This window comes from Callospermophilus lateralis, chromosome 11 (genome assembly GCF_048772815.1).
Source record: "Callospermophilus lateralis isolate mCalLat2 chromosome 11, mCalLat2.hap1, whole genome shotgun sequence".
Taxonomy (NCBI): Eukaryota; Metazoa; Chordata; class Mammalia; order Rodentia; family Sciuridae; genus Callospermophilus; species Callospermophilus lateralis.
In genome coordinates, this window is record NC_135315.1 from 14,482,989 (window position 1) to 14,613,632 (window position 130,644).

At 43.1% G+C, this 130,644-nt stretch overlaps 1 protein-coding gene, 1 long non-coding RNA gene and 3 other non-coding genes across 7 annotated transcripts; 2 read left to right on the forward strand and 3 right to left on the reverse strand.

Annotated features, from left to right (window-relative positions):
* Positions 1–4,088: 4,088 nt before the first annotated feature.
* Positions 4,089–114,565, forward strand: Tex2 (testis expressed 2). Of its 3 annotated transcripts, none has more exons than XM_076871141.2 (12): positions 4,089–4,220; positions 47,085–48,753; positions 66,694–66,894; positions 68,127–68,472; positions 72,543–72,790; positions 84,216–84,362; positions 89,737–89,836; positions 100,185–100,317; positions 106,368–106,493; positions 108,304–108,513; positions 110,544–110,664; positions 113,134–114,565. In XM_076871141.2, the coding sequence occupies exons 2-12, from the start codon at positions 47,110–47,112 to the stop codon at positions 113,254–113,256; spliced, it is 3,399 nt and encodes a 1,132-aa protein (XP_076727256.2). In that variant the 5' UTR covers positions 4,089–4,220; positions 47,085–47,109; the 3' UTR covers positions 113,257–114,565. The 3 variants fall into 3 exon arrangements, with proteins under 3 accessions (XP_076727256.2, XP_076727258.2, XP_076727257.2); XM_076871143.2 differs by having other exon boundaries at positions 106,374–106,493; XM_076871142.2 differs by lacking the exon at positions 4,089–4,220 and adding an exon at positions 4,228–4,302.
* Trnae-cuc (transfer RNA glutamic acid (anticodon CUC)) lies at positions 99,354–99,426 on the forward strand. The gene has a single exon. It is a non-coding gene; the product is annotated as a tRNA-Glu (tRNA).
* Positions 114,566–115,787: 1,222 nt separating the features above from the next.
* On the reverse strand, positions 115,788–115,919 carry LOC143411105 (small nucleolar RNA SNORA76). Its single transcript, XR_013092819.1, has one exon. It is a non-coding gene; the product is annotated as a small nucleolar RNA SNORA76 (small nucleolar RNA).
* A 66-nt stretch (positions 115,920–115,985) lies between these two features.
* LOC143410428 (uncharacterized) lies at positions 115,986–116,350 on the reverse strand. The gene is made up of 2 exons (XR_013092724.2): positions 116,291–116,350; positions 115,986–116,080 (listed from the first exon to the last, which is right to left on the reverse strand). It is a non-coding gene; the product is annotated as an uncharacterized LOC143410428 (long non-coding RNA).
* LOC143411083 (small nucleolar RNA SNORD104) lies at positions 116,154–116,223 on the reverse strand. The gene has a single exon (XR_013092800.2). It is a non-coding gene; the product is annotated as a small nucleolar RNA SNORD104 (small nucleolar RNA).
* Positions 116,351–130,644: the final 14,294 nt, after the last annotated feature.

A 130,644-nucleotide genomic window follows, 5' to 3' on the forward strand; every position in this document is an offset into this window, starting at 1 on the left:
GTTAAATGTATAAGTGGATCAATTATTATTTTTTTTTACTTCTTAACTGTTTCTCCCTCCGAAAGTACAATGCAGTGTCAAAAATGGAATTAAAGATTACAGAGTACCTTTTGTTTTGTTTTGAGATTCAGGAGACAATAAGGATTACCTTGAAATGTCATAACTGAAAATAATTCAAGTATGCCAAAAACCTCGAAGGTTTAACGGATAGCTGAAGCCTGGACTGAGAGAGCCTGGGGTGAGGCTGGGAGAAGACAGAGTCATAATTTGGGCTTGGATTTCTGTGACTTAAGATCCTAGAGCTGGGGATGTAGCTTAGTGGTAGAGTGCTTGCCTACCATGTACACAGCCCTGAGTTTAATCCCAAGCACCAAAAATAAAGAAGATCCTATTGTAGAAAATATGAGTTCACTTTGTACATGTTATGCATACAGAGCACCTGTTTGGGGGACAAATTAAGGAATCTTGCTTGATATCAGCATTTAGCATCCTCACTCCTGACCTTTATCAGAGGTCACTGCAATGAGTCATAGACACCAAGCCCTAAAATCATTCTTTTCATTTGTGTGTTCAAAGTATCTGCACATATGCTTCTTGACTTATGATGGAGTTATAATAACCCCACCATAAACTGAAAACGTGTAAGTCAAAAATGCACTTAATACACCTAGTCTACTGACTATTGTAGCTTAGCTCTCTACTGGCTCAGCTCTGTACTGTAGAGTATTGGTCAATTCCTGCCAAGGTCATATGGCTCACGGGAGCCACATATTTCTTCCCTAAGAAAAGATAAAAATTCAAAGTGTGGCCTCTACTTAATGTCAATCATGTTCATGCCATCGTAAAGTAAAAAAAAAATCATTGGGTGCAGTGGCGCATACCTGTAATCCCAGTGACTTGGGAGGCTGAGGCAGGGGGATTGCAAGTTCAAAGCCAGTCTCAGCAACTTAGAGAGGCCCTAAGCTACTCAGCCAAACCCTGCCTCAAAGAATGAAAAGGGCTAGAGATATGGCTCAGTGTTTTGGTGTCCCTGGGTTCAATCCCTGGAACCATATAAACAAATAAAAATGATACATAAAACCATCATAAGTTGAGGACCATCTGTAGAGTCACACATGTTCTTCATTTAATTTGATTTTCATGCCAGCCTGAGGAGACAGAATTTATCGTTCCCATTTGATAGAAAGCGATATGAGACTCAACAAGATTTAATTATATAACTTGGTCAAATCAAGGTCAAGCTAATGGTAAGTTAAAAGCAATGGAACTTCAACTCCAAGGCTGTCCTATATTATATTTCCTTTGGATACAGATTAGTGATATTTGCTTCTTTTGCTTTTTGAAGTTATTCATCCTGTTTCTGGCAGCAAGAAGGCATTTTGGAAGGCACCATTAGGAAGAACCTCGTCCTTAGGGCCATGAATACTGGTTCTTCCTTTAACTGGCCCTGCTATTTGGACATATCACCAATTCTCTGTGAGTTTCAGTTTCTGCATCTATAAAATGAAGAAAATAGCAATCATATCTACCCCATAGGGTTAATGTAAGGTTTCAGTGAATTAATATATATACAGGAATTGGCACAGTATCTAAAGCAGAGTAATCTCTTAATGAATAGGATGTTTTAATATTTTGTTATCATATGTTCATTTATTTTCTTTTTTTTAATATTTATTTTTTTAGTTCTCGGCAGACACAACATCTTTGTTTGTATGTGGTGCTGAGGATAGAACCCGGGCTGCACGCATGCCAGGCGAGCATGCTACCGCTTGAGCCACATCCCCAGCCCCCATTTATTTTCTTAAAGCACCTGAATTCCTCACTTTTCAAAAGGAAGAGCTCCTTCTTAGTGTTCATGCTGAATCTTTCTACCCCTTGTTTGAGAACAGATGACATGTTGATTAATCTAAAATCTATGTAAAGCTTGATATGGGCAAGGGGGGAGGTGGGTACTCTAAGGGGCACACTGCTGGCTTCCCAGGACCCTTGAAAGAGTGTAGATCCAGGCACCTCCTTCTGAGTTGGGGGTTTGGAGATGTGGCCCAAAAGAGTTTCAATCTGTAGCTCCATAAATAACTGCTATTGGTGCACATTTGTAGATATCCATGATCAGAGTCCTCTCCTATCATGAAATTCACTTTCTTTTGGGAAGGCCTAGGCATGTAAGTGGTGATCCTAGTGGGTGATGTCTGCAACCTAGAGATTCAATTCTGACAAGGTCAGTCAACCTGATGCACAGGCATCCCTATCACATGCAGAGCCACAGCAAAAAGGGTTGTTGTATGGAGGCCACTCCAAAAACTGGGAATCTGTGTGGGAAGGGGTTGACTTCAAGTCCAGGACAGTGATTTCTGGGTACCCAGGTGTCTACTCTGGGACAGGGAAAGGAATGTGGCCTGGTGGGTGGGCAGGGCTTGATGACTTTGCAATGAGGCATTAAAGGGATAGGGCATCCTACCAGGGTTATGACAGGCCTAGAAATGAGAATGAGCAAGGGTGTGTTTGCCTTAACAATATTTACACATTGTCTTAGAGAACAAGGCTGACTTCCTTGAGTTCTAGGCCTTGCCCTTGCCCTTCCCTCTCCCAGGATTTCAAGCTTTTGCTTCCAGATACAGTGCTTTTCTAAATTTGGTTCTTGGCAAGACCCATTCAGGGAACCATTCTGAGTTTCTCAGAAGGTGACCTCTAGCTGTATTAGCAAGTTCCCCTAAACATACTACTAATTTTGAGGATAAAAAGGAGTTTGGCTTTATTTTGGGCAGTTGAATTTGGATTTCATATATTTTTGAAATATACATGTGAGTGTGGTCTTTGGAGCAACTTCATCAGAGACACTGAGGGGAGGTGTTGAAAAATAAATGCATATTTCCCCCAGGCGGACCAGATACAGTGGATTAAAGACTCTTGGGTGGGACTTAGGGAATCTGCATGTTAAATTCCTCTCAGATGCTGATATTAATGTTTGGGATCTACTGACAATATGATGAAATGTGGATAAGAGAACTCTCCAAGTATGTCAGTGTGGTGTGCCAGCTCAGCTTGCTACCTCAGGATCACAAATGAGACAGGTAAAATGGGCTGGATCAGCACCCCAAGAAGCCCATTCTTGTTTTTTTTTTTTTTGGTGGGGGTGGGGGGGATGTCCTGGGAACCCAAGGAGTGTTTTACCACTGAATTATATCCCCAGTCCTTTTTACTTTTTATTTTGAGACAGGGTTTCAGTAAGGATCTTGCTAAATTGCTGAGGCAGATCTTAAACTTGCAATCCTCCTGCTTCAGCCTCCCAAACCGCTGAGATTACTGAGTATGTGACATAGGAAGCTCATTCCAAGTGAGAATTCACCTCTAGAAGTTACTTTTCCTCTCCTGGCCTCAGGCATTGCCTCTCTAAAATAAATATATTAGATGAATTCTAAGCTCTTACTAGTCACAAGTCATGCATGGTGGTGCACATCAGTAATCCCAGCAACTCTGGAGAGGAGGAAGGAGGATCACAAGTTCAAGGCCGGCCTTTATATCTTAGCGAGACCCTGTCTCAAAATTAAAAAAAAAAAAAAAAGGGATGGGGATGTAGTTCGGTGGTAAAGCGCCCACGGGTTCAATCCCAGTTCAAAAACAAACACCAAACACCAGTTCCGTTTGGAACTGGATGTTGCAGAAGTGTTGGGGAGACTGGTAATTTGCCTTTTAAAGCCAATTTCTGAATTTGGACGGGGACAGATGTGTCTGACGAACTAGATATCATTGATTCTCGGAGCCTCAGTTTCCCTCTGTCAGGGGCATTTGTTGCTAGGATGCAGGAAGAGGAAATTAAGAAGTGTAAAAAACTAGGGAGGCTCACCCGGGATTCTTTCATGTAACATCCCACACCCTGCTGCCTCCAGCCGCCGCCCCTTCCTCCGGTCCACAGGGCAGCGGCCCCTTTAACAGCCCCGACGAATCACCCGCCTATTTCCACTGCCGTTCCTCGGCGCGCGGTAGGGGTTGGATTAGTCGGGCCTAGAGCGCGGCTTGCTCCGCCCCCGCCGCCCTCTGGTTGGCGGCAGCGGCGGCGGGCGCGGGGCGGGTCCGCCGGCGGGGCGGGGCGGCCGGTGCCCGGGGGCGGGCGGGCTGCAGGATCGCGGCTGGAGAGCAGGAGCGGGAGCCGGAGCCCGAGCCGCGGTGGCCGCGGAGCACGGGCGCCGGCGCAGTACCATGAGGCAGCCAGCGGATCCCGGGTGAGCGCTCCCGGGCCCGGGTGGGGCGGCGGAGGGAGCGCCTCAGGAGAAGGCCTGGGCTGAGGCCGGCCTGACCCCACAGGTTCGTGGTACCGGCCGGGTCCGACGGCCGTTGGCGCGGCGGGGCGCAGGGTCTGCGGTCCCGCCCCGCTGTCTTGGCCCGGGTATGGACCAGGACGCCGGCCCACTACGCCCCCGAGGCGAACCTTCCTCCTTCGGGGCCGTGCTGGGCAGTTTGGGCTGGACCCGGGCCGGAGGTGCCGACCGGCGGTCCCCAGGCTATCGTCCCGGGGCGCTGGTTCGAACCCGGCCGGGAGGCAGCGTCCACACGCGTACTAAAGGAGAAGAGCTTGCACTTTTATGAATGGGGTCCCGGGTTCTTGCCGCCCCCCTCGCCCACGTCACGAAATGCTTAGAAGTCGAGGGGCCGCAGTTACTTTTACACGGATCTGTCAGAGGTTGTCTGCGCCTCGTTTATTTTTCCTCCTACTCCGGGAAAACGCGGTGGTCGTTGCTGTGGGTGGCCGTCGTTGTGGGTGGCCGTGGGGTGGTTTGTTTGCCATAGAAGGGGGCGGCGGCGCGCCAAAACCCCGGGGATCGGAAGGTTAACAAGTGACATTGGGTTGAGGCCTAACGCCAGCTGCCCCGCCAGGAGCGCGGGGTTGACGGTGGCCGCCGTCGCTGCTGGCTGCTGGCTGCTGAGCCCAAAGTCGAAACGCTGGGACCCGGAGCAGAAAGGGAACAGCCCGCTGGATTGAAGCACACGCCGCCCAGGGCGCTCACCCGCGCTGGAGTTGGTGCAAGGGAGTTTTTTCCCCCATTGAAAACGGTTTTTGGAAAACTTAGTCTCTTACCGAGTTGATGGTTACTTAACCATAGGTTGTTATGGTTACAGGCCATCAAATATAAGAGCAAAGTCTGTTTCCACGCTCTCTGTTTCTCCAAAGCTACGGAGTACTTTGTCACTACGTTGCATTGAACGCTGCACAGGGAGGACATACCTTTTTTAAAGTTGAAGGAAAAGCGTGGGCTCCACGAGGGCACCAGTTATATTCTGTTTGCGTTTGGAGTCCCAGCGTATTGACACTGTCAGTGCCCTGCACATGAGTTTGGAAGGAATGCGCCCTTTACATTTTTTCCATGATTCTCACCTAAGGATTTAGAGCAGTCATTTTGGGATCCAGTATACGCTGAAGAGAAACAGCGAATGACTTGTATGGATAACATCAAGGAAAAATGGAGGGGCAACTAATTTGTGAGTTTTGGAACTTGATGACACAAGGAAGCTTATCCCATATTGGTATGGTGAAACTGCCATTTCATAAACTCTCACCCAACCCTTGAAGCGATTTCACTTCTCTTTCAGATTTTTCCAGAAATTGGTAGTTGGTCTAAATTTATGGAAAACATGGAAGCCTCTCAAGATGATGAAGCTAGAGTCAGGTTTTTGCTGGTGACTTTTTTTGTTAGTGAGCCCCTCTGGGAGTGACAGTGAAGGCATGGAGAGAGAACATGGAGGACTCTGGGGACTGCCTTGCTTGCACATTTATCCCCAGGAAAAAGGTGCAGTGCCTGAGAGGAAGGAGATTAACAAACTGATTCAGATCAGAATATGGTAGTGATCAAGTCCACTGGCAAGTAATCCATTGACTGGATAGACATGGAGGAAGGAACAGTTGAGGAGCCAGGTGTGGAAAGTTTGAAGAACAAGTAGAATGTCACTGTTTATGTGATTAGTGATATAGCATATGCCAAGCATATTGTTTATTATTAGAGATTAAGAGTGCTTCTGGAGAAGAAGCAGGAAAGATTAGTCTTTTAGATAAAATAAATGTGTAGGATGTTTCAGATTAAAAAAAAAAAAGTTGCCTAGAGTTAAGAAAGAAATATCCAACTAATTTTTATTGGGAATCTGTGGTGTATAAGAAACTGCTAGGCATTATGAATATGAAGGAAGAAAAAATGGGGAAGAGTTTGTTTTTACATGCCATATGATTGGTCTTCTTTCCAAAATCAGAAGCTGTTTTCTGAGGATTTTCTGAAGCCCTTAAGTATAGTAAAGAAGAAATGCACAGAATATTATTTAATGTAAAAACAAAACAAAGTAATGAAGCAATTCTTCTCATTGATTCTTCTTAAAGATTACTTTGGTATCAAACTGAGTCTCCAGAGACCAGTTTTGTGTGTCACATTGGTATAAAACTGTATTCATCCTCATGTCTGTTGACTGATGTGTTAGTGGTAAGTGCCTGTTTGTTTTAGTTTTTGTTTTTAATCCCTTTGCCTGTCATTTCATTCATTCAGAAGTTGGAAAGTCCTTTAAAAAAACACTGACCCTTTTTTCCAGGTACTTCCAGTTAATTTCTTTGCCTGAATTTCTCTTGAGGTCTTCTGTCTTCTGTCCATCCTTATTATCTCCTGAGTATCCCCCTTGGCAGCTCTTGTGGTTACAGAGAATGTTCTGTCTTTGATTCTGTCCCAAAGCAGAGGTGACTAGCATTAAAAAGAAGGCATTGTTGAGTTTTAGCTCTGCCAGTTACAATGTCCTGCCATTTGTGTGTGTCTTCTCCATCCTGCAGTAGCCTCTTAGGGTGGCCACGATGGCGTCTCTTTATAGAAGAGGAAACTGAAGCTCAGAGTGATTCAATAACTTGCTAGGGTGACAAGCAGGAATTTCTATCTAGGACTTTCTGATACTCAAGGTGCTTTTCCATTGACCATGTTTCTTTTCCTGAGAGAGGAATAGAGTTTATGACGAGTAATCTAGCGTAGAGTCTGCTTGAGTAGACACATGAGAGGTCAGGTTCAGAGACGTTCAGAGAATTGCCAGTTAATGGGTTTCTTTTTTCTTTCTTTCTTTCTTTTTTTTTTTAAGATATGTATATATCACACATGCTAGGCAAATACTCTACCACTGAGCCACAACCTTAGCCCCAGTTAATGGGTTTCTGTGCTGTGGTGGAGACAAGTTAGCAGCTAAAGGTTATGTACAAGGTTATGTACATAGCTAAAGGTTATGTACAAGATTCTATGTTGCTCCTTCTCAAACTCCTTTAGCAGCTCTGCCATGTGCAGTTTTGAGTATTACATGCCCTTGGGAAAATAGGGGTTTACTACTGTGAAAAGGTGACTAGACTTCTAGGTTCTGAATCCCAATGGTTCTACTTACCCTTTTGTGACTTTGAGTAAGTTACTTTCTCTGTATCTCAGTTTATTTATCATTAAAGTGGGACAATATTCACATTTTTACAATGATAATACAGTGCAATTTGTACCATTTTAACATTTCAAAAAAACAAAAAACAAAAAAAACAAAAACCCAAAACATATCATCTGTGGGACCTTAGAGTTGTAGTTGGCAGTGTCTTCATTTTTCGGTGCATAAAATAATGGTGTGTTTTACAGTCAGTGGTTTTTAGATTAGATGGAGTAGGTAGTACATTATTTATAGGTAGTTGTGAGGCTTGAATGAGGTCACTCATGTCCTTGGCATACATGATATCCAGTAACAGTTGATGTTGTCAAATGACAGAATGAATGGTTAACTGATAGGTGGATCTTGGGTGAAGCTACAGAGAGTCCCATAAGCTTTGCCACTCAGAGCCCAGGCAGTACCCCATGATCTGGGGTTGCAGGAACGGTTTCCAGTTTGCTTGGAGCTCTGTCTTTGGCTGACTTGTCCCTGTGAGAAGCATTAACTTCAGAAGATAACGAGCCATGGACCACAACTCCCTTTGTTCTGCCTATTCATTAAGGTCTTTGTCAACTTTAAATCCCAAGTTAAAAATAAAATAAAAACTGGTATAAAAAGATGGGCAACCTAAGCTAATATGAGTATTCTTATGTGTGAGTTTTAAAGCTGCTAAAGGTTATGTACAAGATTCTATGTTGCTCCTTCTCAAACTCCTTTATAGTGCTTAATTACAACGCAGGAAATGTCCATGAGACATTTAATGAGAAGGGTGCTAGGAGGTCTGACAATACAGAAGCCCTTGCCTGGGATGGCTGAGGTAAACAGTGCACTGGATGTGGGGCTGAGAGGCTTGGTGATAGTCTTGGTGACTTCATCTATTATCCCAGGTTCCTCGCCACATCACTTTACCACTCGGGGCCTTAGAGGAGCTCTCTTCTCAAATGAGGACCCCTTCTTAGTTCCCTGCCTCTAACACAATCTCATAGAATATATGAGTGTATGAGTTGCAGGCTCTGAGATATGAAATGAATGAAAGGAAATTTAGAATTTTCAAAGTCTCATTTGGATGTGTGGATAGTGCTTTGCAAAGCAGGAAACACCAAGCAGGTAAGAGCAGTATGTTAGCTGGCATTTAGGGAGAATTACTGTGTGCCCCGTGATGTTCTTTTAAACTTCACAAAACCCTATGAGTAGTAGATACTGTTATGAATTCTAAGATGAGAAACAGATTTAGAGAGGTTAAATAACATGGCTAAGATCACATTCAAGTTCAAGAGCTTATAGCTGGGATTAGAACCCAGGCTTCTATTGCACCCATTTGACTTCTCTGGTTGCTTCAGGTGGGTCTCGCCTCATTTTGGAATCCTCTCAAGCCACGTACCCTGGGAGCTTTCCCAGGTTAAAAATAAGATTCTCCTGCTTTGAAATCACAGATTCCTGGTATTAAGTACTAACAACTGTTTAAATTCTAAGTTTTCCCTCAGGATTTCTGAGAATTGGGGGAACTTTGTTAAACCAAAGAATAATTCATTTGGGAGTTGCAGGGGACTTAAGTCCTTGAAAAGAGAGGTTTTTCTTTGTTGAACAAAAGCCATTGCACTGTCATTGTGAGCATAAATGGGACTATTGAGGGAAGAATCTGACCTTTCTGTATGGAAGCTCACACAATGGGAAACCTGGTGGGCTTTGAAATGGCTAGGTAACCTTTGCCTGTTGGATTTGCCTGGAATATTGTCTCAAGGTTTTCCCCTAAGAAGATTATGGGAACTGAGACATTGAGGACCTCCTCAGCTTATTCTAACAGCTGAGAATGGCACAGGGCAAGAGGCACTGTCTTCAGTCATAAGCTTATTTAGGACTTGAGATCAAAACCCACCCTTTGGATTGTACCTGAAAACACCTTTCAGAGTCACAGTTTGCATTTTGTAAGTTTCCTTTCTCTTGTTATTTAAAGCTGACATAAGCTGGCTTGTTCTCTTATCCAATTTTCAGTCCCTTCCTAAACTAATGCTGTCTTTTAAGCCGTATTCCTAAAGATGGAATTTATCTTTTGGGGCTAAGAGAGAATTTTAAATTTTTTTCTACTGAAAGAACTGACTGAACAATGGTTGTCAGTCACCAAGCATTTGAGTGTCTCCTGGGGCCAAGCACTGTGCTTGGCTTTGGAAATCTGACAGGCAGCAAAACAGATGTGGCCCCTGACTGCACTTGGCACCTTATCTACTCTAGACAATAAACAAGTCAACAGAGCTTTATATGCACTGTGCATATGATATTGTAGTGAGTGTAAAATCTTCCTCTGAAGAAAAACAACAGGGCACTGAGAAAAGGTAAAGGGAAGGAGCCCACAGCTGGGAATGCTGGGAAGAGTATTGCAAGAGAGGAAGCAATGGGGCTGGGGCTATATGTAACTCAGTGGTTAAGTGTTTGCCTAGCATAAAGTGAAGGCATTGTGTCCATATACAACGAGAGAGAGAGAGAGAGAGAGAGAGAGAGAGAGAGAGAGAGAGAGAGAAAACACGAACGAACAACATGTGAGTGGTGTGACTACATTGAGGGGGCCAGAGAGGAGAAGATGGGAAAGGGGAAAGGGCAGTGCACTGGGGGTCAGGCAGGGGCCCAGGAGCTGGTCACCATTGGAGGGTCCTTGGAAAGTTTCTTAACCTCTTGTGCTTCAATTTGCTGCTTTCAAGTGGCTGTGAAAGAGCCCTAAGAGCAGTACCTGGTGTGACAGACAGGGCTATGAGTAAGGATTTGCTGACTCTCAGGACTGTGGGGAACTTGACCTAGAATGGGTGGGCTTCTCATCATTCAAAGTTTGGAGTAACCACAGGGCTGAAGGGAGGAGAAGGAGGACTGCCCAATCTCCTGGAAGGCCTCCAGGCAGCCTGGTGTTGGGCTTTCTGCAGTGCACCTGCTCTTGGGAGAACTTGCCCCACCTGTAGGAGCCTCTACAGCGGGTGCAGTGTTCAGTATGGATTTGGAAGCCATTGTGCCTCTGCTTCTGCCTATAGTTGTCTGCTTTAGTGTTTGGGAGTTAGATTTTAGCCTCTTTTTTTTTTTCCCCCTGTTAAGAGGAATCAGAGGCTAATGGCCTTATTACCAGGTCATTAGATGTGACAGCTCTGAGTTGCTGTGTGTGATACCTGCTTGAGCTCCATCTCTGACAAGATTTGATGTGGTATTTTCACATTCAGAGGGACAGCTCCCCTGGGATTTTATAGGGAGATTATAAAGCAGGTCAGAGTCTTTGGTTCTTTGGTCTGCCTTGGATAGTCAGTAGAATAGTATTTAAATTTATAATTATCTTGCAAAGTATTTATTAAGCCTGGTAAAATTTGTATATAGTTGCATTAGTTTTAAGTCTTCTATTCTAGAAAATAATATACAAAAGTAGAAATAATATAATGGATCCCATGCATTTGTCACTTGGTTTTAATAATTATCAACATTCTCCTAGTACTGAAGATAGCTTCACACTGAAGCATTTTGGTGGATTTTCTGTCACAGTATAAAAGTGTCTTTGGATTGAAAAAATCATATGATAGAAATTATCATGGAGGAAAAAAAGTCCTGCATCCTGTATAATTATAAGGCTGTGTTAGGTCATTGATATTTAGAATCTGAAATGAGCATTTCTTGGAAGCTTCTTATAGACTTGCTTGTGAAAAGTAGGCATAAAAAATTAAGAGCACTCTCAAGATGATCAGTTGGTGTATTTATTAAACATGGAGTATTAACCATTGTGGACAGTGTGTAAGGAACATTTACAAAAATAATTCTGTGTCTATAGTGGCTCATAAAATTATGGCCCCCTTCTTGCCAAAGCGCAGGTTATTTCAAATAGATCTTACACAAAGCTCAAACTATGAAACAGATTGTTTTAGTTATATATATTGAAGCACAATTTATAATGTTCACTTATAAAAGCAAATAAGACACGAGTAAATAATGTTGAAGGTCTATATTTTAAATTTTTGTTTGTTTCATTTTTTAAAGGGGAAATTCAAACTAAACATGCAAAGAATCCAGTAGCAGTGCTCCTGTGGGTCTTTGCCCGACAGACCTTTCTATGATGTTGATGTTCTAGATTGGTGCTCTCCAACGCGGTAGCCACTTTCCGAGTGCCACTGTAGAACATTTGAAAGATAGCAGTGCCACTAAGAAACCAAACCTTTAATTTTATCTAATTTTAATTTAAATAGCTCCATACTGGCAGTGTAGTCCCAGGGTTTAAAATCACCAGTCTCAATGATAGGATAGAATCTAGCACAAACTAATTTGGGCAACAAATGAAAGAGTACAAATCATATGTAGTTCCCAAGCTCAGAACATCTTAAAAGAAAAAAAGATTTTGATTTTGTGAGAGAAGGAAAAACTGCCTATTAGGGAGCTGCAGGTCTCAGTGATTCAAGTTAGATTTGATGCTGTGGTGTCTTGGGCACAGGATCTCATGAGAAGAGGAGTAAGTCTCTGAACTGTAAGTTCTGTGCTGCTTGTTCATTGCTCAGTGTCTTAAGAGGTAGAAAGGAATGGGTTAAGTGGCTCACCTGGGGCTGGGGTGTGGCTCAAGTGGTAGCATGGCATGCGTATGGCCTGGGTTTGATCCTCAGCACCACATACAAACAAAGATGTGTGTCTGCTGAAAACTAAAAAATAAATATTAAAAAAAAAAAAGTGGCTCACCTGAAGGTTTCAGGAGGCAGGACAACCGCCAGCCTTGGAAGTTGTGTCCACTGCCACTGTAGGGCAGCACCCAAGGCCTTGGAGGTGACAGCTGCAGAGGGCACAGGCTTTTTGATCACTTATTTATCCCCAGTGCATAGTAGATGCTTGATAAATGGGTGATTAGAATGGATGATAGTTATAGTAAGTAAGAAGAAGGGCTTTAGATTTATCTAGAAATTCTGGATAACAGGTGCCACAGGAAGTGTCCTAATGAGCTACAAACTTTGCACAGCCATTCTTTCTGCTAGGGGTCATTGACATTTCTCCTCACTGCAGACAGGCACAAGCTAGACTTCCATCCTGCACCCGCCTCACTCTTACCCATTTATTTGCCAAATGCTGCAGATCTTGATCTTGTAAACATCTCTGGAATGGTTCTCTTCTCTCCGGCTTCATTGCCACCACTCTAGTTCAGACAACCATCTTTTTTGCTTGGCAGACTGCAGCAGCCCCTCACTAACCTGCCTACATCTCCTTCTGCTTCTTTGTAATCTACTCCCTGTGTTCAGGCAGAGTGGTCTATGAAGTATTCCTATCCTCGCTCAAACCCTGTGAAGGCTTCTTGTTGCTCCTGGGAAAGATCCACATTCTGAACATATTTCTGAACATGTGATCCAGCCCTCCTGCCTTTTTTAGCCTGGACTGTCTCTCCCTTGGCTTATTACATTCCAGGCTCACTGGCCACCTTTGTCCCCATCCCCAGCTGGGAGGGAGCTAGACCTTTCAGGAATTGAACCCTGTGCTTGAAATGGCTCCATCTCCTGACTTCCCTCCTTTTCTCTTCTTGCCATTTGCAGCAAACTGATAAACTGTCTGTTATTCATGTCCTTTGGTAGATCTCTGCTCTTTCCCCTTCCTCCAGGAGGGCTGGCCCGTGTTCATTTTGTTCATCATTATGTACCTACAACCTAGCAGTGTCTTCCCATTGCCTGTGCTTGCAGAATGTTTGTTGGAGAATGAATGAGTGTGTGCAGGTGTGCTAGAAAACAAGGAAAAACTAGAGTATTTTTTTTTTTAACTTGGGTTTACTGTAGAAGTTGAGTAATTTTTAGAGTAGAATAACCCAGGAGGGGAAGTGGGAGGTGGGACGGGTCCACAGAGATCCATTGTAGAGCTATCCAGTGTTTGGGGAGGAAGTACCTTACAAAAACAGGCCTGAGGAAACATTTTATACACCTTTATCCTAGACTTAGAAGGCATTTGCCTGCCATGGTGAAAGGATGGAATTTGAGGGTGGCCCTCTTACCTGGATGAACTTTCTACACCCAGCCTTAGGAGGCATCTCTCTCAAGCATGGGCTCTAATTTGAGATCTCAAGGTCAAGGTCGTAGTCTTCTGTGTACAGCCCATGGTCAGGATCCAGATGTAGTCACCTTCCTAGCAGTGGATTCTGTACTGCTCATATTTTTTTTTTCAAAGAGAGAGTGAGAGTGAGAGTGTGTGAGAGAGAGAGAGAGAGAGAGAGAGAGAATTTTAATATTTATTTTTTTAGTTATCGGCGGATACAGCATCTGTGTTTGTATGTGGTGCTGAGGATCGAACCCGGGCTGCACGCATGCCAGGCGAGCGCGCTACCGCTTGAGCCACATCCCCAGCCCCTACTGCTCATATTTGTACTTCTCTCCTGCCTTTTACCCACCTCCCTTGTTCCCAGCAGCAAACCCGAGTGCTTCACCTGGGGGTGTTTGGCAAGCATTTGATTGTAGTCCCTTGTGTACTAAAATTTATACTAGGTAGACTCTAAAAAGGGGTCCCCGGGGCTGGAGTTGTGACTCAGTGGTAGAGCACTTGCCTAGCACAGGTGAGGCACTGAGTTCGATCCTCAGCACCATATAAAAATAAATAAAATAAAGGAATTGTGTCTATCTACAACTGAAAAATAAAAGTAAAAGGGGCAGTAGTAGCAGGGAATTCTTGTTGCACCTGGGGGACAAGAGGCCTCCTGCTATTGGGACACATTCCCTGTTGGAGAGAAGGAGCAGCCATGTTTAGCCCTGGCACTACAGATAGGGAGACTTGCTGTTTTGCTCAGGCCCCACGGCCATGTGGTAGGGAGATAGGAGAAACGATCTTCTCTTGAACTTTGAAGTTATGCATAGGAGATTGAAGGACTGTAGGCAAAGATGGTGGATAAATTTCTCCAACAGCTTTTGTGATTATGACTCTGAAAGAGAAAATTAGGTTGAGATGTCACTAGCTGGTTTCCCAAATAGTGTCCTTTTCTAAGGAAGGGACTAGTTGCTGAGACCAGAACCTTTGATAACCAGACAAGACCATGGTGAGGTGTTTTCTGGGAGTCTTGCAAGTCTGGTTATGAGGACTTCAGACTGTATATTAAGGAGACAGAAGTGAAAAGTGTACAGGAAAATTGCAGATCCCCAGATAACAAGGATACATGTGTGACTTAACAGCTATCTTGGTACCAAAGGGGTGATCAGGAGAGAAATCTCTAGTGGCAACTGGCACTGAAGCCAGTTAAGAACACCCTTGAGTGGGGGGTTCTGGTATCTACAAACTCATGCCTGAGGGTAAGCAGCTCAGTCCACCTTGTGCTGGGGACCCTGCAGTGTAGCCAGGGAGGTATGGTGGGGGTAGGCAATAGTTAGCAGTGAAGGTAGAGCCAAGAATTATGGATACCATGGCCCCAAGGGAAAACCTTCTGAGGGGTCACTCTCCATACCCTCATTATGGAAACTGATGGAAAACATTGCAGTTATGATGGAAAGGGAGGTAAGGGGATGCCCTTGTAGGACTCAGCCTGCCAGACCAAGGCAAGTGTTCTTTTCCATAGATGGATTTTAAACAGGCCCTCTGAGAGGTGAAATCTCATGCCGATGTTTGTATTTTAGGTGAATTCTGTTACAAGGTGAATTCTATTACAGGTAACCATGTGATGACTTCTAACTCTATGTTGCTGCTAATTTGGCCTCTGAGAGGTAGAGGGGGTGTGTGTGTGTGTGTGTGTGTGTGTGTGTTTGGGACTTGATGCCAAATAGGGAAAAGCTGTTTGACAAAGTAGACAAGGTTAAAGCCATCCAGAGGGCCAGGGAGTCTGTGACTGCAACCCAGAAGTAAGCACAAAGGAGCGCCTCACACAGACTGGCTCTGCTGCTGAGAACATTGGGCTGAACATTTCCTACCCTGTGCTGTTGTTTCCTTTAATTAAAATGAGGGAACTCCTCCTCCTTATCTAAACTGGAACAGGAGCCATCTTGATATCCTCAGATACTTTTTAGAGATGACCTCTTGAATATTATTAGTTTACAATGACTATAGATAGTTTTTCTTTGGTGCTGGGCATGGGAAGGGGGTAAAAAAGTACATCTTGAGCTTCTGACTAGGTGATAGAGTTGTTGGCAGGGCCTCACACATGCTAACCGTGTGCTCTATCACTGAGCTACACCTGACCCCACTGATGACTAAAGGTGTGGATCTCCTTGGCTTCCCATCTTCCTCTCGCCCCTACAGATTTCAGAGCAGAAACTCTAGTACTTGCTTTAGGAAGCCTGAAGCGAGCTGTCTTCAGGCAAAGTTGAACTGCTGTTCTGGCTAAGTTCAGAGGTGAGATTGAAATGGAAAATAAGTCAGAGAAGTAGAAACCCCGTGGGAAAGGAGTTGCTTTTGTTTTAATTTCCCAGGGCAAGCTAAAGCCTGTGGGAATAGGATGAGTGGTATTCGATCCTGAAAGCTGAGGTTCATAGTAAAGCAGGAACATTAATTTTTTTTTTTTTTTTAGTCTAAAACTCCAAATAGAAATGACTATTGATCATGCTCTGAGCCAGAGACTAAACTCATTTAGTTGACTTAGCTTGTCTAAAGGCTTGACTGTGATTGAGAAGCATGTTCATGGGAGGCTTAATAGCCCGAAGTGCATTTTATTTCAGATCTGATTTGTAGTTCCAAAATCTTAGGGAAGGGGGGAAAAAAGCACATCTTGAGCTTCTGAATTAGGTGATAGAGTTGTTTTGGTAGCAAGCATAAAAGTCCAGGGCCTAGAATGTTCAGGGGTAGGTGGTCAAGAGGCCCTTTTAAATGGTTGTATAAATTTATAATGCCAGAGTGTTAGTCTCAAAAAATAAAATCGAAAACATATTTAATTTGTATTTCTTTGACCACAGTTTTGGAGGAGCCTTCCAGAAACTGCAGCTTTGCCTGTTTATAAAGTCTGACTCTGCTGTGGCCTGATAAGAAGGTTAGCTGCCTTGTGGTATCTCTAGAAATGACCCATTAGCTTCAGTTCCCTCTCCCAGGACTCCCGTCCTGCTCCTCCTAGGTTCCCTCCCCAGGGCTGCAGTGGGGTGCTCTGCCTTGCACCCCGTACTGCTGAGTGAGCACACAGCTGGCCGCCCTGTTGATGGGTCAGTGTTGAGTGAGACGGTGCTTTACAGAAAACCAAGGGAAAAGAGTGTATTTTTTGGCCATGTTTTTCTTTTTTAGGATACCTTTTATACAAATGCTTAAGTTGGTGTTTCAGAATGAGAAGTTTTAGTCTCCTCATTCTTAAACAATAAGCAGTAAGTCAGGAACAGGTACCTGAGTTCAACTCCTTAGTTTTTCCTCCTGCCGGTCAGTGTAGGGTACAAGTCAGCATCACAGGCATGTGTGACACAAGTGCTGAGGGAGGGAAGGGCCCTGCCAGACAGGTAGGAAGTCCAGAACTGGCTTCAGAGCCCTCATCTAGCCACTGGAGTGGTTTCAAGCCAAAGTCTTTGAAGCTTGATAAAGAACTTGTAAGGTAGATTATTTTCTCATAGTTAATATGGGTGGTTATACAGAAGTCCCTTGAATTCAGCAGGTGACACTGCTCAGAAGAGTGTCTATGCTTGGGGACTGTGACTGGGCAAGTTCAGATGCTTGCCATAGGAGTCTGCCTTCTGTGAATCCTTAAAACAAGGTCCTTATACACCTTGCTGTCCTTTATAGGGAAGGCTTTGAAGAATATTAGAGCAAGTATTTTAATTCCTTGAATAGAATTAAACACAAATTTTAAATTATAAAATGGTTAATTAAATTCTTTTGGGGGGGGTACCAGGGATTGAACTCAGGGGCGTTCTATTACTGAGCCACATCCCCAGCCCTATTTTGTATTTTTTTAATTTAGAGACAGGATCTTACTGAGTTGCTTTAGCACTTTGCTTTTGCTGAGGCTAGCTTTGAACTCGTGATCCTCTGCCTCAGCCTCCTGAACTTCTGGGATTATAGGCATGCGCCACCACACCTGACAATTAAATTATTTTCTTCCAAATTAATAGTTTATAAATTGGTGTGCCAGTTTTCCCTCCCTCCCTCCCCCGCCTTTTTTTGGGGGGTTACTGGGGATTGAACTCAGGGGTACTCGACCTCTGAGCCACATCCCCAGCTGTATTTTATTTTTTATTTAGAGACAGAGTCTCACTGAGTTACTGAGCACCTCACCATTGCTGAGGCTGGCTTTTAACTCATAATCCTCCTGTCTCAGCTTCCTGAGCCACTGGGATTACAGTCATAAGCCCCACACCCAGTTTTTCCCTCTCTTTTTTAACTTAAGCACCTAAGTGTGTTTTGGAATTTTAATTTGTTTTTCAATTTTTTGGTTCTTTCTTGAATATCTACAAAGTAACCAACTATTTTCCCCCTGTGGTCTAGGTTCCAGGAGTGAAGTTACTGGTGAAGATTTGAGAGGCCCTAGAAGATATCATCTTCTTGGGGTAGAACTTTTGTTCTCCCTTGTCTCTTGTCCTTTCCAGACTCCCCAGGACCAGACACTGGCCATCCAGAGGGATGCAGTCAAAACACTACCTTACTCTATAAACATCTGGAGTTTTCATACTTGGGGAGGGAGAAAGGAAGTCTGTCTCTTGGAAAATTGAATGTGAAATCGTGTGGATATTTTTTGTGTGTGTGTGTGCGCGCACACACACACATAAGCATTTATGTGTAAGTTCTTTGATGTTTGTCAGGTTTTCAAATAGCCCTTAACCAAGATGGGTTAAGGAAGCACTTTCTTGCACACCTCTTGTTCGAGCAGCTCTGTAACCAGCTTTTGAGAATGGAGGGGTCACTTCCAGGAGGCCATGAATCTGGAGCACAGATAAGGCCAGTGAGCATACTGCATGTTCCTCATGGTGTGGTTTCCCCAGGGCTCTTCAGGTTGTCTTTGCACTCCGAGACTCTCTTCCCTCCCTGCAAGCCTGCTCCCTCTCAAATCCTTAAAACCTCTGTAGAGGGAGCACTGGATGAGCTTGTTCTCCTAGCCAGGCACTCTGGGGCCCAGGATATTTTCTCCCTCCTGGTTTCTTGCCCCTTGACTTCTCACAGGGCCCTTCTTCATTTTTGTTGGATTTAATCCTTCTCTCCTTCCCACTTCCTTCTTCATTCTAAATGCCTGTGGTTAGCTTTTCTGTTAAGTCTGATAATTCTTGATTATAGCCAGAAAGTCCCGTCGTCCCCCCCCACCTCCGCCATAACTACTTAAAGAACCTGGAGGCTGGCCCTGTGACTGATGGGTGGATCCTGTCCCTTCCTGGAATGCCTTGAGGCCTCAGCTTTCCCCTCCAGCCCCAAGTCCAGCCATTTGCTGTGGCAGCCTGTGGCCAGTCTTGAGCACACAGCTGCCATTGCTGGTCACTGACTCCTTCCTTTCCTCATTAACGTGGTGTATGTCCTATGATGAGGAGCTCTGCTCATGAGAGTATGGTTCGAGTTTATGTTCCTTTTTCCAATTTTGCCACAGGCAGTAAAGATAGAAGTTGTTTTCAGAAAGACACCCCCGCGCGCCCCCCCCCCCCCAGCTCAATAAATAAGACAAGGCTGGTAGTTAATGGCATTGCAAAACAATTTTTTTTTTTTTTTTTTTAATGCCCGGGATCCAATCCAGGGCCTTATGCTTGCTAGGCAAATGCTCTACCACTGAACTGTGCCCCTTGCCACAGAAATTTAAATTATAGTCAAAGGTGTTCACCTTCTGCCTTTGGCCATTTAAGCTTCTTTCCTCCCCTGCCTTCTCCTCCAGGGATCCAGGGAGTCAGGGAGCTGGCTTCCTAAGGGTTTTGGAGGAGGGGCTCTTTATCTTATTGCTTCTGAGGATTTCCTAGGCTGTTGCCAGCACTAACCTTCACACAAAGGTGGGCATGTGATCCTGGACACTGTGTTGAAGAAACTGGATCTCTTCACTCATGGAGCCATTCCATGAGCTGGTAATGCAAGCTGTTGGTAATCACAGAAAACCTACTGTGAAATTCATCTAAAATTAATGAAGTGTCAGCACTGAGGACTTTAAGTACAGAAGGAGTCAGGGCTTGGCCCTCAATTACTGTAGTGGAGATGATTTCTTGCTGTAGTTTTTAAGCCTTTGGCTGGCCTTCCTTTGCTTCCTGTTGTGCCTGTGGCTGCCTTTCCTCTCTTGTCCAGTTGGTTCACATTCCTATGACAGAGACCTCTTTTAATAAGAAGCTAACAAAATGTGCAGCATATTACAAAGTCAGATGTTCAGGATTGTCTATTCTATGAACACAGAAGAGTGAAAGCATCAGTATTTTTGTGGTACTGAGGATTGAACCTAGGGCACTCTACCAAACTGAGCCAAATCCTAGCTCTTTTTATTTTATTTTGAAATGGGGCCTCACCATGATGCCCAGGCCAGGTTGTGGTCTCCAATTTACAGTCCTCCTGCCTCAGCCTCCTGAATTGCTGGAGATTACAGTGTGCACCATTGTACCCAGCCAGTGGCTTTTAGTTTGTTTTGTCTTGTTTTATTTATTTATTTATTTTATTTTTTGGAGACAGTTTTTCACAGGCTGGCTTCAAATACCTGGACTCCAGCAATCCTCCTGCCTCAGCCTCCCAAGTAGCTTGGGACTCCAGATGTGTGCCACAAAATCTGGCTGGTTCAGTGTATTGAAAAGAAAACAATAAAATATGGGGAAAAATTTTGGTAATGAAAACCAACTAGATAACTAATAATATGTCTGCTTTTCTTGATTTTGATTTTTTTAAAGGGGAATTGTTCAGTACTTCATTTGTATGTATATCTGCATTTGAAGATGTCTAGATCTCTGTTCACATATGCCATTATAAATGGTTGAGGTATTTTGAGGCTAAAATCTTTAGTGCTTTGGTGACATGTACTTTATAGGTGTACCATTCCTTGATTTAATAGGAAGGATCTCTGCTCTGTATGTGCTTTTATGTGACTTAAAAAGGAACTAACTATTCCATTTAAGTAGATTTCAATTAGGATAATGGGTTTGAGACAGCTCACAATGGTACATTTTCTAGACTCTTAAGATAGAATTGTCAAATTATAGCAAGTAGAGTTAGAAATTATTTTGCAATTTTCTCAGCAGATTGTAATTTCTCCTTCTGTACATCTAGTCATTCTGGAAATAATAGTGTAAAGGTACCTTTTTCTAAAACAGTATTTTCCAAATAGAAGGGTACCTTTTGGTTTAGAAGTAATGGAGGAAGAAGATTGTCACCCAGGAGAATAAGCAGAAAGTACTCATTTTTCAGCCTCTCGTTTATTGTACTTTGGTCACATTTTTGAAGAGAGGCCCAGAATTGCCACAAGTGTGAAAAAAAAATTGATATCTGGGTAGACTTGGAATGAAAGTGAGATTTTCAGGGTAAGCAGGTCACTTTCTTACTTGACTTTTAGAAATGGAGGTGTGGTCATAGCAGGCTAGCTGCCAGGGTTAGTGACAGTGAAGAGTTCCTGTACTATGTGTATTTCAATTTTCTTTTTTTATTGTTTCTTTTTTTAGTACCAGGAATTAAACCTAGAGGTGCTTAACCATTTAGCCACATCGCCAACCCTTTTTTTATTTTTATATTTTAATTTTGAGACAAGGTTTCACTAAGTTGCTTTGGGTCTTGTTAATTTGCTGAGGCTGGCTTAGAACTTGTGATCTTCTTGCCTTAGCTTCCCAAATCGCCGGTATTATAGGTATTTACCACTGTGCCTGGCTAGATATTTAAATGTTCATGTTTGAAAAATCATGTTAAAACAAATAAAAAGTAAAAATTTTAAAATGGGAATGTTCATTTATATACTTACAGGATGTTAAATTTTTTAAAAATATCTAGGACCTGATTTGTTAATGGGCCCAGGGAATAGTGACTGAAGGGTTATATTTTAAAGCAGAAACACTTAGTTGAAGAAAAAAACTTGCCTAGGAGGAAAGATTCTGTGGTGATGTGTCCTGCATTTTGAGTGATATACTAAAACCTTGACAATTGCACATTAATTTTGATCTTTCTTGGGAAGATGGATAAAATAATGAATCTTTCAGAAGAAAAACTTGCTATGAAATGTCAAAGTCTGCAGTGGAAAATGTCACCATCCATGAATGCAAAACAAATTCAAAATTCAAAATCATAAGACTTATGGACTTGCTATCTTGATTTCAGGGGCTAAGGCCATGAGATCCAGCAGACCAGGTTGGGCACTCACAAAAGGATTGTGGGAACTGCTACTTTGTAAGAGTTTTTCCTGGTAAATGGACTTCGACTCCAAACCGTTCCCAATTTGATAGAACCCTTGTTCATCAGAGGCAGATCTGAAACACCTGAGTTTCTTGAAATAATCCAAAGGATAAAGTTCTGCCACCCTTTAAAAGAATGGTGTTTTAGCTTCTTTTGGGACACTGAACCTGTGAGAGTCGATGAGACTATTAGAAAGGGAGTTTGCTGCTCTTGCAGACACATTTTCATTGGAGGGCTAGAGCATTTCCTTGGGAATGTAACTTGTGGCTTCTTGGACAGTCAAATTGAGCAGGGCTGGAACCTGTCATCCAGGCCTCATTTTGAGAGAGCTGTTCACTGACAGGAGTGTTTCTCGAAGATGCAGCTCCCCACCCACCTAGGGATCCGGGGCTATTTCCTGTAAGGGTCTTTTTGAAGGTGTTTTTGTTTAAGGGCGTTTTAGTATGTGTATTTGGAAAAGCAGTACTAACTCTGCTTTTATTTCTCTGGTTATTCATATGCTCTTCCCCCTGTAGAGTAGAAGGACTGTTTACTGCCTTTGACCTTGCGGTGTTTAAAGTCTGAAATTAATTTGTTAGATAAGTTGCTTTTTATGTTATTTATGAAGGGGGCATTGCATGCTTGCTTGTTATGCATAACATGATTTCCAGAATCTCCTATTTGAAAATAAAATACATGGTTTTAAGAAAGTGACTTGTGAGAACTGCATTATTAGATTTGCATCCTGTTTTCTGGTCCTTTGCCGCACATTCCTTGGGCCTTGCAGGCTGGGAGGATTGATTCTGGTGCATAGGCAGGTGCTAGAGCCACAGGTCTGGAGTCCAAGCTCTTTGGGATGGTAGCAGCTCTTTGAGCCCCTGGTAGGTGGTAGCCTGCGAAGGAGGCTTTATTTATGTGTAAGCAGTTAGGACAACAAGGTGATGTTCCCCTCTTTTCTAGAAGGATCCTTTTCTTTGATACAGCAGCTGGATTGGAATTTCAGTTTCCTGAAAGAAATGCATTTTCCCAGGACAAACAACATTAGACACTGGTTCTGTGCCTTGTCTACAGTCCCCTGTTAGGTAGTCTTGTGCGCCTGGATACTACTAAGTAGATCTGGGGTTTAAGTTACACCTTACTGGGGCTGGCAATGTGGCTCAAGCGGTAACGGGCTCGCCTGGCATGCACGGGGTGCTGGGTTCAATCCTCAGCACCACATAAAAATAAAATAAAGATGTTGTGTCCACTGAAAACTGAAAAATAAATATTAAAAAAATTTCTCTCTCTCTTTAAAAAATAGGTAAATCCTTAAATGTTAAAAAAAAGTTACACCTCACTTTCTCATGGCAACTGTGTCATGATATGTTATGTTCCAGAACTTATTATACCTGATGTCTACTTTCTAAAATATAGTCAGTGTAAATGTTGTATTAATCTTCTGAACTATTTGAAATTGTCTAAGGACGTAAACAGTTTACTTAGGTAGTATATGCAGTGTCTGCTCAATCATTGAGCCAGTTAATATTAAAATGCCTTCTGTGTATCAGCACTGGGACATAACGTGAACAAACCCATTTCTGCCACACGAAGGACATATTCTTGTGAGTGACAGGTAACAAGTGAGTAGGTGTATGAGCTAATACCAGGTAGAACTATTGTTCTGAGGAATAAAGCAAGGAAGGAAATGGGGAGGCTGCTCTTTAGGGCAAGGTGGTCAGGAAGGTCTTTCTGAGGGGATGACACTTGAGCCGAAGCCTGCTGTGCTTTGCTTTGTGGTGCTGGGGATCAAACCCAGGGCCTCAAGCATGCTAGACAAGTGCTATACCACTGGGCCACATCCTTAGCCCTGCTGTTATTTTCTCAAAATTTACAACAAATTTTGGAAGTAACCATCTTTGGGGTCATAGCATTCCACGAGGTTTCTTTGCATAGATTTTGATGGATTTATTTAAAGAACCTTTTAGAAGTCAGGACTTTGGTGTCACTCTCCAGCCATATCTGTTTTTTTGGTTTTTTTTCCTCTTATTGTCAGTATTCCTGCGGCAAGAACAGGAGAGACGAATTGCTGGCCTCTTGCAGTACTTTGGAGTTGGGTAGAGCATCTTCCTGTTCTCTGGCTGGCTTCTGAGCTGGGCCGCTGGGGCTTTCTGCTCAGTGTTATGTGTCAAGCTCTTTGGCACCAGCTGATCCCTTAACAGTCACTCCTCGAAGACTAACCATCTAGATGCCTCCTCCAGAATGGTCACTACATTCAGAGGCCAACTAACTCGAGCTTGGCCCTGAACCCTAGAAACACGGCCTGGGGTGCAGGGTGAGGGATTGCAGCCATTGCCCTGAGACTACTCTCCTTCTGAATGTCATTTTAAACATCAAATCCCCAAATTATTACCAGTCTCTTCGGAAGCAGTGAATTCTGCCAGTCGTGCTTACTGTTCAAAGCATTTTTTCACACATGTGACCCATTAATTAGCCTCACAGTTAATACCATTATCCCATAGTCCCAGGGAACATTAATAACAAGTATTTGTATAGGGCTGGAATTGGCAGATCTGTGGGCATCTTCTGTAATCCTGTAATAACACCTATCGTATTTGTCACCTCTTGCTCCTTTGCAGACCAGGAAACTGACATTAAGCATGTTCAAGGAAGGAAGGGAATGAGGCCTCCAAGGAAGAGCCTATGCTGAGGAGTTTCATAGAAACCCTTTTGTGCCTACACAGATGCTCTGTGGTACTTTATTTTTCCCATTTTGCAGATGAAAAACTGAAGCTCAGAAAGATTAGGCAGCTTGCCTGAGGTCACACAGCTGGTGATGGGATTGGCACAGGATATGTCTGAATTGGAAATTTATACTTTTTCTATGGTACCAGCACCTGTCTGACTTGCCTGAGGCCACATTGCCCTTGCTCCCTTCCTCCCTTTGAGACTCCCACCTCTGCCTTCTTGCCACCTCAATCACCTTGCCCCATGTCTGAGCTACGGCAGGTTGAGAAGCCCTATTATTACAGGTACTTGGAGGCATAGTAAGCTTTGAAACATCTACAAAGAGCTAAACATGGGTGTGCATGTGCAGGCTTACACACACACACCACACACATACTCTTACATAAGTATGTATAAAAGACCAAAGGTGTGCTCTATATCACTCCAGCGTATCAGGCATTTGCTTATATTTTAACACCTTGTCATCAATGTGCCACTAGTTGGTGCCCCTGTCATTTATCATGATTTTATTCACTTGGTCCCCCATTTCTGTGTAGTGTTTGCGCTTGCCATCTGTAAGGATGATAGAATATTTTCTGTTTCCACACACATAATCCCTGGTTACAGTATAACTAAAATTTATAAACCATGGTGGAGGTTACTGCCGCAGTCTGGCTGAGCACAAATAACCGAGCAGCCACGAAGCACTTGTGGGTTCAAACAGCAACTCTTTATTCCTGAACTCCACCAGCACACTTCACACATACGCTCCCCGGGAACACCCTCACCCTCCACCGGGCTCCACTGGGCTCTGCACGCACTCTCTCGGAACCCCACAAGAACTCAGTGGGAACTCCAAAGTACACCCTCACCCTCCACCGGGCTCCACTGGGCTCTGCACACACTCTCTCGGAACCCCACAAGAACTCAATGGGAACTCCAAAGTAGCGGTTGCTAGAGGCACCAAGAGCCGCCCTATTGCCAGACAGCAAAGGTCTATATACAACTGAATACACAGTTTAACTTAACCATCATCATCTCAGTGTCTCGCTGGCTCACCTCTTAACCATTCCCTCTGGCAAAATGCCATGCGTCATCCTGACTGGCTGTGGCCCTCAACAGGTTACCATGTCTAACTAGGTGAAACTCTTTAGAAGCTGAAGCAGAGAGAATTGAATTGGGAAAAACAGCTTTTCAACAATTAGGATTATTTTTTAGGCTAAGGACAAATAATTGCAGGTAACAACAATAACAACAAAAAAAAACTTTTCAAAATAAGCATCATAATATCTGCCCTCCAAGGTAGAGGACTGGCACCCAGACAGCCAGCTGCTTTCCTTTCATGGTCACAGGCATTGGTGAAAGGTGTCCTGTACCTTTTTGATTCCCATGTCTGTCCTTACTAGTAATGAGGCCTCAGGTAAGTTACTCAATTTCTCTGCTTCACTTTCCTTATTTGAGAAATAGTATAATTCCTATCACAGAGATCAAATGGGAGGGTGTCTTGAAGTGTCTGGGACACAAATCTTCAGTGAATGTTCCCTTTCCAATCCTTACCTCAAAATTGAGTGAATTAGTGCGTACTCCTGAGCTGTTTGGGTGATGCAGGGACTGTCCTCGCTCATTTTAGGGAACAGTTATGTTTCTTCCTCCACTTTGAAGTTTCTTGTTTGCTGCCTAGTTTGAATCAGGATTCCAGAAAATTGGAAGATTTTTTTTTAATGTCAAATTTAAATTTCTCTTGAAAGATGTATTTCAAAAAGTTGAACTTGGGCAGAATTTCTGAAATGGTTTTATTATATATGTTGCTTGCACAGTATTATTTGGAGCTCATGACTTCAAGAAAAACTTTATCATTCAACAGGTTTGCCTTTCTACTGGTTTTGGATAGTTTGTAAGGATCCATTAGTCTCCTGTCCAGGGGACATGTAGTTCCCAGAGCTTTGAACACCTTTCTGATGCACAGTAGGAGATCACCAAATATCTCATACTCTGAGATGTTCCAAACAGAACCTACTACATCCCTTTAAACCTGATCCTTCTCTGATTCCCAATCTCGGTGATGGTACCTCTCTCTTCCAGTCTTGTAATCCTGATGCCTAGGGCTTGTCCTCAATGCTCTCATCTTTTTGTCCCGTCCAGCCCATAAGTTCCATGCATATGTCTCCTGACTCTTTCTCAAATCCTTTCTTTTGTCACACCATTGGAGTCCAGGCTACCATGGTCTCACCAAATTTGTTTTAAGAGCCTAATTGACTTTCCCTGGCCCCTTCTTGCCTCTTTTCAGTGTTTTCCACACACAGCCGGAGTGAGCTTTTCAAAGTATGCCCCTCCACACCTCCCACCAGATCACATGCAGTCACCCTTCAGTCATTCTGCATTGCTCTTGGGACAAAGTCTACATCCTCATTGTGGCCTTTCAGGACTGGCATGACTGGCCCTGTCCCTCTCCATTCACAGGTTCTTGCTGATGCTGTTCCCTCTTGTGGAATGCACACACTTTCACCATTGGTGAGCCAATCCAGACTCCCTGAGATTTCAGCCCATTTTCCACCAGAAGGGGGACGGGGGGGGGGGGCAGGGGTGTCCTTCTGTGACAGATACACAAACTAATTGAAATTAATTGGTTTCTTGGAGCCCTTCTTGTTCCTTTCTGACTCTGACATTGATTATTTGATCCTCTCTCTCCACTGGCAAGTTCCCTGAGGGCAGGTAGGGTACTGCTTTGTGAAGCAGGATACAAATGACAAGTACTGAATGTTAAAGCCTTGCTTCCCCTCTCAGAGCTTCAGTGTCATGTGTCCAACTGGAAAGGTTTGGCTGACATTAAAGTGTTTGTACAGACAGACCTGTAGCAGTGAATAAATTGTGAGATGAAGAGAGCCTTAGATCTATAATCAATTCCAAATGCTTGTTTTATGTACATAATAAATTGAGGGGAAAAGAAGAGTTTGTTTATAACTAGTTGTTATTTTTTTGAAATTAATTTCTGTATGGTGGGAGGGCCTAGAGCCATTTAGATTAACATTTCATGGAGTACTTTACATAGGGAAAAAATCTATGGCAGAAGCTAACTTAGAGAACCAAAGAAGAGGGAAGACGAGTCATGAATAGTCACTAATCATGGTGATCTGGAGGAATATTTGCTACTGGTGGGGAGGCTCATCTAATGTAGCCTCTCACAGTGTCCCAGTAATGCCCCAGGCTAATTATTACCAACTCCCCCAAGGATGGAAATATGTTCCCATAACACAAAAAAAGGATGTGTGGGAGATTTATGATGTTATATATACAGTGAATTAGAGAGGCAGGATAGAGTAGGTAGTAGGGAGGGCAGTTTCTTTTTGCTAAGAACTCTGGATTACCGTTCTCTAAGAAGTCTTCACGCTATGGCACATACCCTCAGTAGGCTCCTAATTATCCCAGACAGGTTCTAGGTGTTGTGACAGTATAGTCTATAGTGTTTCATAGCCTGTTTTGAGAATCACTGCATCTTTTGATATTAGCATCTTTGAGTGCTTTCCTGAGTTTTCTTTAGACTGAAGTTCTCACAGAATTTTGATCCTCCCACTACATAGAGTAGTCTTTATCTAAAGTGATGTGCCCAGTAACTGTTGAGTGGATGAAACTCTTTCCTGGAGCACAGAACACATAGAAAGTTTTTGATGGCTCCAGATTGATTTGTCAGTGGAAATAGCTGAATGAGGTAGTGTGGCACAGCGGTGAAGAGCACAGCCTTGGAGCCTGAGTCCTAGCCCTGCCCCGTTAAGCCACTTTGCGTCTTTCCTCATCTACAAAATGTGGAGATGGTAATACCCATCTCACAGAGTGTGGGGTGTCAATGAGAGAGTGTTGGTAAAGCACTTGGGCTGGCCTCTCGATTCAGAATTGGATAATCTTCACAGATCAGAACTATGTTGTACTTGGACGTGGGAAGTGGCCTGTGGCCTCCCCTCCCACACTGATTCCAGATGTCTGGGTTGAGAAGGTCACATGATGATCAAGACATATGGTATGCTTCACAGAAATTAAAATGGTAATCATGAAGTTTTTTGAAAAGCAAATACAAAACCCCTGTACTTTCTCAAGAAAAAAGCCATCTTACATCTTTATTTGAATAGAGTAACTGACAAATTGATAGGGTCTTTTGAGAACAAGAACTATTTTTTTGGTGGTACACTTTACTCCATCAGAGAGATCTGAGAAGAGAGGGCAGTGTGGCTAGTTGTCTATCACCTTCCTGTTCTGTCATTGCCATTGCATCTGAAGCAGTGTAGGTCAGACGACTGTAGGAACCAGGAGTAGCTGGTGCTGTGCCTCCCACTGTACCTACATGCCACAGTTTGTAAAGTGCTGTCCCATTTATTCTTCCTCCCAAGGGCCTGAATAGGGAGGGGTTTTGCCATCGTGGCTGTCACCTGACAGATCAGAAAATCCAGACCCAGTGAGGTGTTCCTGGGCCTGGCTTTTTCTACTTAGCCTCCAATGTTGGCTGTACCAGGGAGGATGATCTGGGTGTGGAGTTGTCTGAGTGATATTTAATGAGCCCTAGTTGTGCACAGTTGGCCAGGAAGCTCCCCACCTATTTGGTGTTTTGCTTTGGCAGACAGCGCTCACTGAGGACCCACATAAACTGTAAGAAAATAGCCCAGTGACACTCGGCACTAATCTGGAAAGTGCAGGACACTGCTATTAGGCGGTTATTGGACCTGTGAACAGAAAATATCAAGATCACAATTTTACAGGGTTCATTTCTTTGAAATGTTGTCTAGAGCCCCAATCTAGCCATCGGGTTTATAGCACCTCCAGAATTAGATCCGACAGTTTGGTTCCATGCCGGGTACTCATATTTCTGGTTATGAAATGCTTGTGCTTATTTTCTCTGATCTGCCAAGAAGCAGCTTTTTCTTGTTCTTTTATGCATCAAGGTTTCTTTTTCATTCCACTTGCATTCCTTCCTTACTCCTTATTTCTGCCTTCCTCCCTGCAGTTGGCCTTTGAGACAGCAGTGAAACAGACTTTCCTGACTGCCCCGGCTCCCTGTCACCTCTGAGGCATGGTTTAGGGGCTGGGAATAGGCCCCAGGAGATGAGGCCATAACTCAAAGGGCAAACTGTACAGACAAGTACAGCCAAGATGCGGAGCAGGACATGGTCTGTGCCCTGTGTTCTTGGTAGCAGCTGCCCACCTCTGATTCCTCATTCAAAATGAATGACCTTGAGGGAGATAGGCCTTCCAGGGCAATAGCCTGTTACAAAGTAATTGCCTCTGAAGTGGTGCCTTGGAGTGTGAGTGTAGACTAGATTGACCAGGAATTGTTGGTACTGAACCTCCTACTGAATTCCTGGATTCCATCACTTCTTCCTGTGTATGCATGTGTGTGTTTTAAGTAAGTATAGTACATCCAGATAATACATGTTGTTTTCGACTAGTAAGTCTCAATTCCAGAGTGGTCACTGGGACATGCATGATTTTGTGTGAGTGTGGTGGTATAAAATACATGGTTTTGATTACTGGAGATTTTTTTTTTTTTTCAAATCATGTAACTTCTTATAATAAGCCTTGGGATAGGGAGAGATGGCTGGATCACCTGTGTACTAAAATGGTTCCTAGGATTTTCTGATACACTTTTTCTTTGCCCAATCCCCAAATGCATCTGACCTTTGGGAACCAGATACAGTGACACATTCCTGTAATCCCAGTGACTCAAGAGGCTGAGGCAGGAGGATCCAAGTTCAAAGCCAGCCTCAGCAATTTAGCGAAGTCCCAAGCAACTTAGAGAAACCCTGTCTCAAAATAAAAAGGATTGGGCATGTTGCTCACTGGTTAAGCACCCCTGGGTTCAATCCCCAATACAAAAAAAGAAAGAAAATAATGACTAAGAATGATCAATCAAGCTGGATGAATTGGCACATGCTTAGAGGGTTAGAAGGATTGCAAATTCAAAGCCAGCCGTATGGACTTAGGATGGCCCTAGGTAATTTAGCAAGACCCTGTCTCAAAATAAAAATATTGGGTCTGGGGTTGTGGTTTAGAGGTTAAGTGCCCTGGTTCAGTCCCCAGTACCTGCAGACTGCTAAGTGGAGCTGTGGTTTCTACCTGGCATCTGCAAAGGAACCCAAGGGAGTCGGAGTGATTTTCAGTGGTTCAGAAGGCTTATTAGAAACTATACATTTACCCAAGATTAAGGACACAGAAGTTACCCAAACCTTCAACTTTCCTTGCTTCTGTTTGGAATTGCAACTCTGGAATTGCAACTATGGTTTCATGCTGATTCCAAGTTATGATTGGTTGTGGATGACATAATCAGAATTTCTGAAACAGGATTGGTTTAACTCTAGACATTGTTACTGGAGCTGGCATCAGGTCTCATTCCACCCACTGAATGTGCTCACTACCTTTAGAATGAAGTTGACCTTGAATGTGAGTGCCCTTGACTATCAAAATTAAGTAACTGGTTGTTTCTTGCTTGCTTAGCTGTGCTTATCACACCTGTGGCACTGATTTGATTTCATAATGTTATGAACTCTTTATAAATATATGGATTGTTGATTAAAATTTGGACTAGTATTGAAAAAATAATAGTGGATTAATTAATTTCCATTAAACATTTTTAGAGTCTTACAAAACATGAGGCCAACAAGGGGAGAGGACAGAAAAAGAATTTGGTCTAACTACAGATCTCACCCAGTGCCCTCATTTACAAAGTGATCCTTTTAACCAGCTTTGCACAAAAACAAAGATAACAGTTACATAGAGAAACACCAACTATCTCTGTTGGGTCTTTGTAGCCTCCCTGGGGTCCTATTGATTGTGCAGATTTGTGTTCTATATAAGCACATCTTCCCAAGTTCTTGCTTTTTCCTCTTATGTATTGTAACATACAGACCTTTCCATATTTCTACATTGTCCTTTTTTTTGTCTTTCTTAATGGTCACAGCTGCCTGAGCTAAACCTAAAGTCAGACAGGACAGCCCGGTTCTGGTGATTAGGGAAGACTGTAGACAATCTGTCTGTTTGATCCTTGATTACATGCTGTGCGTCCACAGGCCAAGCCGGCATGATAAAAATGATGTGCTTGGGCCTGCTGCGGATGCCAATAATAATAATTGCTTACATCTGTTAAGTGTTGTTTCTTAATTCTCCTGGTAGCCCCTATGAAGTTGGCATTGTTATTTCCATTTTATATAGGAGGAAAAAGGCTTTGGGCAAGAACTTGTCTAGGGTTACATGCTAATAAATGACCTGGGAGCTGAAGTGGGTCCATTTAATTTCAGAGTTTAAGTTTTTTTTGTTCCTCCCAGTACTGGTGATCAAACCAGGGCCTTGCATGTTCTGGGTAAGCATTCTAATACTGAACTACATCTCCAGCAGCCCCTCCTTTTTTAAATTTTTACTTTTTATTTTGAGACAGGGTTCTGCTAGGTTGCTGAGGCTGGCCTCTAGCTTGTGATCCTCCTGTCTCAGCCTCCTGAGTAGCTTGGGTAGTTACAGGCATGTGTTACTACACCCAGCTATAATCTGGATTCTTTTTTTTTTTTAATTATGACATATTTATATAAGAGAATGTTTTATAGCAGTGATAAAGGATGAACTAGTGATATATGCAACAATAATGATAATTTCACAGAAATGATGTTGAACTTAAAAGTTGCCACAAAAGAGTAATTTGGGCCAAGAGCCATGGTGCATGCTATGTGATTCAGGAGGCTGAGACATGTTTGAGGCCAGCCTGGGCAATTTAGCAAGACTCTGTCTCAAACAATGAAAAGGACTGGGGATGTGGCTCTCTGGTAGAGCACCCCTGGGGTTAAACATCCAGTAATGGGTGGGGGGAGTACATTTTGTATTCTTTCATTTTATAAAGAAAGGCAACACTAAGCTATGATGACAGGAATTTCTTTTGGTTCATTTTTTTTTTTTTTTTTTTTTTTTTATGGTTCTAGGGATTGAATCCAGGGCTCTTCATACCTGCTAAGCAGATGCTGTACCACTGAGCTACACACCCAGCCCTAGGATTTTCTTTGTAAAAAGCTCCCTGAGTTAGTCAGCTTTTTTATCACTGCGGAAAAAATAACTGACAAGAATAATTTATAGGCATAAAAGCTCATTTTGGGCTCATGGTTTCAGAAGTTCAGTACATGGTCAGCTGACTCCATTGCACTGGACCCAAGTTGAGGCAGAACATCATAATAGAAGGGGGCAGCAGAGAAAGGCTGCTTAGCTCATGGCAGCTGAGAAGAACCTAAATTCTTACCTAGGTTTTCTGTGCAGTAGTGTTCTCATGCAACTTACTTCACTTCAGATATCGAAGCACCTTTTAACTGAATCTTCACAACAAACACGTCTGTTAGTATGTCTTACAGTTACAGAAGCTTAATACTAAAACAAGGTAGAGTAAATGCTGCAGCGAGCAGGAACCCCAGAGTACATCCCTTCACGTGGGGTTTGTTGATCTTATCAAGGGCAGAGAATGGCTGGCCTGTGTTTGCTCTTTCCTTCCCTTCCATCTTCCAGCCTGCCTCTAAGTTTCTCATACTTAAATCTACACAACAGTGACTCCACAGGGTCACCAGGAGCAGCTATATAGTACCTTGTGGAAGATGTAAGAGATTCTCAGGGATGTTTGGCTATAGGTAGCTTGCTTTTTCTTCTGACCTTGCCACCTAACCCCCACTGCAGAGTGACCACCTGGTTCCATACATGCAAACTGGAAGCAATATGTGTGCTCTGGTCTCTAGACGAATGTGATGTTCTCCCATGTTCTCTGATGCCTGATCATCACGCCTGATGATGGTGATGCTAGAAGTCATTTCCGGTTCCTTGTGGCCAGGTTTATCTTCAGCTCTTCCTAGGACAATTCTTGTGCTCAGGGACTTTGTGACCACACTGTTGCATGGTGTGGGCTCCTGTGTCTGGGACAGCAGGGCCAGTTCTTCTGTACTTTTCCAGGGTCTGTTGAGTGAGCAGATTTCACATATGACTAAAAGCAGACTCATGTCCTTGGGCTGGGTTGGAAATAGAAGTCAGACTCCAAGGAGAAGGGTCTGGCTTACCTGCGGGGTCTTTGGCTTCCTACCTAGCATTCTTTTTATGGCATCATCCTAACTAAAGACGTATAGAGGATACAGAAGAGTGCACCAGAGAGGACCATTGGATCAGGGACCTTTGTGACTGGAAGAGCAGCAGTCCTCTGATAGATGAGAGTGAATTAGTAGGAGGTGAGGTTGGGATGGGCAGATGGATGTATTGAGTTTATAATCAGGCCTGAATGGAGCTGGTTGGTCTGTGTGTGGTGGGAAGTGGAGAGGAATGGACGGAACAATTCCTAAGAGGATGGTAACAGTGATAGGTGTATATAGTTGGTATGGGAGATAGATGGCAACTCTACCACCTTTCCAGTGAGCTGGGGTCAAGGTCTTATGTTTACATAGAGAAAGGAGGGAGGTAAAGTTGGAGGCCTGTATGACAGTCACAGCCCAGAATCACACTAGGAAATCAATGAGATAATTGAGGAATTTCCTGGAAACAACAGGGTGGCTTGAACTACACAATCAGAACTGGACTGGCCTGCATACTGGCTGGGGTGAGACCTTGCCACACCTTCCCAGCTGGGTGGAGATCCCTGGCCCTGGGGGTGACTTAGGCCCAGAATGGGGGCTACTGATGTCTTTGTGGGCAGTAGACAGTATTGCTAATGAGTGATACGGAGAGCTGACTTGGTCTGAAAGTAACTCTTGAAAAGGAGGCCAGCCTTATCTTACCTTGCTGTCCTCTTCATTTTTTAAAAAAGCCAGGCAGAAGAGGAGGAGGTTTGTTTTGTGAGAGGGCATTAGTAGGGCTTAGCAGGGTATTGCAGAAGAAGCCAGGGTGGTGGGACCAGGAGGAGGTGTAGTTCAAATCCATGAGAGGATGAAATTGGGTGTTTGTGCTTGAAGTGATACTAGTGCAGAGAAGGAATGACTGCGGTGTTGGGAATTCTGCCCATCGTCACAGCCAGAACAGGGGCAACCAAGACAGAGTCACCTGGTATGGGAGGGGTGGGGTGCAAGATGCTTGAGGAGGCCAGGTTGATGCCTGTTCTTGTCACCCTTGCACGTATAGGTACCGATTATCTGCATCTCTTTCCTAGTAGGCTTAGCAACTCTCTACCTGTGACCAGAGGATGGAAGGGATGTTTCTGTAGCTGGACCAAACAAGACAGCTGGGAAGGTCTAGAAGTATTTGTTAATGTGAGATGAGCTGTTTGAATATTATTTGGAAAATATTTTGACATGATAGTAGTCAGGAACATTAGTCAGCTGAAATCACCTGGATTTCCTTTGTTTGACTCTACAAGTTGCCAAAAATTTCAACTTGGGCAAAATGGAAAGAACTCATAAGTATGTTCTATTCTGATAGAATTTAGAATCTTCTGGAAAATTCTTTGAAGACAATGGAGCAGGATCCCTGAGCTTAGAGCTCAGGGAGATGAAGCGGGTATGCTCCTTGCCGTCATTTCAGGGGCTTTGTCCTCCTTGGAGCTCCTGCCTCTGCTGACCATGGCCTCACTGGTATGTGACTGACTCTACCATTAACTGAATCTTGTCAACATGTCACACGGGTGGAGCTTTTGCCCTGTCACTTCATCACTAGGCCGCCCTCATCTCAAGCCTTTCCTGGCACAATCCAGGATAGCGGTGGAGTTAGATGACAATGCCTCTGTTGGGGCCTGCAAGTACTTCTTCTCAGAGGAACTGCAGGGAGGCCACTGGCCAGGGCAGGGCTGTGTCTCTGCCAGGAATGCAGTAGCTGCTGACCTTGCAGGCCTCCAGCGTGGCCTTGTGTTTCTTGCCACCTTCCTTTCTCGTGCTTCATCCTTCATTTGGGTTGTGCTGTCCGCCTGCCTCTGCCAGCCAGCTTGTCAAGTCCCCCAGGGCAAAGCCTCTACCACATCTTCTCCCCCCTTCGCCCTATTGCTCTCTTTTTCTCGCCCACTACTTTCTCTACGCACACACCCACTTCAAACCCAATTTTTTAAAAAATTATCTTCTTGGGCCTCAGATTCCTATCTATAAATAGAATTCTGATGTAAGATTATACTTAGCAGATATTACTGCCCTATATCAAAGTTAAATCTGCTGATTCTTGTATAAAAGCTGGTGTTTCTGACTGAAAAAGAAGCTGCTTCTTTGCCTTTAAGTTCTCAGAGTTTTCTCAATTTATGGAGAATTAATCTGAAATACTTCCCTCATTTAGAGATGTTGAATGAACAGTAGATAATAATGGAAATCAGATACATAAACTAGGCTTTCTAGTTTACTAATATGTTTTAGGAGGAAAAAAAATCCAAACACTTAACTGTTTGTTGTAACTAGAAAATATAGAGAAATAATCATCCATACCAATTTTTCCAAAGTGAAAATTTTGACCCATGCACAGAAAACAGAGCAATATGTGTTTTACATTTATTTTGAATGTTTTTAAAAAATATCAGCTTTTATGCTAATGGGATGACAGAGCTTTCCTCAGGAAGCTCTAAAACCCAGAAGCTATAGAGAAAGAGTTAGGGTTTCAATAACTCAAAATATAAAACTGCATATTAAAAAACAAACATAAAATTAAAAGACTGATCAGAGATGAGGGAAAATGTTTGAAACAAAATAGATAGAATGTTCCTGATACAATTCCTGATACAAAAGGTGGGTAATGAAAGCCCTTGGATGGGAAATATAAATGGGGGCCAGTAACAGAAGAAGCAGATGGGCGGAGTTGCCAACTGAGCGACTATAAAGCATGGAGTGTGATACCTTTTCCCCAGCCTCTGGGTGGGTAGACAAAAAATAATGTTCAGTCTTGAGGACTCAAGATAGACATTTCTGTATGGTGTTGTTAAGCTGAGTCATTTGGCAAGATCAGTTCAAAATTTTAAGTGTGTGTCCCCTTTGACCCAGCAGTTCTGCCTCTCTTCTGCTTCTAGGAAGTTCTACTGCCCACGAACTCACTCATAAGCACAGGACCATAAGCACTCATAAGCCTGTCTGGGAAACATTGTTTCTAATGGTAGAAATTAGGAAAGAACCCAAAGTTCTATCAATAAAGCAATGTTAAGTAGTCTATTAGTAGTAAAGTCTATGTAGTAAAGTCTGTATCTGTAGTATGTAGAGAAAGTGTATACACATGTGTATCCATCATTCTGTCTGTCTAGCCATAAGAAGTCCAAGAAGCAGTAAGTGAAAATGAAGAACAAAGCGGTGTGTGCTCTCATTCAAAAGTAGAAGCAGGGACAATGTAATGTATGCCCATTTTTAAATGCAAACAAAATATCTCAAAGGATATTTTCTAAATAGTAGATTTTGTGGAGAGGAGGAGAATTTTACTTTTCTCTTACCTCTATTTTTGAATTTTTTCAAATGAGCAAATTACTATTAATAGAAGCATTTTCTGAGGAAATCATCAGGGGCAGGCTAAGGTTGTGTATAGCCTCATGCCCAGGGTTGTAGTAGCATTATTCGTAATAAAAATATTCAAAAGTATCCTTGATGAAATGGCCATGTTATGGAATATTCCTGCTATATAACTATTAAAATAACATGAAAGAATTTTTATGGACTTGAGGAAATGCTTATACAAGAACAGCTAACATTTAGGGAATACTTGCTCTTAGTATCAGGTGCCAGCACTTTGAACAAGAATGTTTGGCAGAAGACTTGAATGTAGGAGTTTCAAATTAAGATTTATATGAGCACAGTTCTGCTCATATTGATGCTTTTGAACTCCTCTTTCCTCAGGGACGTGGTACTTTTTTTCCTTGGCAATTAGAAGGCCCAGCAATGGAGGAAGGGGGTGGTCCTGTTAGTTTATAAGTAATATAAGCCATATGTGGTGATCAGGACCTTACTGGGTGGGAGGCCTTGACTGTGGATCTCCAAACCTAATAACTAATGGGAAAGGAGTTGTGTGTTTTTAACAAGTAAGATCTGTGTGCCTTGGAGGATTGCTTGTTCTAAAAGTAGCATCTTGTCTTTTCCTTTTCCTTTTTTTTTAATGAAATTTAGGTTAGAACTAGTTCATTATCTACAATGTCAATATTGATTTTGTTTGTAAGGTGGAATATTAACAGATTAGAATGGCTGCTGGCAATTCTTAGCTGCTTCATTGACTTTAAATGAATCAAGGGATAGCTATAAAGATGTACTTGAGATTTTTAGGTTAAAATCAGACTTTCCTACCACGGTTGGTTTTGACCAAATTCAGTTTCCTATGCAGCATTGAGGCAGAAAAATATTGTTTTTCAGTTTCCTTTCTCCCCTTTTTATAAAAGCAACTCCTATTAAAAAATATACAGATAAGAGGTGTAAAGACATCCTCTGCAGTAGTTTCCTTTTTCTCTCTGCCAAGAGAAGTTTTCAGATTAAAACTACTGACTGGCATAGCCCAAGCTAGCAGATGGCACTTAGATATCAAATGTCCAAATGCAAACTTGCTCAGAGGTAGCCCATGTCTAACAGGCTGAATTTTATAAAACAAACGATTTTAATAGTGACCTTGAAGGATTAAGGATGCTCATGAGACAAGAGATGTATTCCACACTATGCTTGCCTCTTAAGATACATTGGGGTCCTCTCTATATCTGGAAGCTAATTCCATTTCCAATCAATATTGTTTTCTTCCCTTCCTGCCTTGATCCTAGCATTTGAATTAGAAAGAAATAGTAATTATAATGGCCACACTATTGTTTGTCTAGCCTAGTATGAGGAGCCCGAGAATGTGTGTTGGTGATAATAGAGTGGCCTGGAAGGAACCATCTTTTCTTTTTTTTTTTTTAAAGCTTTTTTTTTAGTTATACATGGACACAATATTTTTTGTTTACTTATTTTTATGTTGGGCTGAGGATTGAACCCAGTGCCTCACGTGTGCGAGACAAGCACTCTGCCACTGAGCCACAACTCTGCCCCTGGAAGGAACCATATTTTTATGGCCCTGGTTGTAGGACTCCAGGATTGTATTATTTAACATATAGCTGGAGTAGGAAGAGCAGTTATTATTCAAAAATTAGACCAAAAATAAAAAGACAAAACAGAAGCCAGATTCAGAGAGCTTATTATCTCTGAGCTAATAAATGCCAACATGTATGTAGTCTTGAAATAAATTGTTGACTGATTTTCCTGGCTTAATTAATGATGATAACCTTTCTTAGCCAGACATAGTAACACATTGCCTGTATTTGGGAGACCAAGGCAGGAGGATTGTAAAGTTCAAGGCCAGTCTGGGCTACTAAGAGAGACCCTGTCTCAAAAACAAAAAAGGGCTGTGATTATAGCCTAGAGGTAGAGCATGTGTGAGGTGTAAGCCCTGTGTGGTGGTGGTCAGAACCCTTCTGGGTAGGAGGCCTTGACTGTGGGTCTCCAAACCTAATAACTAATGGGAAAAGAGTTGTGAGTTTCTAATAAGTAAGGTGTAAGTGCCTTGGAGTATTGCCTTGCAAAAAGTAGAGTGTTCTTTTTCTTTCAGTGAAACTAAGGTTAAAATTAGTTCATTATCCACAATGCACAATGTCAATATTTGTCTAGCCTGTATGAGGCCCTGGGTTCAATTTCTAGTAGTACCACAAAAAAAAAAAAAAAAAAAAAAAGTTACTCTTTGGGTACTGTTACTGGGGTAGTTTTTTTTTTTTTTTTTTTTAAACAGTATTGGAAATTGAGCCCAGGATGCCTTTACCACTGAGCTGCACCCACAGTCCTTTTTATTTATTTTGAGACAGGGCCTCGATAAGTTGCTGAGACCAGCCTAGAACTTGCCTTTCTCCTGCCTCAGCCTCTTGGGTCTCTGGGATTATATGCATGTGCCACCACATGCAGCTGATGCTAATCATTTGAGAACAGCAAAAACCCTTTTTGGGTGACTAGAAATTAAATCAACTTCATGGGTTTTCCAAGTAGGCAAAAGCCATTGATTTGTTTCTTATTTGTTGACTGGAAAGAATAGAATCCTATATAAATTCTAAAGCAACAGATCATTATTTTGCTTTCTCAGTGTTAGAGGAACTTCTTTGCAAATATAGTACCTTTTAGTGGAGAATGATGGTGAAGACTTTAGGAAAGGCCATCAACAGAATAGTTGGAGGCGTTCTGCTTTCTAGAAACAAACTGGCTAAGGCTAAGGTTCAGAGTACATTTGTCTCTAAATATTTTTTTTTCCTCTCATTGTTTTCACCTAAAGAATGGGAGCATAAATACATTTGTATCTGTTATCTTAGAGCTTAACCACACTAAAGTGTAAACACTGAAGAACTGTCAGGGTTGGTATGTATGTATGTATGTATGTATGTATGTATGTATTTATTTGTACTGATGTTTGAACTGAGGGGCACATTACTCCTGGAGCACATCCTTAGCCCTTTCTTTTTTGATGTATAAGATAAGGTCTCCCTTAGTTTCCCAGGCTGGCCTTGAGCTTGTGATTCCCCTCAGAGTTGGTGGGATTACAGGTGTGCACCGCTGCACCTGGCTATTTTGAGTTTTTTTTTTTTCTTTAATGGAATTGTTTTAGTTGGCATAATAAGTAGCTCAAAGTATTAAATTATTTCATTATAAAGTTTTAAAAGGTGAGATTTAAAAAACATTTTAATTATACACATTACAATTTATATACATATATATACAGACATACACACATACACATATATAAGTTGTACATGATACCTTTATTTTATTTATTTATTTATTTATTTTTTAATGTGGTGCTGAGGATCAAACCCAGCACTTTGCATGTGCTAGGTGAGCACTCTACCATCTGAGCCACAACCCCAGCTCCTCCTCCACATTACAATCCAAAACACACATTTTACCATTGTGACCATTTGTAAGTATACAATTTAGTAGTGTTAAGTATATTCACATTGTTGTGCAATCAATCTTCAGAATTTCTTCATTTTACAAAACTGAAGCTCTGTATCCATTAAATAACAACTCCTCATTTCCTTTTCTCCCAGCCTCTGGTAATAATTACCATTTTGCTTTCTATTTCTGTGAGTTTGACTACTTTAGATGCCTCATGTAAGTGGAATCATACAGTATTTATCTTTTTGTTACTAGGTTATTTCACTTCACATAATGTCCCCAAAAGTTCATCCATGTTGGAGCATGTGATAAGATTTCATTCCTTTTTAAGGTTGAATAATATTTCATTGTGTGCGTATAACCACCTTTTGTTTATGCATTCATCTGTCCCTGGACACTGGGGCTGCTTCTACGTCTTGGCTATTGTGAATGATGCTGCTCTGAAAAGCATCTGGGTGTCCAGAAAAATCTCTTTAAGACTCTGCCTTCAATTCCTTGAGGTATATACCCAGAAATAGGACTGCAGGATCATAAGGCAGTTCTATTTTAACTTTTTGAGTAACTTCATACCAGGTTTTCCATAGTAGTTACACCATTTTGTGGTCTCACCAACAGTGCACAAGTTCTATTTTTTTTTACACCCTTGCCAGCAGTACTATTCTTTTTTTAATTACAGTCATCCTCATGGGTGTGAGGTGGTAATTTCATTGTGGTTTTAATTTGCATTTCCTTAATTAGTGATGCTGAGCACCTTTCCATGTATTCATTGGCTATTTGCATATCTTCCTCAGAGAAATGTCTATTAAAATCCTTTGCCTATTTAAAAAATCAGGTTATTTGTTGCTGTTGTTGAGTTGGAAGAGCTCTTTATATATTCTGGATATTAATCTCTTATTAAATATGTAATTTTTGAGTGTTCTCTTCCATCTTGTAGGATGCCTTTTTACACTGTTGTGTCCTTTGATGTAAATGCTTTAAATTTTGATGTAGACCATTTTATAAAAATCTCTTTTTACTTTTGCTTTCTGTTTGGTGGTGTAGCCAAACAATCATTGCCAAATCCAATATCATGAAGCTTTTTTAAAAAAAAAAAAAAATCTTTATTTTTTGTAGTTGTAGTTGGACACAATAACTTTATTTTATTTATTTATTTTTATGTGGTGCTGAGGATCCAACCCAGGGTCTTGCACGTGTGAGGCGAGTGCTCTACCACTGAGCCACAACCCCAGCCCCTCATGAAGCTTTTTTAAGTTTTGTAGTCTCTAGTCTTATGTTCAGGTCTTTGATCCGTTTTGAGTTATTTCTCTTACATAATCCAACTTCGTTCTTTTACTTGAGAAGTGAACTTTGATCCTGGAAAAATGTTTTCTCTGCTTATTTTCTGTCTCCTTTGGACCTTTTCCTTTCACCTCTAACTTACCTATATTTCCTTTAGAGTAGTGCAAGGCTTTCCTTCCTATTACAAAGGGAATGAGGCCCAAGATCCTTATTAAAAGAGAAAGCCAACAGTATTTTCAAGTAGTTGGGACAGTGGCTGTTAAAGTCCACAACACTAAATCTCTTCTTTAATAATGTATTGGGACCTGGGGTTGTGGCTCAGTGGTGGAACGCTTGCCTGTATATGTGAGGCACTAGATTCAATCCTCAGCACCACATATAAATAAATAAAATAAAGGTATAAAAAAAATCTTAAAAAGAATAATGTATTCTGATTAAGTAATGGAGAAAGATCAACACCTAATTGAGACTACCTTGCATACCTCCCTGTTTACTATTCCTATTGTGCCTGGAACAAATTACCACCAATTTAGTGGCTTAAAAACAGTACAGATCCATTATCTTACAACCCTAACCCTGGCAATTAGAAGTCCTGAAATGAAGATGTTGGCAGGCCTCCATTTATTCCACTGGGGTATGGGATCTGCCTGTTTCTTGCTTGTTCAACTTCTAGAGGCCACCTACATTTCTTGACTCCTTCCCCCTCCTTACATGACTCCAACCCCTGCTTCTGTTTCACATCTTCTTCTCTGAGTCTTCTGTCTCCCCTTCTCTTTATTATTATTATTATTATTATTATTATTATTATTATTTGTGTGTGCGTGGTGCTGGGGATTTTACCCAGGGCCTTGTGCATGTGAGGCAAGCACTTTATTAACTGAACTATGACCCCAGCCTCCCCTTCCCTTTTTAAAGGAACCTTGTGATTATATTGGATTCACCCTTTTGCCATGGAAAGTAATATATACACAGGTTTGAGGGATTCAGATGCAAATATCTTTACGTTCTTTGGGTATAGACCAAGGAGTGGGATAGTTGGGTCAAATGGTGGTTCCATTCAAGTTTTCTAAGGAATCTCCATACTGCTTTCCAGATTGGCTGCACCAATTCGCAGTCCCAAAGGTAATGTATGAGTGAGCCTTTTCCCCCACATCCTCACCAACAGTTATTGTTGCTTGTATTCTTGATAACTGCCATTTTGACTGGAGTGAGATATAATCTTAGTTTGATTTGAATTTCTCTAATTCCTGGAGATGTTGTGTTAAGCTTTATAAGTTCTTTGTATATCCTGAAGATTAGTGCTCTATCTGATGTGAGTGTGGTAAAAATTTGCTCCCAATATGTAGGCTCTCTTTATTACTTATGCTTTAGTAGTCTTGTTAAGAAAGTTGGGGCCTAATTCAACATGATGAAGATTTGGGCCTACTTTTTCTTCTATTAGGCATAATGTATCTGGTATAATTCCTAGATCCTTGATCCACATTGAGTTGAGTTTTGTGCATGGTGAGAGATAGGGGTTTAGTTTCATTTTGCTGCATTTGACTCAGCTATCCCACTCCTTGGTCTATATCCAAAGGACTTAAAAGCAGCATACTACAGGGACACAGCCACAATGTTTATAGCAGCACAATTCACAATAGCCAAACTGTGGAACCAGCCTAGATGCCCTTCAGTAGATGAATGGATAAATAAACTATGGTGTGTATATATATATATATATATATATATATATATATATATATATATATATATATATACACACACACACACACACACAATAGAATATTACTCAGCAATAAAAGAAAATAAAATTTTGGCATTTTCAGGTAAATGGTTGGAGTTGGAGAATGTCATGCTAAGCGAAGTAATCCAATCCCAAAATACCAGGGGCAGAATGTTTTTTCTGATAAGTGGATGCTAACCCACAATGAGGGTAGGGGGCATGGAATGAGTGGAGGAACTTTGGATGGGGCAAAGGGGAGGAGGAGAAGGGGCATAGGGACAGGAAAGATGGTAGAATGAGATGGACATCATTACCCTGGGTACATGTATGACTGCACAAATGGTGTGACTTTACTTCATGTACAACCACAGAAGTGAAAATATTACTATTTTCCTTAGTTTCTACCTGGTCATTCCTTGCTCAGTTGCCAAAGCTTCAGAACTTTTTAGAGGATTTAAAAAACACGTGTTGTATTCAGGACAGTGATGGGCCTGATAATAGAGCCTGTCTCACAGCCATCAAATGCCTGGCCTGGTTTTCTATGTTGCCTCTGCCACCCCCATCCCTTCTGCGCCTAGACATGATTAATCTTTAGCAACCACTGTGATCACATCAGACTTATGCTTACACACATCTCTGGCAGGAAATCGTCTCTAGGGAAGCATAGTGACTACATGTGCTATAGATTGTTCCCTCCCCAGATGCAGAGGTCAGCGTTAAACTCCAAGGTGTCTTCTGGTAACTTTGGAAAAAGACATGTTGGGAAGGAAATTGCCTCCAGTTCCTGAGGGGTTGAAAAGGTCATCTCTTTTTTTTTTTTTTTTTTTTTTTTTGAGTCTGGACATAATTGAGTTTGGTAGCAAAGGACAAAAGACTCATCATTTTTTATGGTGCTAGATTGTCAGATGGATAATGAGGCCCTTCATTTCTCTGCAGCTGGTCACATGCTGCTGGTTGAAAACCGAGCCCTTAGCTCATGGGGGAGCCATCCATGACTGCTCTCAGAGGGCACGTACCACGACCAGGAAGAGCAGGAATAAGGAGCATGCACAACATGCTTGATGAAGCAGCTTGCTGGGTGGACAGGGCATCCAAGAAGCCCACGTGCAGTTGTCCTCCCACTGTGGTCAATGCTATGCCCTTGAATAAACCACATTATCTTCCAGGGCATTGGTCATAGGCTCTTTCCACTTGGTCTTGTTGTCCTGTGGGACTGACTGTTGGGAGGATCAAGAGGAAGAGACCATCTGAGGGTTGTCTGGAGACCATGCCATGGACTCAAGTTCCAGTACCCTCAGTGATCCAGCATTTTTGATCCTAGAAGCAGTCTCATTTTGCAGATAAGTAAACAGAGGCTCAGAGGTTTTCATGTATTTGAAGAGTGATACTCTGGCCTCATGTGGCTGGTTTTAGTAAAAAAGAAGGAATTGTAGTCAGCTTTGGTCAGTGTGAACCTCTGAAGCTGCTGCTTAAGGCCTGGAGAAAGATAGTAGGAACCATGGTGAACCAGACTGCCTGTCCCCATCAGGCCCTATTGGTGGACACAGACCTTGAGACTGGTTAGAGATCTGGCAGGCCAGGGCATCCCTGATTATGTGGGATGGGTTTAGGCAAATAGGCCCCTGGTGGCCTTTGCACACAAAATAACAGCCTTTGTGCCGCTTTTCCCCTGGGGCCTTGCCTGCCTGCTGAGACCACAGGCTCTTGGACACACAACTGTTTTCATACTGTAACCTTGGGCTGGGCCTGACTTGGGCCTTGATTCCCAGGTCACCTACCCTCAAATTGCAAATGGGCAATGTTCTGTTTTCGTGAGTTCAACAAGCAGAGGGGAGCCAGAGGGTCTGGAGTGAACATGTACAAAACTTGGCTGGAAAGTTTTTAGAAAAAAGATTTCTGTCAAGTATTTGATACTAAAAGTGTATAATTTCAGACGTGTCCACATTGTGACTGTGCCCTGGCACTGTGTTCTTGTCCTTGCCAGAGAATTTCCACACTCTAATGATCCAGGGTCATTGTTTCCACCTCTGCACCCACCAAGGCTTCTGTTTTCTCTTGATAGTGGTATCAGGTGCCAGAACTTTGAACAGGAATATGTGGCAGAAGACTTAAATGTGGAAGCTCTTCAAATTAAAGGAACAAACAAGCAATAAAATGTTGATAGTCTGTGGCAGATAACTTATCCGTGTATTGTGCTGGGTTTTATACAGTGAGATCTTGGTTTGTTCAAGCCCCCATAGATTCAGCTGGGAAAGGAACAAGTACCAGAAGCCCTGTTGCCTGGTCCCAAGACAGATGCTCTTTCTGCTCACCCATGATGCCTCTCTCATACCCATCATCTCCTCCTGACCCCCAACATCTACTCCCTGTCCTGGAGACAGACAACACACCCTGGTGGCTGACCACACGGTGCCTATGTTCATCTTCATGCCCTTGTCCCTTCTTTTCTCCTAATTCTGCCACCACCCATCTATCAGTTTAGAAGACTGAGGGAGTGTCTTACCTCCCCTGCACTCTGCCTTGCTTTCCTCAGAACTCCTGAAGTCTGCCTTAGGTTGTAGCTCTTTTGATGGTGTCTCTGTCCATAATGTGGTATTAATTTCCATCTTGAGAGGCCTGATAAAATGTGTAATGCTTAGTAAATGGGCCATGTGTTAAGTTAGCTTTCTGTTGCTATGACAAAATACTGGAGAAAATCAAATTAGAGGAGAAAAGATTTATTTTGGCCCCTGGTTTCAGAGGCTTCAGTCCGTGGCCCCTAGGCTCTTCTGTCTCTGAGCCTGTGGCTAGGCAGAACATTATGGTGGGGAGCACGTGATAGAGTCAAGCTGTCACCTCATGGCAGCCAAGAAGTTGCTTTTATAGCAAAGCCCCTCCCACCAAATCCATTAAGCAATGAATCCATAAGTGGATTAATTTATTTATGAAGTCAGATCCCTCGTGATCCAGTCATTTCCTCAAAGCCCCACAACTGAATACTGCTATGCTGGGGACTAAGCCTTTAACACAGGAGCCTTTGTGAGATATTTAAGATCCAAACTGTAGCAGGTTGAAAGTGAATAAAGAAAGTTAAAATGTACCAGATGTTGGGAGGTGGTTTAGTGTCTTGTATTTTGATGCCCAGCTCTCCAGGTGTCTGTTTCTTTCCAGTTAACTGCTTAGCACCAAAAGGGCAGAGAGCCTGGTGAAGGTGTGTCTCACTGCACTCCTTGGTAAAGTTCTTGTTTGGTGATAGGCTATAGAATCAATACTTAATTTTTCTGCCGTTTGAATAATAGATTCAGTTTAAAATAGATGTTTGCTTTATTCTGAAGCCTCATGTCTTCATGGCCTCCTATCATCTCCTCCTGACCCCCTTGGTCTTATGGTGCCTATCATTTGGAAGATAAAGAAGCCAATCATGGTGATTAGTTTACAGATTTCCACACTTGGAAACTTTGCCACTTACTTGTAATGGCAAGATGGCACAGTGTTGGCAGCCACAAGCCAAATAATAGTTAGAATCGCAATGAAAATTGAAGGGGAAGCAATACCCACCCTGGGCTAGCTCTTTACAGCCAGACGACCAGTGGTGAAATTTTTGTTCCAAGGTCATTAAAATCCCCAGGATGCTGCATTTGCTTCTGGATACTGGTAACATCTATTGTTCCAATATCTCAAGCCTTGCAGTAAAGAATTGCTGATAGAAAGGAGCCAGTAAAAAGGAGGAAGCAGTTATTCAGATGTTGTGAAGTAAGACAGATTGTGTGGCATTTATAATACTAGCGTGGTTTGCTTATAAAAGAGAATGCCTAACTAAAATTAATCTAGTGAAAATTAAGCCATTAACCTGTTGAAATGAAAAGCAGTGAATGTCTGCCAAATAAAAGAATGATCACCATTTAAACTGAGCTTCATCTGGGCTCGCCATCCACAAATGGCAGCGTCTCCTTGGAGAGAACGCTCCCTGATTTCGGTTTTTCTCACTGTTTTCACAGAGCCTGAGCCCTAGTGAAGCCAGCAATGACAAGTCTGAATGGTCGCCATGCCGAGAAAACCATTGACATGCCAAAACCATCAGCCCCCAAAGTGCACGTGCAGAGGTCCGTGTCCCGAGACACCATCGCCATTCACTTCTCGGCATCTGGGGAGGAGGAGGAGGAAGAAGAGGAGGAGTTCCGGGAGTACCTCGAAGAGGGACTGGATGACCAAAGCATTGTAACGGGGCTTGAAGCCAAGGAGGACCTCTACCTTGAACCCCAAGGTGGTCATGACCCCGTGGGCCTTGCCACCTCACCTATCCTGGCAGATGGACTGTCTGGGTCCCAGGCCCCTGCCATTTTGCCCATCTCTGAGAACACTGTAAAGCTGTTGGAGTGCCCTGCTCCGGCAGTGCAAGTATTAAGTACAGTGCCATTGGCTCTGTCCCCAGGGTCATCTTCGTCAGGGCCCTTAGCTAGCTCTCCCAGTGTGTCGTCCCTTTCTGAGCAGAAAACCAGTTCTTCCTCCCCATTGTCCTCTCCTTCCAAGTCTCCTGTCCTCTCATCCAGTGCCTCATCCTCCACCCTTTCCAGCGCAAAACCCTTCATGAGCCTAGTAAAGTCCCTGTCAATCGAGGTGGAGCCAAAAGAATCCTCACACCCCCCAAGGCACAGGCACTTGATGAAGACATTAGTCAAGTCTCTGTCCACAGACACTTCCAGGCAGGAGTCGGAATCTGTGTCCTATAAGCCCCCCGACTCCAAATTGAACTTACACCTGTTCAAGCAGTTCACACAGCCGCGAAACACGGGTGGAGACTCCAAAACTGCACCTTCTTCCCCGCTGACTTCTCCTTCTGATACTCGCTCCTTTTTTAAAGTGCCCGAAATGGAGGCGAAAATCGAAGACACTAAACGACGCCTTTCAGAAGTCATATATGAGCCTTTTCAGCTCCTTAGTAAAATTATAGGGGAAGAAAGTGGCAGCCATAGGCCCAAAGCCTTATCTTCAAGTGCTTCAGAACTCTCCAATCTGTCCAGCTTGAACGGGCACTTGGAAAGCAATAACAACTACAGCATCAAGGAGGAGGAGTGTGACTCTGAGGGGGATGGTTACAGCAGTGACTCCAATGTCCCCAGGAGCGACCTTCCAAAGACCACTGAAGAGCCTGCAAAAGAGGCAGAACTGCGAGTTTCCCAGACGAGCAGTCTGAAGGATTTAGGCCTGAAGACCAGCTCACTGGTTCTTGAGAAGTGTTCTTTGTCTGCCTTAGTGAGCAAAGAAGACGAGGAGTTCTGTGAACTGTACACTGAGGACTTTGACCTGGAAACAGAGGGGGAGGGGAGAGCCGATAAGCCCCCAGATGTCGCTCTCCAGCCAGTGGTGCTTGCAGATGGTGGGGTGGCTCCAGAGAGTGAGGACGAGGTGGACTTGGCCACGCAGCACCCAGAATTGCCTATGAAGACGCTGGGCTTCTTTATAATGTGTGTCTATGCGTACCTCATCCTGCCCCTCCCCTACTACATGAGCGGCCTCTTTCTGGGAATTGGCCTTGGATTCATGACTGCAATTTGCATGATCTGGTTTTTTACACCACCAAGTGCTCATAAATGTCACAAGTCACATAAACATCTGCAACACTGGCACACAAGATCACTGGACATCAAAGAACCTGAAATACTGAAGGTAAGCCTCTTCCGGGCCGCCAGCAGGTACGCACGTGCTTTCATAGTCTTATGCTATAGCCAACCGCGCTGTTTTGGCTAATTGTTAAAGATTTTCACCCAAACAGTGTTTCAGGACACTCTTCAGACAGCCAAGACACTCATCTGGTAAATCTCACTCTGGCTCACTTTTGCTGATGTACCAGGTAGTTTTTCAAAGATCTCCATGGCTCTAGAAAGTAGTCTCTAAACTTGCCAGGGATTTGCTACTTGTGGAGGATTTTGTTATAGCTGGGTCTTTTAGGGTTAAATATTCTTGAGACTCTGGACTCCTAGAACTGCAAGAAAAGGCAGAGAGGGAGAAAAGACAAATTAATATCCACAGGTGGTCTTTGCTGGCTGTCCTCTCTCCTGTACACAGCAGGGCATAGGCTAGAGAAAGAGATGTCACTTCTCCCCATGCATGTTGGGTGTCAGGCTCTGGGCCTTCTGTAGGTGCCTGAGACGATCCATCAGGATACAAGATGAGTCTATCAGAACTTATATTTATATTTATATATTTGATTATGGAATTTTTTCTGCTTATTTCATGTGTTTCATTAACATACACAGTAGAAAAGCAGTTGTAGCTTATATAGTCATCACTATAAGACATATGTGATGATGGACTGGGGTTGTGGCTCAGTGGTAGAGTGCTTGCCTAGCACATGTGAGGCACTGGATTCGATCCTCAGCCCTGCATAAAAACAAATAAATTAATTAAATAAAGGTATTATGTCTATCTGCAACTGAAAAAAAAATATTTAAAAAAAGACATACATGTCTCTCCATATATACATTTATATGTATGTTTTTACAAATAGGATATAGAATAAAAAAATATTTAGAGTCCACTGATGTATAAAGTTGTCTAATTGTTTTGTTTGCAGTTTTACACATGAGGAGACAGTCTCTGAGAGGTGGTTATTTGTCCAAGGTGTCTTGCTATTTAATTAAGTAACAGGGGTAGGATTTGGAGCCCGGTGTGCCCTCTTGCTTTCCCCATGACACCTCTGCAGAAAGTTCGTGCCTGGACCTGCCCCAAGAAGCCCTGGCGTTATAGAAGAACAAAAAGAACTCAGTTTTGGACCTTATTGATTATAGCCTTTAGTTTTTCAAGTTCCACGCTTGTTTGATTTCCCTATTAAACTAATAGGATTTTTCTTCCACTGTATGTAAATAAGAATGCTCTAAAAGTGGCAGCACAATCTCTCTCCATTGCAAAAAAAAAAAAAAAAAAAAAAAAAACCCACAAGGGAAAGAACTCTTTCAGGTCCAAAATGCTATTATTTTATTTTTAAACTTCATAATCTTTTTTCCTAAGAGAGAGAGAGAATTTTAATATTTATTTTTTAGTTTTCAGCGGAGACAACATCTTAGTATGTATGTGGTGCTGAGGATCGAGCCCGGGCCGCATGCATGCCAGACAAGCACGCTACCGCTTGAGCCACATCCCCAGCCCCCACAGAGAATTTCTTTAAAAAACATTTTTTTATCACACCCGTGAGAGGGAATTATTGTTAATTATTTGATATGTAGACTGAGTCGCCATCTTTTTAAAGTTCCTCATGTGTGCGGGTCTATACTCATTTGATTTAATGGGATGGTGTATTAGGCAGCTGACCTTTTTTTCTTTCTTCCTCAGGGCAATATGTTATGAGACTGTTTCTTTTTTAAGAGAACTGGTGTTGAGGCGAGGATGTGACACCCTTAAGCTTAGTATTAATATATGAAGTGAAAGCAGAGCAAAGTGACTCATTATGCACCATGGCTCAGCTTTTTGGATAGGGTGGTGCTGTGACTACCTGATTTACATGCCCACTAAGTAAGTTAATGCCAACTTTTGCCAAGAAAAATGGTGCTTCTGCTAATTCCACTGCCTAGACTGGCATTTAGTTTAAACTGGGTTGAGCACTTACCTGTCTTGGGAAGATTTTAATCTCAATCCAGTCTTTAGATTTGATCCAATCACTGCTATATGTCAGGGGTTTACCAACAACCACAGGATGCCATTGGAGTGGGATTTTAATGCTGTAATAATAGTTCAGGTGCTTTGATCTGATCATTGGAACAGTAAAGGCAACACTATGAGCTGAACATCTTCAGTGGGCTAGGCTTAGGTCATTCATTACCTTACTCAATCCTCATCACAATGCTATTCAGTTAGGGTATGTGCTCATGAAGAAATGGAGGCCCATTTAAGTTATTTATTCTTTTAAGGAAGGTATCTTAGTCTGTATTCTGTTGTTAATCACATACTACCACAGACTGGATAAGTTGAAAAGAGGTCTATTTTGGGTCACAGATCTGCCCTAGGGTTGAGGGGTCACATCTGATGATGATGTTCTTACTGGCAGAGTCCCAAGGCAGCACAGGGCATCACCTGGCAGGAAACAGGGAGTGTGTGTGTGTGTGTGTATGTGTGTGTGTGTGTGTGTATTCTCTGGTCTCTCTCCCTTTTCTTTTAAAACCATGAGTATTCATTTGTAGGACCTCCACTACATAACCTTATCTAATCCTAATTATCTCTTAAAGGCCCCATCTCAAAATACAATGATCAGATTAAGTTTCCGCCCTCTTAATATCTAATATATCACATTGGGGATTAAACTCCAACATGAGTTTTAGAAGGGTCAAACTATAGCAGAAGGTGTTTTGCTGTGTCCAGGATAAACCCATTTGAATCTTCCTTTTACAGAACTAGTACTTTAATGTTTTCATAGAATGACACCTGTAATTCAAGCAAATTGTCTTAGGCTGTCTTATGATTGATTTTTCTATGGCTCTGATTGTTGGGAATTCTTTTTCATTCTTAGCCTTAACTTATTTAGAATGGGTTCATGCTAATGAGGCAAAGTACAGTTTAGCCTGAATTTTTTTGTTTGATGTGCAGGGCAGTTTTTAGAAACCGAGATAAACCCATTCTCTACTTAGAAGAGGGCACTACTTTAGGTTAGAAGGGCATGTTGTATGTTGCAAGCTGAGTATTTCAAATGCAGATGATCTTTGGGCTAATTAATTTTATTGAGTGGAAGATCATACTCTTGGGAATCATTTTTTAAATATGTCACTTTAGCCAGGTTTGGTGGTGCAAGCCTATAATCCCAGTAGCTTGGGAGTCTGAGGCAGAAGGATCACAAGTTCAAAGCTAGCCTCAGCAAAAGCAAAGCACTAAGCAACTCAGTGAGACCCTGTCTCTAAATTAAAAAAAAAAAAAAAAAAGAGCTAGGGATGTGGCTGAATGGTAGAGTGCCCCTGAGTTCAATCCCTGGTACCCAAAAAAACAACAACAACAAAAAACATTTAGTAGCGTTAATATTAAATTTAGGACCCAAATGTTCTGATTAGAAAAGGAAAGTATATTGGAATCTAACTTTAACCATCTATTTTCTTCTGTTGTATTTTCTCCCTGGGCCTCTATAAATTAGGATAATACTAGTTATTGTAAAACACTACAAGTTTATTTCATGCCTTCATTATAGATGTTCCAGGTAGGTTGGTAGCCTCCTGAGTGTGTTGAGTCAGGGGCCTAGGCCATGTGCATCTGCTCATCACCAAGTCCTCAGCACCTGCTGTGTGTTGGGCATGTGATAAGTCATTGTTGGGTGAGTGAGTGGGTCCACAGATGATGAAAATCTAGTCGGTGACTTGGTATTGACCATATCATCTCCTGATGAAATTACTTTTTAAAAGGAATCCCTTATGTCTGCTAAAATAACAACAAACTAGTTTTGGTTGATAGGAAAGATTATTTTTTGCTGGGGGAGGCGTGGTTACTGGAGACTGAAACCAGGGGTTCTTTATCTCTGAGCTATGTTGTTGTTTAGAAACCATTAGCAATTAAATCAGCTGTCTCCTGCAGTCTGTGCTCTCTCCTGCAATGCTGCCCGCCTGGATTTTGAGAGTTCTGGGAATTGAACCCAGGCTGCCACATGCCAGGCAAGCAGTCCACCACTGAGTCCCACCCCCAGCCCTGCCCTCCTGCATTTTAAAGAGAGTAGAATGGTGGGTACTGGGGGAGGATTAGAGAAATGGGCATGGTGGTGAACTCTGGGTTTTCACTCTGCCCCTAGGTTTGTGGCTGTGAAGTGATAAGGAAATAGGCCTCAGTTTCTTTATAATACAGGTCTGTTGCTGTGATTGGTTGTGGTTTATCCCTGCCAAAACTCATGTTGACATTTAATTCCCTCTGTAACAGTGTTGAGAAGTGGTGGTCCTTTAAGAGAAGGTGCCACCCTAGTGGAAGGAGTAATATAGTTCTGTAAAAGATTAGTTATCCTGAGAGTGGATCATTACAAAGCCAGCTAGGCACCTGCCCTTTTTCTCTCTCACATACATTTTACTCTTCCTCATGCCCCTGCCTCCCCTTTCCTTTTCCCCTACATGGAACAGCACGTGGCCCTATCAGAAGCTGAGCAGAGGCTTCTGCATACTCTTGGACCTCCAGAGTGCTGATCTGTCAATTTCTTTCCTTTAAAAATTACCCAGACTTGAATATTTTGTTATAGCAACAGAAAGCAGACTGAAGACATCTTTGAACCTGTTTTTGGAATGAGTCAAAAGAGCTACTTTTTGATTTTTTTTTTTTTTTTTTTTTTTTTTTGGTAATGCTGGAGACTGAACCCACAGCCTCATACACACTAAGCAAGCATTGGTTTGAATTATTTTTGTGCATTGGATCCTATTGAGTTTTGTAGAGAAAATGATAATGCAGTTCTGGAGGGCAGGAATGAAAACCTTCAAATAAACAAAACAAACCCTCCCTGATACTAGAGGCTCTAAAACTTGCTGCTGACTAAACTCCCTAATACAGAGGCGCAGACCCTCACAGTGATCCTGCATGCTTCTTGCCCTCAGTAGACTCCATCTGTGAGCCATGAGCCTGTGGAGCAGGGACCAGGTTGCTCAAAGACTATTTTGGGAGACCACATGTTTTTAAACCTCTGTTCTCATTGAGAGGTCCAGGAGGGGCTTGCAGCCTGAACAGGACTAAGAGCCTAGATCCTTTATTGGTCCCCAAAACAATGCAAAGAGCAGTTTTTCTTCTCTGTGACTTAACATGAGGACAAGGAGGGAAAAAGTAAAGTTTTTCTTTACCTTATCAGGACAGTTTTTATATCTGGTTTACACTGCTGATTTGTATTTAAACATGGTGCTGTAGCAGTGATGGATATATGCGACAACACGCCAAAAAAAGATTAATTTGCAGCTAAGAAGTGGCTATTCTCAAAGGCTGGTGACTTCTGAGCCCACACTGTACTCTACCATCTCCCAAGCCAAGCACAGCTGATCAGAATATACTACTCTGGAACATATGCAAGAGGGGCCTCCTTGTGGCTAAAGAGCTGTCAGTATCCAAGAAGAATCTCAGGACCATCTCCAACACCTAAGTGGCTGAGGCGCCTGGAATTTGCCATCCTTCTGCCTCAGCCTCCTGAGCTGTTGGTATTACAGGTGTGCCCACTGTGCCCAGTGCCCACTCGTTCTCCCCCCTCCTTCCACTGTTAGGGTTTATTATTTATTTACATTTTTTTATTTGTCCTTTTAGGTATGCATGACAGTAGAGTATATTTTGACATACATACATGGAGTATAACTTATTCTGATTAGGATTCCATTCTTGTGGTTATACATGATGTGGAGTTACACTGGTCATGTATTCGTATATGAACATATGAAGGTTAAGTCTGATTCATTCTACTGTCTTTCCTATTCTCATCTTTCCTACCTTCCCTTCATTCCCCATGTCTAATCCTGAACTTCTTTTCTTCCCTTACCCCCCTTATTGTTTGTTGATATTTGTATATCAGAACATTCAACCTTTGGTTTCTTGGGATTAGCTTATTTCACTTTGGATTATATTCTCCAGATCCATCTATTTACCAGCAGATGCCATAAAGTCATTCTTTTTTATGGTGGAGTAATATTCCATTGTGTATATACACCACATTTTCTTTATCATTCATCTGTTGAAGAGTACCTGGGTTGGTTCCATAGCATAGCCATTGTGAATTGAGCTGCTGTAAACATTGATGTGGCTGCATCACTGTTGTAGCCTCATTTTAAGTCCATTGGGTGTATGCCAAGAGTGGGATAACTGGATCAAATGGTGGTTCCATTCCAGGTTTTCTGAGGAATCTCCACACTGCTTTCCAGAGTGGTTGCACCAATTTGCAGGCCCAACCAGCACCGGATGAGTGAACCTTTTTTCCCACATCCTCATTAACATTTATCATTACTTGCTTCACAGTAAAGGAAACAAAGAGAGAGCCTATAGAATGGGAGAAAATCTTTGTCACCTGCACCTCAGATAGAGTATTAATCTCCAGAATATATAAAAAACTCACAAAACATAACACCAAAAAAAAAAAAAAAAAACCAAACCCATTCAATAAATGGGCAGAGGAACTGAACAGCCAATTCACAGAAGAAATATAATCAGGGCTGGGGATGTGGCTCAAGCGGTAGCGCGCTTGTCTGGCATGCGTGTGGCCCGGGTTCGATCCTCAGCACCACATACAAACAAAGATGTTGTGTCTGCCGATAACTAAAAAAATAAATATTTTAAAAAAATATTAAAAAAAAAGAAATATAATCAGTCAACAGATATATGAAAAAGGTTCAATATCTCTGTTAAGGAAATGCGCATTAAAACTGCACTGAGATTCCATCTCACTATAGTCAGAATGACAATTATCAAGAATACACGTAATGATAAATGTCTACCTGTTTGTTCTTAATGTGTGGGGAGGTCACGGTCAATGTGAAGAAGCACAGGAGAGCTGAGTGTGGTGGTACATTCCTGGAATCCCAGCAGTTCGCGAGGCTGAGGCAGGAGGATCACAGGTTCTAGGCCAGTCTCACCAACTTAATGAGGCCCTAAGCAAGTTAATGAGACCCTGTCTCAAAAAAAATAAAAAGGGTTGGGGATGTGACTCAGTAGTAAGCAACCCCAGGTTCAATCCCCAGTCCCCCACCCCCATTTAATGTATGGCTTTTATAAATATAGCTATTTCCCCCTCTCCTCCCACAAAAAACAGCCTGGGAGAAAGGTTGCCTTGGGCATCCAGCTCAAGTGAGGAGTGATTGCCTGGAAGCAAGGCAGCCACTGGAGCCTTAGGAGAAGCTAATGGGACTTAGAACCTGGCATGCTGGGTCAGGTAGCAAAACGCAGGGCCACCATAGTGACAGCCCTGGTATGATAAATCTCTGGAGTTCTTTTTTGGATGACTGACTAGATGTCCTGAGCTGGAGACCCTTGGAAAGAATGGGTTGGGCCTGGGAGAATGAGGCATTTAGAGTCAGCATATTGTACTCAGGATGTTTGCCACACATTTTTAATTGGATTGGATGGTTCCTCTTCAAAAATGTACTTGTCACTTGGCCAGGAGTAAATTTCATTCAGTGCCTCTGTACACCAACCTTTCTATGTTTGTAACAAAAAACTTCCTGAAGATTTCGTAAGGTTCTTGGATTTATGTTTGAGGTGTGACTCAGATGCAGTTTTGAATTATATTCATGAACAGGTTCTTTATCTTAGACTTATAAATCAACAGCAGAATATAGCAATAGGCTATCAGTTTCCAGAATGATAATCTGTTTCTGTTTTTAAAATATGGCCTAGAACATTCACTAGAATTATTTTCACACCATTGCAGAGACTAGTAGAAATGAATTTTAGAGAGCCATTTTATTTTCTTTAGATCAGTTAGATATTTATTACAAGAAGCACAGATTTTTCACAGTAATTAGGTTCAATGGATATAGGCTTTGGTTTTGATATATAGAAGAGTAATTTTGTAGGGAGGACATTTGAGAAGAAATTCTAGCTTGTAAATTTAATCTCAATTTTATGAAGTTTTTCTTCTTTTTCTTCTTCTTCTTTTCTTCTTCTTCTTCTTCTTCTTCTTCTTCTTCTTCTTCTTCTTCTTCTTCTTCTTCTTCTTCTTTTTTTAAATAAACTAGAGTGAACAAATTGTTAGGAGAAAATAGCCTCATTATGTACAGCCAAGATAGACTTGGTTGCTTTCTGTTGGTATCTTATAACCTTCAGTATAAGTAAAAGAAATATAAAATTACTTCTTTCTTTTGTATACTTAAGTGAAAATGTTCTGCCTTCATAATGAGTCACATGAGTTTTTTTAAAATACCTTTATTTATTTATTTGTATGTGGTGCTGAGGATCAAACCCAGTGCCTCACACATGCCAGGCAAGCGCTCTTCACTGAGCTACAACCCCAGCCCTCACTTGAGTTTTTAATGTATGGCTTTTATAAACATAGCTATTTCCTAGTGTACCTTTTTGCTATCAGGGAAGATGGCTTCAGTGCAGGTGGCCCTCACTTACAAGCAAGTAGGTATCTCATGATGGTCCCCTCTCCCCCCATTTTTCCAATTTCCATCCAACTCATAAACTTATGATGTGGCTAAACTGTTATTCTGGTTCATCTATGTATGAGAACAGTTTATAGCATCTCAAAAACGTATCCTGAATTCTGAGTTTGTATTCCAGGACCATCTTTAGTTTTGTTCCATGTGTCATCTACCATCTTTAGTTTTGTTCCATGTGTCATCTATGGAGTGAGGAAAGAGATTGTGGGTCTAAGATTTTTCAAATCATACTTTTTTGGAAGAAAAAGATATTAACTATGGAAAAAATGCTAGATGCCTTTTCACCCCCAAGTTTATGTTTAATATATAAAGAAGGAACAAAATGCCTTAAAGACTATTCTTATTGAATAGTAATTAATCTTTAGAAAGAGGCTTGCCATTGACCTGACACTGTGGTACACGACTGTTATCCCAGTTATTTGGAGGCTGAAGCAGGGGGATTGTAAGTTCAAGGCCAGTCTGGGCACCTTGATTTGAGAACTTGTCTCTAAAAAAGGGCTGAGGATGTAAACTCAGTGGCAGAGTGCCTCTGGGTTTAATTCCCAGTACTGCCAATAAAAAAAAAAGGAGAGTATATATAAGTATATATAAGACGAGTATGTAAACAAGATGGCCCCAGGTGTGTGTTTTTGTGTTGGCGCCCACACCACTATTATTACTCATTGTGTTATTCTGATGCTTCTTTCTTTCAGTGGTGTTCAAATGAGTTCCGACAAGACTCTATCAGTAAGAAAATATTAAAAGTTTATTTTATTTTTGTTTTTTCTGGCTAAGAAATGAAATAAGCCTTGTGATATTTAACGTACAGATGATTATATATTGACCTTTGTCCAAAAGCTTTGGAAATTATTAATAAGACTATTTGAAATAATGAATTTACATCTGTTGTCATTAACAGTGAGCCTCACCCTTAGCATATATATATTGTACCTTAAGATGTCAGTTAAAAGCTGGGTGTGGTGGCGCACACCTGTAATCCCAGCAGCTTAGAAGACTGAGGCAGGAAGATTGTAAGTGAGCCTCAGCAACTCAGTGAGACCTTGTCTCAAAATAAAATACAAAAAAAAAAAAAAAAAAAAGGCTGGGGATGTGGCTCATTGGTTAAGCACCCTTGGGTTCAATCCCCAGTTTTTTTAAAAAAAAGAAGTCAGTTAAAGATAGTTTGAAAGTATCATAATGGAAAAACTAAAAATTAGCAAAATGTCTGATTACTTCATCTTTTACTCTCTATTTTCATTTTATAAAAGTTGTACTAAGGGCTGCAGTTGTGGCTCAGTGGTATAGCGCTTGCGTAGCATGTGTGAGGTACTAGGTTAGATCCTCAGCACCACATAAAAATGAATGAATAAATAAAATAAAGGTATAAAAATGTATTAACATTAAATTTTTTTAAAGCTGTATTAAAACATGATTTTAAGTAAAGGTACATATTGTTGGTACATATTAACAAATTTATTTGATGAGATGTGTGATCTGGAAAGATTGGAGACTGCTATTTTATTTGCTTACTGATCTATTCTAATTTCAACACTTACTACTATGATTATCATGTATTAACATAAATAAGACTTTGGTTATTTCGGTGGTTCATCTGAGATTACTTTCTTTGGCCACATAATTAACTGCCTTTTATTTCCTACTTTGTTGCAGTCTGTTAATGCATTAGAATTAAAACTCACCTGACTTTGAGAGGTGCCCCCTGGAGGATAGGGAGAGCTGGGATAAAGGCCCTTTTCCCAGAGCCTGTGGCTTTAGCCCTGACACTTATGATTTTAGTGACACGTTTGTAAAGGTGACCTTGAAATAGGCAGTTGGAAGATGTGAATGGCATTGAAGCTGGCACTTTCTTCCCTTAATTATTTTTTGCTTTTAATATTCTCTGTTATATTTTTGAGTAGCAGATAGCCATCATTCCTTGTATGAATTCTATATATCTGCAGGTTGCTTGTCTTTCATAGATAAAGTTAAATTTGTATCTAAGATTCTATAATGATTATTAGGTTGTTTCTTACCTAATCTCAAACTCCATAGTCTGTGATGTTATGTTTTGTTGCTGTTGTTGTTTGTTTGTGGGACAAGGTAAAGCCCAGAGGCACTTTACCACTGAACCACATCCCTAGCCCTCTTTATTTTTTATTTTGAGACAAAGTCTCCCTAAGTTGCTTGAGACCTCATTAAGTTTCTGAGGCTGGCCTTGAACTGAACCTGCCTCAGCCTCTCGAATCACTGGGATCACAGACATGCATCACCACACTTGGCTCTGATGCTGTTTTTAACTGGTAATTCTAGTGCTCAAGCATTAATAGGAAGTAAGCCTGGTAAAGAGGAACTCCTGCTTTTGTTTTAGTTTGGGGAACAAAAGAATAATCACCTTTTCGTGTGCTTCAGAGGTGGTTCTTAGTAGCAGTGGTCTCAATTTAGGATTTGCTTCTTCCCTGGTAGACTCAAAGAAGGAATTAACCAGGATCTGGGTGATGGGCAGGTGCATAGGCCAGTGCAGCCATAGTTGAAAACACACTGTGTAGTGGTGTCAGCTCAGGCTCCCTGTGCACTGTAGGCAGAGGAATTCCCATCGCTTCCTTAGGCCAGAGGGCTGGCACTTTTCTCAGCTCAGCATTAATCTGCATAAGAGAGCATTGGCCTTGAACTCCTCTTTGGCACCATAAACTCAAAGTGAGCACAATAGTAGTTCTTCCAGACTTTATTATTTTGCAAAAGGTTAATTGTAGCTTTTAATCTCTCCAAGTATTAAAAGGGCCCCTTTATAGATTGTGGTTTGTACTTTCGGCCAAACTTGGCATCTAAATCCAGTAGGGAATTGAAGAGAAACCCTTGACCTTTTACAAACACCATCACAGGACCAGTCTGTGGGCCAGACTGCTTCGGCCTGCTGACTGGGTCATTGTCCCCAGTGGCAGGCACTGTCTCCATTTTAATAATCTCAGCTTCAGAAAGAAATGAGTCTCATCTGGGATGTTTTAGTGTGGGTTGAGGGCATTTCATTTTTGTTTTTGTTTTTTCCAGTTGAGCTCTTGAAACAGAATGGGGTCCTAGTTGTCTACCACATCTGTTTATGTCCATTCCAGTGCTTCATACCAAAATAAAGTCACAGAAACACCTCACTTGGTGAGAATTTTAGAACAGGTGAGCAGTGGACAGTGGGCACTGTGTGGGGAGCGGAGTAAAGGCCATGGGGCTGCCGTCTGCCCTCAAGACTGGATATTTGACTGCTGAAGTCTAGAAATTCCACGTGCAGCTTAATCCAGGGAGTTATTCAAGTCCCAGGAAAAAACTTGGCTGGTTGATGGTATGAAAAGATGATTAGGTTTGGAATAGGAAATCGCTTTCTGCAAGGGAAGCCTGGGTCAGATGACTAGGGGGGGCACCTTAGGGACAGAATCCAGGAGGGCTAGAGGAAAGTCATACTGGCCAGCCTCTTGTCCTGAGACTCCAAAGACTAATCTGCACTCTGACTACCTGTCTGGTGTGGGTCAGGTTAAGTAGCCCCTGTGATTCTCTCAGGGTTTCCTGTCAACATTTGTAATGTTCTGGAAAAAGCCTTGGGTAGGAGGCTGTAACCCCTCTCTTCTCCAGATAAGAAAGAACTGATTTAAATTTTGTTCTGAAAAGCTTCAACCCTTACTCAAGATTCTTTCATGCTCTGTACAACTTTGTGCAGTTTTACCTTGGTATTTCTCTTTGAGAACAGTGATAAGTCTTCTCCTTTCAAGTTACTGCCTGGTGTGTTCCTTTGTGTGTCTCCAGTTACGCAGCCTGCTCTCCAAATACAGGCTGCAGGGGCACGCCAGCCTGTCCTGCTTACCTGTGATTGCCAGGGATTTCACGTACTCCTCATACCCACCCTCTGAATTTCGCTTCATTCATGTGGTCAATCAGTAAACGTTTGTTACTACACGGGTTGATAAACTGATCCCTGTTCTGTGGAGTTTGTAACTCAGTTCACTAAACCAGGCAGTTAACAGGTACAGTGACAGGAGCAGAGTAACAGAGAAGGTAGCTTTCTGGGAGTAGTACTGCCTTTTTCTTGACCTGAGGGGTGCCTGGGCACTAGCATACTGTGAGCTGGGGTAGGGGTCGGTGTTATACATGGATCCCAGGTAGGAGCCCACGACTCAGAGTTAGGGAGACTTGGTTCAAGTCCCAGATGTGCCACTCTCTAGACCTTGGGAATCACATCCCTTCCCCTCTTACCACTTTCCTCACTTGTGAAATTGTAAGGAATTAGCAGAAGAAATAATGCACCTGAGATACCTGGAGATACAGTGTGTGCTTCAATGCCAGCTACTATAAAGTGCTAAATATTAGCACTTTAAAAAGCATAGACTTAAAATTTGTTCAAATTTGGTGTTTAAATTATTCCTCAAAAAGTACTGTCAATATGCAGAAAAATGATTGTGGCTTAGGCATAGAATAAGGTAGGGATGAGGGAGGCATACAGTAAGCCATGCTGGACCCTTTTACGAGGGATGAAACTGGGGGTCCAAGGGCTAAGCTTCACCCAACCTGTTGGCAAGTGGTGAAAGCAGGACTGGGACCCAAGATGCTTTGCAGTTGGTGTCAGTACCTGTGTTTTGATCAACAGTTTTTTATGTCATCAAATAGGAGCAGGATAGGGTCTCACTTAAACTAAAACATGATTATTCACAACTGAATGTGCAACTGAAATCTTGATTCATGGGTGGCTGTGTGTGTGTATGTGTGTGTGTGTGTGTGTGAATGATTGAGTTTAGCCTTTAGTAGATCTTTAGCAAAAAGAAAGAAGCGTGGTAGTTCACAGCAGCTGGGGAATCTGAGTAGATAGGTAGGAAGAGGAGGGCCAGCCAAGCTCCTCCTAGAAGAAGGAAGCACCTGGGGACTCTCCCAAGGGCAGGATTCTCCTAGGCCTGCCTCTGGCTTCTCATCTCTGTCACCCTGGTGCTCCAGGGTTTTGTGATTTCAGACTATGTAGGTAGGGGGCCCAAACACTGTTCTCTCCTTCATATTCCTCTGAGTCAGGTTATTCTAGAATTTCTGGAATTGGGTGAGGGGTAGAAGGTGACCTGTATCTGTCAGAGTTGTCAGCAAAGAAAGGTAACTGCTTACTTATCTCAGAGTGCCCTGGAGAGGACACACGCTGGCAGGGCCAGCTCTCCAGGCTCAGGGGTGGAGCACCCAACCTTCTGGCCAAAAACCAGATCCCCAAAGCACTGTGGGAAAAGGTTGCCCTTATTAAACCAGATACTTGGATTTTTTTTTTTTTTAACTAGGATTTTCTTAAGGACAGTAATTGACCCAAAACTTGTTATGGCAGAATAATGGCTCATCGCCTGAGTGTGTCTGTCCTGTAAAAAGATGAGCTGGTGCTGCTTATGTCCCAATGCATGTATCTGTGTGTCTTGCTTTCTAAATCTGAAAATCTAAGGAATAAACTAAAAACTTGACCTCAGTTTGTCCGTAAATTGAGAATTTTTATAATATTTATTTTTTAGTTGTAGTTCGACATAATACCTTTTTTTTAAATTTTAATATTTATTTTTTAGTTCTTGGCGGACACAACATCTTTGTTTGTATGTGGTGCTGAGGATTGAACCCGGGCCGCACGCATGCCAGGCGAGCGCGCTACCGCTTGAGCCACATCCCCAGCCCAATACCTTTATTTTTATTTATTTATTTGTTTTATATGGTGCTGAGGATCAAACCCAGGGCCTCACATGTGCTAGGCGAATGCTCTACTGCTGAGCCACAACCCCAGCCCCAAATTGAGTATTTTTTAAAAAATATTTTTTTAGTTGTTGATAAACCTTTATTTATATGAAGTGCTGAGAATCGAACCCAGTGCCTCACAGATGCCAGGCAAGTGCACTACCACTGAGCCACAGCCCCAGCCCAAATTGAGTATTTTTTAATGTTACTATAGAATTTTAATGTTAGAACTCTAAGAGTTTAAAAGCTTAAGTTTTTTTTAAACCTAGATTTTAAAAAAATTCTTATTCCTATGTTTTTAATATGGCAGGTAGTTTTGTTTGTTTTTAAAGGGTTTTGAATCTCTACAACAGACGTTTCATCTGGAAATGAGATGACATTCTGTAATTTAATTATTCAAAACACCTGGTAAAACAACATGAAACTGCCATTACTGAGTTTGAGGCCTCTTGTGATAAAGACTATGTGTATTGGAAGCATTAGAAAGAAGTTAGAGAAAGGGATTGGGGCTTTAGCTCATTTGGTGGGGTTCTTGCCTCGCATGCCCAAAGCCCTGGGTTCAATCCTCAGTACCGCCAAAATAAAAAAAGTTGGAGGATTTTGCTGGTTCTGCTGTGCCAGTTGTCTAAGGGCCCTCTACTATCTCATACAGAAACCTCCCACCACATGTGGCCATAGTGCCCTTTAAGAGTAGTTAGCTGGAACCAGATGTGCTGGAGGTGTAAAGTGCACACTGGGTTTTGAAGGCTTAGTTACAGTAAAACAAAGAATGTAAAATATCATCCATTTTTTTATATTGATTACATGGTGAAATAATATTTTGGATATATTGGGTTGAATCGAACACATGGTTAAAATGAATTTGACCTGCTTATTTTTTCATTTTTAATAAGACTATCAGGCAATTTTAAATAACACATTTTCATGCCTCACATTAATGGCTCACATTATATTCTCATTGACCAGTACCTTCCTGGGTAATTCTGCATTTTCTGACTTAGCCAGGAAAGACAAAATGAAAACAATTGGAGAGAAACCACCTTTTATTCCTAAGTTGCTCTTATTCATAAATCAGATAATTAACCAGTCTAATCTCAGGAATTTCAAAAGGCAGAATCTTCCACAGCTTACATTACTCTGAATCGGTCTTTATCTGAGAATCACATCACAATATAATGACTGTTTTTTTTCCCCCCTCCTTCTTCTTCAACCCCTCCAGTCTAGTGGATGGTAGCTATAATTTTAGGGATTTTGTTCAAAATGCCAGTACTTTGTTCATTCCATTGGCTCTTTTCCTTATCTTTGTTCATTCCATTGGTTCTTTTCCATATCTTTGTAATATTATGTTACTGGAAATTAATGAAAAATATTTTATCTGGCAATATTGTTGCAGTAATGCTTGTCCTATATCAAATTATGATGATTTTAATTCAAAATAGACATTAAATAAATGCTGAGCACCTCAGCAAAGGTGTTCTGGTGGAACATAAAACTATTACACGCACTTCGTACCTCAGGTTGCCTCTACTATAACCAGGCCATGCACACTCAACACACAGTGACTCAAGAATAAACCAGAAGGGACTCTTTTCAAATGGCTAGCAAGCTGCTGTTTAGTCCAGTCGTCATTCCCTGACCCTGAGAGGTTCTCAGGCATCCTCTCCTCCTTCCCTTGCTGCATGGATTCTTTGGGGATTTAGTTGCTCTGCAAATGGATAGTCTGGTCTTGGGTATAGGGACCTGAGGCAGCCCAGAAAAATCAGATCTGCTTCAAAGCTCTTTATTAAATTGGCTTTATAACTTTAGCCCTAGGAAACCTTTATGTAAGACAGTATTTTCTGTGTAAAGAGGTGTTTAGTCAAAATAGTTGTGTTTAAGAGGATGAATACATTTGGAGAAAATTCCACCCAAGAGCAGAATGATATTTTTTTCAAGTGCGCACAGACCTGTCACCAAAATAGACCATCTCTGGGACATAAAGTAAACCTTAACAAAATTTAAAAATTGATATTATATAGAGGATGTTCTCTGACCCTATGGTAATTAGGGTAGAAATCAATAACAGAAAGATAACTGGAAATTTCTCATATTGGAAATTAAACAACTTACCTCTAAATGGCTTGTGGGTCCAAAGATAGAGTCCAAAAGGAAATTAGAAGATATTTTCAATTAAATGAAATTTCAGCTTAAGCATTGCTTAGAAGGAGATTAATAACATTAAAAGTTTCTATTAGAAAAGAAGAAGCATTTAACAAAAGCACGAATTCATGGTTTAAAACCTTTCTATAGCTGGGCACGGTGGCACACAGCCTCAGCAATGGTGAGATGCTAAGCAACTCAGTGAGACCCTGTCTCTAAATACAATAAAAAATAGGGTTGGGGATGTGGCTCAGTGATTGCCTCTGAGTTCAATCCCTGGTACAAAAACAAACAAACAAAAAAACACCTTTCTACAAAGAAAACCTGAGGCCAGGATGGCTTCATTGGCATAATCTAACAAACCCTTAAGGAAGAAGTAATATTAATTCGATACAAACTCTTCTGGAAAATAGAGAAGAGGGAACACTTCCTAGTTCATTTAATGAGGCTTACTACTGTGGATCCCAAAAGAGGTTCTTCCCCACAGACTCTACAGACATTGAAAGGGTCAGAGGGAAGTACTACAAACAACACAAACTATCAGAGTTTACTCCAGAAGGAATATGTAGCCTGAATAGCCCGTTAGGAATTCAAGAAATTGGTTTAAAATCCTTCTACAAAGAAAACTCTAGGCCAGATGACTTCATTGGCAAATTCTACCAAATCTTTAAGGAAGAAATAATAATTCTTCACACGCTCTTCCAGAAAATACCAAAAGATATTACATGAAAATAATAGATCACTTACCTTCATGATCTTAAAGGACAAATGAACAAAATATCAACAAGTCAAACCCAGCAGTGTATCCAGCAACACCAGGGCTGGGTGTTGCTCGGTAGTAGAGCACTTGCACAGCATGGGCAAGGCCCCGCTTAAAGCCTCAGCACTGTTTACAAAAGAAGAAGAATCATAATGTTATACTGGTAACCTGACTTCTCAGAATAAAAAGCCTTAATTTTGTACTGTTCCTGATTTCTATCATGTCAAAATTCCTACCCCAGTCAGGTACAGGCTACCTGAAGTCACTGAGCATGAAGTCGGGAAGTATCTAGGGTCAGCTCTCATGACTTCTTCACATCGTGACCAATGCATGACTAGTCCTGAAAATGTAAGACTGAGACAGCATTTGGAAGTCAGTGGAGGGCTGGGGTTGTGACTTGGTGGCAGAGCACTTGCCTAGCACATGTGAGGCACTGGGTTCCATCCTCAGCACCACAAAAATAAACAAGCAAACAAAAAGAGCTGGGGATGTACCTTGGAGGTAACACACCCTGTGGTTCAATCCCCAGGACCAAAAAAAGGTCCAGCTGGGTGAGAGGGTGGGATTACTAATCCCAAAGGAGGTCTGGCAGAGAAACTTTTTTTCAGTTACATGAACAAAACTTTTTAGTTTCCAGATTTGCTTGTCAACTTAAAAAAAAGAAAAGAAAAAAACCTTTTATTTAGATAATGGGCATTGCTATTCTTCCCCCAGATCAATTTTTTGGATTATCAAAACCATACCAAATTACTCCTAAGCACCAGTTAGCCTTCCAGCTAGCAGTGTCTTAGCAATGTCTAGTCTAAATTGACACCTGCATCATAAGTCAAGCTTGGTTTCAGTGAGCTGAGTACCACAGTATTCATAATGTTCACACAGAACCCAATGAGTGTTTGCTCTGCTTTACTAATGCAAGTTTTTCTCCACCAGGGATGGATGAATGAGATTTGCAACTATGATCCAGAAACTTACCATGCAACTCTGACACATTCTGTCTTTGTTCGACTTGAGGGTGGAACCTTAAGACTTTCAAAGCCAAATAAAAACATATCTAGGAGGGCGAGCTACAATGAAACAAAGCCAGAGGTCACCTACATCAGCCAGAAAATCTTCGACCTCTCGGACAGCAAGGTAAGCCCAAGTGATTTGGGAAGTAGAGTTCAACTGAATGAATAGCATCTGGAATCATGATTGCTTTACTGTATTTTTCCCCTAAAAAGGTTTTATTTTTGTTTTTGTTGTTTAAGGACTAGTCTACTTTATGACAGTACCTCTCAAATTTTAATGCATATATAAATCACCTTGGGCATCTTTGAAAATACAGATTCTGATTCAGCAACTTTGGGCGGGGCCTGAGAGTTTGCAGTTTTATGAGCTCCCAGGTGATACTCATGCTGCAGGTCCATGGACCACACCTTGAGAAGCAAGGACATCCTGCACTCAGAATTCTGACTTGAAAAGCTAATTTTTGGGTTGGCTTTAGCTCAAGCGGTTACTTCCTCAAGCCAGGCTTTCTAGCTGAAAAGCTAATTTTTAGCTGAGCATCATGGTGCATACCTGTAATCCCAGCTGTTCAAGAGGCTGAGGCAGGAGGTTTGGGAGTTCAAGGCCAGCCTAGGCAATTTAGGAAGACCCTGTCTCAAAATAAAATGCCAAAGGCTTAGGATGTAGCATAGTAGTAGAGTGCTTGCTGGCTGGCATTCGAGAACCTGGGTTTGATCCCCAGAGCTTTAAAAAATAATAATAATTCAGTCAAGTAAAAACCTCTGTGTGGTAGTACAAGGGTACTAGCAGTGAATGAAAGTTCTGTAGAATGTGCACATTGTGCATTGTGGATGGGAAAAATAACTATATTTTGATAAAGTATATTCTGCTGTGAGAAATGTAAATTGTTATTCCGGAAGCCATATTTTCTATTCTTATAACTCATCTGAATGATCTTTAAGTTTCCCCAAAGTGATAAAAGTACTGAATGTGGTTTTTATATGTTTATTCTTGAATTGATACACAACATTGACTTGAGCTTCTCATATAGATTGATTTATTTTTTTTTCCCAACTTAGATTTCACACGTGGTTATTAAAGTTGATTGATATCCAAACTTGGTTGATGATAACCAGCTTAACATTATTTACTTCTGCTGCCTGAAAATTGTAGATATTTGTGCCTCTTGAGGAGTAACAAGTTATTTCTAAAAATTTATTCCAGTTTCTATAGTCATGTTTTAGACAGGTAGTTAAAAATATCTCACATTCATTTTAGTCAAAAATTCTACAAGTCTTGCATTTTTTTGCTGTGTATGATATTAATGCATAGCGTAGCCACTCTTTAGTATATAAATCATCATTTCCCTTTCTCTCTAGATTTATCTTGTACCTAAAAGTTTGGCTCGCAAACGAATCTGGAATAAAAAGTACCCCATTTGTATTGAGCTTGGTCGGCAAGATGACTTTATGTCTAAGACTCACACAGATAAGGAAACTTCCGAAGAGAAACCACCAGCTGAGAGAGAAGACCCTAAGGGAAGTGAGGACATTAAGAAGCCACCCCACCCTCAAGAGGGAACAAAATCTGGCCAGCGAGATCAGATACTATATCTGTTTGGAAGAACTGGCCGAGAAAAAGAGGAGTGGTTTAGGAGATTTATTGTGGCATCTAAGCTGAAGTCCGACCTCAAGAAGCCATCCGGTGTCTCTGGAAATAAACAAGGTAATGCATTTGTGCTAAGTGCACTTGCAATTTTAAAGGGCCTATAGGGAGGTTGGGAAAGATTACCCAGGCAGGAAGGAACAAGCCTAGCCTGAATTGATTACTCTTTGCCACCTAAAATGTGTCCTCAAGACTCATGTGCCTTTTAAACTGATCACTGCAACCCTTTGGGCCTAGTTGTTTCACCAGCAATAGGTCTCTTTGCAGATGTATGTGGTTAGCCTTTGGTAGGTATCAGGGATTTTATTTCTTATGTACATATTGGTATGTTCTGAGAGAATCAGCAATAGGAAACACTAGTTATAAGAAAGCAGATGAGGGGCTGGGGTTGTGGCTCAGTGGTAGAGCACTAACCTAGCATGTGTGAGGCCCTGGGTTCCATCCTCAGCACCACAAAAATTATAAAGGTATTGTGTCCAACTACAACTAAAAAATAAATATTAGAAAAAGAAAGCAAGCAGGTGACGAATGGGAGTGTAGCTTAGTAGAAGAGCATGCACTTTGCATGCATAAAGCCCTGGTTTTCATTCCCCAGCACACAACACACAAAACAAAACAAAAAACCAGGTAAGCCTAGCTGGTGCTCTTAAACTCCTAATCCTCATCCTGTGCTCCAAGCCTATGATCACCATAGAAACACAGAATCTGTGGCACCTGCTGGTCATTCAAACGGGTAACTACAATACAAACTACCTCTCTGTTAAGCTCTGGCTGGGCCGGATGCTGCAGGAGGCAAAACCAGCCAACAGCAGCGTGTTCGTCTGTCCTTGCTCATTAGATAGACTAAACTGGTTTGTATGAGTCTGATGTTTTCAAAGTACTCTGCTAACATGAACATGGTACAATCAGTAATTGTGGGATATTAGAAAGAACAAGACCAGAGCTTTCTTAGTTGGAGTAGGGCTAGGTTGGAGCCACTCTGAGACTTACCCTGACAAGGATTTGTGTTGATCGGGGAATATGCGGCTCATGTGGGTCTCAAACATGGCTTCACATTGCTTTGCTTTCTGGGAGCCTACCTTGGCCCTTACCCAGCACATTTGCTTTAACACTAGCTTCTACCCAGACCCAGAGGAGCTAAGATCCCAAAAGTCTCTTGGAAATACCTTTAGCAAGGTGAATAAGGAGATAACTGGATGTACTCGTTTTCTAGGTTTGCTGGGACAAAATACCACAAACTGGGTGGCTTAGAACTATAAAATTTATTTTTTCACAGTACTAGAAGCTAAAAGTTCAAAATCGAGGTGTTACCAGTGCTGTGCCATCTCTGAGACTACACAGAATCCTTTCTTGCTTCTTTCTTGCATTTGTTGGTAGCTGTCCATCCCTGGCTTGCAGCTGCATCCTTCCAAACCCCTCTTCTGTCATCACATAGTGTTTCTTTCCTCCTCAATAAGGACACCAGTCATATTGGATAAAAAGTCCATCTCCCTCTAGTATAACTTCATTATAACAAATTCTGTCTGCAATGACCCTATTTCCAAATAAGGTCATGTTCTGAGGTAGAGGTTAGGATACACCAACATATCTTTTGGGGGATGCAGTTGAACCCATAACACTGAATAAAAGAAGACCGAAGTGGGTGAGAGTCCTCAGCATCAGCCCTACTCAGCTCTCCTGATGGGTCTGACCAAGTAGCCACCAGCCCATGTTGCTTTTAAGCCCTTGAAATGTGGCCAGTCCAAACTGAGATGTTCTCTGAGTGTAAGATGTACATTGGATCTCAATGTTTTAGTCCAAAGCATAATGTGAAATGCTTCATTAAAATATTTTTATACTGGTGACTTGTTGAAACGAAAGAATTTTAAATGTATTTACTCAAATAAAATATATTCAAATTGATTTTCTTTGCTTATTTTTACCTTTTTAATGTGGTACCAGAAAGTTTAAAATTGTATATGTGGTTCACATTTGTGGCTCACATCGTGTTTCTGATGGGAATGTCAGGGTCCACTGGCCTAAGCACTGAATCTAGAATCAGGTAGCTCCCAGGGATGTGTGAGACCCCCCCAGAAATACTGCCCTAGGTGCTCAGGGGTCATCCAGAGCAGCCTCCAAAGCAGCATGTTATTTATAGTTTTAGCTAAAGCGTTTGATTATTTCCAATAAATTTGTATTTTTGGAAATTCTGCTGTTCCCAGACTTCCACTCAGTACAACAAACCTAATGGCAAGAGTCAGAGATGTGGGAAAGCCCTTGGTGCTCTCATTTACACTAAAATCAAGCAAGGCCACATTCTCACACCACTAAAAATACATATACTAGTCTGGGTGGTCTTTAAAAGCTATGAATTAGGATATTTGTGATAAATTTAAGTCACCCAAGGTGTGATGAGGCTGGGGCAAAGGTAAATTGGTGAGGCCTGTGCTGTTCTTCAAAGCTGCCTCTGAATCAGTGACTACACATAGATGACTTGTCAGCTGTGATGGTGTGGCTGGTGATGATCGTCCAAGGCCAGGAGCCTCTGTCTATACCAAGATGACAGAAGTAGTTCTGCTGCCTGACCCAGCCCTGTCTTCTTCCTCAGGGCTGCTGTCACTAAAGTCATAGGTTTGTCTAGCAACTTGGTCTTGGATCTTGATACAGATACAGACACAGGAGGCCCAGGGCAGGGCTGAGATCCACATGCCTCAGGGCAGGAAATGGCTCCTGGAGGAGCAAGAGTAGGGTCACCTGGCACAATCCCGTGTTATCAGGGACCATCATCCATCAGATCCTTCAAGCAGTGACGACTCCTATGGCTCAGTGGTTAAGTTCCCCTGGGTACAATCCACAGTACCAAAAAAATAAAAATAATGTTGCTGAGCACAGTGGTGCACAACTATAATACCAGATACTGGAAAGGCTGAGGCAGGAGGATTGCAAATTTGAGACCAGCCTGAGAACTTAGCAAGACCATGCCTCAAAATAAAAGAAGTGTTGAGGATGTAGCTCAGTGGTAGAGTACCCCTGAGTTCAAAACCCAGTACTGCAAACACAAAAGTTAATTGTTAAGATGATGAGAGGATAATAAAGGATTATTAAAAATTTAAGTCAAGGTAAAAATCTCAGTACTGAAAATTATCTAGCTAAACTGTAAATTAAGAAATGCCTGGCGTAACTCTGTGTGTGGCTCTGGGGAGCTGCAGTTCACATGGCTGGAACCTCTCAAAAATAAAATGATTTGATTTGATTTTTAACCATTCTTCATTTCCTCGCATAGTAAATCTGAATAAATTGTTCCCATCAGGCATTTCCATGCTTAAAGCCCCTCTACTGCAGCAGGATATGTTTGAATCCAGGTTGCTCTGGAGGCCATTGGTGGTGATTCTCAGCTTCTCCACCCTCAGCTCCTGTCCCTTTGTCCATGTCCACCTTGTAGGATTCTCCTGAACCTCTCACTGGTCTCCAGACTGTGCCTGTCCTTACTTCTTTTATATGCTCTTCCTTGTCTCTAAAATGCCTTTCCCCCAGCCCAAGCCAGGAAAAGTGGCAACTATTCCCTGAAGAGACAGCCCAGATGTCACTGCTGTGATATCAGTGTCGGGATTGCACCTCTACAGAACATGTGTTAGAAAAGGCTATGATTTATCTCACACATGAGTTCAAGGGCAGGGATTATGCCTTGGTCTTCTCTTTAGCATTGAATCTTCTCAGAAAGTACTTTATAAATAATTCCTTGAAAGAAAGATGGCATCTTTGGAAATGCCCTGAGCTGTGGATGAACAATTAATTAAATTTCTGCCCACTCTCCTTTGTCCCTGATAGCAACTTCAGGTCCACCCCGACTAGGGCTGTGTCAGTGTTATATTTGACCTTTTCCTGAAAGATCACCAGGCACAAGGGAAAGGAACCCACTAGATATACTTCATCGCTTGGGATTATCTTGAGGATAATATAAACAGTTTACTATCATTAGAGCAGAAGACATTTTTCAGAATGGGAAGTCACCTAGTAAACATATTTTAAGCAGTGACTTGATAGCATTTGACTGCTTTCTACTGAACCCAGGGGAATTTGTGCTCGTGGGTTTGGTTTACTTGGTCGTTCCTTCTTCATTTATGTTAACAGCTGTCACTTCTTCACTCTAGGGCTTTTGCCCTCCCACAGCAGACATAGCAGTCCCTCGGGACACCTGACCCACAGCCGCAGTAGCAGCAAAGGCAGCGTGGAGGAGATCATGTCACAGCCAAAGCAGAAGGAGCTGGTGGGCAGTGTGCGGCAGAAGATGCTTCTAGACTACAGTGTGTATATGGGCAGATGTGTGCCGCAGGAGAGCCGAAGCCCCCACAGGAGCCCTGTGCAGAGTGCAGAAAGCAGCCCCACAGCTGGGAAAAAGGTAAAGCTCACAGGCTGGGGCCCTCTGCTCTTTTCCCTAAACTCATTTCTTCATGCCTGAGGGATTGAGCACCTGTTTTGTGCTAGACCCCAAGTACATGGTGATGAGTAGGACAAAGAAGGGCCTGCCCTCAGGGAGCTTGTGCTCTACTCCAGGAGACAGCTAGAAATGAGCCTCAGGCAGTGGTAAGAATTGAAGTCAGTTAAAGGGGACAGAAAATGGACTGAACTCAGTGAGGGTCCCTGAGGAAGTAACCTTTGGGCAGAGACCTGAGGGATATGAGGCAATAAGGTAACAGCAAAACATGTGGGAGACACATTCCAGAGGGGCGCCAGCAAGTGCAAAGGCCCTACAGCAGGAATATGTTGGGAATACTCAAGGAACAGACAGCAGTGAGGCCAAGGTAGCTAAATAGTAAGCAAGGGTAAGAAAGGGAGGCAGGGAGGCTGGAGGGCCAGCCAGGCCTTTTCAGATCTGTTATGAGGGAAGTGGGAAGCCATAGAGTGTTTGGGCAAGGAGTGACATTGATCTGATTAATTCTAAAAAGAAAAGTGGTTTTCACAGAGGATTGTCTGTAGGAGAGGAGTGGGTGGAACTGGTGCAGTGGAGGGTGGGCTGAGATGCAGGTGGTAACAACAGGTGGTGAGGAGTGGCAGGCTGGGGATAAGTGTTGAGGGAGGAGCTGGCTAGATTTGCTGATGAGTGAAAGAGGAAGGAAGGAGGCAGAGATAACTCCTAGCTTTTGGGCCTGAGCAACTGGGTGATCAGTAGGGAAGGTCACAGAGGTGATAATAGAGGTCTAATTCCTTAGTAACCATGGTAGTCTCAAATTCTCAGCTGGGCATGGTGATGCACACCTGTCACCCCAGCAACTCTGGAGCCTGAGGCAGGAGGATCACAAATTCTAGGCCAACTCTGGACGACCCTGTCTCAAAAATAAAAACAAAAACTGGAAACCAAATTCTTAGACTCCAATGTTCAGTGTTTTTAAAGATTTACTATGAGTGTGATTTCCAAATTATAACGAGCTGGACATTGACTTACTTTCATTTAAGGTAAGATTAATACCTTAGGCCACCGCGTGCCAGACTCCGGTAGGTCCTTGAGTGAGATTACCCTGCTCCCATGAGCACACTAGATGGTGTTCTCTCCATTGTATAGATGGAGAAATGAAGCTCAGAGAAGTTAGGGGCTTAAACTTGCAGCTGCTAAATGATGGAGCATGCATAACCTGTCCTGGGACCCAAGGCCCTCAACTTGCTGTGACTGTTGCATTGGTGGGTCGCCTCTAAAGCCCAGCTGGACTTGAGGCCTTCTGCCTCCACTGTGTCCCCATGCTCTGGGGCACAGTCCCCACCTGTGGAATATGCAGCCTCTTTCTTCTGTTCAGTCAGTCAAATTTCTGTCCTTAACAAAGAGCAGGTAGTGATCACCTCTTGTGCCCTTAGCAGGCCTTATGTTTGGAGGAGGTCACCATCTGACCCATGTGAACTTGTCAAGGCAAAAAGACCATGGGCCTTTGCTGCCCTCCAGCCCCTGCCTCTGCCCTAATTTTTCAGCTATAGTGAAAGCAAACCTCCCTCTAGGCTACAGTGAGGTGATCTAACTCTTCTAGAAGTGTCCTGTTTACCACTGATAGGTTCTCCCTCCCCCAGATTCCCTTTCTCCCTGGGCCACCAGCTATGTGCCCTCACTTCAGACCCAGGAAAATCAAGAGAAGAACTGTACACTGACATGAGAAGATTATTGAATAAAATGCTTGCTTTCCTCAAATTAAAAAGCAAAACAAACCCTGTTTTAGAGCATTGTTTCCTCAGGGTACGCTGTGTGTACATGTTGTGCCACATGGTCCCCGCCCAGCCCTCTGCCTACTGTTGCTGGGAGTAGGGTGTGGTCTCTAGCCCAAACCTCCTTCTAGCCACCTGGCACTCAGCCCTTGAAATATACAGTATTTTTCACCCTCTTCTAAGTCAGATGGAAATCATTTAAAACCATATTGTACTTCCTGAACCCCCTTAGGCCAAGTAGGCAGGGGTGGTTTCATCTTTTCTTGATAATTTTAAGAGTTAGTACAACAAACGGAAACTTTAAACTGTCATCATACAGGGGCTACTGAGATCAGAAGGCTCTTGACCTCTCAACCTGAGCCACCCAGACTGCAAGCTCTGCAGTATTTTCTTCCATTTCAGTTGGCTGGTATTGCCATATGGTCTCTCCTAGTTGTTTTTTCCTTGAGCCCTTGTCCCCATCTTCCACCTTCACCCTAGTTAATTTTAGCGGGGGGTGAGAGGGTACTGGGGATTGAACCCAGCAGTGCTCTACCACTGAAAAGCAACATCCCCAGCACCCCCGACCCCTGCTTTTTTAAACAGGGTCTCAACTGAGTTGCCCAGGCTGGCCTTGAACTTGGGATCCTCCTGCTTCAGCCTCCTGAGTCTCTGGAATTATAAGCATGTATCACCACTGTGCCCAGATCACCCTAGTTAATTTAATGATTGATGGCTGCTGTGGGCTAAGAAACCAGAGTCAGAATGGTTCAGGCAAGGATCACTGTCTCTGGGGAAGGTTGTGTGAGATTTAGTGCAAGGCCCTCACATCTACTTGGTTTGCCAGAAGCATGTGGGGACTGTGTCCTTGCTCTCGGGGGGGTCTGGTAGTGAAGATGCTCTTGATTCAGGTAAAGGTGTTAGTTCAGCTATTTATTGCTATGTAACAAAAAGCCCCAAAAGTGGTGGCTCCAAGCTGTAACATTTATTTTCCTCAAAAATTTGTGATTGGGACACGGCTTAGCATGAGAGAGCTCTGTCTGCTTCATGCAGGGTCACCTAGAGAAGCTGGACTAGGGGCTGGATCATTTCCGGATGGCTCACTCCCATGGAGGGCACATAGATGCTAATAGCTGATTAAACCCAGCTGGGGCTGAAAGTTGGGGACCTCATTTCCTGTCCATGTGGCCTGGCTTCCTTTAGCACAGTGACTGGGTTCCCAAGGCAAACATGCTTCGAGAAAGAATTAGAATTTAAAGTGCCTTTTATGACCTGTCTTGGAAAGCAAGGGCCATGTCCATCATGCTCTATTAGTGAAGGAGAGGGGCATGGGTTCCTCCTGTTCCCAATGGAGAAACAAAACCTGGAAGAGCATTGAGAATAGGAAATATCAGTGCATCATTTTTTGCAAATAAGACCACAGTACTAATTTTTTTTTTTTTAGTTGTAGGTGGACACAATATCTTTATTTTATTTTATTTATTTATATGTGGTGCTGAGGATCAAACCCAGGGCCTCACAGATGCTAGGTGAATACTCTACCGCTGAGCCACAACCCTAACCCCACAATACTACTTTTTAAAAAATATATATATTTCTAGTTGTAGCTGGACACAATACCTTTATTAATTTATTTTTATGTGGTGCTGAGGATCGAACCTAGTGCCTTCACATGCTAGGCACACTCCCTGAACCACTGAGTCACAACCTCAGCCCCCCACAGTTCTATTTGTATAATCTTTCATGCTTTTATTTACAAGTCAGTTGGACATGATGATTTTTTTTTTTTCCTTACAGTGCTAGGGATCAAATCCAAGCCCTGTACACGTGGGCAGATGCTCTATCACTGAGCCACATCCCCAGCCCTGAGGATGTATTAATGTTGTGATTTGAACAGATGATGGCCTTTCCCCCATCCTTATTGATTTTTATATATTTTTTGTTCATGATTCAAAAAAAGACAGATCTGTACAAAGACATATTCAGAAAAGATTCTTTCCCTGTCCTGTGTTTTCTGTCCCTCCATGTTATTCCCACTCACCCCCTGGAGTGAAATGGTCTCCTTAGTCTCTGGTTGTCCTTTCTGTAGTTCTTGTTTCTTCTTCTGTCTTACTCAAAGGGTAGCACATGACATGGAATTTTTTTCATAAGTTTTCACTTTTGAAAACATTCTGGAAATCATTCTGCCAGTTCATAAATTTTCCCCTCCCTCTTTAGAAACAGCTACAAAGGACTTCTTATCTTGTGTGGGTGTATTCATCTTCTCTCCAATATGGGCTCAGAGGTTATTTCTAATATTTTGCAATTACAAACAGTGCTTCACTGAATAGCATGGTGAACTCATGTTTTTGCTGCTGTGGGTGTTTTCAGCGTGAATTCTCAGAAGTGGAACTGCTACGTCAGAAGGCAAATGCATACCATAGTTTGGCTAGATGTTGCCGAGTTCCCCTTCATAGGATTGCACTGATGTTCATTCCCACCAGTGCCCAGCTTCTCCAGTCTGGCCAAATGTGAGTCTTCTGGATGCCATTAGTGCTCATCCTTCCTGCCAAAGACAGATTATTTCTTAGGGTTTGTTTTTACTTCTGATATCATGAGTCCAAGCCAAGGGACTCAAAGGGTCAGAGTCACAAAGGAAACTTTGAAACTTCCCCAAGTTGCACCATCACATCTTCAGTGTTGGCTACCACCAATGTTTGCTCAAGGTAACACTAGGCTTGGGACACAACTCTGGCCTTTGCCCCGCTTCTCCTCGCCCTACTCTCCTGTTGCCCCTTATGGGTCACAGTCAAAGAATGTCTTTCCCTGAGGGCTCAAGGGTTAAATGGCCATGTTCACATATTTGACTCCCTTTCTGTCATATTGCACAGTGCTAAACAAGTCAGACCATTGGCCAGGAGATGAATGGGGTATTATTAGTTCACTGATACTCAGGATCCAAACCAATGTTAAAAACACCCAGAGATAATTAGGGACTATAGAACTAGATTTATGTTAATCAATACTATCACTTTATTGGCAGTTATTCTTACCCATAACAATTAAAAAAAAATAAGTTCAGGGGATTTTTTCAGATTGAAGCAACTTTGAGTTATTAAGCTCAAAATTTGAATTATATAGTATCACTATTTGGTGAGGGAGAGGATTTTAATAATAAATCAGGAAACAAAGAAACTCTGTTTAAAAATGTGTAAAGGTTGGATAGTGGGGTAGTTTTTCCACTAGTGTATATGACAGAAAGTGACACTCCATTGGCCAGCTGCACTTGCTCAGGGGTGCAAGGCCAGGGAACTGTTGGTTCCCTGTGCCGTGGAGTGGCTGCCTGGGAGAGAGGACTGTGGAGGGGCAAGAAATGCCCTCCTCCAGGTGGGAAACACAAGTGTAGATCACCAAAGTCACTTCCATTCTCTTTCAGTGGAAGGTTTTAGGAAATGTTAGAGGTAGTATAGGCTGTCCCAGCATAGAGTCCTGTTCTCATCCTTCTGCTTTGCAGTCATTAGCCAGTGTCAATGAGCTGGATCACAAGCTATTACCACCTACTTGGCATTATCAGTTTAAAATCCTATGAGCAAATAGGACTCAAATTGAAGCTAGGAAACCTATCATGGACAAAGCAATTTTTCAAGGCTTCTCTTTTTCCTCTGTCAGAGTAGCCTTTTCAGATCTTCAAAAGTGAAAATGGGAAATGGTTATCTGATAATAAGTAAAAAATATGAAGTCAACCAGGAGTGATGGTGCACGCTTGTAATCCCAACAGCCCCAGCTGGGTTTAATCAGCTATTAGCATCTATGTGCCCTCCATGGGAGTGAGCCATCCGGAAATGATCCAGCCCCTAGTCCAGCTTCTCTAGGTGACCCTGCATGAAGCAGACAGAGCTCTCTCATGCTAAGCCGTGTCCCAATCACAAATTTTTGAGGAAAATAAATGTTACAGCTTGGAGCCACCACTTTTGGGGCTTTTTGTTACATAGCAATAAATAGCTGAACTAACACCTTTACCTGAATCAAGAGCATCTTCACTACCAGACCCCCCCGAGAGCAAGGACACAGTCCCCACATGCTTCTGGCAAGCCAAGTAGATGTGAGGGCCTTGCACTAAATCTCACACAAACTTCCCCAGAGACAGTGATCCTTGCCTGAACCATTCTGACTCTGGTTTCTTAGCCCACAGCAGCCATCAATCATTAAATTAACTAGGGTGATCTGGGCACAGTGGTGGTACATGCTTATAATTCCAGAGACTCAGGAGGCTGAGGCAGGAGGATCACAAGTTCAAGTCAGCCTCAGCAACTTAGTGAGGCCCTGTCTCAAAAAATAAAAAAAGGACTGGGAATATTGCTTAGTGGTTAAGCATCCCTAGGTTCAATTTTCTGTACTAAAAGAAAGAAATAAAATTTATAAAGGAGATAGGAATGCCAAGACAAATCAACAGGGGAAAGAATGGTCTTTCTTTGTCTCTCTCTCTCTCTCTCTTTTTTTTTTTTTTTTTGGTGCTGGGGATTGAACCTGGTGTATTTTACTACTGAGTCACATTTCCAGTCCTTTGATTTTTTTTTTTTTTTTTTTTTTTTTTTTTTTTTTTTTTAGACAGGGTTTTTCTGAGTTGCTTAGGGCCTTACTAAGTTGCTGAGGCTGGCCTCAAACTTGTACTTATGATCCTTCTGCGTCAGCTTCCCAAGTTGTTCACCTTACACTCCCTCAAAAATTGACTCACAATGGACCATAGACCTCAACGTAAGAGATAAAACTACACAACTCTAGTAAAGAAGTAAATTTGCTGGGCACAGTGGAGCATGCACACTTCAGTCCCAGCAACTCAGGAGACTGAGGCAGGAGAATCACAAGTTCAAAGCCAGCCTGGCAATTTAGTAAAACCCTGTCTCAGAATAAAATTAAAATAGTTGGGCATGTAGCTCAGGGACAGAATATCCCTGGCTCAATCCCTAGTAGTTTGGGGGCCGGGAGGGAGAATAAGTCTTTGTGACTCTAATTTAGGTACCTTCTTAGCTAAGACACCAAAAACAGGAACAGCCAAAGAAAAAAATAGGTATATTGGACTTCATCAAAATTAAAAACTTAAGAGAGTGAAAAGAAGACCCATGGGATAGGAAAAAATATTTGAGAATTGCTTTCCTGATGAAATATACAACAAATATACACAGGGGCTTTACAACTAATAATAAAGAGGTAAATAACGCAACTAAGATACAGGCAAAGGATCTGAATAGACATTTCTTCAAAAGATCTAGGAATGACTGATAAACACACAAGACAGTACTCAACACGGTCAGTCATCATAACCATGGTAGATGCCACTGGACACCCACTAGGATGGGCATAATCAGAAAGACAGATAATAAGTGTCAGAATGTGGAGAAATTTTGGAACCATGTATGATGCTGGAGGGACTGTAAAATGGATGACAACTGTGCACAATAGTTTGATAGTTTCCAAAAAAGTTAAATATGGAGTTATCATATGATCCTTCAGTTCTACTCTTAGATACAGATCTAAGAGAAAACACAACTTCACATAAAAACTTGTACACAAATGTTCATAGCAGTTTATTCACAGCAACCAAAAGTCAGAAACAACCCAAATATCAATCAACTGACAAATGAATAAAGTGTGGTAATGCAAACAATAAAATATTGTGCTATAATAAAAAGAAATTATGTACTGCTACAGCACAGATAAACCTTGAAAACAGTATGCTAACTTAAAGAAATTGGTCATAAAAGAACATATATGACTTCATTTGTAAGCTAAGTCTAGATTAGTTAAGTCATGGAAACAGTGTTATTTTGTAGGCTGGTGACAGTGAGGTGACGACGGGGGTAATGTGCCTGCTAATAGACACCAGGTTCTCCGGGAAGATAATGAAAATGTTCTGAAATTGTAGTGATAACTGCAGAACTCCAGATATATGCTAAAAATTTCTGAATCATGCTCTTTTAAAATTTATTATTTTTATGTGGTAAAATGTACAAAGCAAAATTTACCATTTAACCATTTTGGGAGGCGGGGTTTGTACTAGGATTGAACCCAAGGGTACTTAACCACTGATCCACATCCCCAGCCCTTTTTTATATTTTATTTAGAGACAGAGTCTCATTTAGTTGCTTAGGGCCTCATTAAGCTGCTGAGGCTGGTTTGAACTTGCCATTCTCCTGCCTCAAGTCTCCCAAGCTGCTGGGATTACACCATGTGTAGCAGCATTATGATCATCCATGCTATTGCATGAGATAGGATGTTATTTCTTTTTAAAAGACTGAATAATATTCCATTATATGCATAGTCCACGTTTTGTTTATCCCTTCCTATGTCATTGGGCACCTGAGTTGTGTCTACATAGTTATTGTGAATAATGGGACCATCAAGATGGTGCACATGTATCTCTGAGATCCTGCTTCCAGTTTTGGAGGTATATACCAGAATGGAATTGCTGCATCATATGGTAATTGTGTGTGTAAATTTTTAAGGAATTCCCATACTGTTTTCTACAGAAGGTGTTGAATTATTTGCTTTAAATGGATGAATTGTATAGTCTGTAAATTATATCTCAATATAACTGTAAAAAAAAAATACATTACCATATAGCCAGACCCAATTTTGTTTTGAAAAAGAGTTTTGTATTCTTAAAAGTATTTATACACATTAAAAAAGACTGAAAGAAAATATAGTAAAGATGTTTTAAATAATTATATCTGGGCAGTAAGATTGCAAGTATATTCCCTAATGAATGTGCATTTTTTTTATACTGAGAAAGAAAGCAAATGAATCAGGAGAAGGGTCCTCTCCTGGACCAAGCTGCCACTCATGATACCTCATGACAGCTTTGAGGCTGCGGCTGTGCATGGCCAAACTAGGAGCAGAGGCACTAAGTAAAAAAGCCGGACTGACCTCAGCCATTTGTAATAGGAAGCATTACAGCAGAGCTGCTCAGTCTTGATAGCTTTGCTTTAACTCTGGACCAGTGAACTCCACCCCCTGCCACTCCCCCCCCCCCAGCCATCTTTGGGAATCTACCACTTCTAAATGTATGTATACTGTTGAAATGGAAATAGTGAAATGAATATTCTCCTCACATCTCTCCCTGCAGCCAAACGGCAATATTAGGAAATGTATGCACATTTGTTCTCTAAGCTCTTAAATTTTTATGACAGCATTGGGAATGAGTTCTCCTAGCAGCCTGTTGAGTCCAGATTTTGTTCATAAAGCCTCTTTGATGCATTGTCGGTGTTGTGCTGCTCTCAGGTTTTCCTTTGTTCCTGGTGTGACTATGGAGAGAAGCCTACATTAGAAATAGGAGCTGTTGAAAAGGAAAATCAACCCACTTGTCAGTTATTTCAGAAATTTTACCACGTCATGTGCTATTGGTTTGGACACACATTGTGAAATAGCCTTTGTTTTTTTACTACTTTATGTAAAATCTGTTTCCTGTGAAAACGAGGATTGTAAAGAAAAGCTGATGAAGGGTAGACTGTGTCTCTTTTAAGGGAAAAGGCAATCTATTCTCTTAGGTAACCTATAAATCTAGATAAGAGGTACAGGGCCTGATGCAGGGAGTAGCTTGGTCCAACCTGAATGGCTTGAATGGGCATTGTCCTCAGATGAGTGCTCTTCTCAGAAGTCTGTGTAGATGATCTGATGGGACTTGAAGATGGCAACCTCAGAAAAGCTGCACCTAATACCCACGGACTGAAGTGGTGATGTTTAGACAGAAAGAAAATATTCAAACAACACGTACAGTTTGTGGCATGACTAAGTGGTCACTGGTGCAAACTTCTGCCCTTCTGTCCAGGACCTGGTGGTAGCAAACATCTTGATTAATGTCTTAAGACATGACAGTACTAGAAAATTACTGATAGAATTTTTCAGACATTAAAGAGTGAGGTAGATTCATTTCTTAAATTGAAGGACCAACATATTCATTATAAATCAGGGTTTAAAGTGAGATTTAATAATATTCATGAAGGACCTTGAAAAACACCTGAATTTGAAGGACTCTTAGAACATACCACATTCAGTAACAAGTGATTGAATATGTGAGCAACTCCCCCCACCCAAAGAGAGATGACACAGCAGTGACAAGAGTCATGGACAGATGAGTGCCGAGCTGTCTCTGTGGCCTACACTCAGGCTCTGTGTCTGGCCCACCTGGGTCAGCCCCTCAGAACTCTGGGCTTCAGAAGTACATGCCACAGACCCTGATGGTTCTCACAAGCACTCAGACCTGCTGGTTTTGGATCCATGGGCATCATAGCGTGAGCACACAGCTGTGACAGGGTCACAACTACCACTTCCTGGAAAGGTCGGGCCAGTGCAGATGCATGAGTCGGAGGTGGGAAGGGAGTGGGTGTGCAGGGCGTGTGGCAGGACGGGTGCACTTATGTGAGCCACAGAAGGAGGGAAAGAGCAAACGATTCACAGATTTCTACTTTTCTAGATCTTTTGATCTTTTCAAAGCTCATGTCTCTAAGTCTGTAGTCTAATTAGTGACCTCAGCCCAAGGAAAAGGGGGCCACTAACTTCTGCTACTCCACACCCGACTCCAGCACCCCCACAACATACATACTCCTCTCCTCCCTTGAATAGATGCAAGGTTCCCATCTTCTGGGGTCAATGTGAATGAGGCAGCCTGAGGAGTCTGTCATAGGGATGTTGTGTGGTCAGTGGACAGCAGCAATAACGGCAGTGTGGAAGCCGCCAGCTACTGAATTCTGAACTCATCACCTGCTGGCAACCACTTAAACCTCACAGTACCCTCCATGGTGCTTATGCTTCCTCCTTCTCCCGATTTCTCCCTCTTCCTCATCCTCCTCTCTTCTTTTTTTGCTTTGTTTTAGTTTAGGTTTTGGTGCTGGGGACTGAATCCAGGGCCTCACCTATGCTGGCCAAGTACTCCACCATTGAGCTCTAACCCCAGTCCTTCTCCTCCTTTTTCCCCATCCCTGATCCTTACCAGGCCAGAGTCCATAGTGACTAGCCTAGGAAACTGGAGACACAGTTCTGCTCACACTAGCCACAGCAAATATTTCAGATAGATTTTAGAGTGGGGAGAGGATGAGGGGGTTTCACTGGGCTGAGGTTGGAGAAAGCAGCTGCCCTGAGAGCAGCTCTCTCATCCAGCCCATGGTCCTTCACCCCACCTCTTCATCACATGGAAAGAGGCTTCTAAAACTCTTGATGCCCACTCGGCTTAGTGTCTCAGAAGGACCTCCCCCAAATATTTTGACCTTGCAAGAATTAGGCCAAACCTAAGAGTCGGGCCACAGGGGAACTGAGGACTGCCTGGATGAGGACCAGCTAGGGACAATTGCACATCCAAGCCTGGGCTGGAAAAAATGACATTTGATCAGATATGTCCTTGATACTGTGGGAGGCAGGGCAATGCAGCTAAGCTATTTATGTGGAATATTAGCTGGCTCACAGGAAGACTGGTGGAGAAAGGAAATGGTTTCTACTGTGATGGCAGCTTTCATTTCTCCCTTTTCTATTCACCAGTTAATGTGAGGCTTGTCATTTATAGGCAAGAAATATGTCTCATGCAGTCCTCTGATTCTGAGGGAGGGAACTTCAGAGACTTTATGAAAATAAGCACCTGTCTTACTCTCCAGTTGCCTTTCAGCTAATTTTGGTCTCTTTACTTTTGCCAGTTGCCAGAGGCTCCACCCTCTGAGGAGGAAGAACAGGAAGCCTGGGTGAATGCTTTGCTTGGAAGAATATTTTGGGACTTCTTGGGAGAGAAATACTGGTCGGATCTGGTGTCTAAGAAAATTCAGATGAAACTCAGCAAAATAAAGGTATTGCTTTTTACACAAGAGACTTCTATTTTCCCACTTCTTAATTTCTGGACATTTTGTACTCTGTGTCCTGAATGAAAAATAATTTAGTTTTAAGCATTTAACACATCAGCTAATAAGTTGTTCTCAAACAACACATCTGACCCAGATCACAGACTGACCTTGATCTTATGACTAAGTGTATCTGGGGACTGAGTGAACTATCCTGTTTACTTTATTTCTTGTGTGGTCACATAATTGTCCACTCTAGGTGGTAGTCCAGAATTTATTGGGGAAAATGTGAGCTCCTGAAACTGATTTGTCTTGAGTAATTCTGTTATGTTTGAGTAAGAAACAAATTTAAATTGTTTGTCCAGAGCCCAGTCTGAGCCTCATAGTGGTCCAGACTACACAATACTCTCAGAGGAAATCCCAAACTCTTGAAGACCCTTTTGTGAGCCACACTGCTTCCCACAGCTGGGAAAGTTAGGAGCTTCACTCAGAATCTGTCTGTAATGGACCTTACTTTTTGGCCAGATGGTACTTTATTTTGGGCTTTCTCTGCTGAAGAAGCATTCCTGGTGCTCAGCCAGCTCTCTTGTGAGTGAGTTTAAACTGCAAAAGTATTCCTCATGACAGTCATTAAAGGATACATTTGCCAACCAAGACCTTCTGGTTGACCTGATGAAGACCCAGCTAGGAAGAGAGTAACATTGGTCTCCAAGTCTTCACAGCCTGTAACTTTTATTAGTGGCTCTATTTTTTTTTTCTTTTAGATCATAGATATCTTTGAGAAGCAGAAACCTATGGAGAAATGTACACTGGCACAGAATTTTGCCCACAGTTTCAGAGAGTTTAAGAACTTCAGGTTAAGAAGCTGTGGGCTAAGGTAGATTCGAAGGAAAATGTGGGCATGGGGAGCTTCTGTTTGGTATCAGGCATTCCCCCAGGTGAAGAGCAGAGCTTTGTCTGTCTTGGATGAGTTCTGCTAAGTTCTGTTGCCGTCTACAAGCCAGCATATTCCTTTTTCTGACCCCAATAAAGAGGAGGAGCAAATTTCCAGACAGAATTTGGGGCAGGGCTTTGGGGGTGTTCTTCAACAAGTGTCTGCCAGTGTGTTCTTGAGGCAGGTTGAGGGTTGACTCTACTTTTGCTAGCCAGTCCCACCCAAGCAGCTATAACCCTCTGCGTTGGAATATGAGACACCAACAGCCAACTTAGAGCCCACTCAGCCTCTTTAACACCTTAGAAATGACAGAGGCTAGAATCCCATGTCAAGGCACACGGTCAGAGCTGCCCCTGCGATTTTTCTGTCTGTCTGGGGTTCTTCTCTGAGGGCTCTGATTCCTAGCAATGGGAAAAAGCAAGCAGGGTTTATTTGAGCTCCAGACAGAAGCTACTCTCCTTATGCACAGTCCAGACCAATTGAGAGGCTTGTTCCACTGTTCTCCCCAGAGCCTGAAGTTTATGGTGCCACTGTCCCCATGGTAGACTCACACCAGAGTAAGTTAGGGAAAGTTTTCTATTTTCATTTTCTCTTTTTGCTGGTCAGATAGATTTTTGCAGTTCACAACCAACTTCCTTTTTACTTTTAGAGGTCAGAAGTACTAAAAGGTTAGAATAGACAAGGGTGATCTAGATCTAGCAGTGTGAGAATTCAGAGTGGGGGTCTGTATCCCCTCCATTGCTAGCCACACCCTCACCCCCTACCTGAGCTGCTGCATAGTGAAGTGCCCTGATCACCAGAGGAGACCCAGGTATAGGAATGATCAGAAAGGCAGAAGAAAGGTACCAAATTCTGCACCTGACATCATCATTTGCCAGAAGAACTCATTACCACCAACTAGCCCGTACCTCTGGCGGATGCTAACTCTTAAACCTAGTAGTGAGTGGGTTCTGCTTAAACATCTAGTCAAGAACCAGAAGGTGAACAGAAGAGTGCCTAGAGGAGCCTGAGTTCCCTATGACATAGACCTCCCACCTCCTGGTTTCCCTTGACGACTTGACATATGGAGAACTCTGCTGGCCTTATCCTGGAATCTTAGATTGTCACTCTTACACATGACAATAAGTCATGCAGTAATAGAACAGCCTTATGTGTGCATCTGGTGCCCCAAGATGGGTTTCAAATAAGCTGGGTTTCTGCCCCAATAGCAAATGCACTCTGGGCCTTGGTTGCTGCTTGAATACGGCCTTGGGGCCCTCAGGGGCTCTGCCTGTGTGAGTGAATGCTCTCTCATTGCACACAGTTTCTGACTTATCACATGCCGACCTGAGCATTGCCCATACATCTGACTGCTCTATCCCAGCAAGTTTATTCCGGAGGGTCAGGAGCACGCCTGTGGGTTTCTGTCTCACCATGAGGCCCATTGGGTGAGAAGAAAGGTTTCTGGGTGAACAGCACAGAACGAGTGATCTTCTCTTGCCTTGTCCTACAACATAGGAAGGAGGCTGTTCTAGGGTAGAAAGCTGGATAGGAGGGGTGTGAGGAAGGGTGGTTAGAAATATTCTAGATTCTTGAGGTTGGGTAAACAAGTGAGTAAGTAGGAAGAAAGGCCCTGCTGATGGCAGTCCCCATTGTGCTTACTGATAGGTAAAGCTGTAAAGCATCATCCACCCTCTGCCACCACCTCAGCCCTCAGTGCCTTGAGGCCCCTCCTTTGTCTCAGGGCTTGTCCCAAGACCTTCCTTTGTCTTTTCAGGAACTATAGATGGTATAGTGGAGGGAGGTGTGGCACATAAAAAGGAACACCATTACATTCCTAGTGTGGCTCATTGTCAGACTTACGTACCCATAGAAACACTGATGGAGGTGGCCTGTTCCTCAGCTAGCCCCAGGAAGTCTCTCTAACCTGGCAGGCTCCTAAAGTGCTGGGACTTGGAATGACAGTAACAAAAATCACTGTGTAAGTGTGTAAGATTTTGAGTATTTCCTTGGCCACGTACATTTTTGCGGGTTGATAGGGGTCAGCCCCACTTGCAGCACCTATTCTTTGGAGAAAGGTTTCCAAATGCAGTAACCACCAATGCAAAAATGCACGCATGAATTGAAGACATCAGAATCTCTGTAACCTAACCCCTTCACCCCCGGGAAAGATCAGAGGTGCAGTTCTCCTCATGAATCCTGCAAGTTTATGCTTTTCTGCATAGAATCAGCTGAAGAGGCCCAGCCAAGTTAGGTATTAAGTCTCTGCCTGACTAGATGCTACCTCATTTGTGGGAAACATTGTTTATTTTTAAATTTTTAAAATCTTGATTTTTATTTTAAATTTTACAAAATTATTCCAGTGTTCAACTGGTAAAATGCTCATAACTCAAAAAATTCTGGGAGGAAATGAAAAGGAATCAGACTTTCCAGATTTAAAATTGTGTTGTAGTTGAGTGCAGTAGTGCACACCCGCAATCCTAGAGACTCAGGGGGCTAAGGCAGGAAGATCACAAGTTTGAGGCCAGGCTTGGCAATTCAATGAGATCCTATCCCAGAATTAAATAAAAGGGCTGGGATGTGACTCAGTGGTAAAGTGCCCCTGAATTTAATCCTCAGTACCAAAATAAAAAGAAAAAAATAATAATGTATTATAAAGCTAAAAAAATAAGAGCAGTTTGATAGTGGCAGAAAAAAGAAAGTCCAATACAGAATTCCAGGGTGTTGGGAATCTAGTATTTAAAGGTGGTAGTATAGGTTAGTAAGGAAGGTATTGATTGTTCAGTAAATAGGTTGAGATTGCTGACTAGTCATTTAGGGAAAAAATTAAATTGGATCCCTAATTTATACCTTACACAAAAAGAATGGATAACATGAAATTCTAAAAAATACATACATAGCCAGGTATGGTGCCACACGCCTATAATCCCAGCTACTCAGGAGGCTGAGACAGGAGGATCATAAGTTCGAAGCCAGCCCGGGCAACTAAGTGAGATCCTGTGTCAAAATTTAAAAAATAGGGCTGGGCATATAGCTCAGTTGGTAGAGTGCTTGCCTTGCATGCACTAGGCCCTGGGTTTGATCCCCAGCAACACATACACACACACACACACACATACACACACACATAATAATAATAATAAAAACAATAAGAAGGACTGGGATGTAGCACAGTAGTAGTGGTGCTGGTAGTAGTACTAATGGTAGTAGAGTAGTAGTAGTTCAATTCCCAGTACCACAAAACAAAAACCATATACAAAAATCCAGATGGAGGAAATACAAATGAATTAGCTGTATAATCTTGAGATCATGTTGGAATTTCTGAGTATGATACCAGTGCTATTATGATATTTCTTCTAGAATAAATTCCTGCTGATAGATTAGAAGGTGTGTTTTAGTCGGGGCCCAACAGGAACCAGATAGCATGCTCAGATGAGTGACTGGAGGGGTCATGGAGTCACTGCTCCTTCTGGTCTTTTGGATGTTATAGGGCCTCCTCCAGCCCAAAGATGCCCTCATGCCAGTTGATAAGGCCTGAGCTTCTGTGTGGATTTAGCCCCTGCCAGAGTGTTAGACAGTGGGCTTGGTTTCAGGCCCACTCATCTTTCTTGGTCTTCCTGGGCCAGCACAAGTGGGGAGCTGCGACCCTTCCTGAAGGGCAAGGCAGGGAACAGAAATCAGTTATCAGAAATTGGGCAGGGTAGCTTGTGGAAAGGGCTTCCTCTGTCACAGGAGCTGTGACCTTCAGTGGAGGGAGAGGACAAGTGCTTGACTATGCTCTTCCCTATCCAGTGGTGTATCCCATGATCAGGTATAGTCAGAAGCCAAGGGGCAAGATGACCAGGGATGCAGTTCGCACAGACCAGCCTCTCAGCCTAGGGGTGGGTATGACTGTAAGGGACAAACAGAAAATATCCAGCACAAGGCCAAAGAGATGTGATTTCTTACAAGGGTTTTAATTGTGAGTTTTCCTATCAGAAATGTAGTAATTTCCTACCGGACACTAAGTACTAGTCAGCTAAGAGAGCTCCATATCCCATGCTTCACCAACTCTGGGCCTTCTAATCTCGCCATTGTGGCTGACTCTGACTCCACAGCAGGTCTCTGGTCAAATGCTACTTCTCAGAGAAGCCTTCCCTGACTCTGTAGCCAAGAGAGCCACCCTTGACCGAGAGCACCACACTTCCTGTGTCCCATTACTTGCTTTACAAGATTATATTATTTGTCTACCTATTTATCTATTTCTACCTCCCCAGGTTTGTACCTCCCCAGTGTAAACCTCCCTAGAGCAAGGAACTGGCCTCCTTGTTCATGGTTCTGTCTATGGTATATTGTGTGTGCACAATTATATTTGGTTAAGTAAGTGATGTGTCTCCCAAACCTTGACGACCATGCCCTCCAAGAGTGTGTTGAACTCTGACTTACTTTAAGCACTTTCTAACTCATTTATTGTTTATTTCTTTTCTCTAGCTCCCCTACTTTATGAACGAGCTAACTCTGACAGAACTTGACATGGGGGTGGCTGTGCCAAAAATCCTTCAGGCCTTCAAGCCTTATGTTGATCATCAAGGTAACTCTGACTATTTAGATGGGAATTGATCATTTATATTAGCGTCCAGATGTTTCCATTGCTGCAGATTCAATCCCAAGACTTTATATTTGGAGGGTGCTGGAATCTTTTGAACCATCCTATTTCATATTGAATGTCTTTTGTTCTTAACAGTCGCTGTCTTATACAAATGGGGAATATATCCAGGCTCCCTAAACAAGTCCTGCCAGTTTCTTGGATTGTTACAACCTTCAGCTCAAAGATGCCCTCCTGGCAGTTGATGGGGCCTGGGCTCCTGTGTGGGCTGCAGCCCTTGCTGTGTGAGGCAGTGGGCTGACTCAGACCCACTCTTCTCTTAGAGGCTTGTGGGCATCTGCCCCAGCCCTGGCTCCCTGCCAGGAGCTGCCTCTGTTCACATCACTTCCTTCCCAACCCAGCTCCTAGGTTGTAAATTTTTTGACCTTTGTGTTTTATCTCTTTATGTTCCTTATACTCCTAGTAGGTACTGAGTAAGTGCAAGACAGCAACATAAATTCAAATATAATAATGTGAGAGGAAGGCTCACTGCTGGGCAAAAAGCCCATGGAATTGATCTTTAAGTGATATTGGGGATTAAAGCCATGGGTACTCTACCACTGAGCTACACCCCAACCCTTTTTTATTTTTATTTTGGGATAAGGTCTTACTAAGTTACCCAGGCTGGCCTCGAACTTATAGTCCTGATGCCTCAAACTCTCACATCAGATTGATTTTTTTAAAATTTTTTCATTGTAGTTGGACACAATGCCTTTATTTTATTTATTTATTTTTAGGTAGTGCTGAGGATCGAACCCAGGACCTTGCACTGTACTGCTGAGCCACAGCCCCATCCACAGAACTGATTTTTAAACATGCTACTGATACAGCATTTATGCTACTTTTGTAGATGGAGGGAAAGTTTGATTTGAATACAGAGAATTTAAATAGATTTATGAGGATAATGGTTTATATGTTGAACCTGGCATGGTAATACACATCTATAATCCCAGCTACTCAAGACTCTGAGGCAGGAGTATTCCAAGTTTAAGCACAATCTGGGCAACTTCATGAGACCTTGTCTCAAGGGGGAAAAAAGAGTGGGTAGAGATGTAGCTCAGTGGTAGAGCATCCCTGTATTCAATCCCCAGTACTATAACAACAACAACAACAAAGATATTTGTGTCATGTGGTTTTAAAAGGATCTGGAAACTTGAAGTGGAACCGTCATTTGACCCAGTTATCCCTCTCCTCAGTATATACCCAAAGGACTTAAAATCATCCTACAGCAGTAAAGCAGTGACACCAATGTTTATAGCAGCTCAGTTCACAATAGCTAAGCTATGGAACCAACCTAGATGCATTTAAACAGATGAATGGATAAAGAAAATGTGTTATATACACATAATGGAATAATACTCAGTCATCAAAAAAGAATGACTCTGACTTTTGCCAGTAAATGGATAGATTTGGAGACTATCATGCTAAGTGAAATAAGGCAATCCCAAAAACCCAAAGGCCAGATGTTTTCTCTGATATTCTGGTAACACACAATAGGGGGGTAGGGGATAGAAGTTAAGTGGATTAGATAAAGAAGAATAAAGGGAATGGAGGGGGGGATGGGAATAGGAAAGGCAGTAGAATGGTTGGACATAACTTTCCTGTGTTCTATATGAATATACCACAATGAAATTCCACATCATACAGCCTTGAGTATGGGATCCTAATTAGATTACTCTATGTATGAATAATATGTTAAAATACATTCTACTATCATATATATATCTAAAAAGATCAAATTTTTTTTGAAAGATAAAAAATAAGTAAGAGGATTTAGACAGGGAAATTTTAGTATGCAGGAGTTAAGTAAGAAAGAGGAGTTAGCCAGATAGGCATCAGCATGCAGGGGAAAGTCTTACGAGTTTCTTTACTGTAGCATCCCTTGCCAGTGAGCCTCTTTCCACTTAAAGCATCGTTACATTATTCTTAAAATGGCTCAGAAACAAGTTTAGGAAAAAAAATAATTACAGCTTTTCAAGAGGGAGATATTTATTTTGAAGTAAATGTTTTTGTAGAATTTGTAAACTATAGAAGCTGCTTTTGTCTATGAAGAGATCTTTCTGTCACTATAGGTAGCAGCCCTGCATATCTCTCTAGCAATATTTCAACTGAAAGGGAGCCCATATTTCCATGTTTTTAGCATCACATTGATTTCAGAGAAAGATCAGAGCGTTTGCAAACCCAGAAGTCCACCTGTATGTGAGATTGCCTGTAACCCCTCTGTATGTCTATACCTTGATGAATCTTTGTGCTCCTGGATTTGGTTATTTCTGGTTCACTAAAAGTAAAATTTGAGGATATTTGGATTCTTTGCAAATGATTTGGCTATAGTTTTTTTAATCCCATGCACAATTTTAAAATTGCTTTTGATGTGTTGGTTACATAGCTGGAATCTTCGCCTCTTCCGTGTGTAGGAGCTACCTTCCTTTCCTCTGACTCAGGTGCCCTTTGCTCTTTGCCTCTTTAGGAACTGACTGGTAACAAACTGGGAAATGATTAGCTTACACAAACCTCCTGAGAGTCATGCTTTAAAAAAGTAAATAATACATGTGCTCTATTTTCTGATGCCTTAGCAATCTCTTATCTCAGCACTGTCCTTTGCTGAATTAATAGAAATTTCCAAGGAGAGGGGTGGAGGGCCACAGGGGGCTTTGCAGCATCTAAGAAGTATCCCTGTGGCTTTGAACTCTGCATCCTCATGGGGCAGCTGTGGTCAGCCTTTGAGGATAATTCCAGTGAGTCTTGAGCTTCTTTCCTGTTCCTCAGGAGCAAGAGCCAGGGTAAGACATTTCACTGTGCAGATCAAGGCATTGCTGGTTTTTAATCCAGGTGAGGTTTATTTAACTCCTTTCAGGGCAAGTTTTAGAGATCTGCCTCCTTGTATAACAAGAGAGAAAATGTGACCAGAGAAAGGAACCAAAAATTCATAAAGCTCATAGGGTTAAGTTTGATCAAATTAGGTTTTTCCACATCTGCAAAGGATGCATGTATGATGGCAAAAGATTAATGAGCATGAAAGAAATAAAGCCACACACAACTTAACGATGGGGATACATTCAAGAATATTAGTTGATTTCCAGGTTGGGCGGACAACATAGAGTGCTTACACAAGCTAAGAAACTGTGACATCACTAGGTGACAATCTTATGGGATTCATCAGTGACCAGAGGTCATTATGTGGCTGTCACTGTGTCATGTGTTGGATTCCATTGCTCTAGGTGGGAACCTTTCCTTTTAGAGATTAAAATCTGGGATGATTTGCTAGAACTGACCCTGAAAAACCTTCCAGGGAAATGTAATCCAGGCAAAGGAGGCTTCAATAACTCCAAGGAGAGGCATCTCCAGTAGAATCTGCTCCTGCCCTTTTGAAAAATATTTTCCTAACTTGTGCTTGCTTGTTGGCAGCACGTGGCTTGGAAGGGATATTTAGGCCAGAGCCGGGAGGATTTTTCTGTCCTAGGGGATGCACTTCTTAGGCAACACACAGTGTGGCTCCCAGTGCCAACTCTGGGGTGAAACTGCTCGGTTCACAGCTCCATTTCTTAGGCAGGTTTCTGAACCTCTTCACTTCCTCAGTGCTCAAATGGGAACCCTCAGCACCCAGCTCACAACTTGTCTTGAGAGTTATGTGAGTTAACTCGTGAAAGGCACTTCCATGAAAGGCACTTGCACCTGATGCCAGGCAGGTGCTTTATAAGCGTTAGCTATTGTTATTTTCCTGTTTTTATTGCTGCCTTCCATGCTTTGCTGTTGGAGAGTTTAGGATGTGTGTTACTGTGATGTCCAGTTGACCCTACAGCAACAAGCCATCAGGTCCTGCTACATAAACAAAAACAAAAATGCCATTCTCAGCTTTTGTGGCCCTGCCTCTAAAAGGAGCAGTCTGTACTTCCTCTGAATGATGTGCTGCCCAGTTTGAGTTCCAGGACACACCACCAGTGTAGGCAGTGAATAAGATAAATGACCCTCCTTCCCAGGGCATCCTTTCTTCCCATCAGTGGCAAGTAACTGGAAGATGAGCAAGATCTGTCCTTGGAAACTGGCACTGCCCTCCTGCTTCACCTCTGTTCCACATATACCCTGAAACTAAGCCCTCTACCTGTGGGCTGCTTTGGGGCCTCCTTTCTCCTCTTAGGCCACACAGCAAAGCCAAGGAGCCTGTGTTACCCCTCCCTCCTCAGACTGGGCTTCCCTGATCCTCTCATCCACACCCTGGCTGCTATTATAAGTGTTAGCTATTATCTGGGGCCTTCCCTTTGGGGCCCACTAGACCATCTCTCAGCCAACTCTTTCCAATCATGTTATTAACTGTTAGAGCAGTGGTTCTCATTCATCCAGTAAATATTCATGAGGGAAATGAAATATCCAGAAAAGTAAAAAGGAAAATCCCATCATTCAGAGATAGCCAGGGTTAGTTTTTTGTGTATATTTTTTATGTATTCTCTTATCAATAAAAAAGTTAATGTAGAATGTGTAGCTCTTTTTAAAAACTCTTGAAGAATGGGGCAGATGAATGATCTGAACTTGAAAGGTCAACCAGAGTCCCCCTGGCCAGCCCTGCCATGTTCCATACAGCCAGAGCCCAGAGGATTACTCACCAGGGACCTTCAGCAACCTTGCCTCTGAGTGCTTCACAGCCTCTAGTCCCTGGCCAGAGGCTCTCAGGGGCCAGGCACTGTGAGTTTGAGCCCTGCTCCTACATTGTCACCATCTGGCAGCAAGACCGCCCAGAAACTACTAACCATCCCTTACCTCGGTTTCCTTATCCTGCCATGCTGGTGGCACGCAGTCTGCCTCACTTGGTTGCGATGAAGATGGGATGGTGCATGGAAAGTGCTCAGAGAGTGCGCAATACGTAATAAGCCACTGGGGTCAGCTGCTACCACCGCCTCCAAGCTTTATTGTTAGTAAAGCTTCCTGAAGGGGTGTGTGGGGACCCTTTTCTGTCAGTCAGATTTCATCTTCTGGGCCTAGGACCAGCACCCACAGGTGTATCAACAAGTAGCAGAGCAGCATCCACAGGTGTATCAACAAGTCAGAATAAACAAACCATGGATGTGGACTGTGACCCCTCAGAGGTGGATGTGATTCATGGACATTCACTTTACATATTTAAGGTTGCAGAGTGTCACTGAGTGTCCCCCAAAAACAGAGTGCTGGGGCTGGGAGTATACCTCAGTGGTAGAGCACTTGCCTAGTACATGCAGGGCCCTGGGTTCAATGCCTAGTACTGCAAAACAAAAACAAAACAAAAAAATCCAGAGTGATGGGTGTCCTTGTCTGTCTCCAGAGATGCCTCCTGTCCTGACTGTAGGACCCTCTACCTACAGTCCTGTTCTGGACCTTGCCTTGCTCAAGTCCTTTATCCAGTCCCAGAACTGAAGTTAATATGGCAGAAAATGTGCCAGAGTCGTCATCCTGCTACACCCCCTTCAAAAGCAGGCACTAGGGGAGCAGCTTCTGATGGAGGCTGCCCTGAGCCTGAGAGCTGAGGCAGGGCCAGGTCGTAGAGCTCAGCTGGTAGGAGTGGCACTCACCTGACCAGATGATGTTGGGGAAAGGAAAAAAACGATTGTATGGAAATGGGACAAAATACCCACTGGGGAACTTGGGTGGAGTGGGGAAGAGGGGACTCTGATTTGTGGCTTTGTCAACCTTGAAGAGGTGGAACTCCCTGTCAAAGGAGTTATAGGAGAGAAAGATAAAAATGATGTCATAGAAGACAACCAAATTTGGACTGGGGGTGTGGCTCAGTGGTAGAGCACTCACCTAGCTGGGTGAGGCATTAGGTTCCGATGCTCAGCACCGCATATAAATAAATTTAAAAAATAAAGGTCCATTGACAACTAAAAAATATTTTTTAAAAAAAGACAACCAAGTTTAAGGGATTGCTAAGTTTTCTGAGGTCTGTTAGAACAGAATAATCATGTACATTCTAAGAGCTTAGAAACTCCAGCATCTGGTAGTGATAATACATGATTTGATATTCCATTTTAAGGAGTTTTGTTCCCAGCAGCAGGTGTCCCGTTAAGCCTGTCCCAGAGAGAACAGTCAAGGCCTTCAGTAGCAGTAAGACAGGGAGCTGCTACTTCACAGGAAGACTGAGTAAAGCTTGTCATTCACTGTCAGTTGTGTAAGACTACCACATTTACATGGCCATGGTAGGAGAGTTACTGAGGCCATGGGATTTGTTCACTAGAAACTCCCCAGAGAGAGCAGAAGAATGTCTGTTCGGGTTGTGGCTCTTCTTGTCTCTGGGGATATGCAACTAGGCATGCTTATTGTCTCTTGGGAACCGTGATCTGAGCTGCACCAGGTGGCCAACCCCATCTTTATTCTTTTTTTTTTTAATATTTATTTTTTTAGTTGTAGTTGGACACAATATCTTTATTTTATTTTTATGTGGTGCTGAGGATCAAACCCAGGTCCTTGCACGTGCTAGGTGAGCATTCTACCGCTGAGCCACAATCCCAGCCCCCCCATCTTTATTCTTGATCAAGTATGTATTTCCTAAGGGCAGGGTCCACCCCTGTATTTTTAGCTTTAAAGTCCTGCAGTAAGAACTTGGTAAGCACTTTGGGTGGAATGAGCTATTGTTTCTGCTGCAGTCCCTCTGAGCAGTGGTCCTGGTGGTGGTGACTGCTCCTACCCCCATGAAGCTAGAGAGTGGAACAACCTGGCAGATCCTCACAGGAAGACTGTCTAAAGCTTGTCATTCACTGTCAGTTGTGTATCATATGTTGCCAAACAAAGTGCCAACTTTATAGGGCCTCACTGATAATCGGGACTCATCATCTCCTGAGTGCCTCTCATGAGCACCCTTTAGCCCCCTTTCCTGAGTATCTTTTAGGGCCAACTCTAACTTCTGCTTAAAGCATCAAAATTTGTCCTGCTCTTCTACTTTGGCTTTTGTCCTGAGCACTCCCCAGAGCAGGTGATTAGAGAAAGCAGCATTTTAAATGGAATACCTCACTGCAGGTCATAACATCTGTCAAGAGCACAAATGAGAAAGACCTGTAACTGCATTCATCCAGAGTAGCTACATGAAGTTAAGATTGTCTCTTGGAGCAGTGTATGTCCCCGTCTTCATACTGTGGCTACATTTATACGTCCCCCAGGGGAGACAGCCTTCCTGGTAACCTCATTTCTTCTTTCAGTCTTGCAAGGCTGGGGCTTCCTGGCCAGTTGGTCTGGACTCAGAGTTGCGAAAGTCTTAAGTGCTTCCCGGTCCTCCAGACACTTGTAGCCTGCTCAGTCATTGTCATGGAAGGAAGTTCTTCTTTCCCCTCTAATGCTAAAATAGTTTCCTTATCCTCATTTCATTGCAGGCACATCATATTAATTTGTTGAAATATTTATTTGCCGTTCACATCTACTTTTAAATATTCTCAATTCATTCTTGACTATTTTCACTGGGTGCCAGGACTGAAGGCCTCCTGAGACGTATCCAGCACTATAAAAACCAAATCCCTCTCTTTCACAGGATTGGTCAGATGTCCAGGACGTGTCCTGCAATGTCAGATCTCTGGTTGCCCAGTGCAGCCTCTTTCCTGGGAGCAGCAGTAGGTGAGGCCAGAGCAAGCAGTAAGAGTAGGCTGGCCATAGTAGAGAAAAGGAAGCCAGGAGGTGCCAGGAGCTGCTGTCCATAGCCCTCCCCTGAAGAGGCAATGTGGTCTCCCTCTGTGGTTGAGGAAACTGATGCATAGAGGTCATGAAACCCAAGCCCTAGTCCATGTGGCTGGGCTCCATGGTGTTCCCTGGGCCTTACCTGCTTCAGCTCTTGGCAGTGGGGCTGGATCACACCCCAGGGGACCCAGCTCATATTCCAGTGCCTGGGACCTGAGCCAGCAATTTATTGAGCCTGTGTCCATATCCCTCATGTTAAGCACAGACAAACAAAAGCCTTCCATTTTGGAAAAATTTTTTTAAAACTCTGGTGACTTTAATGTGACAACTTTCAAAGGCAATTCATGCTGTTAGTATTTATCAGAAGCCTGACTAGGATTTCTAAAAGTGGTTATGTTTGAATATAACAGGTAGTTTGAATCTGTTAATTCTCAAGTTTAAGAGACAGAGATATTACACAATAATGAATATCTTCATTTTTGACATTCTTTTTCTATTGAGTTTAAATTAACACTAGCCTTTTTGCCCTACTCCCCTTTCTATTGGAAGTGACTAATGAGTATCTTTATTGAAGCAGATGTGCCCTTTATTTCCAGTAACAGTATTTTGAAGAGCAATCTAGTTAATGTTCTTTAGCTGCTTAATGTAAGCAAGAGGGCAGTTTTGTGAGTGTTGCTATAGTCACAGTTGATCTGCATGTCACTTAATTAAACCAGGTCATTCATGGAAAATAATCACCTTCAATTATGACAAAGAGAATTTGTTGAACACAAATGCCGCAGTCTGGCTGGGCACAAAATAACCGAGCCACCACAAAAGCCTTGTAGATTCCAACAGCAACTCTTTATTCCCGAACTCTCACCGACACTCTACATGCATGTTCTGGGGAAAAACACTCCCTCCACCGGGCTCTGCGTACCAATTCTCCCAGAACCCCGAGAGAACTCAACAGGAACTCAAGGAGGGGGCGCCTGAGGCAGCAGGATATGCCCTAATCCCAGCAGGATCCACCCTAAACCCGGAGCCACCCTAATCCCTGAGCAGGGTCACCTTTCAACCCCAAAATGCCATGCGTCATTCCTACTTGGCTATGGCTCTCAGCACACAAAATGGAAATTTTTCTGCCTTTAGTGAGGAATTACACCATTAGTGCTTCTTGGGTTAAGTAGTGCTTTTGTCTGAGGGGTGGCCATGTAGGGGAGGGGTCATTTACTGTAATTGCTTGAAAATGCTGCTGTGTGTGAACAGTGGTTTTAGATTAATTTCCTGCTTCCTTTTAGATGTTGTCATTTGTCTTATGGGAATCTGTAAATGTTTATTAACATTTAAACACCCACTTGAAAGATTACATTTTGATTGGAAGTTCATGAGGTATCACGGAGCTACTGATTCTGAAAAATCAGAGCGTGCCCTACCTTACCTGCCTACATTTCAGATACTAGTCAGTGGCCATTCCAGTGGAATCCACAAGCTAAAAGCCTCTTAGATTTGGGTTTATGGTGATAGCATCTTTAAATAGATCTTTAAACTCAGAAACAAAGTGGTTACCCAACTTTACCTGGATAATTGTGAGAATTGAAAGGTAATCCTTATGTTTCCATTATGAGGCAATTTCCAGAAAGAAAGAGGTTCAAAAAGTTTTTGTCACAAACTATAGTGAATTGTGCTCCATTTTTGTGTACAATGAGTCGAAATGTATAACTAATTAGAACAAATTAAAAAGAAAGATGAGGAGGGCTGGGGTTATGGCTCAGTGATAGGTTGCTTGTCCAGCACGTGCGAGGCCCTGGGTTCGATCCTCAGCACCACATAAAAATAAATAAACAAAATAGGGGCTGGGGATATAGCTCAGTTGGTAGAATGCTTGCCTCTCATGCACAAGGCCCTGGGTTCAATCCCCAGTACCACCAAAAAAATAAAAAATAAAAAAAATAAAGGGGGTCTGGGGATGTGACTCAAGCGGTAGCACGCTCGCCTGGCATGCATGCGGCCCGGGTTCGATCCTCAGCACCACATACAAATAAAGACGTTGTGTCCATCGAAAACTAAAAAAATAAAATATTAAAAGTTCTCTCTCTCTCTCTCTCTCTTTAAAAAAAAATAATAAAATAAAAAAGGTATTGTATCCAACTACTTCTAAAAGAAAATAAATAAATATTAAAAAAAGAAAGATGGGGAGAAAAAGTTTTTGTTCCCACACTTTGTACCCAATTAAATCTGACCCGTTTTTCTGCACTCCAACCCTAGGAACTTTAGGAAAGACAGTGTTCTCTTCTGGGTCTCTTGGAGACAGCCTGGCTCATGGGGAAGTCTCTGCCCCTCCCTTCTGCCTTATAACCAGCAGCCCATCAGCAACCCATCTGACTCTGCCTGCATCAAACCATTTCCTCCTGTGAGGAGAAGCCAGAGGATGGGGTCCTTCCAGTGCTGATGTGTGCGCTGAGTTCACTTGACCATCGTGATGGGGGCAGTGCTGGCTGCTTGCCAAGCGCACAGACCATTTCCTTCTTTTCTCCCAGGCATTGATCGTAGAGTGCTCTCACAGCCTTCTTCTTGCTAGTGTAATGCTGACTTGGATACTTGAAAATATAAGTTTTTATACTGTCATTTATAGTTATGTTTTTGAGGGGAGGGAATAAAACCTCCTGTTTTTTCACTATTTCTCCAGGACTCTGGATCGACTTGGAAATGTCCTACAATGGGTCCTTTCTGATGACTCTCGAGACCAAAATGAATTTGACCAAACTAGGTAAAGAGCCTCTTGTTGAAGCCCTGAAGGTTGGAGAAATTGGCAAAGAAGGGTAAGGGGCTATATATGAACTTACTAACCCAACCCTGGGGGACCAGCCTCTCCCTGCAGCCTCTGTGAAGCAGGTCTGAGGTGTGGGAGCCTCTGGATGGCAAGCACACTTCAATGTAAGTGGGCCACAGAGCAATTTGGGGACAGTTTCCAAGCTTTTCCCAGGGACTATGAGTTCTCATCCCCTGCTTAGCCATGACAGTGTCTTCTGCCTCAACACTGTGAGGGTCACAGTCACCGGGCTGGGTAATAGTCTTGATTACCCCAGAAAGCACCACTGACAAGCAGGGTAGACTCATTAGAGTGACAAAGCACTCTGCAAATCATATCATCTCTTCAAAAGCTCTTTCAGTTCTCAGCCATAGACAGCGCTGTGTGGAGTAGGCTAAGGTCCCTTGGGGAGATATTGCTTTAATCACCAAGTCAGAATTATTTATAGAGATGGTTGATTTTTTTTTAAGCCGAGAGGGTACTCTGCAAATGTTCTGAGAAACATTTTCCTAAAATAATACAGTACGTATTTGCTTAGTAAATTCTTCTCTTTGTAAACAGTGTATCTGTGTCCAGAAGTGTCTGATTTAGAAATATTCCAAAATTGTGAGATAGTTAAGAGAACCTAATATTTTTAAATTTTTGCTTTAATGTGTACAGGAAATAAGCTAAAACTTTTATCATTCCCACACACCTTGAAAGTGGCTGCTCTGATTACATGTTTAAGTGATATCATTGTTTTATCAAATTAAAAATGTATTTCTTGTTCTGTAGTTCCTTACATGGACTAAACAGTACAATGACAGGGAAATAACATAAGGGGCCACCTTCACAGGAGCTGAATGCAAGACCCAGGCTCTAGGATTTTTGCTTAGCTACAGTACTGACCTACTGCTCTCATTCATGCTTCATGTGATAATGGCAGACTGGGGGAGCTGGGTTATACCTGCAAGATTATTCTTTTGCTTTGATTATCCTGATTTATGTAAGTTACTTAATAAACTATTCCTGTTTTAATAATTGGAGAATTTCACTTGCTGTATGCAATCTAACTTATATCTACTATTTTCCTTTCATTTTCTGCTATTTGTTAAAATGTATTTGGATTCGGCAATCTGTGGATTTGTATTTTCTGGTGAGTGGTACTTATCAACTCTCCCTGTGGCATTCATACCCTGTAAGTGCTGAGTCTTGTTTGGTCCCATGTGAAGGCATGAAGAGGCCTGTCTTTTCATTGTGTTCCTAAACATGAAGGCATAGTCCAGGTCCTATAAGAACTGGGGTTGGGAATAGAGGCAAAGCTTTGCTAACAGGTAAAATCTCACAGACTTCCCCAGTTAGAATTGCTGGGGTCCTGAGCTAGCCCTCACCACTTCTTGTCCATTGCCCCAAGCCTGTCCCCACACACAGCTGAGCACCATCCGTCCAGCCTCGTGACGGCAGAGTTGCAGAAACAGTCTTGAAAATGAGGTCTCCAGGGCTGGGGTATAGCTCATTGGTAGAGCATTTGCCTATCAAGCATGAGGCGAGGCCCTGGGTTCCATCCCCAGCACCACCCCCAAAAAATGGAGGAGGGGAAGAAAAGAGCTCTACTAAATGGTAGCAGTGACACAAGTTTCAGTCAGAAGGATTTATGCAGGGAGCCCTTTCTGAAAACAGCTCTGTGCCGGCACAGAGGTTCAAATTCTCCACTGGAAAGGGGTTCTTGGGCATCAGGTTGCCAATAAGGCCAGGTCCCTGGTCCTGGTCACTTAGGCATTCCACATTCACTGCCATTTATGTGGCTCACAAACTGTGACTGATCTGAGGGTACACATATTCCTAAGCAAGCCATGGTCTCCAGACTGAGTGAGAAAACCCTCGGCTTTAGGAATGTGGTGGTATCAAATTTAATTTTTAATATACTTCTAAAGTACCATTTTTTCCTAGAAGAGTTTGGCATAAAATGTTTTGCTTCTTCCCGTGAGGATGTTAAATTATATATTGATGTGTAATTGCCTGCCATTTATTCTTAAAAGCAAAACTGGGTGTGGTGGCACACATATTGCAAGTTTGAGGCGAGCTTCAGCAACTTAGTGAGACTGTCTCAAAGCAAAAAATAAAAAGAACTGAGAATATACCTCAGTGGTAAAGTGCCCTAGGCTTAAGCCCCAATATTCTCTTCCCCTCAAAAAAAGCAAAGTATATAATCTAAAAGCACTTCATCTGGGAAGGAAAAGACCTAGGAAAATGAACCCTTAATCATTTTTTTTTGCAAAAAGAACCCCTTGGGGATCCTGAGCACTCTGGAGTCTTCTTTCAGAAGATGCCTCCACAGGCATCATTTGACTCAAAGTTTCTGGGAGCCTCTAAAAACCCATCTGTGGTTAAGAACTTAATCCCAGAAGTGATTCTAGAATCCACTTCTTCACTTTTTCAGTCGTGAGCAGTTGGGATCATGTTGAGACTAAGTGGCAGAGGAGAGACAGAAGGCAGCACACGTAGTAGCTTTTATGAGGCATGTGATCTTTGCTACTAACACTCTCCTTAATATTAAACCTCCAAAGAGCAGACTGTGGGATGGGCCAGTAGTGGCCCTCTTCCCCAGGCCTCCCTTCAGCCTGTGATCACCTGTCCAGGGCCACACTCAACACAGGGGTTTGTTCCCGGTGTCTGGCTCTGGCAGGGCCTAAGCTTTATTTTGCTTTTTTCAGTGCCCATTCAAGTGTGCAAATGATTATACTTTGGGGAGTCTCTGAGGAGATGCTACTCCACCTGGAAGAAGTCTCTTCCTGGCAGGAAGTCTGTTACCTGTGGCATCTGAGGGCAAGATGGAGAATTGAAATCTGTGTTGTTTTGTTCCAGTGAAGTCCCTTCCCTTTGAAATGTGTGCCCACTGTGTATTCATAGACATTTTTCTTCTAGGTTTTGCCTTTCCTAGATAGCTTTTTTTTGTCACACATTATAGTTAACATCAGTAAGTATTGGAAATGGAATTCAAGAGCTGGGAGAATATAGTTCACTGATAGAGCATTTGCCTAACACACTAAGACCCTGGGTTTGCTCCCCAATCCTGCAAAAAACAAATGAACAAATAAAAAAGGAATTCAGGTAGTGAGCTGAGCAGACTAAACCTTAGGAAAGGACCTGAAGAGGACCCATATGGATCAAAGGAAAGCATTTTGCATGTAAGGTATTGGCCTGTTCCTTCCTCACTACTGCAGCTTGGGCCTGTGTGCAGGTTCTCACAGGGCGACCCCCTCTGACCTCCATATTGGGTCACTGGGCTGTTTCACCATCCCTCGACCCCCAGACCCCTGACCTTCTGGGAGCCAAGAACTCGCAGTTTCCACTGTGACTTGGTCTTGTTGATGACTGTGTACTCGTGTGTCTGCAGCAGAGGCATGGGACTGATTTCCTTTAAGTTAAAGAAAATTAATACATTTTTTATAAATGTGGTCTCTTATAGGGCTGCAGAATCTAATTACGGTCTCTTCACTTAGAGCATTTCTTAAGCTGCATTTTAGAATTGCCTCAGGAATCTGACATTCTTTTAACCATCCTGAGGGATAGCAAGTCATCTTGCTTTGTAGATGGTATAGACATAACTAGTCTTTGTCAGAAGTCATGGTGATTATGAGACCAAGAAAAAAAAATTTTTTCATTCAAGGCAAAGCATTGATGATAAAAAAGATCACTTTTTCTTGTGCCTGACCCCAAACACATTCCAAAAAGATGTGCAGCAGAGGCCACATGATTGGAACAAGCCTGTTCAGGTGGCTCTCTGAGAGGGCAGCACACTCATATGGAATTCTGATGTGTGTTTAAAGCCGTTAGGCCCATTACCTTCAAACACATCTTCTATGAGGATGTGCAGTGTGTCTTTCTCTGAAGTTCTTGCTGGCATCATGAGGTCAAGATCATAAAATGCATGTTCAATTATAAACAAATATCAGCCAAACATTGAGCCACACATGTGACTCAGTACTTATTGGAAGTATTGGTGTTGCATAATACAGCTCCCAGTGCAGACCTTAAAGGTACCACTTGGTCAAAATCAGAATTTCACATCTTCTGATCTGCTTTAACTGATATAGCATTATCTAAATTCCTCACTTCAGACCACAAAATTTGTCCTGTTCTCTGTACTACAGAGGATTAGTTAGGGAACCTGAGAGCTCACTGCAGGCTTAGCCTTTGGCATCTTCTGCTCAGGGTCTGGAGCTGACAAATGACACACACAGATGGGAACACAAGGGAGTGGCTCAGCAGATCTCCCTGTGATCTTAGGTCCTGCAGGCAGCCCTTTTTGCTGTGTGGATGGGGAGCAGACCCTGTCCTGTCGAAACAGAGCAAGGCCTGAGAGCCAAAGAGCACAGCCACCTGACTTCTGATGGAGAGGTAGGGTGGCTGTGTGTGGGTTGGCAGTTTACATCTCTGACTGTCCTCATCTCAAGACACAGGGGTTAGGCTCTCTTGTGAATCATGTTTTGTGCTGTACATTAGATACGAAAGATCTACGTGAGGGCTGCTAACCACAGAATTCTCTGAAATGGCTCTGTGAACAACCAGTGCCCAGAAACCCTTCCTGAACTAGCCAGGCTTGTGATGGAAGGAGGGAGAGAAAGGCAATCAGGTGCTGCTGGGGGATGGGATGAGGGGCCTTTATTCTGCAGACAGAGCTCCTCTTAACGGTGGAAGTCCAGCTTGCTGGTTTAGGGTTGGCTCTAACATTTCAGAGCTGGGGTTGAGCAAGATCCTCATGTCCTTCCAGAGAGGACATTCTTGGGATCCTCTTACAGCCGGGCTCCTGTTTCAGATGTGGCGACTTCAGTCCTGCCCTCCTGTACATGATGCTGGGGTACTGCTGGCCCTTCATGGCCACAACAGCATGTGCACTCTGCCCATGTCTTCAGTGATCAGGAGATGACTGCCCTGGTCGGCTTCTGGTGGCCCAAGAACGGTGTCAGAGGAAAACCAAAGAGCTGCAGCTGCAGGAAGACAGGGCCTATCTCGACAATTTTGTCCTTATCAACAATTTAAGGCCCAAACTCTGCTTAGTGAACATTTGGTTGCCTAATTCTGTTCAGAAGAACTCTCTCCCTCATCCATTTTATCCTGATTTAGTCCCTGAGCCTTAGAGACAGGTCCCTGTCAGTACTGTTTGTTGCAAAGCCACAGTCCAGGAAGGGAGAGCTGCCTTGGTGGAGCTGAAGGTCAGCTAGGAAGCCCCCAGTGTCCCTCAGCAGGGAGCCTTGGTCTCTCACCTTTGCTGCTGATCCAGTAAGCTGATGCCTCTGGAAACTGGAGTTTCCAACCCAGAGAAATTAATGAGGGTTGTTGTTCTCTGGTGAGGCTTTCTGTTATTTTAAAAGGAAAGATCTTTAAACTTGTACTTCTCCATGAAAGTCCCTGGGTTCTCATGTCACTTGCTTCCTCAAGTCCCTTGAGACTTACACCTTGTGGTTGTTGACTTTTTCTGTGACCCTCAAGAGATGGGGCAGGTGGTAGGGGGGAGTAAGATAGATATGTAGTTTCACTAGGAAGGAGTCTTGGGTCAAAACTAATTTGGGAGGTAATGAAAACAGGAAGCACTACAGTTATTGACTCAGCCAGAGGCAAGGGACTTGCCAGCATGTCCTCATCATCAGTGAGAGGTGGTCCTGTCACCAGTATTAGCTGTCACCTCACTCCTGCAGCCATCCATACTTTCCATTTACCCTCCCACTTGGCTCCTGCTGCATTACTGACAAAATCACCACCTGTCCTGACACATGCTCAAAAGCAAACTCTTCTGGGCCCAAGTCCTCTTCAATCCTGTTAGGGGACTTGGTGCTGGAGTCTCCTGGGGAAGCAGGTCAATCCTTGCACTCTTGGATTGGGCCTCTTTCTTGGTTGGTTGGAGACAATGACAGTGTGTAATAGAAGTGCCATCTTGATCCCCTGTGGTTGAGCCTGTGTGTGTGTGTGTGTGTGTGTGTGTGTGTGTGTGTGTGTGTGTGTGTCTGGGCATGCGCGGACATGCATACAAGTGCTCTGAGAGCAGTGGGCCAGCTGCATTGCTGACTGTCCCCTGTTCAGTTGCAGGCCCAGGGCTTACTGTCTAGCCGACAGTGATGAGGAATCTTCTAGTGCTGGCTCCTCTGATGAAGATGATGCACCAGATCCCAGTGGGGGAGACAAACAGCTCCTCCCAGGGGCTGAGGGGTAAGTGGATAAGGGCTCCTGGAGACTCCAGGGGTCAGGGTGGCAAGTTGAGAGTAAACGTTTTCCCCCTCTTTCCTCCATAATCTTTTCCTCCTTAACAGTGAGTTGGGTGATTTTTTGCATTAATAGCCAGTGTCAGTGGCTTGTTTAAATTCCAAGTCACAGAGAGAAAAGACCTGTATAGCTTTTCTTTCTTAAGAGGGTACTGATACCATGGCTCCCCACAGCAAAAGAAGGTGAACTGCATGCTCACTGTGCAGAGCCCTCCCTGGATCTTCAGAGGGGCCTACCCTACACACCACCTCCCCCTGGTGCCCAGTGGAGAGAAGAGAACCTCCCTCTCCTGAAGCTGAACCCACTTGCTGCCCTGGAGCTACTCACTAGTCCCTACAAAGCTGAAACCATTCAGATGATATCTTGGGTGTATTTTTTAAATATGAATGACTTAGCTGATCTTCTAGATTATGAACTTCATTTAGGGGCTCTCTTTGCCTGTTACTTGGATAGCAGAATTATCAGAGTGCTTAAACAGCCTCTCTATAAGGATCTTTGAATTATTAAAAGGGAGCTGAAGAAACTTAAGATTACTGAGAAGTCAGATGATTCAGAAACTTTTGTATAAAAATATTGATTTAGCTGGGTGGGTGGCACACACTTGTAATCCCAAGCTACTTGGAATGCTGAAGCAGCAGGATGGCAAATTCAAGATCTGCCTAAACAACTTAAAGAGACCCTGTCTCAAAATAAAGTTTGAAAAAGGGCTGATATAGCTCAGTGGTACAGTGCTTTGCTTGCATGAATGAGGCCTTGGGTTCAATTCAATACCCAATACTGAAAGAAAAAAGAGGAAAAAGAAAATATATACATATTTACTTTTAAAATCCTAGAGAAGATGAGTAGAGAGCCTTTGAGAAGCTGTTGCTAAAAAGTTTGTGTGCATTATTTTAAATGTAACTGATTGATCTTCTTAAGAATGATTGTTTGGGGCTGGGGGTGCAGTTCAGTGATAGAGGGCTTGGCCAGCTGCATAGGCCCTAGATTTGATGCCCAGCACTGCAAAAAAAGAAAAAAAAAAAGGAAAGAAAGGAAAAGACTTTTCCCTTTACACATAGTATTCCTGATGCTCTGGAGCTGTGGAGGATTTTTAAAACAAATATCCCCTTTTTTCAGGGCGTTTTAGGTAGATATGGCCTGACACAGAAGCTTATTTTCTTGGTCTTCTAGCTTGTCCGTTTGATGTAGCATTTTCCTTTAAGAAGTTCCAAGCCCTTTGAAAAGTACTTGCACCTTAGAGTTTATATGACACCTCCCAAAAACAGGCAGTGTGTCACTGTTTTGTATCCCTATTGGTGCAGCCTGGTTTGCCGTTTACTGTTTGGAGATGGTGGGATTTCACTTAAGAAGACATGAACTTGTATTCAGCAACTTGAACAGCAATAAGAGCGGGGGGTGGCTTTTCCAAATTGAGGACTTTGTCCAACTCTCTCCATTGTCAAGTCAGGTGCTCTTAATTCTCATCTGAGGGAGATTTGACTCCCATCATGGGGTCATTTGCCAGTATTATAGAGATTTTTGATTGTCATGAGTGGGGAGTCTGCTGTTGCCATTGAAATAGGTGAGGCCAGGGACAACTAAAAATTCAATAGTACACAGGACGGACCCCCCTCAACCCAGAATTACCTAGTCCAGAAAATCAGGAGTGCCATGGTTGAGAAATTGCTGTCAAGTAAGGTGAACACAGAGCCATGAGGTTTTGTTTGTGAAAGAGCAAAGCCTATGCTAACATCCCTGTTTTGTTCCTTGTCTGAAGATACGTTGGAGGTCATCGAACGAGTAAGATTATGAGGTTTGTTGATAAAATCACCAAGTCAAAATATTTCCAAAAAGCAACAGAGACAGAGTTCATTAAAAAGAAGATTGAAGAAGTCTCCAATACCCCCTTGCTGCTAACTGTTGAAGTACAAGAATGTCGAGGAACCCTGGCGGTCAACATTCCACCACCCCCAACCGACCGAATATGGTATGGGGAGGGTCCTTAAAGACAGCAAGTGATTCCTTTTGTTGCATGACCATGAACATCCCACCCAGCCTGCTTAACTTTGGGATTAGGGCAAGTACCATGGACAGGAGCTTTTTCCCACTATTTTCATGGAACCCCAATATTCGTTGTAAATTTGATTGCACTTTCTTCTGTGAATGGTTAATTCACATTTAAGGATCCATCTTCACATGTCAGAAAAAGTTAAGGTGAATGCTTGAATTTTATGGGATGAGCTGTTTTTATTCTCAATCCTCCTCCACCCTAAAGATTACTCCTCTACCAGTGATAACAGCTGCAAACTGTTATCAGTTTGTAGCAAACTGGTATTCTCTGTCCTGTATTCTCTGACTGTACCACTTGATTAATTGTCACAGCTTCTTGGTGGGGTAGGAGCCCATTGTCCCTACTCGGCAGGTGGGAATTACACATCCAAGTAAAGTCCAGGTGGTTAGAGAGAATCCTGAGTTAGATCTTGACATCCAGGAGGCTGGAGCACGGGTACTTGGTGCTTGTGGTAGGAGGTCTATCCAAGAAGTTGGTTCTCATCTCCACCTGCAGGTTAGAATTACATGGGGACTTGCTAAAAATACAGATATGCCTGGCCCATACATCAGGCTTTGGGGGAGTTGCCGTGATTAACCCAAGGTTGAGAATCATTGAAATAAATTTTTCATAAGTCCAGCATCTCTCTGTGAATCTCAGTTTTAAAATTGGCAATCTGTGCTGGGGTTGTGACTCAGAGGTAGAGCGCTCACCTAGCACATGCAAAGTGCTGGGTTCAAGCCTCAGCACCACATAAAAATAAATAAAATAAAAGTTTTTTAAAAATTTGGCAATCTAAATCCTATATAGTAGGTATAGTATATACAGTAATTGCAGAAGGAACTGCATTGTATCATAAACTACACTCTTAATAAAACTATAACTGTGATCCATCCCAGAGGGAAACGAGCATGCTGTGCATATCCATTGTATCCAGGAGGCTCTGTAGAAATAATCAGAGGAGGAATGATAACACTGGTGTTTCCCAGGATAACTTAACACCTTTTTAGATTTTATTTTCTAAAAGTCATATGGTTAAGTAAAGAGAGATTGAAAAATGAGTATGATGAAAAGACAAAAAATAAAAGCCCATAATCTTATCACTTAGAAATATTTCTTTTTAAACAATGAGTTGGTAAAATATTTCTTCTCCTTACTGCCAGCCTTTTAGATTTAGCAATTATAAATGGCACTGCTCAGTAAGGGTCAAAATAAAGGCCTCTCAGCTAGTGCTGCCCATCACTGCTCCAGTGCTGAACTCTCTGCTGTGGAACTGCAGAGATAAGTAAAGATAGGGAGAGCACTTAGAAATTTTTATAGCAATTTGACATTGTATTTCTAAGTCACTGGTTCGTGCTATCATACTACATCCTCAGGTAGTATGATAGCAAACAGTGTCTTGTCTACTTTGCTACAGTTCTGAGTGCCAGTCTGCTTCCCAGGAGGCCATAAAATACACAGTGTGGAGTGTGGGGAGAAGAAGCAGGTTATAGAATGTCCTCTGTCTACACATGCTTAGGAAGATGAGGAAAATTGACCCCACTCCTCTCAATGGTCCTTTCTTGGAGATGACATTCAAAGAAAGGCTATGTCTTTCAAGTTCCAGTTTACACCCTTATGTTTTGACTTTTGTAATATACATTATCTTATTTTATGAAAATTTAACAAATTACTATTTGGGGGGAAAACAAAAACCACAAAAGAATTCCCAGATCATGGACTTATGCTTCCTGGCTTTCCCATTGCATCAAAACTGATCTAAATCCATCATAGCCCTGTCCAGAGGACACAGGCAACTCACAGTTCACTCTTGCTGTGCTGAATTGGCTTTAGAAGGGATTCTCAGAATAAGAGAGCACTTCAAGTAGTAATAAAGTCCCATGTGAATGAGGAATGCTTGCCATAAGTGCTTGTCTACTTCTTTTCTCTGCTTCTAAATGTGGTTATTACTTGTTTTCTTCAAAAAGGTATGGTTTCCGGAAGCCGCCCTATGTGGAGCTGAAAGCTCGGCCAAAACTTGGAGAGAGAGAAGTGACTTTAGTTCATGTGACAGACTGGATAGAGAAGAAACTAGAGCAAGAGTTTCAGGTAAACCCACGTGTTATCTGTGTTTCACTCCAAGTATGAAAGTTCTGGGCAGAACAGAGGTCCTGAACTCACTTCTTCTGGGTCAGGTATCCTCTTTTGAGAATCCAGTGAAAACCATGGACCTATTGGACATGTCAACACGTGTCTATAATCCCAACAGCTCCGAAGGCTGAGGCTGGAGGATCACAATTCAAGGCCAGAGTCTGCAATTTAGCAAGGTCCTAAATAACTTTGCTCAAAAAAAAAAAAAAAGGACTGGAGATAGGCTCAGTGGTTCAGTGCCCCTGAGTTCAATCCCTGGGACCAAAAAAGAGAAAATAAAATAAAACAAACTACTTAGTTTGGACCTTCATCCCAGAGACAGCACATATGCTTAAACATGGGCATAAAACAGTGCTTCATTTATAAGATAATTTTATGTGTGAATTTTTGCAGTGCACTGAATCCTCAGTAATACTCAATCCTCAATAATACTTTAAAGCACAGTTGTCCTTCAGGACTTTGTAGATTAGCAAAGGAGTTGTTTACTTTGTGATGAATTTCACCTTTTGAAAAAGACTACTTTCTTTTCATGATAGTATATTTTGTTACCATTTTTCCAAAAATTATTTTATTACTTAAAAGCAATTAATAACCATTTTCAAAAGTACAGTCTCAAGAGCTGGGGCTATAGCTCAGTGGTAGAGCTCTTGCCTAGCACATGTGAGGCATTGGGTTTGATCTTTAGCACCACATAAAAATAAACAATCAAAATAAAGGTATTGTGTCCATCTACTAAAAAAAAAGTACAGTTTCAAAAACCCTGAGGCATATTCACAGAACATTACTAAGTAATCTTCAGAAGAGACCTAGATGTGGGTCAGAGAGCCAAATGATGACATCTTGTACCAGTAAGCTAGTTGGGACTCTCTGGACTTTGTCCCTCCCGTGTAAAGTTTGGAATTGACCAGCTGGCAACACCTGGCTGCCTTCAGGGAAGTCGCTCCCTGCCCTGGTGTGGTATTCATACCTTGCTCAGTTGTTCAGTTCAACGAACATTTGTGGAAACCCTTCCATGTCCTAGGGACCAAGTACCCTGGGAATCCAAGAGGAATCAGGCCCCCCTCCAGATATCTTCTACATCCTTGGAGTTTGCTCAGCCAGAGTGCATTCTCCACGCCTGTTTTCTGTATTCTGCCATCAGACATAATGCAGTGTAGCTGAGGCCTTGGAATGAGCCATTCTCACCACATTTTGATCAGATGTTTTGTTTTGTGGTGTAGTGAGTGGATGGACCCAGGGCTTCGTGCCTGCTAAGCAAGTGCTCTACCACTGAGCTGTACCTCCAGCTCCTTAATCAGTTATTTGAAACATAGTTGTCTTTCAATTTTTTGTGAATTAGCAAACAACTTGTTTACTTTGTGATGAATTTTACATTCTGAAGAAGACCTACATCCTTTTCATGATGGGATATTTTAAGATTTTTTCAAAATCATATTGTTATTTAAAAGTTAGAGGGCTGGGGCTGGGGCTCAGTGGCAGAGCGCTTGCCTAGTATGTGTGAGGCACCACATAAAAATAAATAAATAAAGGCATCGTGTTCATCTATAACTAAAAATTTTTTTTAAGTTAGAGATTAAATATAACTGATAACCCATTTCTGAAAAAGCTTACTGTTGTCACCAAGTGGGAAAGTTCTTTGAACCTAGTTTGGAGAAAGACTCTCATGCTGTTAATTTTTTCCTTTCTCTTGTATCCCTAGATCCTACACGGGAATTTGGGTGGGTGGATCATCCCTTTTAGTAGGGGTTATTGGACTCCAAGGAGCAAGAGGAGGGAAAAGAGGGCAGAGATTGGATGCTGGTGCACTCAACACAAGTTCAGAAATGGAAGGATAGCTGTTTTTCTCTACCATAGCACCTCACTTGGTTTTTTGTGTATGCTTTTGTAAACAAGAGTAATTATGGAGGATTGAGTGCATTGACAAAACTCACATATAAAATTATTTTATAAACAAGCAAAGCACCATTATAATCAATCAGATTATCCTTTGGGCATTAACTGTAGTAGGATTTCTTTTATAGATAGCTTTGTGTGGTTTGGGTTTGAAAAAAAAAAGTTAGCTTACATTTTGTTGATAACATTTAAAATAAATAAAAATACATTCACTTGGAGTATGTGTTCTGGACATAATTTGGAAATATTGTCAGCAGTTAATCTAGTTCTCCTAAATTAATGTTGTTGAATGCTTGTTATTTTATCCAGTGTTTCTGCTTCAGAACTGACATACTGGGTTCTTCATGCACTGGTGTAATTCCTTGGCTTTTTCTAAAGCATGGTGGAGGAATTGGTTTGGAATGTGTGGGTAAAGTTTTCTCACATATACATCTATTTTTAACTTGTCTAAAGCCTAAAATTATCAGAACAAAAGAGGGGGACAGCCTAACAAAGCATTATTCCACATGGCTGTTCTTTAATATCTCCCTACAGAAAGTTTTTGTCATGCCAAACATGGATGATGTTTATATTCCTATAATGCATTCAGCCATGGACCCTCGCTCTACTTCCTGCCTCCTGAAAGACCCACCTGTGGAGGCTGCTGACCAGCTGTGATGGGTGAAGATGAGATGTTCCCAGTATTATGAGACCTAGCTCCAGGTGTGGGGTTCGTGGCTGCCATCTGTGCTGTGGTCCTGGCCTTTACTTTTGCCACAGCTACTGTCTCTTCAAGGACTGCTTATGCCCTCTGCCTGCTGGTGCCCATTCCACTGTGAGGTGTCATTCCCCGCATCCGGTGACAGGTGTCTGGATTGCCTGCTGCAAAGCTTTGATTTGGCAAAGGAGAGCAGAAGAAATATCATGATGGGTCCAGAAGTTAAGTGACTCACATCGTGGCTTTTTAAAAAGTCTACCAGTTTTTGTGGCAGCAAACAAGCACATTCAGAGCAAAGCTGTTCAACTGGAAGGCTTCCCCTTGCCTCCTCAACTCCTCCAAAGCTTTTCCTCAGGCAGCTGATGCACAATGGAACTTTTTCACTGGACACTTTGAACACAATTGCAGCCCTCCACACTCCCAGAATGTCAACATGGTATTGTGTGGAGTGGAATTTTGTGAGCCATTTCATTGTTGGTAAAGAGACAGGCATAGTAACTTTTTTTTTCATGATTATTGTGCATTTTGGAAGCAAGTAGCCATAGAACACATACACTAACACTTTCAGCTGGGGTGGAGACAGTGATTTATGTGAACGTTAGGCAAAGCCATGAGATCAAACCATCCCAAGCCTTTACCAATGAGGTACAATCACCTTGCTTCTAATCCTGATTGTTTTCCTGAGACATGAGCTTATGTGACAAAGTCAAACAGTGCACATAATGACTGTATCTCCCTAGTATAGATGGGGTGGAGCCAGAAAGCCAGAGCCATGGTCTTTCATCTGGCATTTCCTGTGTGCTCCAGAAAGCTTCATTTAGGAATCTGAATGCTTTGTTAATTTAATTGGTCTGGGAGTTTTGTGGGCAGTTCCTTCCTCATGGCCAAACAGAGAACTGCTGTATAATTATTTTAAGAGTCAAGACCAAATATTTGCTCAGCATCAAACACTACATCTCAAAATAGACGTGACTTTTCTTTAATGTTGCCAACTTAATTTTGTGCATCTGTGTCATAATGTTTAGTTTACAAGTTTGGGGGCTAATTGTATAATTTGCTTTGAGAAGTAAACTTAATTCAATTTATTGTTTAAAGCTGCATCCAATGTCAATTACCTTGAATAACTTTTAAAACTTACATCTGTGGACAAAGCTAATAGTGGTTTTGTAAGCAGCACCTTGCCTGAACATGACTTTAAAGAAATTAATATATTGAAAAAATATATTTGAACCCTTGATTATTGCACCATTAAAACATTTGACTTAAATTTTTTGACCATTCCACCCAGTGTACTGTTGTAATTTCTCATTGTGTAGGCTGATTTACCTGTCAAGAGTCCGCATGTCTTTTTCACTGGTCTATAACTTTTGTGCAATAACTAAAGGCAAAGGACTAGATGCACTACTGTGTAGAGATTACAGGACTGTACCCTATTGCACTTAAAAATAGTATGTGGGGATTTACAATAGCTTGCATTGTTTCACAAAATAAACATCTCATGTCAATACTAGATAAGCATCTAAGTTATTTCTACTAAATCCTGTTTAGATAAGGACAGAATAAAGAATGCTGGGTACTTGGGCTGCTGCCTGGCAATAGTAGTCTTCATTTACTGGATGGTCACTGTACTAGTCTTTTAAGTGTCAGAAGATAAAATTATATAAAAAGATCTAATTGGCTTTTCTCTATAATTGAGGAAGCCTTCGTTGTACAAAATGATTTTGAGCTTCATCCTGAAGAAACATAACAGTGGGTTTTTTAAAGGTGGAACTATGACTACTTTTGAAAGGTTAGGAGACTTCTTTTGGTAATAACTCAGGTAAACTGGAACGTTTTTTAGGAAAAACTGGTTCAGACCTGCTTCCCTAAAGCATCAGTACAATTATGTGGCATCCTTGCGACCTTGTGTGGCTCAATCAATACAATGACCCCCAAAACTTAATCGGAGTCCTCATTCTTCCTCACTTCACATTTTGAGAACCCAAACTCATTTGCCCTTCAACACTAGGCCAAGTGCAAGATCTCAACTGGAGAACTGTGAGGTTGCGTGGTCTTTTAGGTACAATGCATTTCAGTCACCCCGAGCTGCTCAGGTTTCTTGGGATAATTAGCTTCCCCCAAATTTTAGGCCCACTGTCGTCAAGCCGCTTGCCTGCTTTTTTATATCACAGCTACACCTTAGCCAGAAATTAAAACTCAGATCCAGGCCAGCTCCCATCAAATCCTATTGTTCAAGATTTACATCAGTCTCCCCTCTTGCCATTCCACAGCATGCAACTAAACCCGCACATCTCACTAATCCCATACTGAGGGCTTGGGACTTAGTGGAGCAACAAATGTATGCAATTTGGGAGAGGAAAATAACGGGTACACTCACAAAAACTAGGCAGTGGGGCCTATGGCTATCTCCGTCATTCCCCAGGACACTGCAGCTGAATCCTCCCTCTAAACTGCCCAACTCCAGCAGCATCGATGCTGATCCTGGGCATGGCCATGTAGCTCGCGGTTAAAAGGGCCGCCAGCGAGAGGCAGGCGGCCCCAGTTATGCGCGAGCACGTCCTCTGGCGCTGCAGCCTGACCCCCGACGCCACGCGCAGGCGCAGCAGGGGCTCAAAGGCAACGCGTCGCCAATGAGGCAGAGAGACACACACACACACACACACACACACACACACACACACCCCAGCGCTGTTGTCAAATCATTTTATTGAGAAGGTTGGAGATTAAGGAGTGCGGAAGCGCTGAAATTAACGATTAAATCCGACGTCCTCCGCAAGGCCAGACCTGCAAAAGCAACAGCGGTGTGTGAGAGAGAGTGAACCCGCCCGCCCTTTCTCACCCACCACCGCGACAGCCGGCTCAGACTACAGTTCGCATCACCAGCGTCAGCAGTCTAACACGTGCTTTACTTGGAATGTCATCACTGCTGGCTGAAAGCCTCCCACCCAAGTCCCGGGCCTGCTTCGCCACACAGCAGATCACAGCGCACCTCACCTTGCTGCCGCCGAAAGGATGAGAAGCGCCTGTGGCTTTTACTTAAAGGAGCACAACGGAAGTGGTGGGGTGGGCTTTACCGCTATTAACCAATAGAAAAACCACACCTCTGACCATGTGCATGTAAAGTTGTCTGATGATTGGCTGTGTTCGCTAGGTCCTCCAGAGTATAGAGTGGTCACACACCAACCATAGAGCTGGGCGTCTAAGCGAGAAGTGTGAGGGTTGTACAGTCCTGGAATTCTTCGAATTTTTTTCCATATCATGATCGCTGTTTGCAATTAGCGATTCCTTTACAGCATGCAAAAGAAACCTTTACAGACAGGAGACTAAATTGTATGAGACCTTCTTTTCGAGGTCAGCCTAGACAATTTGGCAAGACCCTGTCTCAAAATTAAAAATAAAAAGTATGTTTTTCTTAGAAATTATTTTTCCTTTTAATTAGGAAAATTTACCGGGTTTTTTTTAATGCATATTTTTAGTTGTTGATGGGCCTTTTTTTTTTTTAATTCATTTGTTTATATGCAGTGCTGACAACCGAACCCAGTGCCTCACACATGCTAGGCAAGCGCTCTGCCACTGACCACAACCCCAGCATAATTTACTATTTTTTTACTAATAAAAGCAGTCCAACCTATTAGTCTGTTGAATGGGGGTTCTTATTTTTATTATTTTCTATGTAATCTTTAAATTTAAAAAATTCCTCATTGATCCAAAGCAGTAGTTGTTTTTACAAGTGTTAAGCACTCTCGAGACGATTATTAATTTCCTTGTGGTCTAAACTTTTGTCATTGCAATAGTTATTACCTTGTAGTACAGTTTCTACTTGGGGATATATAGATCTTCCACAGATTCTCAAAATGAAGATGTTTTCACTGTCTTGTGCAAAAATGAGATGAAGTATTGATTCAGTGATAGCTGTGTAGTAATTACATTGTCAGAATCTTTGTATACTATGTACTTGATTGGAAGTGTGCGTGCTGTCATTTACTTACACTGATGTGTTAAGATTAAGCTTTAAATACCAAAAGCTGTTGAGGTATTTAAATACCAAAAGCTGTTGAGGTATTTAAAGCTTTTGGTATTTAAACCTAAGTATCCAATACTTAGGTTTGGGAGCGCAAAATGGCCATTTTTTAAAGGAAGTTGAACAGTTTTGAGAGAGAGAGAATTTTTTTTTTTTTTTTAAGTTTATGTTTTACTTTTCGGCGGACACAACATCTTTGTTTGTATGTGATGCTGAGAATCAAACCTGGGCCACACGCATGCCAGGTGAGTGCACTACCGCTTGAGCCACATCCCCAGCCCTGAACAGTTTTTTGTAAAGTCAGACATACACTTACCATGTGACCCAGAGGTCCCTGGGTGTTTACCCAAGAGAAATGACAGCATGTTCACACAAAATCTTTGAACATAAATGTTCACAGTAACATTATTCATAGTCCCTGCAAACAGGGAGGACTAAAATGCCCTTGAAGGGGTACATAGATAGGCAGATTATGGTACACCCATACAGCTGAAAGTTACTTGGCAATAAAAAGCAATGAACTATACATAGATGCCCAAGCTTGGAGTGTTCTCAGAGGGATTATGCCAAGTAAAGGGAGCCAAACTCAAAAGACCATAGGATTCCATTTATGTGACATTTTGGAAAAGACTACAGGGATTGGGGATAGATCAAGGTTTTCTGGGATTGGTAATGTGTGGAGCATTTGACCAAAGGGACAGCAGGAGGCATTTCTTTTTGGTACTGAGAATTGAACCCAGAGGCATTTTACCACTGAGGCACATCTTCAGTCCATTATATTACTTTATTTTGAGAAAATGTCTCACTAAGTTGCTGAGGCTGACCTTGAAACTTGTGATCCTCCTGTCTCAGCCTTCTGAGTCACTAGGACTTCAGGCAGGTATGAATGCACCTGGTTTGGAGACGTTTCGTGTGTGTGTGTATGTGTGTGTGTGTGTGTGTGTGTGTGTGTGTTTTCAGTTAGTAGAGGCATTTCTGAGGATGAGAGAACTGTCTGTCCAGCATCTTGATTGTAGTGGTGTTTACATGACTTTATGCCTTTGTCAAAATTCACAGAACTTCATTGTACTGACATGTGTAACTAATTTAAAAAATTTCACAGAACTATTAATTAAAATTTTACTGTATGGAATTTTAAAATAAAATTTTAAAATTATGTTCCCTTCATTTTTTTTCATTATTTTAATGAATCAAAATTGGCTGTGTTCGCTAGGTCCTCCAGAGTATAAAGTGGTCACACACCAACCATAGAGCTGGGCAGCTAAGCAAGAAGTATGAGGGTGGTACAGTCCAGGAATTCTTCCAATTTTTTTCCGTATCATGATCACTGGTTGCAATTAGCGATGCCTTTACAGCATGCAAAAGAGACCTTTACAAACAGGAGACTAAACTGTGTGAGACCTTCTCTTCCAGACTTTCTGGAATTATAATAATTAAAATAATATTATTTACTTTATATAGTTTGTGGCTAGGCTATTTACCTCATAAAGGTCATGGCTGATAATATTTCTGTCAAGATTACATATATCTGATATAAATGACTATCTACTTGTATCTTTTTTTTTTTTTTGAGAGAGTGAGAGAGGGGGAGAGAGAGAGAGAGAGAATTTTTTTTAATGTTTATTTTTCAGTTATCAGCGGACACAACATCTTTGTTTGTATGTGGTGCTGAGGTTCGAACCCGGGCCGCACGCATGCCAGGCGAGCGCGCTACCGCTTGAGCCACATCCCCAGCCCCATACTTGTATCTTTTGTTTATCTGATATAACTTCACCCATCCCCCCCCTTTTTTTTAGTTGTCGCTGGACCTTTATTTTATTTATTTACTTATTTATATGTAGTGCTGAGAATCGAACCCCGTGCCTCACATGTGGTAGGGCAAGCGCTATACCATTGAGCTACAACCACAGTCCCATCCTTTATTTTTAACTTTCTATACTTTGTTTTCAATGTGTCCTTTTATATAAAACACATGGTCAAATCACAGGGTTCAGTCCAATATATGTGTTTAAAATTACATTTAAATTTTTATTGTGAAATATATCTACATAGAAAAAAGTGCATATAAAGTGTATATATGGTTTAAAGAATATTTATAAACATTCTCTACCTACCATATAGTTAAGAAAAATGACATCATTGATAACTTTGAAATGCACTTTTTTTGGAGAGAACTTTCTGAATCTCTCTCCCTCTGTCACTCAAAGAAAATCACTATTCTGAACTTTGCATTTGTCTTGTTCTTGCTTTTCTTTTATAAACCAGTCTTGGGACCCACCATCACTTCCCACATTCTGTTTGTCAAAGAACCAACCCTGATATGAATACCAAGGGGAGTGGGGGAGCCCCTCTTGGAAGTTGGCTACTATTTTAGTCAACTTTTGCATCACTGTGATCAAAATACCTGACTAAGCTTAGGAAAGGAAAAATGGCTCTCCGTTTCAGAGGTCTCAACCTATAGATGGCTGACTCCACTGCTCTGGGCCCAAGGTGAGGCAGTAGATCGTGGAGGAAGTCCCCAGTGGAGGAAAGCTGCTCAGCTCTTGGGAGTCAAGAACCAGAAAGAGAAAGGGAGAGGGTTAAAGGGGCCCCAAGGAAGATTCACCCTTCTAGGGCACACCCCCAGTGACTCACTTTGTCCAGCCACACCCCACTGGCCTACAGTTACCACCCAATCAATCCATTCAAACTAGATTAGATTACAGTTGTCACAGTGCACTCATTTTACCTCTGAATATAATAGGACCTTTGGGGAGGACACCTTATATCCAAACCAAAATAGCTACTACATTGAGGCTAATTGCCTAGGACAGGGTCTATTTTGCACCTGAAGAGAGTGTATATTCTTCTGTTGTGGGTGTGAAGTTCTATGAGTGTCAAGCAGATGAAGGTAGTTGGTGGTGTTATTCACATCTCCAGTAGCTGTGCTTCTCAGTGGAGCAGTTTTGCCACCTAGGGACATTTGGAGACACTTCAGCTTTTCACAGTTGAGAAGGGTGCCACTGACACCTATTAGAGAGTGTTGTGGGTTGAACTGTGTCCTCTAAAAAGAAATGTTGAAGCCCTAACCCCCATCACCTGTGAAGGTGACCTTATTTAAAAACAGTCTTTACAGATGGGTTCATTAGAATGGTCCCTAGTCCAATATGACTGATGTCCTTATAAGAATAGGAAAATTTAGCTGAGTACAGTGGTGCTACACTTGTAATCCCAGTGGCTGGAGAGGCTGAGGCAGGAGGATCCTGAGTTCAAAGCCAACCTAGTGTTGGCATCATTGCAGCATACTCCTTACTCCCACCCCCACTTTATGAATTTGGTTCTTATTCCCAAGAAATAGAAAGCAGCCTGAGATAAAACCTGCCGGCCTGGAGGCGTGCTGGTGTCTCCCTGTTCTCTCATTGAGAGACAGGAGACCACTCACCTGCCCCTGAGATGGGGACATCCTGGTTTCCCTGTTCTTTCCTTGAGAAGATAAGGGGACATGCCAGGTTACCTGTCCCCACTCTGAGAGATAGGAAACTGCCTGTCTCTGCTCCCAAGAAACAAGCTTGCCTTCCACAAGATCAGGGGATGCTGGCTGTGTCAGTCAAGACCAAGTCCGCCCTAGGGCGCAGCCCTGATTCTAGTCTATAAAAGGTGACCTTCAAGGGTGAGTGGCAGCTGCTGTCCCTCTCTCTGCCCAGAGCAGCCTTGTCAGGCTCCTGACAGTGAACCCTCTTCATATCCCAGGTGTGTGTGATCAGTCCTTATCCCAGGTGTGTTTGTGTGATCAGTCCCTATCCCAGGTGTGTGTGTGATCAGTCCTTATCCCAGGTGTGTGTGTGATCAGTCCTTATCCCAGGTGTGTGTGTGTGGTCAGTCCTTATCCCAGGTGTGTGTGTGATCAGTCCTTATCCCAGGTGTGTGTGTGTGATCAGTCCTTATCCCAGGTGTGTGTGTGTGATCAGTCCTTATCCCAGGTGTGTGTGTGGTCAGTGCTTATCCCAGGTGTGTGTGTGTGATCAGTCCTATCCCAGGTGTGTGTGTGATCAGTCCTTATCCCAGGTGTGTGTGTGATCAGTCCTTATCCCAGGTGTGTGTGTGTGATCAGTCCTTATCCCAGGTGTGTGTGTGTGATCAGTCCTTATCCCAGGTGTGTGTGTGGTCAGTGCTTATCCCAGGTGTGTGTGTGTGATCAGTCCTATCCCAGGTGTGTGTGTGTGATCAGTCCTATCCCAGGTGTGTGTGTGTGATCAGTCCTTATCCCAGGTGTGTGTGTGTGTGTGGTCAGTCCTATCCCAGGTGTGTGTGTGTGTGGTCAGTCCTTATCCCAGGTGTGTGTGTGTGATCAGTCCTATCCCAGGTGTGTGTGTGTGGTCAGTCCTATCCCAGGTGTGTGTGTGTGTGGTCAGTCCTTATCCCAGGTGTGTGTGTGTGGTCAGTCCTTATCCCAGGTGTGTGTGTGATCAGTCCTTATCCCAGGTGTGTGTGTGATCAGTCCTTATCCCAGGTGTGTGTGTGATCAGTCCTTATCCCAGGTGTGTGTGTGTGATCAGTCCTTATCCCAGGTGTGTGTGTGATCAGTCCTTATCCCAGGTGTGTGTGTGATCAGTCCTTATCCCAGGTGTGTGTGTGATCAGTCCTTATCCCAGGTGTGTGTGTGATCAGTCCTTATCCCAGGTGTGTGTGTGATCAGTCCTTATCCCAGGTGTGTGTGTGATCAGTCCTTATCCCAGGTGTGTGTGTGATCAGTCCTTATCCCAGGTGTGTGTGTGTGATCAGTCCTTATCCCAGGTGTGTGTGTGATCAGTCCTTATCCCAGGTGTGTGTGTGGTCAGTCCTTATCCCAGGTGTGTGTGTGTGGTCAGTCCTTATCCCAGGTGTGTGTGTGATCAGTCCTTATCCCAGGTGTGTGTGTGTGGTCAGTCCTTATCCCAGGTGTGTGTGTGTGTGATCAGTCCTTATCCCAGGTGTGTGTGTGATCAGTCCTTATCCCAGGTGTGTGTGTGTGTGATCAGTCCTTATCCCAGGTGTGTGTGTGTGGTCAGTCCTTATCCCAGGTGAGTGTGTGATCAGTCCTTATCCCAGGTGTGTGTGTGTGGTCAGTCCTTATCCCAGGTGTGTGTGTGATCAGTCCTTATCCCAGGTGTGTGTGTGATCAGTCCTTATCCCAGGTGTGTGTGTGATCAGTCCTTATCCCAGGTGTGTGTGTGATCAGTCCTTATCCCAGGTGTGTGTGTGTGTGATCAGTCCTTATCCCAGGTGTGTGTGTGTGGTCAGTCCTATCCCAGGTGTGTGTGTGATCAGTCCTTATCCCAGGTGTGTGTGTGATCAGTCCTTATCCCAGGTGTGTGTGTGTGGTCAGTCCTTATCCCAGGTGTGAGTGTGATCAGTCCTTATCCCAGGTGTGTGTGTGTGTGATCAGTCCTTATCCCAGGTGTGTGTGTGTGGTCAGTCCTATCCCAGGTGTGTGTGTGATCAGTCCTTATCCCAGGTGAGTGTGTGATCAGTCCTTATCCCAGGTGTGTGTGTGTGGTCAGTCCTTATCCCAGGTGTGTGTGTGATCAGTCCTTATCCCAGGTGTGTGTGTGATCAGTCCTTATCCCAGGTGTGTGTGTGTGATCAGTCTTTATCCCAGGTGTGTGTGTGATCAGTCCTTATCCCAGGTGTGTGTGTGGTCAGTCCTTATCCCAGGTGTGTGTGTGTGGTCAGTCCTTATCCCAGGTGTGTGTGTGATCAGTCCTTATCCCAGGTGTGTGTGTGTGATCAGTCCTTATCCCAGGTGTGTGTGTGTGGTCAGTCCTTATCCCAGGTGTGTGTGTGGTCAGTCCTTATCCCAGGTGTGTGTGTGTGGTCAGTCCTTATCCCAGGTGTGTGTGTGATCAGTCCTTATCCCAGGTGTGTGTGTGTGGTCAGTCCTTATCCCAGGTGTGTGTGTGTGTGATCAGTCCTTATCCCAGGTGTGTGTGTGTGGTCAGTCCTTATCCCAGGTGTGTGTGTGTGTGATCAGTCCTTATCCCAGGTGTGTGTGTGTGGTCAGTCCTTATCCCAGGTGTGTGTGTGGTCAGTCCTTATCCCAGGTGTGTGTGTGTGTGATCAGTCCTTATCCCAGGTGTGTGTGTGGTCAGTCCTTATCCCAGGTGTGTGTGTGATCAGTCCTTATCCCAGGTGTGTGTGTGGTCAGTCCTTATCCCAGGTGTGTGTGTGTGTGATCAGTCCTTATCCCAGGTGTGTGTGTGTGGTCAGTCCTTATCCCAGGTGAGTGTGTGATCGGTCCTTATCCCAGGTGTGTGTGTGTGGTCAGTCCTTATCCCAGGTGTGTGTGTGATCAGTCCTTATCCCAGGTGTGTGTGTGATCAGTCCTTATCCCAGGTGTGTGTGTGATCAGTCCTTATCCCAGGTGTGTGTGTGTGTGATCAGTCCTTATCCCAGGTGTGTGTGTGTGGTCAGTCCTATCCCAGGTGTGTGTGTGATCAGTCCTTATCCCAGGTGTGTGTGTGATCAGTCCTTATCCCAGGTGTGTGTGTGTGGTCAGTCCTTATCCCAGGTGTGTGTGTGTGTGATCAGTCCTTATCCCAGGTGTGTGTGTGTGGTCAGTCCTTATCCCAGGTGTGTGTGTGTGGTCAGTCCTTATCCCAGGTGTGTGTGTGTGATCAGTCCTTATCCCAGGTGTTTGTGTGTGGTCAGTCCTTATCCCAGGTGTGTGTGTGTGATCAGTCCTTATCCCAGGTGTGTGTGTGTGTGGTCAGTCCTTATCCCAGGTGTGTGTGTGTGGTCAGTCCTTATCCCAGGTGTGTGTGTGTGTGGTCAGTCCTTATCCCAGGTGTGTGTGTGATCAGTCCTTATCCCAGGTGTGTGTGTGTGGTCAGTCCTTATCCCAGGTGTGTGTGTGATCAGTCCTTATCCCAGGTGTGTGTGATCAGTCCTTATCCCAGGTGTGTGTGTGTGGTCAGTCCTTATCCCAGGTGTGTGTGTGTGGTCAGTCCTTATCCCAGGTGTGTGTGTGATCAGTCCTTATCCCAGGTGTGTGTGTGATCAGTCCTTATCCCAGGTGTGTGTGTGTGGTCAGTCCTTATCCCAGGTGTGTGTGTGTGGTCAGTCCTTATCCCAGGTGTGTGTGTGTGTGGTCAGTCCTTATCCCAGGTGTGTGTGTGATCAGTCCTTATCCCAGGTGTGTGTGTGTGGTCAGTCCTTATCCCAGGTGTGTGTGTGATCAGTCCTTATCCCAGGTGTGTGTGATCAGTCCTTATCCCAGGTGTGTGTGTGTGGTCAGTCCTTATCCCAGGTGTGTGTGTGTGGTCAGTCCTTATCCCAGGTGTGTGTGTGATCAGTCCTTATCCCAGGTGTGTGTGTGATCAGTCCTTATCCCAGGTGTGTGTGTGTGGTCAGTCCTTATCCCAGGTGTGTGTGTGTGTGGTCAGTCCTTATCCCAGGTGTGTGTGTGTGTGATCAGTCCTGATCCCAGGTGTGTGTGTGTGATCAGTCCTTATCCCAGGTGTGTGTGTGTGGTCAGTCCTTATCCCAGGTGTGTGTGTGTGGTCAGTCCTTATCCCAGGTGTGTGTGTGTGTGATCAGTCCTTATCCCAGGTGTGTGTGTGATCAGTCCTTATCCCAGGTGTGTGTGTGTGGTCAGTCCTTATCCCAGGTGTGTGTGTGTGGTCAGTCCTTATCCCAGGTGTGTGTGTGTGTGATCAGTCCTTATCCCAGGTGTGTGTGTGTGATCAGTCCTTATCCCAGGTGTGTGTGTGTGTGGTCAGTCCTTATCCCAGGTGTGTGTGTGTGGTCAGTCCTTATCCCAGGTGTGTGTGTGATCAGTCCTTATCCCAGGTGTGTGTGTGTGGTCAGTCCTTATCCCAGGTGTGTGTGTGATCAGTCCTTATCCCAGGTGTGTGTGTGATCAGTCCTTATCCCAGTGTGTGTGTGTGTGATCAGTCCTTATCCCAGGTGTGTGTGTGTGGTCAGTCCTTATCCCAGGTGTGTGTGTGTGTGATCAGTCCTTATCCCAGGTGTGTGTGTGATCAGTCCTTATCCCAGGTGTGTGTGTGATCAGTCCTTATCCCAGGTGTGTGTGTGTGTGATCAGTCCTTATCCCAGGTGTGTGTGTGTGGTCAGTCCTTATCCCAGGTGTGTGTGTGATCAGTCCTTATCCCAGGTGTGTGTGTGTGTGATCAGTCCTTATCCCAGGTGTGTGTGTGTGGTCAGTCCTTATCCCAGGTGTGTGTGTGTGTGATCAGTCCTTATCCCAGGTGTGTGTGTGATCAGTCCTTATCCCAGGTGTGTGTGTGATCAGTCCTTATCCCAGGTGTGTGTGTGTGTGATCAGTCCTTATCCCAGGTGTGTGTGTGTGGTCAGTCCTTATCCCAGGTGTGTGTGTGATCAGTCCTTATCCCAGGTGTGTGTGTGATCAGTCCTTATCCCAGGTGTGTGTGTGTGGTCAGTCCTTATCCCAGGTGTGTGTGTGATCAGTCCTTATCCCAGGTGTGTGTGTGATCAGTCCTTATCCCAGGTGTGTGTGTGATCAGTCCTTATCCCAGGTGTGTGTGTGTGTGATCAGTCCTTATCCCAGGTGTGTGTGTGTGGTCAGTCCTTATCCCAGGTGTGTGTGTGATCAGTCCTTATCCCAGGTGTGTGTGTGATCAGTCCTTATCCCAGGTGTGTGTGTGTGGTCAGTCCTTATCCCAGGTGTGTGTGTGATCAGTCCTTATCCCAGGTGTGTGTGTGATCAGTCCTTATCCCAGGTGTGTGTGTGTGGTCAGTCCTTATCCCAGGTGTGTGTGTGATCAGTCCTTATCCCAGGTGTGTGTGTGGTCAGTCCTTATCCCAGGTGTGTGTGTGATCAGTCCTTATCCCAGGTGTGTGTGTGTGATCAGTCCTTATCCCAGGTGTGTGTGTGTGGTCAGTCCTTATCCCAGGTGTGTGTGTGATCAGTCCTTATCCCAGGTGTGTGTGGTCAGTCCTTATCCCAGGTGTGTGTGTGTGGTCAGTCCTTATCCCAGGTGGGTAGTGTGATCAGTCCTCTTATCCCAGGGTGTGTGTGTGGTCAGTCCTTATCCAGGGGGGGGGGGGTGTCAGTCCTTATCCCAGGTGTGTGTGTGATCAGTCCTTATCCCAGGTGTGTGTGTGTGATCAGTCCTTATCCCAGGTGTGTGTGGTGGTCAGTCCTTATCCCAGGTGTGTGTGTGATCAGTCCTTATCCCAGGTGTGTGTGTGATCAGTCCTTATCCCAGGTGTGTGTGTGATCAGTCCTTATCCCAGGTGTGTGTGTGTGTGATCAGTCCTTATCCCAGGTGTGTGTGTGTGGTCAGTCCTTATCCCAGGTGTGTGTGTGATCAGTCCTTATCCCAGGTGTGTGTGATCAGTCCTTATCCCAGGTGTGTGTGTGTGGTCAGTCCTTATCCCAGGTGTGTGTGTGTGGTCAGTCCTTATCCCAGGTGTGTGTGTGATCAGTCCTTATCCCAGGTGTGTGTGTGATCAGTCCTTATCCCAGGTGTGTGTGTGTTCAGTCCTTATCCCAGGTGTGTGTGTGATCAGTCCTTATCCCAGGTGTGTGTGTGGTCAGTCCTTATCCCAGGTGTGTGTGTGTGATCAGTCCTTATCCCAGGTGTGTGTGTGATCAGTCCTTATCCCAGGTGTGTGTGTGTGGTCAGTCCTTATCCCAGGTGTGTGTGTGATCAGTCCTTATCCAGGTGTGTGTGTGTGGTCAGTCCTTATCCCAGGTGTGTGTGTGATCAGTCCTTATCCCAGGTGTGTGTGTGTGGTCAGTCCTTATCCCAGGTGTGTGTGTGTGTGATCAGTCCTTATCCCAGGTGTGTGTGTGTGGTCAGTCCTTATCCCAGGTGTGTGTGTGTGGTCAGTCCTTATCCCAGGTGTGTGTGTGATCAGTCCTTATCCCAGGTGTGTGTGTGTGGTCAGTCCTTATCCCAGGTGTGTGTGTGATCAGTCCTTATCCCAGGTGTGTGTGTGTGGTCAGTCCTTATCCCAGGTGTGTGTGTGTGGTCAGTCCTTATCCCAGGTGTGTGTGTGATCAGTCCTTATCCCAGGTGTTGTGTGTGGTCAGTCCTTATCCCAGGTGTGTGTGTGATCAGTCCTTATCCCAGGTGAGTGTGGTCAGTCCTTATCCCAGGTGTGTGTGTTGATCAGTCCTTATCCCAGGTGTGTGTGTGTGGTCAGTCCTTATCCCAGTGTGTGTGTGTGATCAGTCCTTATCCCAGGTGAGTGTGGTCAGTCCTTATCCCAGGTGTGTGTGTGTGATCAGTCCTTATCCCAGGTGTGTGTGTGTGGTCAGTCCTTATCCCAGGTGTGTGTGTGATCAGTCCTTATCCCAGGTGTGTGTGTGTGGTCAGTCCTTATCCCAGGTGTGTGTGTGATCAGTCCTTATCCCAGGTGTGTGTGTGTGATCAGTCTTATCCCAGGTGTGTGTGTGATCAGTCCTTATCCCAGGTGTGTGTGTGTGTGATCAGTCCTTATCCCAGGTGTGTGTGTGTGGTCAGTCCTTATCCCAGGTGTGTGTGTGATCAGTCCTTATCCCAGGTGTGTGTGTGTGGTCAGTCCTTATCCCAGGTGTGTGTGTGTGTGATCAGTCCTTATCCCAGGTGTGTGTGTGTGATCAGTCCTTATCCCAGGTGTGTGTGTGTGTGGTCAGTCCTTATCCCAGGTGTGTGTGTGTGGTCAGTCCTTATCCCAGGTGTGTGTGTGATCAGTCCTTATCCAGGTGTGTGTGTGTGTGATCAGTCCTTATCCCAGGTGTGTGTGTGATCAGTCCTATCCCAGGTGTGTGTGTGTGATCAGTCCTTATCCCAGGTGTGTGTGTGATCAGTCCTTATCCCAGGTGTGTGTGTGTGTGGTCAGTCCTTATCCCAGGTGTGTGTGTGTGGTCAGTCCTTATCCCAGGTGTGTGTGTGATCAGTCCTTATCCCAGGTGTGTGTGTGTGTGATCAGTCCTTATCCCAGGTGTGTGTGTGTGGTCAGTCCTTATCCCAGGTGTGTGTGTGATCAGTCCTTATCCCAGGTGTGTGTGTGGTCAGTCCTTATCCCAGGTGTGTGTGTGTGATCAGTCCTTATCCCAGGTGTGTGTGTGTGATCAGTCCTTATCCCAGGTGTGTGTGTGTGGTCCAGTCCTTATCCCAGGTGTGTGTGTGTGGTCAGTCCTTATCCCAGGTGTGTGTGTGATCAGTCCTTATCCCCAGGGTGTGTGTGTGTGTCAGTCCTTATCCCAGGTGTGTGTGTGTGGTCAGTCCTTATCCCAGGTGTGTGTGTGATCAGTCCTTATCCCAGGTGTGGTGTGTGTGATCAGTCCTTATCCCAGGTGTGTGTGTGTGATCAGTCCTTATCCCAGGTGTGTGTGTGTGTGATCAGTCCTTATCCCAGGTGTGTGTGTGTGGTCAGTCCTTATCCCAGGTGTGTGTGTGTGATCAGTCCTTATCCCAGGTGTGTGTGTGTGTGATCAGTCCTTATCCCAGGTGTGTGTGTGTGTATCAGTCCTTATCCCAGGTGTGTGTGTGTGATCAGTCCTTATCCCAGGTGTGTGTGTGTGATCAGTCCTTATCCCAGGTGTGTGTGTGATCAGTCCTTATCCCAGGTGTGTGTGTGGTCAGTCCTTATCCCAGGTGTGTGTGTGATCAGTCCTTATCCCAGGTGTGTGTGTGGTCAGTCCTTATCCCAGGTGTGTGTGTGTGATCAGTCCTTATCCCAGGTGTGTGTGTGTGATCAGTCCTTATCCCAGGTGTGTGTGTGTGGATCAGTCCTTATCCCAGGTGTGTGTGTGTGGTCAGTCCTTATCCCAGGTGTGTGTGTGATCAGTCCTTATCCCAGGTGTGTGTGTGGTCAGTCCTTATCCAGGTGTGTGTGTGTATCAGTCCTTATCCCAGGTGTGTGTGTGTGATCAGTCCTTATCCCAGGTGTGTGTGTGATCAGTCCTTATCCCCAGGTGTGTGTGTGTGATCAGTCCTTATCCCCAGGTGTGTGTGTGTGTCAGTCCTTATCCCAGGTGTGTGTGTGGATCAGTCCCTATCCCAGGTGTGTGTGTGATCAGTCCTTATCCCAGGTGTGTGTGTGATCAGTCCTTATCCCAGGTGTGTGTGTGTGATCAGTCTATCCCAGGTGTGTGTGTGTGATCAGTCCTTATCCCAGGTGTGTGTGTGTGATCAGTCCTTATCCCAGGTGTGTGTGTGTGATCAGTCCTTATCCCAGGTGTGTGTGTGTGGTCAGTCCTTATCCCAGGTGTGTGTGTGTCAGTCTTATCCCAGGTGTGTGTGTGTGATCAGTCCTTATCCCAGGTGTGTGTGTGTGATCAGTCCTTATCCCAGGTGTGTGTGTGTGATCAGTCCTTATCCCAGGTGTGTGTGTGTGATCAGTCCTTATCCCAGGTGTGTGTGTGTGATCAGTCCTTATCCCAGGTGTGTGTGTGTGATCAGTCCTTATCCCAGGTGTGTGTGTGATCAGTCCTTATCCCAGGTGTGTGTGTGGATCAGTCCTTATCCCAGGTGTGTGTGTGTGATCAGTCCTTATCCCAGTGTGTGTGTGTGGTCAGTCCTTATCCAGTGTGTGTGTGTGATCAGTCCTTATCCCAGGTGTGTGTGTGTGATCAGTCCTTATCCCAGGTGTGTGTGTGATCAGTCCTTATCCCAGGTGTGTGTGTGTGATCAGTCCTTATCCCAGGTGTGTGTGTGATCAGTCCTTATCCCAGGTGTGTGTGTGTGATCAGTCCTTATCCCAGGTGTGTGTGTGTGATCAGTCCTTATCCCAGGTGTGTGTGTGTGATCAGTCCTTATCCCAGGTGTGTGTGTGATCAGTCCTTATCCCAGGTGTGTGTGTGATCAGTCCTTATCCCAGGTGTGTGTGTGTGTGATCAGTCCTTATCCCAGGTGTGTGTGTGTGATCAGTCCTTATCCCAGGTGTGTGTGTGTGATCAGTCCTTATCCCAGGTGTGTGTGTGTGGATCAGTCCCTTATCCCAGGTGTGTGTGTGGTCAGTCCTTATTCCCAGTGTGTGTGTGGTCAGTCCTTATCCCAGGTGTGTGTGTGTGATCAGTCCTATACCCAGGTGTGTGTGTGGATCAGTCCTTATCCACGAGTGAGAGCCGTGATCCCGTGTGTGTGATCAGCCTTATCCCAGGTGTGTGTGTGTGAATCAGTCCTTATCCCAGGTGTGTGTGTGTGATCAGGCCTTATCCCAGGTGTGTGTGTGTGATCAGTCCTTATCCCAGGTGTGTGTGTGTGGTCAGTCCCTATCCCAGGTGTGTGTGTGATCAGTCCTTATCCAGGTGTGTGTGTGGTCAGTCCTTATCCCAGGTGTGTGTGTGTGTGATCAGTCCTTATCCCAGGTGTGTGTGTGTGGTCAGTCCTTATCC

What these genes read in the sequence shown, in the direction of transcription:
- Tex2 (XM_076871141.2), top strand. Translation starts at nt 47,110, where the DNA reads ATGACAAGTCTGAATGGTCGCCATGCCGAGAAAACCATTGACATGCCA. An exon ending in AAGAACCTGAAATACTGAAG is followed by an intron (nt 48,754 to 66,693) that starts GTAAGCCTCTTC and finishes TTTCTCCACCAG; the next exon opens with GGATGGATGAATGAGATTTG. An exon ending in GCCTTATGTTGATCATCAAG is followed by an intron (nt 89,837 to 100,184) that starts GTAACTCTGACT and finishes CTATTTCTCCAG; the next exon opens with GACTCTGGATCGACTTGGAA.